This window comes from Mauremys mutica, chromosome 5 (assembly GCF_020497125.1).
Source record: "Mauremys mutica isolate MM-2020 ecotype Southern chromosome 5, ASM2049712v1, whole genome shotgun sequence".
In the NCBI taxonomy this organism is placed as follows: domain Eukaryota; kingdom Metazoa; phylum Chordata; order Testudines; family Geoemydidae; genus Mauremys; species Mauremys mutica.
Window position 1 is genome coordinate 33917161 of NC_059076.1, and position 122563 is coordinate 34039723.

Genomic DNA, 122563 nt, shown 5'->3' on the forward strand with positions numbered 1-122563 from the left:
ATTCTTTTTAGGTGACAAATCTGAGGAACCTCAGATTGAGATGTCAATAGAGAATGTTTTGGAACAAATTGTTAAAAAGTAGTAAGTCACCAGGATCAGATGGTACTCACCGATGAGTTCTGAAAGAACTCAAAGATGAACTACTAACTGTGGTTTAATTTATCTCTTAAATCAGTCTTTGTATCACATGACTGAAGGATAGCTTAATGTAACACCAATTTTTTTAAAAGGCTCCAGAGGCAATCCTGGCAATTACAGACTGGTAAAACTAATTTCAGTACAGGGAAAATTAGTTGAAACTACAGTAAAGAACAGAATCAGCAGGCACATAGAGAACATTATATGTTGGGGAAGAGTCAACACAGCTTTCTTAAAGGGAAATCATGCCTCATCAATCAATCAGAATTCTTTGAGAGAGTCAATAAGCATGTGGATGAAGGTGATTGAGTGGATGTGGTGTACTTGGATCTTAGAAAGCCTTCAACAAGGTCCCTCACCAAAGGTTCTTAAGCAAAGTTCGGAGACGTGATAAGACAGAAGGCCCTCATTGAAGAGCAACTGGTTAAAAGATAGGAAACAAAGGACAGGAATAAATGGTCAGTTTTCACAGTGGAGAGAGGTAAATAGCTGGGTGCCCCCAGGACCTGTACTGGGACCAGGACTGTTCAACATATCCATAAATGATCTAGAAAAGGGGGTAAACAGTGAGGTGGCAAAATCTGCAGATGATACAAACTTACACAAGATAGTTAAGTCCAAAGTAGACTGTGAAGAGTCACAAAGGGATCTCACAAAACTGGGTGACTGGGAAACAAAACGGCAGATGAAATTCAATGTTGATAAATGCAAAGTAATGCACACTGGAAAACAATCTCAACTATACATACAATATATTACCTGTCAGCACTCAAGAAAGATCTTGGAGCCACTGTGGATAGTTCTCTGAAAACATCCAATGTGCAGCAGCCACTAACAAAAAAGCTAACAATGTTAGGAACCATTACGAAAGGGTTAGATAGTAAAACAGAAAATATCATGCCACTATATAAATCTATTGTACACCCACATCTTGAATTCTGTGTGCAGTTCTGGACACCTTATTTATAGCTGACCTATCCATCCTCATTCTCAAAGGAAACCTGCACAACACTTTCTAAAGATGAGCCTGGGAGCTAAAAATCATTACTCCGCTAGCCAATAAAAATTGTGGACCGAACAGAGACACTGGATTTATAGCTTATTATAACAATCTGTAACCCACTAACCCCATCTTTTTGTCCTTTGATTACAGAAATGTTAATGGGCTACTGTATCTTAATAATATGTGCTACTTATGCTACACAATATATTCCACCTTCCATTTTGCTGTGATGCAGGGAGTACCTTTCCAAGACTTGAAGAGCTCTGTGTAGCTTGAAAGTTTTTATCTCTCCCCATTAGAAGTTGGTTCAATAGAAGATATTACCTCACCCATCTTGTCCATCTCAAAAAAAGATATATTAGAATTGGAAAAAGCACAGAGAAGGGCAACAAAAATGATTAGGGATATGGAACAGCTTCTATCCGAGGGGAGATTAAAAAGACTGGGACTGTTCAGCTTGGAAAAGAGACAACTAAGGGGGATATGGTAAAGGTCTATAAATCATGAATGGTGTGGATAAAAGAAGTGTTATTTTTCCTTCACATAGCACATTAAGCAGGGGTCACCCAATTAAATTAATAGGCAAATTTAAAACATAAGGAAGTACTTCTTCACATAATGCAGTCAACCTGCAGAAGGTGTTGTGAAGGCAAAAAGTATAACTGGATTTAAAAAAAATTAGATAAGTTTATGGAAGATAAGCCCATCAAAGGCTATTAGCCAAGATGGTCAGGGACGCAACCCCATGCTCTGGGTGTCTCTAAACCTCTGACTACTAGAAGCTGGGACTGGACGACAGGGGATGGATCAAATTTCCCACTTCTGTTCACTCCCTCTGAAGCAAGTGGCACAAAACATGGTCAGAAGACAGGATACTGGGCTAGATGGACCACTGGACAAAACTACCAGAACAGCCTCCTGACAGCTTCCATTACTATGCACCTTGGCTGAATTCAAATAACCGATTAAGAAGTCATCTTAATACTAGTGCCTTGAACCATCCAGTTTCTACTGTCTTTCAGCAATCTAAGAGTTTCTGGAGTCAGCTACTTTCAATGGCTAGGAGGCTGGATGTCTTCTATTTTTGTTTCTATGGCACACTTTTTTTTTTTTTTAAACAAAGATCCTTGCTTCAGATTTAATGTGGCCAAAAACCTTTGTTAATTTTTTAAGTTACTCATAATAAAAGCACATCCCCCACCTTAGAATATTACTGATGAGAGGGGCTTCATGCTTCTTCAGGGTGGTTGAACACACTTCTTGGTGGGAGCATATATCTTATGGCTTGCACCTAATTCCTTTATGGTAGTTGGAAAAGAGACATCTGATATTAACCTATCATCATATAAAAAAAGCCAAAAACTACCAGCTTTTCTATACTGTAAATTGCTTTTACTAAATAAATCAAATAGTTCTCTCATGTATTTTTCATAACAACTTTTATATACAAAATACATAGAAGAATAAAGCTTTAAGTAGCAGTTTTACAGACTGGGTCACGATACTCATTGTTTTGAATGTTCCTAGATAGTCAATGTCAAGTTTACAAGTCTGTATATTCTGAAGAACTGTTAAGATTATGCTAATATCCCCTTCTGACATCTTTTCACCTGTCTTATTCTTCAGTATGTCTTACCCTTAATTCAAAATGTGTAGTGTAAATAGAACAAAATATATGTAGTTACTTGCATTGTGTTGTCTTGATTTAGGGACACTAGCCTGTATTTCTGCAGACATTTAGGTTTAGTCTACACTAGAAGTGCTACAGCAACGCAGCTGCACCTATGCAGCTGGTGAAGACGCTCTATGTTGATGGGAGAGAGCTCTCCCATCGGCATAATAAAACCACCTCCTTGAGAGGTGTAGCTATGTCGGTGGGAGAGTTACACAGCGCTGTCCATATCAGCGCTTAGGTTGCTGTACCGTATGTCAGTCATGCGGGGTGGCTTGTTCATGCTCCTGAGTGACAAAAGTTATACCAACATAAGTGGTAGTGTGTACAAGCCCTTAGTAACTGACCATAAAGATGAATAACAAAGATTTACTTATGTGCTATCCTTGGTGTACTTGAGTATCTTTAATTGGGGAAAGATACACAAATTTAAATAAGGTATCTCCAAAACTGTGATGTGGTGCAAACACTCAGGATAACACACTTTCAGGATTTAATTAATCATAAAACAGTTGCTATATTTAGCTATTACATGTTTCTATTGAATACTGTACAGTAGGTACAGATTCAATTTGAGTCCATCTTTCCAGGGGGTAGGGTCGTTAATATTCAATTTCTTGAATGCTTTTAAAAAATGTTTTTCTGGACTGTTTTAAAAGAAAATGTGCTAACATTACCACCATTTAATTATTTGGCACTTCTTAGTTCAATTACCTGAACACACACACATTTAATTAAAGCAAACAAGTGACAAAAGTTCAGACTGGGTCATATGACTGACCAAGTCTAAATCAGCAATTGCAGCAGATGGCCAAACACAGTTCCTCCCCCTTCACCTGACCACCAATACCAGATTTTAACTTCGGAGCTTAATCTGTGTTCACAAACCCAGCCATTTAGTTACATTTATTAGCAGAAATGAGGTTATAAAGAAGCTATTAGCAAGGTGATTACATTTTGAAATAAGCTTCTTTGACACTTACCAACTTTTCAAACAACATATTACTTTTCCTTCCTCTAATAAACATTTTTATATCCCTTATTTTTCATCACGCAGAAAACCCTGTCACAGGATCCCATCCAATGATTAATCATGCTTATTTTGAGTACCACAAAACTGAGTTGCAGAAACCTGGGCCAGGATTGCTGCAGATTACAAAATATAAGGACGTTATACTTTTTCACAAGCCAAATATGAGAAAGGACCCCAAACTAACCCTTGATACATTTGCTCATTTCAAACTATGAAATATTCTCTCCTCCCCTTCTAGAAATCTGTGAAATAAAGTGGTAAACATACTCTCTTCAAAAGTGAATTTTAGATTCAGCATTAGAGTTCAGTATCTAAATGATTATCAGTTGCATAAATATAAAAACACATGATCAAGCAAAATATTTTTAATTAGTAAGCTGATCATAAATAAATCCATGTAAAAGAATTAACAGGATTACAAAGTTGGGTTTCTCCTATGTGATTCAGATTTCTTAATACGTATTATCTATCAGTCAACCTCCTTTTAACTGGGCAAAATGATCTATTATTGAATATGCAACACTGCTGCACACTGGGCAATTCATTGTGTAGTTACATTTTTACATTTTCTTTACAAATGTAACACTTATGTACATTAGATATTTTATTTCTACAATTCATGTAATGTATTGAAACTCTATAGTCCTCACAGGGAAAATGCTGAAGTATTTTAGTGACTATGAATAATTCCTTTTCAAAAGTAATATAAACAAACACCATATAGCACTGCCCTTGGCACCTCTGCAAGAGTCTGACTCCAGAAAGGTTATCATAATAAATGTAAGAAAAAGGGTTTTATCTAATTTTACATATCATTAAGAAATATCATCCCACATAGCTACATAAATTCAACAGCTTGCAATAAACAGAGCACCATACTGCTGCACTACTGGAAACGTGTATAAACCAGTTAAAAATGTACTAGTGAATGAGCATCATTACTCCTATCATTTTCAGGCTGAAGCAAATCCGTAAAATTCCTCCGGACGTGTGTATTTTTCCTTTAGCTGAAAAGCTTCTGATACGGTGCTTTGCACTGTATATTGTGAAGAGCAAATGCCTGTTGCTATGTACTTCTTTCACAGCTAACATTTGTATCCAAAGTTGGGAATTTTCTTCTTCTTTCTTCCACTTTCACTTACAAATCTGCTGTTGAATATGAAGTAAGAATTCATAATAAGAGAATGCTGCCTCTGTCCGGTCTTCAACTAAGTGCTGGAAAAAATCTGTTTTGGCAGGACTCTCATCTCTGAAACATAAGAAAATGTATTTAGTCAAAGCACTAAACAAAACTATTGTAAAGACAAGTATAAGCAGGAAATCCATACACTGCATATTGCTCTTGGAGATCTAGGATTCAACAAAAAAAAAAAAACTATTAAGGAGAGTTAAAAGGGAATTTTCCATTGAACGATTTTCTGATGAAAAATGCCCTTTTCCCAAAAAACAAGATGTCCTGTAAGGAAATTTCATTTTTGCCAAAGGGACAGTTCTTGGCTGCCCTGCTGGAAGGCTGCCAAGGCTGAGCACCCTGACTCTCCACCTCCCTTCCACCTCAGGAGGGTTAGAGGCAGAGAATCAGAGCACTCAGCCTTCCCACCATCCTGGGCAAGAGAGATTGAGCACCCCCACTCTCTTCCTCTAGAGAAAGAGACGGGATGGGGGAGAGGACGTTGAGTGGCTGCCAGAACTTGTGAGTAACTGAGGGTATGTCTACACAGCAACTAGATGCCCACAGCTGGTTTGTGCCAGCTGACTCAGGCTGTAGCCCAAGTTCTAGGACCCTGCGAGGTGGGAGGATCCCAGAGCTCCAAATCCTGGAAGTCTACACAGCAATGAAACAACCCGAGCCCCGGGAGCCTGAGGTGGCTGGCACGTTTTTCTTTGCTGTGTAGACATACCCTGAATAGTCCAGCTCTCCGCCTCTTCAGCAGCCAGGCTGGAAGGCCCTTGTCAATTTCACTTTTTGCCTGTGCTCAAATTTTCCGGTTTGCTGACCAAAGTAGTTTTTTTCTTGAAAGTGTCATGTTTTGACTTTGTAAAGTCCTGGACAAAAATATTTCAAAAACATGAATTTTTTCCACAGTAAGGGATTTTCATTTTCTGGACAACTCTACTAATAAGGGTATCAGTTTTCCCCAGTAAAAAAAAATCAAAATTCTTTCCAGTTATAAAAACAGGAGCTCTAGAATCTAGGTTAAAAAATAGGGAGAGGGGAAAAAAAAAACATTAAAAATCTTTAGTCTTAAAAAACAAAACAAAAACTCAATAAGAAACAGTTAGGAAAAAAGGATTTTTGTGGAAGCAGGTGCCATGATTCTGTTGGCAGCAACGGACTTTGATCTGGTTAACCTTTAATATCATTTTCAAGATTATAGTCACTGCTGACATATAATCCTCAATTTTTTCCTTCTGCAGGTGGAACAGAGAAAGGAGAGTGAAAGAGGCAATAAGGCCCCAATCCAGAAAATACTTTCAAACATTTGAAGCATATCAACAGCATCCTTGAAGCTACTGCAAGCTAAAAGCTAAGCAAACTTTTTTGCAGAATCAGGGTCTTAGACTGTAAATTCATTGGGGCACAGGCTGTCTCCATCATTTGCACAGCACCTACTGTAATTATGCTCCAGTCCTTATGAAGGCCTCAGGATGCTACTGTAATCCAAACAGCAGCAGCTAGGCTAAGAATTAAAGAGGGAATTTCAGCCCTAATTTTGAATTTCTTGTCTTTTGTTAATTTGGGTGACAAAGATAATCTCTAGATAAATCAACATAAATTACTGATAATCATTTCTTTAAACAGTTTTTGATGTATTCAATTTTTAAAGGTGTAAAAAATTTACTCAAGATACAGATATTTCATTCTCAGTTAACCAATAACATCTGAAAAGTAAGAAGTCAAAGGAAATGCTGATACACCCTTTACTACAAGATAGTTGAGCCAACAGTGCCATTCTAATTTACCTGAACCTCTTGCCCACATATAAAAAAATAAGACCTATATTTGCTTCATGGACAACAGCCAGCCACCAACATTCAATGTAATTTCTCTTAAAAACCTTTTAGACATGGTGTATCTATCATTGTCAGAGATGAAAAATCTACTGAATGCATACAAATATAAGCATTTTATGAGGTCTTGGTTTTTCAAGTAGGCAATAGCTTGAAAAGAACAAGGACTTCAGTAAAGTAATTCAATAGTATGTATAGTACTCTGATGAATTAGAATACAGGTCACATTTTATATTAAGGTTCCATTTTATAAATGGTTTATAAAGAATTAATTATTAAATATTGTAAACATGTTATAGACATTAGTAGCATATTAGTTATATACATGGTGGTAGGCATACAAAGGTGTTCAAGATGATTATAAACCATGGTTATAAGCTACTTATTGACCTGTCTGACTACATCTATAACAACCAATTAATAAATTATTAACGGATGTTTTAATACTTTGTTAACTCTATAAACCATTTGTAAATGGAGCCTTAATATAAAATGAGACTGGAAATTGATTCAGTTACTTTAATTTATCATGGGGCACATGTTGTTTAGTATTTTCATAATAGTAAAATATTTTAATGTCTGAACTTTGACTTGGCACTCTAAAATTAAATGAATTTAAATATTTTGTAAAGCAATCTCTGCAATTAAGATGTCTTTGATACCGCTGAGCCTGATCTTGTGAGGTGCTCAGCATCTCCTATGATGTGCTGAGTGCCTTTGCTTCCCACTTATTCCAATAAGAAGTTGAGGGCACTCAGTATCTCTCAGGATCAGGATTTGAGAGCTGTTATTATAGAATCTAATTCTGTTCCCCAGAGATGCATAAAAGATGAGATTACAGAAAGTTTAACTGTAAAAATACTTACTTTATTACTTGAAGAACTGGATTTAAAGGTCTACTGTCTCTGAGCCAGGATACAAAAGATCGGGCTCTCTCTGAAGAAAGTGTATCTAACTCTGGAAGCTGTGTCTGGTTGAAAAATGTAATTAGAAAAATAAAAGTTTTATAATGTGAGGAAATATAACCTAACAAATTAAAATAAATCATGCTGAAATAAATCAATGGTAGGCTGGAAAAATTAGTCTAAAAATAAATCCCATGTAAAGCTCCCAATCATGGATGACTGACAAATTAAACAGCCATTTTTAATACATTATGTTTCTGAGTACTGAATGGGTGTATATATCCATATATATAAGAAACCAATTAGTAAAATAGGTACATGAATAAGAGTTAAAAATGGTTTGGGAGAAGATGGATGTCAGTCATGACATGATCCATAAGGGAAACAGTCCAATCTCATCCTACAAAATCATTTATTATGAAGTGTATTACATATGCATTTTCTCTTTGATTAGCCTAAGTGCAAAGATTTCATCCTTAAATAAAATTTTAGGAAACAGGCCTGTAAAAATAACAGTATGTAGATAACTTTTTTCCTAACTGTATTCACTCTCCCCCCACCCCAATGCATTATTGTAACTTCTTCCACACACAAGTTCCTGAGCATTGTCCTCAGGATTACTTTTACAGCCCTAAAGAGACCCACGTACATATAACTACCACAAACTAGCCCTGAACAGCAACCCCCAAAGTTCAACACAAAGATTGGACTCGTCTCTCTAATTGGCTGCAGGATCATTGCTGAGCAGCAAAAGATGCTTCATTCTGCCTGAACTGATCATACTACCTTTGAGGCTTGCTTAGTTTATGGGGCAATTAAGATGGGATCAAAATTCATGTATCGGATTACAGTTTTAAAACTAATTACTGTCCTCTGTAGTAAATGGATAGAATGAATTATATTTTTAAAAGTTTCACTTACATTTCTGTAATGTCATTCCCTATCATAAACTCATCACCCCTTTGCTTTTTCACTGAAAATAATAAAGCTATCCTTGCACCATCTACCTTCCTCTATTAAGATACTACTACCCTTTCTTCATTCAAATCCATCCTTAAAAACCCCCTTCTACTGTGTCACCTACAATTGCCAACTCATTATGGCTGAGTAGAGGGATAGTTAGGACTAGATTACACATGCAAAATAGATTTTAAAATCTTGGACCTAACATTATTGTTTTTGTGCTCGATTTCACTCTGACCACTCTGCTGCATGCTTCACTTCTCTCTCTCTCCCCCCCCCCCCCCCCCCCCCGCCAACATCTGTTTTGTGTCCTTCATATTGTAATCTTTAGGGCAGGACCAGTTTTCCTGTATGTTTCTACAGTAACTAACATATTTAGTTCTACCTGAATACAATTCTGTTCAGAATTTTTTGTACAGTACAGTATCTTAATAAGGTCCCTCGATCCTCAAAACAAACAGCTGTTTTCTGACCTTTGGAAATAAAATCTTAGTACTGTCTGAATCAAATACATTTAGGGGGAGATTTTCAAAAGCATCTCAGGGAATGTCAAGTCCCAGTGACTTTAATGGTTGACGTCCTTGTTAAAATTAACCAAAGCTAGGAAAATTCAGTAAGTAAAGTTTAAATTCAACCCTTTATTTATTATCTGTTGTACTGTAGATCTTGTGGACTACACTGAGTTCACGGAATATCAACCCTCCAAACACCACTCCTCAAGAGGGTAAATTATGAATGGAAGAATTCTAATATTAATTCTGGATTCCTTCATTTTTGACAGGTGAGTCAGAATCTCATGATTATTTTAACCTGCTTACGTGAATCCCTTGGTATTTTTGTTTTTAGTGCCATAGTTAAACTAATTTTACAATTCAAACAATTTTATGGTGCCCCACATTCTTTAAACATATGTTTAAAAGACTGGACAAAGCTGGCAAATGGGTATTAGCATTATGAATGTAATAAAATAAATCTAATTCAGTTTCATAATTTGATACAGCCAATACAAGGGAGAACGTAGATTACTTGGCAATGTATGTATAACATTCCATAACTCATTAAAACACTTACCAGTTTCTGTGGTACAGATGCATAGTTAGGGTATCCGAGCACATCTTTTATGAAGCTATTATCACAGCTTTTCCCAATCCAAATGTAAAATATCTGTAAAGGACAAAAATCAATTTTAACGAAGAAAATGCCTTGCATATATTTTAGAGTATTGAGTTTTCATGTTTTATTTGTTTTGGAGTTTAGTTTTAGAAATTAAATGAAATGTTTTAGTGATTTTGACTTGTTTTGGGGTTAAAATGTTTAGAATGATATTTTTCTGGTTTTGCGAGGTTTCATGTAAAATCTGATAACTTCATACAGAATTTGATAATTCTTCTGAGGAACTAAAGTTATCAGAATACATTTCTAATTCAAACGAGCTGATATGCAGCAACGGGAGCAGTTTCAATAAATGTTCTCCTACTGACAAAGTTTCATATAGTTGCCTTATTAATCAATTGGCACCATCTACAGTTACATCATTAAATAGCATCTAAGCAACTACAGTAAGTACAAACAGTTTTTGAAAACTTTTTTGAAATTAAAGAAGTATTCTCAAATTATTCAGAATAAGCAGGTCAATAGTTGTGACATTTGCAGGAAAATGCTGCTTCATGCTGAACATTTTAAACATACAGGGTTCAAATTTCTTCATTTCCAGATAACAAGACTAAAATATACTTTCTTATAGTACTTTAGTCGAAAACTATTTTCTTCAATTGTGTCTGTAGCCCTGCTTTCAATGACACAAGTATTAGCATACATGATTTGTTAGATTGGGACCCTGGTGCATTCAGTTCAAAACAATGAACATCATTAAGGAAACAATTGAAAAAGAAAGCCTTAAGTTTCAAGAAGGACAATTTAAACTAACATTGACTGGTATACATGCAGAGTAATATGAAAAATTAACCTTTCAAACATTAATATCCATGCTTGTTTAAGAAATTTATCACAAAACTAGATATTTCAGTCATTTGCAAATTCAATACTGACATTCAAGGTTCTCATTTGAGACATTAATTTAGAATCCTGGAATAACTAAGGTTGATTCACTACAGAGTACTGGTACTATGAGTTAGCTGCAATTAAAAGTCTGAAGTGAAACACATTTGTCTTATTCATATCAGATAAAAGCTACTGAAACAGGTAGCTTACTGAGCCACAATCCATAAGAAAAGCTCCCTCTCTTGTCAGCTTCTCTGCAGACAACTTCTGAAGAGGAGGTTGAGGAACAACCCTGTCGTTAACATGTATTGCACCCTGTAATAATAAAGAGTTACAGAAAACCTATTGTATAAAACAGGACATATAATCAGCAGCATCAAGCGTAACTAGTTTTTGAGAAAACAGAAAAGAGACTTGTAAGTGTAGTTTTCTAGTTATATCTTGCGGAGGGTCTCATTTAACAAAATGTCATTTATCCTTATCTTAGTTCCTTCTAATGTGAATTACTAAAACTAATGCCAGGTGATCTTTCTTCAATATAGATCAAGAGATGATTACGTAAGTGGTAATATAATTTGTGTGTTACAAATATACATATTACGTTAAGTGGATTCTCATCCTGCAACTTCTAAGCCTAAAAATAAGCCAAGAAACCTAACCTCTGATATCTAATGAAAATAAATTACAAACAGCCATGGCAAAAGCACCACAGATTGTCTGCCACCATCCTCCTATCTTACAGAAACATTATTAGAGCAGAACAATCTAAAATTCTACTCTACAGAAGTATACAACATTGCCACCCCCAGATAGCAGAAATCCCCCTTTGGTCATAACCATGACTGGCATATAGGTTAAAGCAGCTAACAAAGCCCTCAGACAAATCTTGGGCCTTGGCTACACAGTTCTGAAAGGGTCTAATTGACCAAACTGTCCTGCATTTTCAATTTTTTTGTTTCAGTTTCTGCTTTAAACAACAGGGAGGTTGTTTAAAAGCCTATCTGCAGCTGAGGAGGAATACAACTGCCAGGCCTACAAAGGTTGGGTCACCCTACCGGTGACTATCTGCCCCAATGCTGAAGATCTATTTTAAGGACACATGGACCTTTCTGCATAGAAGAATTTGGAAATTTACATAAGTGATTACATGCCCACATCTGGACTGAATTATGATAATTATATTCAAAAAAATGTAGCACTGATTTAAAAAGTCCACAGAAATACAATACAACTCATTAGGTGGTCTTGTGGGATTTGTATATAAAAAGAAAATGAGAATTATAGGCTGTAGCCTGGAAGAAGAAGAGCTAGAAGAGACTTCGCTGCACACAATTATGATGAGCATCAAGAAAGCTGATCCTTGAAACTCAAAGGAAATTTAAAACCAACTACAGGAAACACTGATTTAGGCAAAATGTAATCAACCTATGGTATTCATGGTTGTAGAGGTCATCAAGAAACAGTATAGTCACATTTTAAAAGTTATACAATAACACTATTAACATAGTACCTATGCAAAGCAAGACAATAAAGGAAACTAAATCTGATTCTTCAGGGCCAAATCTGTTTTCATATATGCATGCGTCAATGGGCACAAGGACAAAATGTAATGCTTATAGCATAAGGTGATCCTCTGCAAAGATCAGGAAAGACTTTTTTCTCCAGCTTACAAAGCTGACTAGGTGCATTATATTTATCTTGATCCTTGAACAATGGGCCTGTCCTGTTGTCGGTCCAAACTATCTTAAGTTTTTCCCTGCTCAAATGACTTTCTTAATGACCCATAAGTAGGAGCTGTGACATGTCAAATTATGAAAACATGACATCACTATAATGAACAAAGAAAAACTGGGATTAATTGGTTTGAAAGGGCCCTCTTTTTGGCTGTTTCTAATATAGCTTAACTCTGCAAGGTTTCCTTTAAAATATGTTGTTAGGACAATAAGAATAAAAAATAAACAAAGCAACTACTCGGTAAATATTTTGAACTGAGGAAATACCCTGGCAAACCCATGCTATGAAGAATGAAATATTTAAATTAACTTCTGCCAGTGAACAAAAATACCAGACTGTTTTAAAAATATAGTTCTGCAAGAGACAAGTGGGTTAAAATCCTTTGGCACTAGGAACTGGATTTCCCAATGAGATGTGCTGATGTGTTTCCATTAACACTAAGAGCTTAACATACAAATATGCTGACTATAGGTGTTTCAGTGTCCGTAGCAAAAGAAACAAAAAACTTGGATTGGCTTGCTTAAAGAAACTGTAAGACAGTTAATTGGGTGCGTGAAGTGCCAGAAACACCTATTAATTCATACACCGGAGTAAAGTAAACTTAGCTTAGTTTAGCTTCCTTAAAATCATTAATCAAACTCTGAAATAGCACTGGTCAAAACAGCTTGCAAGAAATTTGTCAGCTGAACTAGTCAGATTTAATGACCATATAAAAATAGTTACTATGTAATGCTCTTTAAAATACTTAAAGAATATTCCCAAACAAATAAAACTTTTAAACTAGAGTTAGGGATGTAAATTCATAAATGACAAACTTTTATTGTGGCATTAGTTATTAAAATGCAGACTTTATGGTTCTGCAAACATGGTTAACTTTGATTCTGAGTAATGCCCATTCTATTAATTAAAACCCCCATTACTTCCAATCACCATACCTCATCTACATTTTCACAGTCAACAAAAAACCTTAATGTTTTTGTACATGTAGTTTTAAAAGAATCCCACTCACCTTACACGCAAACCAACATCCCATTTCATTCATACAAAATGGAAAAGCAGCTAAGTATTTATCATTCCACTATGAGCCAAATAACTTCATCCACATGTATATACAAATTAGAACTCCTCAGCATATCTACTTTATTCATCCTTCCCACACGGCTAAAAGAACATACCTCTAGTAACAGACCTTATGGATATTATCTGCTCTTCTTTATATAAACTGATGATGACAGGGTACCATGATCACTGAGACAAACCTTTGGAGGTTTTTTTAATCTATTGTATTTTACCATGGCAAGCACAGAAGAAGAAAATATTTAAAATTACACCCAAAACTTTTAAAGGAACTGCTGGCAACACTACAGTAGGTTCAATAGATATTCTATTTTATTCAGAATTAAATGATTTATTCCATAAGAAATGGTTTCATACTGTACCTCACTGGTCAATCTGTCTATCCTGTACAAGTTGGGATGTATCATTTTCATCAGATGAACAAGAGGCTGACTCTTTATCTGGCACATGGCATATATACGATCATCCAAGCGTGTGCTAGTGCCAGTTCTAAATGCTTTCTGTAAGAAAGTATGTTGATTTAAGGCACCTTTTATGTTTTGTATTGCTTTTAGACAAATCAGAGGTAAAATGTTGGTTTGGCACTGGCCAAAAAAAAAACCCCATTATGAATCTCACAGATACACAGTTGGCAAAAACTTACTTAATTTTTCAAAAGCAAATATTGGCATTAAAAGATTTCAAAGTATCCAACAAATAAAGTTTAACCTGAATGGCAAATTTGATGCATTTTAAAGAGTCAAAAAAAAGAATTAGACGTTTACTTGGATAACAAGATTATATCCAAATTTACAGTAGTAAGATAAACAAATAACCAAAAGTTTTGGTTGGGACATAAATCCTCATGTTTCTAGACACAAACCAGCCTCTACCAAATAGGGCTTACGAAGACTTTCCTTGAGGACAGGTTAATCCATAAATTATCTTCTGCACAATTTCTTGCAACTTCCTTTGAAGCAGTTGGCATTGGCCACTGTTAGCAGGGGCGGCTCTAGGCCCCAGCACGCCAAGCGCGTGCTTGGGGCGGCATGCCGCGGGGGGCGCTCTGCCGGTCCCGGGAGGGTGGCAGGCGGCTCGGTGGACCTCCCGCAGGCGTGCCTGCGGAGGGTCCGCTGGTCCTGTGGCTCCAGAGGGAGGTCCACGCCTGTGGGAGGTCCACCAGAGCCGCAGGACCGGCGACTGGCAGAGCGCCCCCTGTGGCGTGCCGCCGTGCTTGGGGCGGCGAAATCGCTAGAGCCGCCCCTGACTGTTAGAGACAGGACACTGGACTAAATGGAATGGTCTGATCCAGTAGGGCAATGCCTATGTTCAGTCAGAAGTCTCTGCAACAATAGAGTCAGACCCTGCTGGATCTGTATCTTTTCTGCTCCAACATGAATTTAAAGTATTCTAATTCTTTGGTCTGTCACGTTTCTCAAATATTTCCACTGTCCTTTCTGTACCCCAATGGGCTTCTAAATGAGAAACAAAATATTTTTCTGTTAATCTCCCCAACCGCTGTTACTTTTAAAGCAATGTCATGTACATGTCTTTCATATGAACTGACAGTGCTAAAAGATCCAATTTTGTTACTCTTGTTTATTAGTCTTCCAGGGTAGCCTTAATCACTGTCTTATGTTGGTCCTGGGCTTGCGGCTATCTGTGAGCCCCAAATGAGATAAAAGCTTACGAGTCTCTGATTTGAAGAAATTCCACTTTACTATTTAATTTTAATTTTAGAGAGAGACCCTTTGTTTGGAAAATGTTGTACAGACTATGCAAGCTTTAAATATGAACATCTCTCAACTTAATCCAAAATCTGTTGCTGGGATCAGGGCCCAAAGAAAGTGCTCTTTCTACCTCCACCCTTTAAATGAGATTTTGCTTTTGTTTTAAAATGAAAAAACTTTCAAAAGTAAATATTTTCAAGTGTTTGTAAACCTAGTGCAATATTAAGCATTTCTTTGAAGTGAAACCCTACTTAACAAATACATAGTGTTAACTTTCATCTTCAGTTTCTCTTTAATCACATGCGAGACTGACAACTGATGTTACCCATTTCTCTTTAGAGGTCTCCGGTATTGGTCACACATGTTTGAGAGTATTTAGTTTATTTGTTTGAAATTGAGAAAAAAGAAATAAATTGCTTCTAGATAGAATTTCAAGCAACACTGATTCAATCCTAAATTTTAGAAATGTTAATGGTTACAACATTGATTTTCTAGTTTTTGTTATGAAATGAAATGTAAATAAAATTGATATGAAATACTGAATTTCAAAAAAGGGTGAACTGAAAATTTTAGCCAGGAACTGATGATATATCATTAGCTACCTCTTTTTCATGCAAATAAACTCTTCAACAATTTATGTACAAAGATACTTTCCCCCAAAATAAAGTGGGTAGCTCACAATAATTTAACAAAAGAGTCTATATCAGGAGGGGAAAGAAGCTAGACTATGAATCAATGTTTACAGCCTGCCTTAAAGCTGAAGACAAAGAAAAACACTGCTTTGTATTTGATGTCCAACATGAACAACACTATATTATAGAGTACCTGTTTGAGAAGAGCCAAAACGTATAAAGGAAACAGTTTGAGGGAATTTGGCGCTATCAGTGTGGATTGCTGCAGGTTTGAGGCAGTTGAGATATATGCTGACAATGAATCTACCACAGCATTCACTAAGGCATCTCTTGCATCTGAAAGACTTGATGAAACTGACCGATCCACAGCTGCAGAATCAAAAGTAGACAAATAAATAAGAGCCTTAATTGCTGAATCTTATCAAAAGCAGTCATGAGAAGTATAAAAAAAAAAGGTACGATTCTAAGAAGTGTATTTTAAGGTTTAAAAAATAGATATGCTGGTGAATTTTTAACGGGAGCAAATAAATTGCAGCTTCCTGTAAGAAAAAACACCTTAGTAAGACAAAAGAAGCAGTCCAATGCAGCTACTCTCTTTGTTCGCTAGGTCCCTGTTCCTGGAGATCTACAATATTGGGGAAACAGAGAATAATTAAGAACAGAGCAATTATTCCTCGGTTATGTGCCAGCTTTGACATTGTGATAAGAAAAAGAATATTGATTCAGAAGCAGTCCATAAAAAAAACACTGTGCTAAATGACAGTGGTCAGGAAGTGGCAAACAGCTGATGGTCATTGCTTCTGGGTGAAAGGAAAAAATGAAGATGTCTGTCAAAAACAAAGGTATGACAACTGTTTTCTAATAAACCATACATTAAGTTTCATGCTTTGGAAGATTGCCATCGTAGGTCTCATGCCACTTTAAAAAGTGACTAATGCCAACTTCAGCAGAAGCTTCTCCCTTGATCCTCTGCAGTTTGGACCAAATGTCTTTGAATGAGAAATCTGAGAAATGTTAATCTTTTCTGTTTATTTTTAAAGGCTATCTGCACTTCAAATGCTCCTCAATATTCCCATTTACTGCATATTACAGGTCTCATTTTGTACTCAGAAATCTTTCATAATTCTAAAAATCAAATTATACAACCAGAAAGAGTTTTAGGATCCTTATGACTCAGAGCCCTTAGCCTCCTAAGGTTCTGTCTACACTTAAAGTGCAAAAGCAGCCTCGCTGTGCCCGAAAAGGCCAGACAGAGGAGCAAACTGGAGAACAGGGATGGGAGGGGCTGTGAGGGAGGTTTAGGGGGAATAGGAGAGAGAAGCAGATCGCAATGCCTGGAGTGGGGAACTGAGTCTAGCTAGCCCGCAGGACAGGGGGCTTTGTAGGTCATGGCAAAACATGGGACTGTTGGGTGATCTGCTTTTGTAGTAAGAGAAATGTTGATCTGCTTTGCTAAAGCAGCTACAGTTAAACTTTTCCTTTATTGCAATGCCAGGGCTGTAAATGTGTTTTGATTGTAGGAAGCCATCTACAAACTGAATGTGAATTTAGCATCTATAAAAGTGAAGTGCTATTAGCTTCTCCCAATACAGTTTTTTTAGTAGACCATTAGTATGAAACACAGTATATACTAGAGCAGGGGTAGTCAATAGACCAGGGGTCGGCAACCTTTCAGAAGTAGTGTGCCAAGTCTTCATTTATTCACTGTAATTTAAGGTTTCGCGTGCCAGTAATACATTTTAACATTTTTAGAAGGTCTCTCTCTATAAGTCTATATAATATAACTAAACTATTGTTGTATGTAAAGTAAATAAGGTTTTTAAAATGTTTAAGAAGCTTCATTTAAAATTAAACTAAAATACAGATCTTATCAGTTTAGTGTGATCCTTGCCCTTGCTTTTCCTTGCAGAGTTTTCCAATGTCTGGCACATATTTGGATACTTTCAGCTGCACACAGGCTTCTGAGTGATCAGTAATCTCTCCGAACACTGGTGGACCTGGGCCCCCGGGCCCTGAATATTCCTGGAGCCCGGGCACCACAGGCCCATACAACTCACCACCCCTGCCTTCCTCTGCTACAGGCTTCCCCTGTCACCTTGGGCTAGTCACTCAGCCTGTTTGGATATGTTTGCGCTGCTATAAACAGCCAGCAGCTGGCTCCGGCTCGCGGGGCTGAAAAGAGTGACGTAGATGCTCAGGTTCTGAGATCCCAGAAAAGGTCTCATAGCAGCTACATTGCTAATTTTAGCCCTGCAAGCTTGAGTCAATTGACCCAGGCTGAGACTTGGTGCGGCGAGTTTTTTATCACGGTGTGGATGTCTCCTTTGTGCCTTAGTTTTCCCTCTGTACAATGGGAACAACTGCCCTGCCTCGCATGGCTGCTGGGAGGGTAAGTGTCTTAAAAATAATGAATTGCTCAGCTACTGCAATGATGGGGGCCAGATAAGCCAGAGAGTCCAGAGCCGGACGGGACCACCAGCTTATTTAGCCTCATCTCCTGCATGTCATAAGTCATCAGCAACTGAAATTAGACCAGGAGTTACAGCCAAAGCTACAGAAGGAAGTTACAAGATTGCACAATGCACTGCAAAAAAACAGAAAGCCGTTTACAGATGGAACCCCAGGCTGGCAGCAGAGTGCCACTGAAAATCAGCTCGCATGCCATAGGTTGCTGACCCCTGCAATAGATGGACTGTGGCCAAATCCGAACTGCCAGACACTTTTGAACAGACCCCAAAATCTATTTACTTACTATTGTTATTTTTTAAAATGATTTTCCCTGGAGTGTGGACCTTGACAAGAAATGTGGACCTCAACAAAAAAACCAAACAACTGACTACCTCTATACTACAGGGTCACACTTGGTTTCTTCTGTAGGCCAAGCTATACACCCCGCAGTGAGAGAGAGCAGCATATGAAGCTGCTGCCTGCAATGTGTAGACAGCAGCATGGGATGCCTTCAGCAATTTGGTATAGTGAGGGGCAATAAGAACTGGAGGGAAGCAGAGAGGGAGTTATGAGGCTTATGGATACCTCCCCAGCCCTTGCATTGAGAGCTCCCTTGTTCTTCACACTTCAGAAACTGAACCTGGGGTCCCTCCTCCACACCCCACCCCTTTCTGGATCCTTGCTTCCCCCATCATCACTTCATCCTTCCAGCTGCTTCTGCCTCCCTCTCTGGATCCCCACTTTCCCTTCAGCATGCCGCACAAAAGCCCTCTCTAGGACTCTCATTTTTGTTAGGCTAGGTCTACAATAGCAACCCTTCACCCATATAGGAATACCAGTATGCTATACTGGCAAAACACACCGAGGGTGGACGCAGCTATACCAGCTTTGTACCAGTATAATAAAGTCACTCCCCGAAAGGAACAAAAAAAGCTATACTGGTAAAAGTGCAGTTTTGCTGGTATAGCTGTGTCCACACTAGGGGCTTCTGCTGCACACTTATTTGCACTCCTCACCAGAGCTATAAACTAGCAGAAGTCAGTAGTATAGACATGGCCTTAGCCTAGACTCCAGGATACAGTCAATCTCCCCAGACAGCAAGTTATGCTGCTGCTGTTGACATGTATGGACAGCAGCACCAGAGATCTCTGGGCACCAGAGATCATCATCTGTCTGCTACACCAGGCAATCTGGGGGCCATGGTTTTTCTCTGATTCAATTTTTTTTCCCCAATTTTCACCAATAAGGTTCTACTCACTGATGCCTAGAACATTCCCTGACATTCTGGAAGTGACTAAATAGTTATGTTACATATAGACAAACAGAGAAATAGCAGGAGGGTGAACACAGGCCAGAAAGCATTAGTTATCCAACATCACCCTGGCAAAGTGAAGACACCAATAATAAATCTACATACAATGCATTATGTAACAATAATAAAACTATAATATGATAGCTATAGTATACGTGTCATTAAAGGGTAGGGCCTGATTTTCAGAAATACTGAACACCCACAACTTCAAATGAAGTAAATGGGAAGAGATTCTCACTTTCATTCCTCAGGAAAAATGTGTGCAGCCTACCAAAGTCACTGAACATTCTAATGACACTTGCCCACGGTGGCATCAAAACAGCAGCAAAAGACACTCTGCTGGGAATGCCTGGGAGCTGCCAGTGCAGCTGTGGTGGAAGAAGGAGAGAGAACCAGGCTGGGCTTCCTACAGGGAAAACTCCTCCTCTTTTCTTGGACCCAGCATATGGGCCCAGCTCCCCAGGGCACCATACAAAGCCAGAGCTCCCCCAGTTGCCATGGGGAGGAAGGGCCAAGTCAGTCTCCCCCAACCTCCCAATCCTGCTCCTGGGGTATCACATCGGCAAGAGCCTCCCACTTCCACAGGTAAGGAAGAGAATCCCAAATTGGGCTGCTCCTTACTGCCCTCTGGACACAGCACATGGACCCAGCAACCAACTCCCCACCCCACTGGGATAACAGCCTTCTGCTGCTGTCAGCTCATGTGGTTAATCTGCAAATCAAGCAGCAATGCTAAAGGTTCAAGGTACAAGCCTTGATGATGACGACAGCAATGTTACCGCTGTACAAAACATACTTAACAAAATAGGTTTTTGCCTTTGTCCTTGAAAAACACTGGGAAGTTACATTAAAAGAACATTTTGGTCAAGGACTCAAAAATAAGGACATGTCAGATGTAACTATGTATCCTTAATTTGGTTCTCTGGTATGTCTGCGTTATGATCTCATACTATTTCTTCCTCGAGCATTCCTGCCTCACTCAGTGCACAGTTTGGATGTACACTGGGCCAAATTAAGGTTGCGCGGGAATACATAAATCTGGCAATTCTTAACTGACGTTATTTTAATGTAGTTTGTTATGTAATATGCTATGGTGTCGCACACTTTATAGCTTCTGTAAGCTCCATTCCACCCACTAGCTCTGTTGCCACCCTCCTATCCCCTCCCTTCAGGGACTCCCTGGAAATCCACCCAATCTCCCCTCTGTTCTGTGCGCCCCCTCCTTATATACCAGAGTCCATATTCTCACCCAAGGATAGGGGCTCATGTACTCCCTATTGTCCCCATTCCAAGGTTCTCCATTCTCTTGCAATGGCTGTGGCTATGTGTAAGCCCCAATTTCCTCTCTCACCCATCCACCACAAACAAACATCCCCCCCTGCCAGAGGTTCTATGTGCACCCCATTCCCTTCAGGCCTTAACCAAGGTCTCCTATTCCCACCATTCCCCTGATGCTAAGGGCTCTGTGCCCTCCCACACCCCATAACAGGGTCCACCCCAATTCCCCTCCCTCATGCCAGGGGACGTGTGCACACCCCCATTCCATCCATGCTTGTTCCTCCCCCCACTTATTATTTGTTTGGGATATAAGTCATTTATGGTGTTAACATACTGAACTCTTTTGGGAAGATGGACAGAGATGAAATAAGAATATTATGATGCAGGAAGGTGTTAGGGCTACTATCAACCAGTTGTTTGATCTATAGACAACTGCAGAGGTATTTGAAGCTAAAGCTGTGCCAAACAGATGGCAGGGGCTCCATGCATCCTCCTTTTCTCCCAAAATCAACATGGTTTTGGCTACTGATGCCTAGAACATTCCCTAAAATATTAGAATTGATCAGATGCAGCATTCACAAGTTATTGTGTTACAAATGAACAAACACAGATGTGCCATCAAGTTGAGCATAAGGGGCTTTTGCAAACCTGGCCAATGACGTATTTGATCACCTATTGCCATACTCACCCATGTTTGCTAAGAGGCAGACAGCTGCTTGTACATCTGCTCCTGCATACACATCAGCCAGTGAAGTGACTACGGGCAAGCAAAGTGTGTGCACTCGAATTCTCCGTTCACCTACACCAAAATGATTAATAAATTAATAATTCAATATCCACAGATAGGAAAGAGGCAATTGGTATTGTTTACTGCATTCCTTCTCTCATCCCAGACTCTTTTGCTCCACCGGAGACATCAGTCCTGATGCCCACAATTGTTCCTTTTTTCCATCCCATCTATGAAATCTTTTACATGCTGTCCACTATGCATGAAATCTCCTAATCCGACTTCATAAAACTACCACCCTCTTTACATTCAAATCCTCCATAGAAAACTTACTTTCATAATGCAATGTCCAAGTTGAGTTCATAACAATTTATGAACCAAAGTTATTTACCAGAAACTAGATCTTCCAGAGGTGCCTATGTATATTCCCACTCCTCGAATCCAAGATGCCTGCACCACAAGATTTTGGAACCTTCAGAAAACTTTGCTCTTTAGGTCTTCACAAGCAATTTACACTCACACCGGTCCTTTGGATCTCATCAGTGGTAATATACAGAGGCTCCTGAAGAAGAGATTTAGGACACACTCCAGAGGAAGGAGCAACTTATTTTCTCTATATCTGTCTTTTAAACCATACAGTCTTTGTGGCAGGAGCTATATTTGGGCCAGATTATGCCACCTGTACTCAAATTTAGTATCCAATGCCACAAGAAGCTCAACTGACTTCAATGGGACTATTCACAGAGTAAAAGTGTCAGTATTCAGCTCTTGGTGAACTATAAAGTAGCAAGCACATTATTGGTGATAAATAATAATAATATTATTGTAAATTAATCTTCACCTCCTGAGATTACATTTTATTTTATCTGAATTAGATTTAATATGGGAAAAAAAAACTATTTGCAACAAAGTTTACGGCCACTGATCCTGGAAAGACTTACATGTGTGCTTAATTGTACATGCTGAAGTAGTACCACTGACTTCAATAGGGAGTTGAAGTGCATAAAGTTTAGCATGTGTGTGAGATTTTGCAGGATTGGTTCCTCTATGAGTACAGATCTATTAAGACATTTCAAGCTTAGCATAAAAATGTCAAAAGTATTAATTAGGCTGTATGGGTAGTAAGACAATGGACTGTCATGAGCAAGAAAGAAATCTGCACTCAATCTGATGGCTCAATTAAGAACATGACCAATTGGCCTCTGCGTGAGTCATTAACTAGCAAGAACATTTATTTCAGTGCAAGATGAACTGCCTTAAAACAGAAAATAAATTGCAACAAGACAGGAAAGAGAAATCAAGAACTAATGGGAGGGAAGATACCTAAGAGGTCACAGAATTAAGTACAAAAATAAATACGGCTGCTTCAAAAATATCAGCTGCATTTATTTTGAGGAGAAATAAGGCAATAAATTGTTGATTGTTTTCCAGTTACCTTTGCTGGAAGTATACAAAAGAGCAGTCTGAAAACACACCAGAGATGTATCTGTTAGACTTTCCTCGATGGACATCTGTACTGCAAATCCAGCATCAGGATTGACATTGGCAAGTGACAGCAAGTCAGTAGATCGCACAAAAAAATTTCCATGGAAAGTATGTATTGAAAGACCTAGAAGCAGATGAGATCATTTAAAATATGGATAGCGGCAACATAAAAAACCTAACTTCCGTAATTAGATCTTTTTAAAAACCAAAAGTCTCCAATTTTATTTCAAAAAGGGTAATGAAAGTTAATTTTTCTAAATACTAATGCAAATTCATCAATGACTGCATAACTACAATATATAATGGTAAGAAACTTAAGGATAATCTCATAAAATTCATGTTTACGTCCATTTTTGAATACTCTTTATAAACAAACTACTGCCCTGACTGCAAACATTTAAACTTGAAGTGATGGACTATAAGAAAAAATTAGACTCTAATCCTGCAAACCCTTATGCAAATGATCAGAGGGGTAGCCGTGTTAGTCTGGATCTGTAAAAGCAGCAAAGAGTCCTGTGGCACCTATAGACTAACAGACGTATTGGAGCATGAGCTTTCGTGGGTGAATACCCACTTCATTGGATGCAAATGATTAACTTCAAGCAGTCTCATGGAACTATTCTCATGCTTGAAGTTAATCACATAAGTGGATGCTGGAGCAAGACCTAAGTCTGTATATTTATTTTTGTATTAACATTTGCTCTAACTTTCTACTAAATGCCTTCTCCAAAATATAACTTGTTGCAGTATCCCCACATTGCTTTTGTTTTTTCTTTTCTAAAGGTTCTGTGACGCTCCCTCCTTTCTTCTATCCCACACCTCCCACTAGCTGTGCCAAAGCTTCTGGAAAAGTTGAGGGTGGATGAGTGAGCATCTTCCTAGAATTGCTTTGTGATGGAGCTTGACTCCTAGGGAGATAGCTCAGAGCTGTCAGAAGAACCACTTTAGATGCTCAGCCTAAGAGGTGACACTGTATGGAAAGGTACAGAAGATGAGGGTCAAAACCAAAACAGATGCTGCCAGACATTTAAAAAAATTCATAGTAGACCAGTGTTCACAAGAATCAAGTTCCGAAGTCACAAGTAAAGTCAATTTGGTCCGAGAAAATTACCATCAGAGTTATAACTGCAATTAACACTTCAAGCAAAGACAAATACCACCAGTGCAATAAACAATAGGAAATTATTTTTGGCCGTAAAGGCTGATGAATACTTTGACTATGCTAAGATGTTGAACTTACAAGTCTTTTTATTTAAAGAAGAAATCATAAGACCCAGTTCTTATAAAACCGTTCACCATGTCTCTCGTCATGTAATTTTAAAAAAAGATGTTCTAGGTGTATTAGAGACTAGCACTCAATTAATGTATTAAATGTGTCTGCACATACTAAGTACCAGAACTGACTATTAGCATATTTTTTTTACACTGGATAAGCAAAAATATTGTATAAGTTTTGCTGTTCTCCTGCATTTACAGTTAATTAGTAAGGAAATCTGACTGAAGCAGAGCAAGAAGAAAGGAATGTATATCACAGCAATAAACTACTTACCATGCATTTAGAAACCAGTCACTTACAAGATCATTCAAAAATCAGGACATACATCACCAAGTTCAGTAAAATAAATTACATAAAATCGAAGCGTTCCTAATTTTAACACTCTGGAATTTAACATTAGTTACAAATGTTCACTGAGCATTTTGTAAATTTCTACAGAATCACACAGTAGTTTTGAACCTTCATTCTAACTACTACTCCACAGATATAAACCATGATATAGTAGATCATTTTGAATTATAGGACATAGTATATAATGTACTCAACTGATGCATAAATAGGTCAATTAGAGCAGTGGAGAGTCTCATTTAAATAACAAGTGAGCCCCTGCAGAACATCATTGATGTTTTTCTAACTTAAAAAATTATGGAAGAGTTAAGTCATTGCATTCATTTAACAACATAAACAAACGGCTATGCCTTGGGATGGCATTATTGATTCCAGACAAATTAAGGAGCCTAACCTCATAGTCTCTAAAGTTTACAGTTTTAAACTTATATATTCAGAATATTAGACACTTTGCATAGTAATGAGTAGGCAAATTGGGATTTAATTTCTTGACTCATGTAGATGATTCCGATGCCCAAATTAAACTTTTGATGGCACTAACAAGTTAGTTAATTTATCAAAGGCTGTACCTGTCCTAGTTAGACAACAGAAATGTTATATTTAATTGCACATCCTGTTCACCACCACATTTTTGAATAAGCAGGATGAACTGTACTTTTCATATCAATCAGCAGCATATGGGCTGGAGAATTCAACTGTATATAATACCTAGAAATAGATTTAAATGTCTAGCTTGAAATTAATGTACCTTTCATTTTTTAAGTTCTGAACAAGTGTGATATTAGGAATCAATGGCCAATTTTTGCAAGCAAAATTTCTCCTTTCAGAGCATCTTAAATGTATTCAATTGACACGTTAGGCAAAATTCACCCCAGCATGAAAGGCTCATGCAAGGTTATCAATACTATTTAAGATTTGTGATAGGTAATAAGGGTAGTGAAGGGATCAGCTGCATCAGAGGAAGGGGACAGGGCTGTTCATCCCTGAATGCAATGCAAGGTAGATTTTATTTTGGTTCAAATAACCCAGAACAGAAGGTGGTGATGGGACAGGAGAAACCATTGGATCTATAATTCATCATGTTATCTTAAGGAAACTTCTTCCATAGTACTGATGGTGGACAGCAAAATCTTTAGCAACTTTTTAATGATAATATAAACATTGACTGCAAGAAAGCTGTACTTTTTTCTCAGATACAACTTCTCTTGCCTGGGAAACCTGAGGCCTAAGATTTTAGTTCTTCCAGTAGAATTACCTAATATGTGTAAAAGTTATCATTTGAGTATGCTGCGCAGAAAGTTATAGTAGCTACTGTAAGTTTCTTCCTAGCAAATTGCAATGTAGACACAGCGGATCATGTCTGAGGTATTGCATTCAAACAGGATTTTCTTTCTGATTTTTTTTTCAGGGTATGAAAAAGGTCTTAAATGTGAGCCACTATACTATCTGATCTAAAACAAGAAAATGCATAGATGCAAAAAACACTATATATTTTATCCTAAACTTTTTAAAGAGAGCCAAGTACAAATGCTTAATGATGTATGTACTGTATGTAAAAATAGTAAAAAGCTGGCAGCTCACACACCGGTGTTCTCAAATGAGCCTTTTTAAAAGTGAAACACATTTTGCCTTACTTTACCTCAATTATCTACTGCAGGCAATCCCTAGCTTAATATATAATGTGAAACTTCTTGTATAAACAATTCCAAGATGTAAACCATACCTTTTGTACATCTTATTCTCATGACTGCTTCAAATCCAATCTTCCTTGTAAGGTATCTTTTAAGGTCTTTTTGCAATTTTTCTGCTTGAGCAGGATTGTGGCTATGATGGAAAGATGGATAATAATAGATGCATCCAGCAGAATACTTGGACATACAAGCTTTTGAGGAGAAAGAGAAATGGTTAAAATTTATATATGAATAGGTGTAATACAATTGGTTTATAAACTGAGTTTTGTTTTTTAAAGAAATATAATCCTTTGCCATTTTAACACAGATTAGCACATGAAGGAAAAAGATTAAACTGGAATTTAAGCCTTAAGTAGCTATTCCATAGGGTTTTTGAAGAGTAAGTAAAGGGTGCTATAATGGAGAAGGCGCTTACAACCACTAGCCACCTGGTTAGGTCAGGACACCAGAATAGAATAGAGTAAGGCCTGTTCCAACTTGCTGGAATCCCTATTCTATTTTCCTGATTTGATCCATCTCTGTTACTGCCAGTTCCCAACTTCTTACTCAGGCAAAGAACCAGGAAGGGGACAGTGAGTCATCCTAGCCACTATTTATTACCTATGTATACACACACACACACACACACTAGTAAATAAGCATTTTAATGTTGCATGCCACATTGTGAACTGTACAGTATTCATGTAGACATAACTAATTTCTGGTATGCAATAACATGTTTTGGTTTAACATTTAGGAAACTAGATGAGAATACTTTTCTTCCATGTTCTACACTGACCATTAATAAACTTGTCTTCAGTTACTCTCTCTCTCTCTCATTCCTCTAGTTTACTTTTCTGAACATAACAAGACTATTCTCTATCTCCTACAATGGCAGAGCACCAGAATATAAGCTGACTCTCCCACCACTTTCCTGTTGGTTTCCATGTCAGCTCCTCCACAGCAGAAGAGTCATATTTAGGGAAGTGCTAAAATACCCATGTACACAATTTAAGGGCTCCTGAAGGAGTTTTGATTTTAATGTGAGTTTAACGCACAAATTGTGGAAGCAGGTAAAAAGACAAATTAGTATTTCTTACCTAGAGAAGCCAGGTCAGAATACTGAGAACTTAAGAGGAACAAATCCACAGCCGTTTGCTGTCCTGAACAGTCCAGTGCTAACTTTTTGTAAAAATCTGTTGCTGGGCCAAGATGCTGTACAACCTTTAGTAAAAGAAATTATACAGCAAAGAGTACAAGTTGGGAGCATACTACCATGGACACAATAAACGTGTTATTACATAGAAACAGTATAAAAGATAAAAGTACAATATTTAGTATTTTCTTATAATAATCATTTGTAGTTGCTTACTAGCTTTTGCAGAAAAGTATTTTTTTTCTACTCTGCACCTCCTGTTAGTTTACATCCATAATCTTCCTTTCAGGAAAACATATGTTCAAATACAAATAAATGTTCTAAAAATGTGCTGTTTAAACCACAGCACACTTGTGGGATTTCTAAAATAAAGTGGCAAAATATTAAGATAAGAACTGATGTTTCAGAATCCTTGTTGGTTTGGCAGAGATGTTCATTGTGGTTCCTAAGCCCCTGTCTGATGGAGACAGTTAAAATAAAAAGCACTAGTGGTATTATTCTTCCAGCACTATCTGACTATCAGTTTGACTCTGGATTAAGGAAGATGGAACAATCTGCTTGCTTGCCTTGAAGACAGAGGAATAGAGCATAAAATGTTTGTAATTAAATTCTTATTAGACTAATATGGATGTGCTGAAGATATATTTAAAAGATAGCAAGTTGCAACAGTAAACAAACACAAAAGGTAGCTTGTAAAACTAGATTAGAAAAACACTGCAAGTTTTTAGTTTCAATAATAATGAATGATCCATTGCAAAAGTTAATAGTACCTTTGTGCTTGATCTTTGATTGGGATCTTCTCTGGAATGCAAGAGTCCTGCACCCAAGGATGGTAACTGTGACTGAAACACAGATATGCGGCCACCTGTTGGAGACATCAATTTAAAGGCAGCCTGAAGCGCAGGACCCAATGCGCTGTGTGTTTCTCTTGTATTGATGAACATATTTGGTAGTGCATTCAATAAATCTTTTATCAGCTGCAAAACAGATTGAAAGGTATTATTGACAAAATAGGGATGTAATTTCTCAGAAGCTATACTGGCATGGCATGAGCACCTGATGCTGAATATTTCAACTTATCTTAAACACATATTGTATGGAAAATGTAGTTTTTTAAATGGAATAATAAAATAGCAAAACAGGATTTCAACTGTACACTACAATACTATCCAGCAAAATTAAAATGTTGGATTTAAGCATTATGTAGAGGATATAGACTTGAAATCAATGGAATTTAAACTGCAGACTGCATAAAATTATTTTTAAAATGTTTATTTTATCCATGAAATGTAATGGTACTTTTTTGATCAATCATACCTCTTTGCTTTCATGAAGATTTACAAGTAAGCTGTCAGGTGTAGGTAAGAAAACATCTATGGAGGGAAAAATACAAATTTCATTAAAGAATAAAAGCACATTAAAAACACCACAAAATATTAATTTTGTGGCACTGTAAAAAAAGGATTGAATGAACCCTGTTTCTTTTCTGGTTGTACATACAAAATGTATTTTATATACAAACAAAGACTGCTTTGTATCAGTGCCAGTATCATTAACATCGGAGTTTCATTTTTCAGATCCAAGCATTTTGCAATTTATTTTCAAAGTAAACCTATTTTAACTGATCACTTTATAATACGCTGCTATGCATATTCATCATACTTAAACAGATTTTAATCTGTCCTTAAAAATGTGAAATAAAAACTCTTGAATATTTTTTATTCCTTTTCTTCTTGCTACTTACCATCAATATCTGAAACAATCAGCATTTGAGGCTGTGATAAACCTTCCTGCAAGTTGTAGAACTGAACAGTGCTGTCAAATGTTATGAATCCTATTCTTGTTCTCGAATCTCCAGGCAGCCTTAAGATAAAAAAAACACCAATTAAATACAAAGCCAAAAATCCAGATCTCAGATACACATCTGCAGCTTCCACTTATGTTAAAGAAAACCATGCTTGTGTATTTGAGACAAAACTGGGCCCTAATTGCTTAGGCCAGGTCTACAGTAGAAAGTATACTGGCATAGATGTGTCAGTTTTATGTATGAAAAGATCACATCTCTAACTGATGTGGTATGCCAGGTACAGCCCTAGTGCAGATGCAATTATGATGGCCAGTATAGCTTATTCCATTTGGGGAAGTGGGTTAAGCTATACTGGCAACAGAATTCTTTTCTGGCAGAAGCTGCATTTCCATTAGGGGAGTTTGCCAGTATAGCTAGACATATAGTCTCAGTGTCATAATCCATTTTTCTAAATGTAGTTAAAAATACTTTTAGCATGAATAACCTAAGACAGTCTGAATTTGCTTATTTTAAGCAGTTATGAGAGGAGATTACTTACCTATCACTGGAGGTTCTTCAAGATGTGTGATCCTTATCTGTTTTCCTCTGAGGGTTTACGCATGTGCACCATGCGTCCTGAGATGGAGAATGGAGAATTTGAAAGTAATAGTGTGCATTGGTCCACGCATGTGCCCTTGCCCCATGGTTTCGGCCAGGGTGATAAACGGTGGGGCAGACTGACTGTGTATCCAGTTCCTTCTCCACCGCAAATTGCACAGATCCACAGCAGAGGGGAAGCAGGGTGGGAAGTGGAATACAGATAGGGACCACATATCTTGAGGAACCTCCAGTTACAGGTAAGTAACCTACTCTTCTTCAAGTGATGGTTCCTATTGTATTCCAGTGAGGATGATTAACAAGCAGTATCTAAGTCGTAGGAGGCTGCAAGGATGAGGATGGAACAGTTTAGCAGAGGACAGCCATGCTGAATGAGACATCCGTCCAGAGTCCTACACCCAGGCTTCAGTACATAACTTCACTATGTACTGAACTCCACATGGACACTCTACATATGTCTTGTAAGTGGTACATCATGGAGGGTGGCCATTGTTGAAGCCTGGCCTCTTGTGGAAAGGGTGCTGAACCCATCCTGTGGAGGCCAGATGGATGTCTATGGGATATGTTCTGCATAGAGAGAGCTGTAAACTACATGCCTTCTCCATACGAAACCTGGGTTTGCGGATGAAGCAACTGAAACAGAGATCCAGGACTGGTCTCCACCCACCATTCTTTTTGGGTATCAGGAAGTAAGTTGAATAGAACCCCGTTCCTTGACAATCCAGAGGAACCCACTATATTACTCTTCTTGGTAATAAGGAGTCCACCTCTAGGGTGAGGATGCTGTCAGGGGAGTGGTCCCTGAGGAGGGAGGGGGCTGTGGATGAGGTAGCATGATTAACTCAATTGTATGGTCATAGTGGATGACATTTAGTGTCCACTTGTCTGTTACTGCACTCCAAGCTAGTAAGAAGAGTGCTACATGACTCCCAAAAGAGGTGGGGTGGTTGTATGGCAGCAGGCGAGGTGGTTGGCAGCTCTCTAATGTTCCTCAGAAATACCTTTTCTGAGAGGGTTGCGTGTGTGATGAGGAAGGCTGTGAAGGTGGACCAGGAGGATGAGATTGTTGGGTCTTCCGGTGCTTTCATGGTAGTCTGTAAGGTCTCTGGTGGAAAATCTGGGAAGTCCTGTACCGTTGTGCAGGTGGTAGAATTTACCCTTGGGCACAGGTGGGTAGATACTCAGCAAACTAAGTGTGGCTCTTACATCTTTCTGATTAAATAGATGAGATCCATCAAAAGGGAGGTGCTCAATAATATTTTGTACCTCCCGGGGGAAAACGGAGGAATAAAGCCACAATTCCCTCCTCATGACAATGCCCATAGCCATCAAGCATGATGAAGTATCTGCTGTGTTTACAACTGATTGACGCACTGTCTTTACCACCAGTTTGCCTTCCTCCAAGATTGACTGGAACCAGGCCCCATCTTGTTGCAGCAGTTTTTCAGCAAAATCCTAATTTGCTGTGGTTCAGGAAGTGTTATTTGGCAAGCAATGCTTGATCATTTGAAATCCTGAACTGCAGATTAGTTGAGGAGACAACCTTGCATCCCAGCAGTTCCAACCGTTTGCTCTCCTTATCAGTCGGAGTGAAGAATGGGTGCTGCTCTCTGGACTGTTCCGTCATGGCCTGTACCATAAGGGAATGCAAGGGCGGGGTGGGGTGGTGAGAAAAGTAACTCGGACCCCTTAGCCATACAAACTGTTCGAGCTGTTTGGAGGATAGCATCACTGACTGGCAGAACAGTCCTACCCAGGATGAGTGAAGGATGTCCAGGACTTAGTTGATGTTGCGTGTCTTGTACCTCCTCCAGGGGGATGTGAAGTTCATCCACCACCCTACGCAGGAGACCCTGGAATTACCAGAAGTCATCTGTGTGTTAGGGGGAACTGAAGTCACTGCAGGAACATATGACTATGATGGAAAACACTCCTGGCTCCAGCGATACCACTGGAACATGACTCAGCAGTTCTTCATGACTGGCTCTGAGCGTCTACTCAAGGGCACTCTAGACAGGAGAGAGGTGAAGTCTCCCTCACAAAATAGGCGGGTTCTGAGGGTGGGTATTAGGGCCAGCATGATGGATCCGGAGGTGATGCAGTGGGCCCGAGCATGTAGGGAACCAGTGACTCCTCTGTGCTTAGAGTGGAGGATATTGCAACAATGTAGACAGCGTCTTTGGGTATTCATAGTGGCAATAAGGGATGGGCAATCCCTGCACTTCATCCGAATCCTCAGAGGACAAAAACTCAAATACTGGTTCCATCAGCGATACCGCTGGATCTGGTGGAAGCATGTAGGCCAATGGAGGATGTGGTGAAGGGTGCCTTGACTGCAGCATGTCCTGGATGGGAGATCTGGCCTCCCTCAGGTGGATGGCAGCAGAAGGTTCCTCCCAGGGCAAACAGTTCCTGAAGCTCTGGCACTTTTCCCAACCACACTGGTGTTAATGGTACTCTTTCCATAGTGGGAACCGATGCTGGAGTGGCAGACTTTCCTGGAGCAGGCGTGTCCCGTACCTTAAGGCATGCCGACACTGATGGCATGTGCAGCTCGGTACCTGGTATCGGTATGGTTTCTTGTCATGTTTAGGAATCTTGGAGCACACTGCTTCCCCATGGCTGGAGCTTGTGGAAGGAGCATCCCCTTTCTTCACTTTGGAGGAAGACTTACTGCCATGCTTATGAGCATGCTTCCTTACCTCCTGACTAGGCCCCGGCATGGGGTCCATAGTGGTGGTACCACTGGAGCTGGACCTTGTCTCTGCAGCCAGAAGCGCACTCCTGGCTATCTCAGGCCGATATAAAGGGGTTTTCCCGGCCTGAGTCCAAATGAGGTCTCCTGGTGACTTCCACAAGGTGCTTCTTGTGGCGGAGAGACCAGCCTTCTCGGATACGGCTTGGAAAAGACCGGCAGATATGGCATCTGGATGTAGAGTGGACTTCTCCCAAGCAGTAGAGGCAGTGTTGAAGTTCATCGCCAGCCGAGAAGGAAGAAGGGACATATTTTAAAGTCTGAGGTCTTCAGCATGATCTAGTATTCATGCATGGGTGTGGATGGTGATGGAGTTTACATGTAAACAGACGCCCCATAGTCCCAATTCTACTCTAAATAACTACTAAAATGATTAAAAACTATGTAAAAACAGTAAAACAGCAAAAGACTACAAAAAACTAACTACATACAGCTATACTCTTTTTAAAAGGGGTGTCAAGTAAGAGGACAGCAAGGGCTGGTCAACACTACAGCAGTCAACCGATCTAATTTACGCAACTTCAGTTACGTGAATAATGTAACTGAAGTCGACGCAGTTAGATCCACTTACTACAGTGGCTACACTGTGCTGTTTCAACAGGAGAGCGTCTCTCGTTGACTTCCCTTACACTTCTCGGGGAGGTGGAGTACACAAATCCCATCGATTTAGCTTGTCTTCAGCAGACACGCTAAATCGACACTCGCTGCATCGATTGCAACAATGCCGATCTATCAGTAAGTATAGACATGCCCTAATAATTCCAACCCAGTCTATGCGGTGGTGAGAAGGAACTGGAGACGCAGTCAGTCCACCCCACCCTTAATCACCTTGAGGAAGGAAGAGCACATGCGTGGATCGACACTACTACTTTCAAATTCTCTGGCTCCGGATGCATGGTGTGCATACTCAGTGGAATACAATAAGGATCATCACTCGAAGAACTTCTGTTACAGAACTACACTTTTACAAAAGGAAAGAAAGAAAACAGTTCTCTCCATTTATCATGTGACTTGCTATAGGACAATAGCCTGTGCATTGTTACCTACTGCAATTCACTTGGCACTGCAGTATGAAATTACTAAATAGAAAGTAACAAGGAGAGTTGGGTACTGAGGAGTGTGTTCTTGGCTGGCCACTCAACAATTTTTTAAAAATAAGAAGAATGTGATCTCAATGTTTCCTGAGCAGGTGAGACGATCATGATAAAAAGCAGAACTATGCAAACTTCCACATGTCATTACAGATCAGACCTCTTAAATAGGTCAAACTTTAACAGTACTTTATGGCTTACTACAGACGACTCAAATTTGTTTGAAAAAATTTATGATAGCAAGAACTCAGTTGTATTATAATGCATCTAAATTTATTTTTACTTTTCTTTTTTACTTTTCCTTTATTCTTACATCCTATCTTCTTTTCTTGTACTTTCCCCTCCTTATAGCTTTATTGGATCCGTTTAATTAAAATCTGCAACATAATATTCCAGAGAATGTCCTCCCCGCCACCAACAGAAAATTCAATCTTTTGTTTTTATCATTTGTTAGAGAAAAATGCCAGTAACTGGTGCAGTGGTGATTTATTTAAACTCTAATGTGAAATTGTAAGATGTGCATAATACAACCCATATGCTTCAGAGGTAAGATCATTGCTATGTGTATTGTGTGTCAAACAGCAATAAAAACACCAATTGAATGGAAGTTATAAAGTGGCATTTCAGCAGAGAATACTTCATCAAACTACAGCAAGTGCTCAAAATTCCCAAGTCTGAATGAAAGAAAAACTGAATCAAAAGAGTTATTTTATATCCTGAGGTAAATATTAGAAATTTAGAATTGATGTAAGGAATACCCATAGCTATTTTGAGCATTCAGTATATAATATTTGGGTTATCTAAACAAAATGCTTTGCAGATCACTTCTAATCACGTCTAATCTAATATCTAAAAGATATTCTTCACCATTATACAAATGGTCCTAAGTTAAATGGCCATATTCTTTTTCTGGACTACTACAGACATTTCAAAATCTAATCTGCCCTATATTGGTAGGTCCTGTAAATACTGTATGAAAGTTACAGTAAAAGATACAGCATAAGTTAACACTGCAGCCTGCTCACAAATATAAAATAAAGTCAATCCAAAAAGAAGATGATGTATATTCTTACTTGTCTAGGTTTTCCAGCAATGACTGACATACAATTGTCAAGTATCCAGCTTCCACTGCATTATGAGACACATCTAAAACAAACAAGTACACTGCAGGCTGAGGAGGACGAAGCTGTAAAATATAAAAAAGAATTCAAAATTCTTATTTTAAAGGGTAAAAATGTTAATGGATAACATTCCCTTTTTTGGGGCACGGGGGTGGGAGGAGCAAGAGAAGGAAGGGAATGGCTTGCAAAATGCTTAAAAATGTATCCTATAATTAAGAACATAAGAATGGCCATACTGGGTCAGACCAAAGGTCCATCCAGCCCAGTATCCTGTCTACTGACAGTAAACAATGCCAGGTGCCCCAGAGGGAGTGAACCTAACAGGTAATGATCAAGTGATCTCTCTCCTGCCATCCATCTCCATCCTCTGACTAACAGAGGCTAAGGACACCATTCTTACCCATTCTGGCTAATAGCCATTAATGGACTTAACCTCCATGAATTTATCTAATTCTCTTTTAAACTCTGTTATAGTCCTAGCCTTCACAACCTCCTCAGGCAAGGAGTTCCACAGGTTGACTGGGCACAGTGTGAAGAAGAACTTCCTTTTATTTGTTTTAAACTTGCTGCCCATTAATTTCATTTGGTGGCCCCTAGTTCTTATATTATGGGAACAAGTAAATAACCTTTCCTTATTCACTTTCTCCACACCACTCATGATTTTACATACCTCTATCATATCCCCCTTAGTCTCCTCTTTTCCAAGCTGAAAAGTCCTAGCCTCTTTAATCTCTCCTCATATGGGACCCGTTCCAAACCCCTCATCATTTTAGTTGCCCTTCTCTGAACCTTTTCTAATGCCAATATATCTTTTTTGAGATGAGGAGACCACATCTGTATGTAGTATTCAAGATGTGGGTGTACCATGAATTTATATAAGGGCAATAAAATATTCTCCGTCTTATTCTCTCTCTCTTTTTTAATGATTCCTAACATCCTGTTTGCTTTTTTGACTGCCGCTGCACACTGCATGGACGTCTTCAGAGAACTATCCAGGATGACTCCAAGATCTCTTTCCTGATTAGTTGTAGCTAAATTAGCCCCCATCATATTGTATGTATAGTTGAGGTTATTTTTTCCAATGTGCATTACTTTACATTTGTCCACATTAAATTTCATCTGCCATTTTGTTGCCTAATCACTTAGTTTTGTGAGATCTTTTTGAAGTTCTTCACAGTCTGTTTTAAATTAAATTAAACAAAAATTAGATTTACACTGTCATTCTGGGCTTTTAACAAAGTAAAATAAAAGAAATTCTCACTTGTGTTAAATTTATCATTAACGTAGAAAACAAAATCAACATCTTAGTCTGTGCTTTTGTCAGCTGGGTTAGAGGAGAGCCTTTGATGTCAACTGATGTCAATTTATTCTGAAAAATGGCACTGTTCTTTCAGAATGCTGACAATAACACATTTTACTATTCTGAATTACAATAAGCCATCAGCATTACATTGCTACCATAATTATAATTAAGTGTATATTTAAGGAAATTCTATATTCCATTATCCGATCGCCTTAGTCACAGAGTTTCACTTCTAAAATAAGATCCAATCCAGCAAAGACTAGTGGCAGCACTTTAACCTTGCTAGTGAAGACATACTGTATGATCAGAGCTGTTACAGCATAGATCCTGGGTTCTTAAAGTACCCCAAAGATAATAAAAGAGGAGATATGACTCACTGTTAGGAGGGACTATCACTTCCACCCTGTATATCTCAACCTATACCCACACATAACTAGTACTTGTCCCCTTCATCCTCAAATACCCTTTTGGTGTGGATCAAAATCAAAATAAAATAATAGTTACTAAGGAGGTACGTGATGCAGGTAGGAGAAAAAGAGAGAAGGAGAGACACCTTTTACTTCCTTTGTCAACTATATATCTCCTGAGATGAGACTCCCTTATGGAAGTAGAGTTGTAAGCACATTCCCGCTAAAGACTACATGAGCAGATGTCTGCTGGTTTAACTCCTGAGTATCCACATCTTTCAAGGCTATTCCTGAGGTATGAGAATCAGTAGGGCCCTGCATCACACACTAATTTCCAGCACCTTCCAGGTGAGAGGAAATGGAGGGAACACAGACTACACAGAAATCCCAAAGACTGATAATGTGTCATGCGTTAAGAACTTCCTACTCTGGGTAACTGATGTAGAATTGATTGCATTTAATATTTTTTCATGTCACAAAGAGGTGCCAAGGTTGTCATGCTCTGCTGGCTGCTAACATTTGTGTTGGAGCACTTTAGATCTGCTAAACCAGTCTGATTGTAGGTTCAAGCATCCAAGATGTGCAGGACTCATGCTGAGAACAAGTGCCCTGCCCATATGAATTGGGAGTGTTTCTTCCCCCTTGTTTATTTAGGTGCACAGTTACTGCTGAGTTGTCTGAGGTTTATCAGGATACATTTGCTATTGCTTTTTGCAGAATGCCAAAATAGCCAGTCTCATTCCTCTTAGGTGCGGTTATGTAAAGGCCTTTTTTCTCTCAGAGACCAGTCTGAGCTAATATGGAACCTGTGATGGTCCTCATTCTATTAGGTTTGTCTCAGTTGTGATATGCAGCCTGTTCAGTTTTTGTACGGTCCTTCCTGTACTGGTGCTTTCACCATTGTAGAGAGTTTCACTTACCGGGTGTCTAAAATTCTCTCTGAGAGCTTGATCTAATGAGATTGCTAGTTGCTGAGCATGTCCTAGAGCATGGCTTGGGCTTTCTGACCTGAGCCCCAGTGAGTCTAATGCTGGCCCTGCTCTCCGGTTTATTTTGGAGGACCCCCTGAAGCCTGCTTGCAGCCCCCGCCAGAGGTCCCAGACCCCTGGTTGAGAACCGCTGTTCTAAAGTGCCACATTTCCCTCATAACCAGATTGTAGCACACAACCCTCAAGCCCCAGAGCCTCAGACTACAGTCTGAGATGCACAGTGAAATTGCAGGCTCAGGTCTAAAACCAGCTCAGTTTTTAAAACCTCTCCTCCTCGGGGAAGACACAGCCTTGTTCAATACCTGCCAATGCATCTAGACAGGTTAGAAACTGTACCAAGCAAAGAGCATTCTTCTCATGCTTGACTAGGAGGTCTATGTTTTTTAACATGTTCCAAATTTCCAAGTTTCTGCAGCTTCACTATGATAAGTCAGCTGACCAAATTTGGAATCTTATAGAATCCCCTCCATGAGAAGACAGCTGCAATCACAGATATGACCTTTGTAAACACCCTCAATATTGAAGCCAGCCCAAAGGGCAGGGAGTGGTACTAGAAATGCCAGTTCAGGGTGAATATTTGATGTTATGGAAATATGAAGACTCTTCTTTTAAAATCTACTGAAGAAACGAAATTTCTCCTAGTCAATCACAGCTAATATAGACTGGAGAGACTCCATCTTGAATTTGAGTCTTGAATTTTAAGCCACTTCAGATCCAAAGTGGATCTTGTCCCCACCTCTATACCTTTTGGAACTACCAATTACCTAGATTAAATTCCCATCAGCTGCTGCTCTCTGAACAATTGCTTTGATATCTAAGAGATATTTCACTGTCCAGAGGTCAGCTTCCTCTTGATGGGGGAAAAAGGAGGATGGTAGAAAATGGCAACCCTGAGAAGGGGGGGGAAGAGCTTAAAGTCAACCTGGGCCACAAATGACCACTATTGTCTGAAATGATCCCTTCCTCTTACAATATAAAGGAAGAGATCCTTCTTTCTCTGAAAATAGGGGAAGGTGACAGTCAGAAACATTACAGCTCTGGAAGGCCTCAAAAAGCAGTTTAGATTTTGAGTCTGATTTAAAAAATGAGCAACTCCCTCCCTTTTAAATCCCAGGCCTAGGTCTGTATTTAACAGATCATCTCTTCTGGAGTGGCTTTTACCTGATGAGTGCTTACACTTCCTAGCTTGTGAAGCTGGCATCACAGACTCACTCCTATAGATTACTGTCCTCAACACCTAAATATTTCATATCACCCTCTTAGAAACACTCTCTTCTTTGCACAAAGCACTATCATTCTGCCTGTACTGCTGCTGGCTGAGTGGGCTGCTTCCACATGTTGCACTATTAGAACCTGCCTCAGGCTGCAAAGGAACTCTCACTTTCCAGCTGAGTGCTGGTCAGTAAAATGGTTGATGGTGCCCAAAATGCTATTGTAGGATGCATGAAAGCTAGGTATTCTCTTATCAGAAAGATTTTCAGGCCCCATTTCCATACTGAACTGGCTACAGTTTCTAGCTGTTAATTTTGTGAGAGGCAGGAATCAATCTGGGGAATGAAAAGGAGTTCTTTGAAAGATGCCAACATTCTTCTGTCTGATCAGTCATTGGTCCTGCCCATCTTTCCAAAGGAAAGGAGAAAGTCAGAGACTGCTGTAGCATTCCCAGTCACAGAATGAGTTTGATGGTCTTTGGCAAATTAGTGTGTAGGTGCCCACATCACAATTGGCATTTTGACACCTTTACTGTCAGTTTTGGCAGAGAGAGATTCAAATGGGAACTGAGACAATTAGTCTTTCAATCCTAAGGGTCCCTCCAAGTGACAATTGAGGCACACTGGTAGGGCACTGTGAGGAAGTTTAAAATGTGAGTGATGTACACACTTTTTAGTGGTAAATAGGGTTATCACTCTAGCATCTTGCACTAGTATTAAATTCACATACTTAAAAATATATATTTTTACCATGTAGTCTGAAGAAGCAATGAACTCCACTGTTGAATTTTGGACCTCTGGCCGTTTATGAGGCTCCCCATAGGATCGTGTCAATGGGTTATACATAAATTCTTCAGGAACTAAACAAAAATTGTGAATCCAAAGTAAATTATTCAGTGACAGATACACAGATTTTGTGCCTATTAGCAACATTCAACATAATGTTAATTGCATTATATGTATTTTAATTACAAAAAGCAGCAATTAGACCATAAACATTTTAAAAGTATGTAAATAAGAAAACAATCAGTGTTGTGAAACCTAAACATCAAGTTAAAGAATCAGAGACAAGAATGTCTATTTTATGGACAACAAAGTACGTGTAAACTCTGTGCTTCCAGTGCCCTACAATGACATGTCTCAACGTGCACTGTATTTACGAAACTGGTTTTTGTCTTTGACTGCTGTTACTTATGACCTTGACTTGACTGTGTATTATGCTAGCAGTCAGTGGAGAAAACTACTTTTGAATTATATAGCTCAGGTCATCCAATCTGATATGGTCCTCTCTGGCTCCTGATATGTTGCACGGTAGCCTTCACTTGGGAAAAATATAGGTGCTTCTGAAAATGAATTAGATATTAAAAATCCTAGATATTCTAGGTGAAAGACATCTCAGTTGTTGATACAAAAGCAAGAATTTTAAATACGTTAGGTAGCTGAAAGAAACCAGCTACTTACCTTTGTAATAAAACTTACCATCATTAACTCGATAGCATAAGTTGCATTTCCACCTCCTTTGGTCAATGAAGGAAACAAAAGGGTTGATATATGTCCTGCAGGATCTGCACCTCACAATGGTGCTTGATGTTATTACAGGTAATTGCTAAAAAATATATAATTGAAAATCTGTAGCAAAGAGGATCCTAGTAAAATTTTTAGAGGACAGGATTGTGCAATATCTCAATCTCTGAAAGCTTCATAAAACCAAAATATTCTGTTAATTTTGTCTCCCACTTAGTCCTTTTAGCTCATTTATATACAGTGCAATATTCATACCTTTACAAACATTCTCTCTTTACAATAGGAAGACATAATAAAGTATTATTTTGACTGAAACAGAATTTGATCTCCCATATACCAGTGTAAATCATGAGTAATTTCATTGAAGTCTATTGTGTTATACTTGTATACAAAATGTTGGAGAGAAGAATCTGGTCCGATAATGGACATTAATATATTTAATTGGATAAAAGGAATCTGATTGATCCCCATGACTACAAGGGTCAGATCAGCAATCATTTTATTGTAATTCTAGATAACTTCAACAGTGTTATTGCTTAAATTATGCAGAAATACTTGTACATCTTAGATGACTGAGGGCACTAGCGGTTGGATCTTGTGCCTGAAAGAATACCCAAGACAAGCGAATATCCACGTGGTATAGCTTCATGCTTTTTTATGTATAAGCAATAGCACTTAATACAGAGAGAGCCATAGGTTTTCATAAAAAGTTAATAAGGACAAGAGCTGCTTAATGTGTGTGCACACTTTCTCAAGCACAGATGTATTTTTAACACAGTATCTGTAGAAATTAGATTCAATGTACCAAAGGAGGAATACAGTTGTTTACTTGTATAGTGTATTATGTATTTTTGAACCTGTTTAGAGAGAGTGGATGAAATGAAACAGCTAGCACTTTTGAAACAGCATTGTTAGAACAAGAGACCATCTTTTTCTATTATTTGAGCATGGCCTATCTGTTATTTAACTCCTCTCCTCGGACTAATCTAAAACCCCATCCCCCCATTCTGCAACAGCAGCAGTCACTTTTGCAGTTAATGGGGAATAGACTTCTCTGGACTTCTGATCCTCATCTACTAAGGAGGTCCTCTGTGAATATGGACAGAGCAATTTGAAAGATTCCATTCCCTCCAGAGAGGAAAGTCAGATGACCACTACTTCAGCAATTCTCCCTGTCTTCCTTAGGAATATCATGAATAAACAGGCTAGATGGACAAATGGATATGCAAATTACTCTAAAATTTTAGTCCTGAATACTGTAAAATAACCAGAGAAATAGGAGGAGCTGCTCCCTGCCCTGCTTCCCCAGAATCTGATCAGTTGTGTTCGTTGAGAAGAGATTCCTGGAAGGGATGGAATCTTTCAGATCTCTCCCTCTAGTTCAAGTTTCACTTTATAAATTAAGAAGTCAAGAGGCAAAACTTCGAATAGCTATTAAATTAAGAGGAACAATCAATGTATGCAGGCATAGAGCACAAGACATGACATTTAAAAAATACCAAGGTAAGCTGTTCACTCTGATGAAGCTTTACATAAAAACAAACAAAGAAAATTTTGCCTGAACCACTCCAACCACACTAAGGTACGTAAAAAGCCTTAATTGTTGCAATTTGTGTAGTTTCTCTAGCAACCTTGTTCAGCTTATTAGATGCTATATTTCATTTTTAAAGAAGGATGAAAGATTTACAGCCATAATTTTTATCTTACAGTAACTGAATCAGTTCATCCTGTTACATTTAAGATAGAATTTTGAAACAAACAAAATTTGACTGTATCAAAGAACAAACACCCGAACAGACAAGTTGAATAGAAATTCTACTTGAAAATAGTTCCACACTTCCTGCTATTACTTACTCCTCAATAAGGCTTAGACAAGATAAGAAAGTACCATACAGTAAAAAGCAAAGCACTATGAGAAGATATTCAAAATAAAAAATATTTAAATTTTACCGTTAGGTCTCTGAAAGGATGCAGCAGCAAACCCAAGGGAAGTTTAGCTTTGTTTAGCAAAGCCTGAGTCTGTGGAATATTTGTCAGCGTACATCGAAATGAACTAGAAAGAAATCATACAAAAATTAGCTCCCAAAGCAAACTTGAACACATATGTTGTATTAGCATGCAACTATATTCTCTGCAATTCAAAGAGTTGTTAAATTTTAAATATTACTAAACCTAGTTTCAAAATAAACAGAAACCATCGCCTAAAACAGCAAGTCTCCTCCAGAGAGAATAATATTTAACTATAAATGCAGCACAAAATGAAAAGCTGAAAGTATTGCATTTCAACAGGAAATGCACATTGGAGCTATTATTGAGTTTTAAAAAAGAACAAACAATGGGGGGAGGTCTAGTACCCAAAGTAATTTAAACTTTGAGATGGTATTTTCATTCATGATAAATATTTCCTGATCTCAGAACTCACTAAAGGAAAATTGTACTTGCTAGTTGTTGAAAAGTTATTTTAATGTGAGAGGGAATATAGGAGGATCTCAATGTTTCCCTCCCACAAAGAATTGTTATGAGTCATCCTCTTCTCTGATGGACGTGGAACGGATGAGACTTCCTAAAAACTTATTAATGCCACTCAATATAGTAACCAAAGGGGAATAGCTCCAGTCACACATAAGGAGTCCAGAATAGGAGTACTGCCTCCAAAGTGCTCCAGGCGTGGGACTGAATATGACCCACTCTCATTTCCCTCCTGCTCACAAAACAATACATTGCCATTAGACCACCAAGCTGACCCAAATTTATCTACTGGATTAAAGCTTCTTTCAGCATTGCAAATATGTTTTTTGGAGCAGAGACTCTCTCTTTGTTTGCATGTGCCTGGCACAATTGGTCCTAACTAAGGGTATGTCCATACTTACCGCGCGGGTCGACGTGGTGAGTTCGACTTCTCGGAGTTCGAACTATCGCGTCTAATCAAGACGCGATAGTTCGAACTCCCCACGCGCTCCGGTTGACTCCGGAACTCCACCACCGCGAACGGCGGTGGCGGAGTCGACTTTGGAGCCGCGGAGTTCGCGTAGCTGAAGTCGCGTACCTTAGTTCGACATCCCCCCCCCGTAGTGTAGACCAGGCCTTAGTGGAGGCCTTTATGCACTACTACAATTTAAATGTTTAATCATAATAATCATAATGTCTCTACTACTAACACACAAATGGCTGGATTATTGCAGTATGCCTGGTACATCCTTCAAAAGCCGCATGCTAGTGACAGGCAATGCAATACTACATAAAATTTCCAAAGATTGAATGACTGTAGGTTCCTATTTGTTTCAGGTGCAAGCCAACATCCTTAGCCTGTCATGTTCTGGGTCCTGGCTACTGGAAAGACTGCCTCTCTCCTAAAGTGCTACCATCGCAGCTGAAATCAGTTGGGATTCAAATCAAGGGACTAGAAGGGAAAGGATCCCAAGACATTCTCACCATAAGGAAGTTCGATTTGAAACTTGTTTCTTCCACTGGTCTCCCAGAGACCAAATCTGTTGGGCTGTTAGGGCACAGTGTAAAGCATATCTCTTTCCTTAGGCTTTTGCCCAGCTTTAAGATTATGGGGTTATATTTTAATAACAGATCTTCCAGTGTTGACACCGATCACTAGTCACATACAGTGAGAAGGGATTTTTTAGATCTCATCATTGGCTGAACTCTGCTCCCACTGATGGCAATGGTAAAACTGCCAATGACTTTACTGGGAGCAGTTAGACCGACGCTGGGTGCTTTTGAAAATTCCACACTTAAAAAAATATATCAGAAACTGAGTATTTTTTATTTTTATAAATTTATTGCTTTTGCATATGATCTCAATTTGTCTTTGTGACCACCACAAATGATGGTAAATAGATTTTATCAATGAGTAAAATGAGGCAAATAGAGGTAAAGTGATTTGCTCAATGTCAGAAGCAAATCAGTGGTAGAGTTGGAACTAGAACGCTGCCTAGTCTTATTATGGTAAGTTTCATGAAGATTGTTTCAATAACTAGTTTATAAAATGTTCTCGATTTAAGAATGCCAGGGCCTTGAGGTGAGAACAGTATGTTGTTCCAGTAGAAAGGAATACCATAAATTACTCAACAGGGACCTCCCCAAACATAAAGCAACAATATTGGTAGACTCTAAAAAGGTCTCATCTAGTTGCCCTAAGAATAGTAGCCATTGATGGCAGGAGATGTAAATTAGAAACAGCTTCAGTGTTCACACAGAAGTGAAGAGGACTTCACCTCTTCTCTCCAGAGAAAACAGACTACACTGGTTGACCAGTGAAAGAAGAATACTGTGGTCAATTTCATCCCTTATAAATTTTTTAAATTATTATTCTTAACTAACTTATGAAATGTCACAGAAAAATGCGATGTCTAATATACCCAAAATTGAAAACAGTATACCTACTCTGGACTGCAATTTAATTTTCTAAGGTCTGAATTCAAATTAGGCACAGGAGCTAGAACTGGAGAAACAGGAAGAATATTCCTATCTTGTGTAAGGTTTACTGGTCTCAAGCTTTCTGGCTGCTGAGAGTGCTGTAGACTTAATCCTCCTAAGGTGGATGATAATTGGTTCACACCAGGATACTGCTGAAAAAAAAAAAAAAGCATTGCAAAACAGAAATACTACATGTTTAATGAACATAATCTTAATTCATTACACTATTCTTTCAGATCACCATTAAGGAAGATATAGCAGTAGCTAATAATCCTTTGCTGATGAGAAGAGACGTGTAATTTTAAAGGGTTACACAAGCGGACAACACTTCCCAGAATCTTAGCATATACTTCTTTGAGTAACATTCAGTCTACAGCATAAAATATAATTTTACAGGAGGTGCATAATCCTCATTTTCAAGACACTCCTATTAAACATTGTCTAAAGAAACCTAGAGGTAAATCAGCCCAGATATTACAAGAAAACTGATATTTTCCCCCCTCTTCTAAAGAGGTCACTTTTTTCTTTTGTCAAACCAGAAAAACAGGCTATACATTCTATTCTCTCTCTCCAATCCGGGGTAAACCCCAGACTACATTGTGCATTCCCTTGTTTCTGTAGCATTTAGAAAGATTATTTTAAATAAGTATTTGTAAAAGCTCTCTCAATTTAAAACAAAAATCTAATCGAATTTTATTTTTTAAAATTAAAAAATGCTTCAATTTCATTACCCATAACTGCCTGAAGTCAACAAAGTGTAGTATTATCACAAAGAAGGTTGTAAAACAGCTTTTAAAAATATCTCTTTGGCTCTAATCTTAGTTTCCAGGTGAATGCCCAATTGTTTTTTATTAATAAAGTATGGAGGGGTTAAGACTATGAACCAAGCACAGAAAGGGAAACATTAGGTTAAACAGAGCTATGCTTTCCTTTTCCTTTAGAAGAATTTTTGCTTATACTAACCAATCTGCATTCCCCAAAGTGAAAAAGTACTGTCTTTTGGGTATACTGTCATCTAGTACTACTGTACACAGATCAATGGGAATTTTGGATTGTATATTGGGAAATTACTGGTCTTCCTCTTTATTGAATGTTTAACTATAACAAATCTTCAGTTTCTTTCTCCTTCAAAAATAACAATTTAATAAAAGCTTAAAATATTCAAATTTAAAAAGTTCCCCCCACCCCCGTAAAAGTTAACAAGTAATTGCATGGGCTACAGCAATTTGTTGGTCCTCTCCCCAATAATTCAAGTAGCCATCTCATTCATTATTTTGAAGTTAGAGCTACTACATCAATATTCAGACTTGCTTGATATTTACAGTTCTCACATTTAAAACTACTCATTTTTAAGAGAGACTATTGGGAACTATGTCAAAGGCACATCACTATAAGCTTTATAAAAGGATTGAAAAGAAACATCAAATAATTTCTCAATTAAAAATCTCACTTGAGGATATTGCTGAAACCCAGAATGGTGGCCTGGATTACTGGGCTGCATAGCAGAAGTAGATGGTGTTGCATTCTGGTATCCAGGTTGAAGAGTTGGGTATCCGTAACCAAAGGGCTTAGGCGTCCTTGATGTCTGAGGAGTAGGAGCTGGACTACTTGCCGCAGAATTTGTTTCTAGGATAGGGAAAACAAATATTTTTTAAAATTATCTGTCTACTGCATTTAAATACAATAAGAAGCAAAATACAGCAGCTGATCATGAGAATAATGCTTTTGTTAATTATAAAGAAACAACCCAAAAATTTCTCTGCATTGACCAAATGGATATTGTAAAACAGCAGAAAAAAAGTTTCTCGCTGTTAGTACCGGGGGCAATACACTGGGGAGCACTGTTTTCTAACTCTCCTCTGCATTTAATTAAATGCATCTGATCTACTAAGCAATTGGAACTTCATAATGTCATTTTATAGTTTCCCCTTTTTAATAGAAAGGTAAGAGAAAATAAATTGCAAAAATATAAAAAATAAAATCCCCTTAATTATATTTTTTTCTCCAAGACTGCTCATGCTCTCAAATCTCCCCTGCCCTGCAAACTGCACCAAGACTTATTGATCTGTAGCCTCTCTTAGTCACCCATGATGAGATTTCTAAATTTTATTAAGAGGCTAATTCTGTCTTCAAGGGTGTACATGGGATTTCTGTTGAAGTCAATGTAAGCCCCACATATGTATCCAAGGACAGAATATGGCCTAACTGTTTTAAAAGGCTGGAGTTATTTGTAGCACGCAGCTACTATTCAGATAGTTTGTTACAAAGTGGTAAGGAGAGGTAGACTGGACAAGAAACAGAAGCATAGCATACTGATTATGGACTGAGATGTCTCAATAGCTCTCAGAGGGGGAAAAAATAGCAGTTTTGAAACTGGCACAACAGCTCAGCAACTTTAACATGTGGAATAATACACCTTAAACTATCATCCACCGCCAGGGTGAATAGAGGCTAGAAGGTCTACCTGGAGTAGAGGCATGGTAGTGCAAGTCACCTGCAACAACCTCCCTAAGGGGCAAGAGTTGGCCTGTGCAAGCCGGGAAAGTTGACAAGACCAGAGACTCTGGGGATGGTTGCAGAGAAATTTAAACCTGGCACCCTCATCCCACCTCAAAAAGATAAATTCTCTCAAGCAGTGGGTGCCCACAGGAAAGAATCAAAGCTGACATGAGTAAAATGCTACTCAACTCTATAGTGCTATATAAATGTTTTGTAATAACAAGACAGCTGAATTGTGAATCACACAATTTATAATTTAATGGATATCTCATTGCTGATGATTGAAAGGGAGGCATTAAGGATAAGCAGGAATCCATGATGAGATTACAGGGAATCTAGAGTAAGAGGAAATGGGTGATGTTTTTTAAAAAGAACAACCTGAAAAACTAGAACTGTATATTATAAAACTAACTTTGTTTTGTTATACATTAACAACAACAATTCAGAATTAACATGCAGCAAAAAGCTCACCTGGATATCCACCTCCTTCAAGGGCATCATAATTGTTGATAACAGGAGAGGCACTGCTAGTAGTGGAGGAGCTGTCAATAGCTAAAAATAAATACAAAAATAAAACAAAGATTTGCTTTAAGCAATGGCAAACTTCTGTGAGGACAGGTCTTCAGAGAACATTGTTTCTTAAACTTCTATTAAGAAACTGTTAGAGAGATACAGGAAAAATATTGTACTAAGAATCCAACAAAGATATTACTATTGGAAAACACAAAGATCATACCTAAATATAGCCAATTTGGTATTCAGAAAATATGGAAAAAGCAACAAATGGATAAGGACAAAAATAAAATTAAAATTATTTCTTATTTCAAAAAGGTTTTTAGACAACCATTTATAAATTCTTTTTAATCTAAAAGAATTCAGGTAATTTAAAGCATTTCTATTTATACTGCCTCAATGGCAGCATTCAGCACTCCCATATCATGGGAGACTTCCAAAGGTCTTCGAAGGGAGTTTTGCCTAAGTTGAGAGTGCTGGATAGAGTGTTTTGAAGTAACCGTTTCATTTGAAATTTTCCAACGTCCCTCCTTTCATATGCTGTTGTAATAAAGAGTGGCTTGTTTTATTGTTAAATGCAAAAGCTCTAATACACTCTACTGAATATTGCTTATTACAGTTCTCTGCCCTAGCCGTAACAGAGGAAAATCTGGTGTAGACAAAAGGCATACCTAAACACACTAATAAAATAAGTCAGGTAAAGAGTAATTTTTTAAAATTGCGTAGACTACTGATGCATAATTAATTCTTCCTAGTGCCACATACTTATTCTCTATTTAACTGATTATCTGGATTGTAATACATTAAATAAAAATAAGAAAATGTTTCAAAAGCGTTTGTTAGTGCAGTTTCATATACATTTGCCACAAGAATAGGACAGGAGAGTAGAGACACTTTGTATGCCTGCTCCTTAGAAACAAAAACACAAATGGATAATTTTGGCCTCTGAAATCTGGTATCTGAACTACAAGTCACAAAATGCAACACAAAGAAAATAGTACACGTAAGTGTTCAGACAAAACAAAGCTACATACAATTTTTGTGGATGGGAGAGACAGGATGGAAGGCCTTAAGAGATTCCTCCACTGCTGCCTCAAGGTTACCAGCTACTACAACTCATCCTTCCTAGTGAAGCCAAAGTGGGTTTCAGAAAGACATTAATGGAGAGAGCATGCTGGCTTAGCAAACTGGAATGGGGAAAGTGTTTCATGCATAGGAGCAGAGTGAAATGCATGTGGGAGACAACATTACTAGAAAATGGAGACACCACTATTGTAATGATTACTTTGGCATTTCAATTATAACTATTTCTATGAAGTTTTTAACTAGGGTGTAAAACAAGGCTTAAACTCAACTTTCAAAATCAGTTACTCTTAGGAACAAAGTTTTATTTGCCTCTTTAAAATTTGTTTTAAAGTATAGTGTTAATTAAAAATAAACTTGTGAACTTAGTAAACACCTTCCTTTGTTATATTCACTCATGAGCTTGAAAAACAACATTTCTTTCCCTACCAAGTTTTCTCTTTTTTCCCCCAATTAGGTGAAAAATCCTAGGAGCTGAAGCAAACAAAATTCTTGTTTATTCAGCAGCAGCATAGCTTCTGTAAATTTGGTTAATCAACACTAATTAAAAGCCAAAAGGGGAGATTATTTCCAAGCTCAACAAAATATGGTAGGTGCACACACTCTAAGAGGACACTACTACCCAATTATATTCATTTAAGGTAGGTCAAGTTTTGTGAATGTTCTGATGTCACAGGTTAGTTGCAGAAAATATTTCTCATTTATTCAACAGTAAATTAGATTCCCTACAATTTACTGTATCAATCCACACTATCAATCAGATATCAAATCAGTTTGCACTAGTCATTCATTAAGATGTCACTATGTAATGATCAGACTATATGGCAGAATAAAGCAGACACTTCAAAGCTTCACTTTAATGAATGCATAGCAAAAACTGATTACTATGCAAAATTTCATGCTAAAATTAAGCATGAAAAATATATATCTCAAGGTGTAGCACTCTAATTAGGTAGTACTGGCATAAAATCAATAGCTATGAAGCAGAAATTAATATATATATATTTTAATGAATACAACGAAGTCAAAGTACATATCTCCAAAGAATAATGTGAAGATCTTTGAGAGATGAATGGCAGCTTGGAAGCACAGATGTTAACTTTTTTTTTCCCAGTGTCATGTTAAAAACGTAATTAAATCTGAATTATTTTTGGTTTCTTCTACAAAAGTTCTCCAGGCCAACTCTAGGAGAAAGATACAGTATGAAAGAGGATTATAGTTGGAGAGAAACATCTCAGGTTTTCTGTGTAATGGTTCTACTAATAAGTCTAACATGATGAAAAGAAGAATATGACTCCTCATATCCTATAAGAAACGTTTGACCCCATCGCCCTGAAGATCTTTTATGTACTGTCCCTACCCCCTGAAAAATTAATCAGAGAGCCAACATATACTGAGAATTCTGAGCAGGTCTACAGATTTCCCCCCCCCCATTGCAAGGCATATTTTGTTGATTGCACTACTCCATACTATTATTCTGACATGTTGCATTTTACTGATACCAACCTATGACTGGGCTCTGATTCAGCGAGGTACTTACATATTTATTTGACTTCAATAGGAATCCTCACATGCTTAAATTTAGTCACTTATCTTGGTGAATCAGGATTATAACAGTATTCATTTCTTTGTATACCTTACATATTAGTAACAGAGTTCCCTCCAAATTACCGACTCTTCCAGTATCAGCAGCAAAGAATCCTGTGGCACCTTATAGACTAACAGACGTTTTGGAGCATGAGCTTTCGTGGGTGAATACCCACTTCGTCGGATGCAAGGGTATTCACCCACGAAAGCTCATGCTCCAAAACGTCTGTTAGTCTATAAGGTGCCACAGGATTCTTCGCTGCTTTTACAGATCCAGACTAACATGGCTACCCCTCTGATACTCTTCCAGTATCATGTACTAAGTGACTCGAATAACAGTGTACAAGATAACCATCAGTACAATATACACAAAATGTCGTTGATACCATAAACTGTAATGTTGCCATCGGGTTCTGTGGTTTGTTCTGCAATCACTGCAGCTGGAATTTGAGACACTTTTGTAACCAGATTTCTACCACTGTAGTGGTATACTTGTTGCACAAGGAAGAATCTATTTTGTACCTCTGACTCTTTAGTTCAATACAGTGAAATCTAAGAAACAGACCTACTATTAAAGTCCCCTACATGCAATATCTAGTCTAAGCAAAATAAAGTGGCATTTTGTTGCCAGGACTTTAATGGTATTATTCTGCTTGAAGTGATAGAGCAGTAGTTCTCAAACTTTTGTACTGGTGACCCCTTCCACATAGCAAGCCTCTGAGTGCAACCCTCCCTTATAAATTAAGAACACTTTCTTATATATTTAACACCATTATAAATGCTGGATGCAAGGCGGGGTTTGGGTGGAGGCTGACCGCACGTAACCCCCTTGTAATAAACTCATGACCCCCTGAGAGGTCCTTATCCCCAGTTTGAGTACCCCTGTGATAGAGGGTCCAATTCTGTTCCCATTGAAGTCAACAAAAGCAGTGAGCCTAGAATTAAGTAGTGCTATTTGTGAGAGTAAACGTCAAAATTTATCCTTTCTTAATCTTGACAAAAAATTTACAATGAACATCTAATGACCAATGTACAAATATTATTGGTTAAAAAACTGATAATGCTAGTAACATAATTATACATATTTTACCACCTTTCTTCAGCATCACTTCTAAGTAGGTAACAAACTAGATAATCAGATTACATAGAGAGCAACTGTTATAAAGAACAATTTAGCAGAAAACATTCCTCAGATTTATAAAATAAGATAGGGATAAACAATTTAAAATTAAGCAGGATAAAGATTTCATTTAAGATCATTCACCAACAAACCTGAATTCTGCTTTTATTCAATTTTAATTTTCAAAAACTCTGAAGACTAAACGGATTAATTTAATTTCATTCAGAAATAGATTCTGGCCTCTGCAAAATGCTAACAATTAGTCTTTTTTTTAATACATGGGGATTGCAAAAACAATCTTTTTCTTTGGAGGAGTGGGGGGAATGTTACTCTAGGTATGCCTTTTTGTTAAGAGAACTCTCAAGAAACACTTCTTGATGCTCAGTTAAATGCTTTCTGAACAAAAAACCTTCAATGAAAGAGCACCTCCAACTGAACTCAATGGGTAGGATACATGAGCTGGTGTAAGACACAAGCAAACAAATCAGAGACAAGAAATTATTCTCAAAATATCCTTCTAAATCACTGCAGAAAACAAACTTCTATACAGCATACAACAGCTGAGTAAAACTTTCATGACTAACAGCCTGCTGAGCATTTTTTTCAAAAGAGGCACTTGCAGGAGCAGTACGTAAAGGCATTGACGACTGGTAAAAGCATAGAAATACGCTTCCAGTGTGGCTCCTGTACATTGTTCCAGAGAAGTAACCATTCTCTACACCCCCAAAGCAGTGAATGTCCTTATGAAATAAGCATAAATTGAGCCTGGAGCCTCTTCAGCTTTTAACAGTAGGACTTCCCCATAATCCTCAAAACCAACAGCACACTTAGTAGTAAACCATACAAGAGGTTGCATATGTTTACCAGTAGGATGAATCAATGGTTACATATCTCACTCTCTCAAGAGGGCTCTCTTAAAGGAGATATTTAACACTCTCCTCACCATCAAGGCTGTAGATCTACTTCTCTTTTAGGGTTCATGCAGAGCAAGAAAAACAAATAGTGACCTGAGAAACTATCAGAAAACTTTGAACTAGTTTTGAAACTAAACCATTCTGATAAAAAACAAACATGGATCCTTGCAGTGAAAAGCCTGAAACTCCCAACAATCCTACCCAAACAAACTGCCAGAAGTAAAACAGTTTTCAAAGTAAGTGACCTCTCTAAATTATCCACAAGGGTTTGGGAGAGATAATCCATAAAGACAAACAGGGTTAAGACCTCACAAGAAAAAGGGAGGACAGCTTTGGTCTCACTTTATCTGTCACCCTAAATACTTTCAGGTAAGTGACTGTGGACAAATACTCTATTACACATAATTAAGGCTCCATTATGAAATTGCACAAAACCAATACTCTGTTACATCTCTCTCTCTCTCTCTTTTTTTAAAGGAAATGAAATATCACAACAAAGGTTGAGTGGAGAGGGGCAGAACTTTCTTAAAGTGTGCCAAATTCTGAAGGTCTATCATTTTGCAATAGATGTGGAGATGAACTACTTGTGGGCCAACAGAAACATGGCAATCACTTTCTCGGAGATCTATATTTTTCTTTATAAAGACTATCGTCCCAAAAGCCATGCCAAGAGGCATTGGTGATATCATACTGCTCACTGGCACATCAGAAAAGGAGAGAGAGGATGATCTTGAGCTTAAGTCACTAGACAGAGTACATCAGGAGTTTTACTATTTTCCTTTCTCTGTCTCCTAAAACTAAAACAGACTTGTCTTTCCTGATACTGAAGAGTACTAGAGGATGGGTTCCATATACACTTATTGCCTTAAAAATAATACCGGTATTTACTATATTACAACATATTTTCCTTTATTACACTATTTACAATGTTTCCTATACTTAGAAGGAGAAATATAAAAAAACCTGATAAATTTAACTATCATAGGTGGTAAAATATCTACATATATAGCCGTAACAGAGCTAAACCAATCATCATCCAAAAACTCTACATCCAAACACATTCCATTAGAACATTACAAGTTTGCTGAAAGTTAGCATACTGAAATTAAAACAGCCTTGTGAAGTGCAACCTTTACACTATATAATACAAAGATGCATGTTACCTCAGAGGAAAAAAACATTGTACTGAACAATTGCCAATTACTACACTCCATTTTTCACTACCACATTCATACAAGAGTTGTAAATTTTCCCTTAGCTTGCTAGATGTCTGAAGACTTGCAACTACTTTTGGGTTTAAATTTTTAATTTTAATAATTCAAGGAGGTGGAAATATGAATACAAAACTTGGGTAGAAAAAAAGCAATATACTGGTGTAAAGCTAAAGCAGACCTGCTTCCTCATCCTCCTCATCCTCTTCCTCATCATCTGAACTTGATGACAAGGGAGCTGGTGCAGAGCTAGCTTGATTATTAATATATCCACCATACTGCATGCCTGTGAAGTGGAAAGCACAAACACAAGAGTCAAACAGACAGGAAAGATGAGAAACAAAAGTCACAAATCATTGCATTAAAAGTGAGAGAAATCAGGCATTCCAGAGAACATCCTAACATGCAAGTGATGAAAGTTCATTAATAGTCTAAGAGAGCTAGATCATCTCTCTATGTAGTTTAGCAGAAGCAGCTTTTTAGTGAACTAGTTTGGTTCAGCATTAGTAGTGCCTAAGGAAAACTAGTAGGAAGGTATACATATAAGAATGAATTAATATATTATATACGCGTGTGTGCGCGTATGTATGTGTGTGTGTGTATATCTATATCGATATCGATATCGATATAGATATAAAAATATATAAAATTAAACATTTTTCCTCTGGACACAGAAAGAATAAGTTTGCTTGGCAAACCTGCCCTTTTAAAAACGAATCATCCGAATTATTTAGTATTTTGCAGTTTAGAAAGAAGAGCAATGAAATATATCACTGCCTCACTGTATAAGGGTACACATATTCCACCTTTCCGTGTTTCCCATCACACTCTTACCGTGCACTTTAAACAAGATATGCCACTTTAATAAGTGTTAGCACTACTGTGCCGGTTGACTTGGTCGAGATTGTCAAAAATGAGGGCCTAAAAGCTAGGCTCATAAGGCCATATTAGGCACCTAAATACATGGCCTGATTTTCAAAAGCACTAAGCACCCAGGAACATCACCACAGAACATTCTACAAACTGTAACAGTTTTTAATACAATAGACACTGTACACAAATACAAACAATACACAAGGCACTAGATACATATATTGTGTAAAGATGTGATGTATAGCAATGTTAAGTACTGATCAGTTGACACTTAGTGTGTGCAGAACTACTGACTTGACAAACTACGCAAGTACTCAAAATCTTGAACATCTGTTGATTTTATAGATGCAACTTACCATAGTTTTCTTCTTGGCAGCCCAATGGACTACTATGCTTTAAAAAAATTAACTCAGATACTTCCAAAGTTTTGAAGAGTTCTGGTTTTTTTTTTAATAGAAGTCCTGAATTTACACTGGACTAGTATACCATACATTAGACATGACAATATATTTGACATTCTATTATTACCATAAAATTGTTGCAGATAAATCATATACACCTTGGCATTCATGTATACATACAATGATGTGTATATGTAACAACATTCAATTACTAACTCAAACTGTTTTAACTGTTATACAGTGAGCCATATTAACATGTATTTTATTACAATACAAAATCTAGCCATCACATCATTCTGCTTTAAAAAGAGTCTCAAATGAACAAATCAGGAGTATTTAAATTATACTTAATACAACTCAGCGGGGACAATTTGAAGAGCAGCTACCGAGCCAATGGAAGAGGAAATAAGAAACCAAAAAGAATACCAGAACATTGTCCAGCCACGCCAGAAGAAAGACAGGAGGCTATGGATATGGTTTAATTAGGCCGCAATTTTATTCACTTAAAATATTTTCAAGTACCTGGCAAAAAGTAGTACAATGCAGGCATTTCCCTAATCATTTCCACCTAATGTCCAACCTGCTTCCAGCCATCCTGCTGCTGGACCCCCACCATCCTCCTCTCATATGAGATAAAATGGGGCTATGAAAGGAGGGAGGGCCACTCCCTGCTGTATCAGCTTTAAGAGAGAACAGAAAAAAAAAGAGGGTGGTCAGCTCCACACTGTAGCAGACTTAGGAGCCCCAAATACCCCTTTACTCAGCTCTCTTAAGTGATGCTTCCCTTCAAATCCTTTTCTAATCCATTTTATCCAATAACCATATCCCTTACATAATGAGTACACATATGCTTGGCTACCTCCTCCCACCCTGTCCCTGACAGGATCCTAGATATTGACTGATTCCTCCCTTAATATTAGAGAAACAGGTGTACTCAATTTTCCCTGAATAATTCAGGTGCCACTAAGATATGTCCCAATGAGAAATCATCAAACTCCCTTGGTTACATATGAATTTAGCCACCTCCCAATTCACATACCTGCCCATTATATTGACCCAAGGAGGATTCATGGCCCCCTTCTATATCCTATGTTGCAACATATGAGACCAAATAATTGTCACCCCAGGGAAAAACTCCTGGATCTGCACCACATCACCCTTAACTCTGAGCATCAATTCAACTCCCTTATACCTTCACAAATAGTTTTCAACAAAGAGAACAATAACTGCAATCAGTTTCTGCTCCTAGGCTGCCAAAGTGTGTACAAGGGGAATCAACTGTTCCCATAGCATGCTCTGTCATCCACATTAGCTCAGGACTACCACCCTACCTAGACACAGATGTGAACTGCCAGATGATCTGAAAGCCCACTTGTGCATCCAGTATACAATATTGTACCTACAGATCCACACTACTGTTTGCTTGGTCTATTTGCATGATTCTGAAATTGGAAACAGTAAAATTAGTTCAGATTCTCTACCTCGGTTCTCACATATGTCCCATATGCACTTGAATGTCATTGCTCTGGAATGAGTGGGGACCAAATTATGCTACCAGTCATGTGAACCCTAAAAGCCCTTTTCTGAAAACTAACAAGTTGGTATGTTGCGAGGGGCCTTCCGTCACCAAGAATAAAGAGGGGCCCCTCTTCAATCGGTCTCTTCTCTCTAAGTCCTTAGTGGGCAAATTCTGGCCTCACTCCCCTCCTGTAGTATGATGGACTCACCTCATCCCCTGTACGGGGGGCCTCAGGGCCAAGACAACTGATTGTACCTCCCAGTGTAAATTCCTCTACTCCAAAGCCCATTTCAAAGTATCCCTCATTGACCCAAGTGCTAGCTCACTCATTCTAAAAGTTCCAAAAAACTACAAGGAATGCAGTCTTGAACAAGGCTGACTCCTGTCTACTTCTGCATATTTAGGTGAGAACTTGCACCACATCCCCAAGCGTCTGAACAGTGATTGGACCACAGCAATCCTCTCTGGGGCCCATGTCTTGAGGCTACGCTACTAAAAAGCTCCAAACTAAGAACCCACTACACGGATCTGGGTAACCCCTTATTCTACTGGCACACGTAAGGCATGAGAAGGGACCAAAGATGCCAGCCCACAGGTTGCCAGACACAATGTACTGAAGTTTCTGATCTTCCAGAATAAGTGATATCATTGACAGGCCCTCCCCCTCCTCTGAAATTGCACAAAATGGTTAAAAACTCCTGCCATCAGCCCTAAACGGCTGTGGTGCTACCAATCTCTGTACTATTCCATCATACGCCAAGATTTCAGAATGCTATTGGCATCCATTCTGGCTCCTTGTTGGGTCAAGATGCCGGGTCCTGAAATTCATCCACCTGAATCATGACAATGCATCGGCTATTTCATTATTGATCCTGGGAACAGGTTTGGCGGAAAACCACGTCAAGATTTAAAGATTGTTTTACAAAAGCTCTTACCAACTTCAGAGCCTTAGGTAATCGGAAGGACTGGCGATTGAGAATATGCATCATTGCATGTTGTCACTTCAAAAATGCACTTTTGTTTGCAAAATCCGTTCCCTAAACACTTTATAGTTACCAAAATGGGAAAGAATTCCAGGAATGTTATATTCTTTACTACATATTTCTGTATCCAATCTGAGGGCCCTTCTGGGCACACCACCCCCCTCAGTAAAATTCCTCCAAACTTATTCCTCCTCGTGCATCTGAATGAATCTATAATTCTTCTTCTTATTCTTCTTCTTCAACATTTAGTGGAACAGTCAGCTGTAGTGATCATTCACTATTTGGTCCATTCCTGTGCAACTGTAAGGGCTTGACAGCCTGAGAGTCTAACATCAGAACAGACTTGATGAACTGATGTAATAGGGGGTCTGCCTCTGGGCCACTGACACACCCCAGTCGGTCGAATTTTATCCCAGATGTTACAAACCATTCAAGAACAGTAGTCATGGGAATATCTTGTGGCATTCTTGTGACAAGTCCAAAAAGTGTAAGACAGTCTGAGGACAATGGTCCCAGTAATCTGTAGACTGGAGCGATCGTAAACATCTGCATTACAAATTAAGTCATTCCACTCTATGCCCAATATACAATGTTGGCATTTTGTGTGGAAAGCCTCCAGCTTTGCCCAGTCTGAGCCACACAGTGTCCTGTTTCGCAACCATACAACAGTATCGAAAGGATACAGCTCAAATAGATTTTAAACTGGGTTGTCATGCTGAGCTGATGTTGAGTCCATATTCATTGTAAATGCCCCATGGCAGACGCTGTGATACCCATCTGATGGAGAATCTCCATGTGAGAGTTGGAATGAACTGGTGAGTATAGACCCCAAACAGCAAAAGCTGAGGCCTGTTTCAACAGTTTCATTATTCAAAGAAATTGGAGTCACGGTGGACTTGGTCCTAGATTTTACAGCTTTGTCTTTGACCACAAAACATGGAGGCCAACCTTAGCCAACTCCTCCTCCATTTGCTGGAGTGCCTCACAAAACCTGTCAGGGCTCTGTACTAGAAGAACATCGTCATTGGCATAGTCAGGCTCTGAGAGTGAGAGATCACCAATCTTAATGCCTATGGACCTGATAGAATACTGTATTACAAAATCCACTGCCCGACAAATGAAAGAGTGCAGGGGCCAAGACACAGCCCTGCCTGACACCAGATACTGATTTAAAAGGTGCCAACATCCAATTCCCCAAATGTACATGGGCAGTGGTTCTATTATGCAGCTTGCTAATCAAGTCCAGCAGAGCGTTTCGGAAACCTACCTCCTTTAAGGCCTTTCATAGTGTGACTTGGTCAACTGAATCAAATGAAGCCTTAAGATTGACATACGCTACACATAGGAGCCTCTTAAACTCTTCATGCATCTCCGACAATAAGCAAAGGACCAAAATGATGTCTAATTGAACCTGTCCCCCGTAAAGCCTGAGTGTTGGGGGCAACGCGTCTGATGTAGCAGGGGCTCCAAACGCGCCAGCAGAACATGCACAAACACCTTCCCTGGCATGGACAACAAGGTGATCGGGCTGAAGCTCTGACATTCACTGTGTGGTCTCTTGCCCTTATGAAATGAGATCACAATACCGTGCTTCCAGGCAGTTGGCAAGGTTCCAGTTCTCCACACCAGAAGTGATTCCGCTACAGAGTCAATAGCACATTTTAGCAGCTCTCATCAGTGTTGGCTGAGTGTCCGTTTTCAGTTAACGGATGGCACACTTCATCCAACGCTGGTGCATCAGTACAAGTATCTGGGTCTGAAACCACAGTGGCTGCCAAAACATCCAGCTCTGAACAAGCGGCAGCTGGAGGGTGATTCAGGGCACTGTGATAATGTTCCACCCAGCGAGAACGGATGTCATCCAATTTACTTGGATGGCCTTGGCTGTCGTTCAAGATGCCTTTCATAGTAACTACCTCGAGACCGCTGAGGTTGCAGATCATGCAGAATGCCAGCTTTAAGTCACCCCTGGCTACTCATCATCTGCCACTTGGTTATAATATGCCTCAAGATTGCAGAGTGCCAGGGTGTTGAACTTTAACTTCAGCTGAATACAAGTGTGCTTATCACCACACTGATGGAATGTGGCCTTCAATTTAACTGTCTGGAAGGCCTCCTTTGATAACCATGGTCAGTGTGCTAGGTGCCTAATAGCCAATTGTCTGCTCGACAGATTGGTGGAGGATGGAGGTGAACAGAGACCAGGCAACCTCAACATCATCTGGCAGGTCAGCTAGAGCCGAGAATCTATTTCTGACATTGATACAAAACCTGTTGGCTAAACCTGGCCCACAGAGAAGTGCAGCGATGTCAAACTTTTTCCTCATCGCAGAGGGCTTACTCGCTTGTCAGAGCACCAAAGCCATGCAGGTAACCACTGGGTGGTGATCTGTTTTCGCGGCACATTCTGCACCACGATATACTCTACAGGAGTTGAAGAGATGCCTGACACGTGTGATGATGTGGTCCAACTCCTTCTGATTGATGCCATCGTGAGAGATCCATGACATCTGGTGTATGCATTGCCGCTTGAACCATGACCCAAGAATCGAAAGATTCTGAAGCGCAGAAGGTGAGAAAGCAGCTGATAGTTGAGTGTACCTGAACTGTAATGGCCAATGACCTGTTCAAGCCCAATTCGCAGGGAGCCAGTACCTGCATTTACGTTCCCTGAAAACACGAAATTGTCATGTGGGGGGGACAGTGTGTACTAGAGATTCCAATTGATCATAGAAAAGATCTTTGACTGAATCAACAGATTTCTCTGTCAGCGCATAGACTACTATGATAGCGAGGTGACCGTGCCAATGTTTAAGATGTGCAATAAGTAGCAGAGAAGACCCGGGCATCCAGGTTATCAAGAAGGACTTGGCTTTGCCTCGAAGTAGTAATGCTACCCCTTGTAAATGGTTGGGGCCGCTGGAATACAGAAGTAATTAATCTTCCACCTTGTGGCATCCGTGATCTATCAGCCTTGCTTCCGTTAGGCCTGAGATTGGTATGCCAAGACAGTCCACATGAGACAGTGACCTGATAACCACACCTGTGAAGAGTTGTAACATTCCAGGTTGTAATTTTGATGGGTTGGTGAGAACCAGCTATGACTGAATACATTGTCATGGCATACTGCTGACGTGCCTGCAGACATCAGAGGACATGCATCCCCAGGCAGTCTTTGGCATTAGCCTTTCACATTTGCACCGAGAGAAGACGGCACCGGCAGGTCATCTACAGCGGAGAGTAAAGCAGGGGCTTTAACTGTGGTGCTGAGTACTAAGTTATTCATGTTGATCAAAAGTAAGAGCGAATGATCTAACTGTGCCTCTATAATCCGTTCCTCCCTTCAAAAAGACATTCCATTAAAATGATTCAGAAACTGTTCCCAAGTCCCCAAATCCTCCTCCACCTCTTCATTAAGCTTATACAATGGTTGGGCTTTGATATTCCCAATGGCAGCTGACAGTCTGGTGCAAAATGCGCAAAATGACCCTGTGGCCACCGCTCAGCATACAAAGTTAAGGTGCCCAATAACAGATTGCAGCTTCCTTACCACTATAGCCTTGATAATCAATCCCAGACGTATCTAGATTCCCACAGGATACACTGGAGGAACACCAGTCTGTGTATCTATCCCACTCCTAAATAGGTCAGCTTAGCAGAGGGCCCATGTTTTTTCATCAGCCAGAGGTATCCCCAACCTAACAAGGACTCACCACATATAGCTGTAGTGAGCACATTCTTGAGAACTTGAGTTGTCAGATGCCATAAAATATTAGAGAGGTTTAGAAACAGAGCAAGGCTGAGGGTATCCCAGTTTTTCCAATACACTATGCATTAACATTCCCACAGGGACGATCACACTCTGCTGAAGCTCCTACATGTAATAACTGGCTAGTGTGACACAGGCAGAACCAACAGAAATGAAACTGATGAACTCTTCGGTTTCTCTCTGCTGCTAGAATGTGGAAAAAACTTGTTCAGATATTCTTATTCTCTGATGCTATGGGGTGCACTTAGTAAAGAGGAGAGAAAAGAAAAATCCGCTTCCGAGTACCAGATTGTATTTGCGCTTCTCAAAAATTTTACCCATGGCTCAACAGGAGCCGCAGAATGAAACTGACTAGGAATACATCAGTCTCTTTTTACAATGGTTCAGGAGTGCTGAGCAAGAACATGAGCAGCATAGGCATGATTAAGAGGAGAAGAGAACCAGATTAAGGTTAGTAAGACACAAGAGGTAAGGAAGACAGAAGATAAAAACCACCGGAGTGGGGTCAGATATGAAGAGGAGAAGGAGTGGAACACAAAACAAGAGAGAAACCAAAAGCAGCTAGAGTATGGTTGGTCTGGTGTTCCACTAGCAGTGGGTCAGGGTTTAGGAGGGCCTCAAAACCAAACTACATGTCCCAGTAGGAGCTGGGAGGTCTGCAGGGGCAGGACATATAAACCGTGAGGAAATATATGCTCAGAATCACTCTTTAATAATCCAAATCCAATATCTAATCTGAAGCAATCTTGGAACCATTAGCAATTATCTTCAAGAACTCATGGGCATCGAGTGAGATCCCAGAGACTGGAGAAGGACAAATATAGCACCTGTCTTTAAAAGGGGAACAAAGAGGACTTGGGAAATTATAGACCAGTCAGCCTAACTTCAATACCTGGAAAGATACTGAAACAAATTATTAAAACAATCAATTTGTAAGCAACTAGAGCAGTGGTTTTCAACCTGTGGCCCATGAACCCCTGGGGGTCCACACCTCCATTTAAAATTTTTGAGGGATTTGCAAATGAAAAAAGGATGAAAATCACTGACCTAGAGGATAATAGGAATTTAAGGAATAGCCAGGATGGATCCGTCAAGAACACTAAACAAACTTAATTTCCTTCTTTCAGAGGGTTACTGGCCAAGTGAATAGGGGGAAAGCAGAAGACATGAAAGCTCTCGATTTTATTCTATAGTCCCACATGGAATTCTCATAAGCAAACTAAGGAAATGCAGTCTAGATGAATTTACTGTAAGGTAGGTGAACAACTGGTTAAAAGACCATACTCCAAGAGCAGTTATCAGTGGTTTGCTGTCAAACTGGGATGGTGTATCAAAAGGAGCTCCAAAGGGATCAGTCCTGGATCCAGTAGTATTCAATATTTTCCTAAATGACTTGGATCATGGAGTAGAGAGTATGCTTATAAAATCTGCAGATAACAGACTAAGGACATTTTGGAGAACAGGATTAGAATTCAAAAGTACCTTGACAAACTGGAGAATTGGTCTGAAATCAACAAGATGAAATTCATTGAAGATGAGTGCAAAGCACTTCACTTAGGAACAAAAATCAAATGCACAATTACAAAATGGGGAATAATTGGCTAAGTGGTAGTATTGCTGAAAAGGATCTTGGGGTTAGAATGGATCACAAATTGAATGACAGTCAACAATGTGATGCAGTTGTAAAAAAAAAAAGGCTAATTTTCTGGGATGTATTAACAGGACTGTTGCATGTAAGACATGGGAGGTAGTTGTCCAGCTGAGGCCTCACCAGTATTGAGTCTGATTCTGGGCACCACACTAGAGAGAGTCCAAAGGAGAGCAACAAAAATGCTACAAGGTTTAGAAAACTTGACCTAGGAGGAAAGGTTAAAACAACTGTGCAAATTTAAAGGGCAGACCTGATAACAGTCTTCAAATATGTTAAGGAACAGGATGGTGATCAATTGTTCTCCATATCCATTGAAGGTAGGACAAGAAGTCATGGGCGTAATCTGCAGGAAGGGCAACTTAGGTTAGATATTAGGAAAAACTTTCTAACTACAGTATAATGTAGTCAAGCTCTGGAAGAGAGGTTGTGGAATCCCTATCAACAGAAATTTTTAAAAACAAGTTGGACAACAACCTGTCAGGGAGGGTCTAGATTTACTTGATCCTTACTCAGTGCAAGGGGCTGGACTTCTTGACTTTGAGATCCCTTTCAGACATAAATTTCTGTGATTTTATGAAAGCTGACTGAAGAGAGCCATACTTCCTCAACTAAGTATTATTAAAAAAGGAGGGATTCCAGGAAGTATCACACACCAAAATGGAAAGGGAATGAAAGAGAAAGAAATTGAAAGGTTGGGGTAAGAAATGACAAAATACAAAGATAGGAAAGTGAGACCAAAAAAACAAAAACAAAAACAAAACAAAAAAACAGGAGAAGGAAGGTAATTCTACGAGGATATTTTATTTGGCATTTTTCAGCAAAAGAAATTCCAAAATAAAGCTTCTCCTTAAAATTTTTTAATTATAGCCAACCCACTCAAATAGTTGAGTTTGCTTATATTCATGAATAGATTTTCTTGAAACACTCAAATCTTTGTTCTATACCAGTGATACTCAGACCTGAGTGGTTCAAGAGCCAAATTAGTGATCAACATTACCAAAAAGAGTCACAGTAGTGTAAATTTATTGTTTCATTTACTATAGTACTATTCATATTTAAACTTTGTGATGGGAAATATTTAGTTACTGTATTATTCTCACAGCAAATAAGTTAAGAGATAGAGCAAGTTGATAACTTAATTGGTTAATAACATGGTAAAAGCATCCTAACTGGTTATTAATTAAAACCACACAGTTTTACTATCACGTGCTGCAAAGTGCAGCAGAAGACGCTTTACAGAGCCACTTGTGGCTGGAAAACCGCAGTCTAAGCATCACTGTTCCATACAATACATTTACAGACAAATGAGGCTCAAGTTGAGAGAAAGAGCAAGGATGAAATGTGAAAATATTTCATTTACAAAAAAAATACCCAGTTATACAATGTTGCAGGGATTTGTTTTTGTTGCTAAAACAAGACTATTCTAGCACAATATGAAAGATTTCCAAAATGTAAATTATACAATTACTGGGTTTGGGCTTCTTAATAGTAGCAGTTTCAAAAATAAAACAAGAATTAAGTGAAAAGAAATTAGATTATAAAGTAGTTTTTTAACAAGTCTTCCTTTTCATTACCCTGAGATTTCCAATACAACCATCACCACAGTACCTAGGCACTGACTAAAAGACTAAGATTAATCTTGCATTTGTTCAGAATGAATCCTGCCATTCAACATTCTTAGATTTAGTTGCTTTTAAACTGTTTTTTTAATTCACTCATCAGCTTCTGTTATTCGAGAATTTACGCAGGCCATAAATTATTTAAATTTATCCACTATATGCAAGGACAAAAATCAGCTCACCTAATCTGTGTGTTACAGCCTGTGTCAAGACAAACATGCATTTAGAGCGTTAAAACTTCAATTAACTTCCAAAAAGCTACACTGAGATTCTGTAGACTCTACTCTTAAAATAAAAATTGAGTTTATAGAAGTTTCTATGACCATCTTCACAACACTGCTATTTTAAGCCCTGTTCATATTGGATCAACATTAACCCAGCTTCCAAATATACAACAGTATAAAATTCAGTTACCTTAACAGGCTTTCACAGTTGCGGCCCTGATTCAGCAAAACACTTAAGTTCATGTTTAACCCACTGAAGACATTTAAGCACTTGCTTCTGCAAAGCATTTAAGCATAAGTCAAATTTCACAAAGCACTTAAGCAAGACTTCAGAACATCCACACAGTCTTACATGAATGAGATAAGATGTACTTAGTAATGTACAGAACCATGGGACAAGGTAAAATAGTAACCCTGAGTGGGCACATGCCATGAGGAAGAGTACACTTTATTAAACCTAAAAAATAATCTGAGACACTTTATACTCATCTGTACTATAGGCAGAATTCCCTCTCAAATGAGAGGGAGAAAAAAGTATTATGTGATCCCACATTCAAATAATCGCTACTACAAATATTTCAAGAGTGTCTTAACTGCAGCGTTTCAGAGACCTGGAATGAACCTGTAAATGAGGAGGATAACGCTGATCAACTACAGGTTTCTATTGCTGGTGAATGCCAACATCTTTTATTCCTATATCAAGGAAGATGCAAGTACAAGAAATGTGACTGTGTGCATTTATTATTGATAAAATTAAAACAAATATATGCAATCAGTAGAATCCTCAGGCTCCTAACAAATTAAAAAGGGCCTTGGTATCATACCATTTGGACATCTCTGTCTTGAAAGTATGACTATTCAACTGTGCTATATACACTCAGAGACTGAATTTATGAAGATGTTTACATTTAGCTGTGTATTCAGCAATACCTGCAATGATCTGTATAGCATGTATCAAATGTCTGTACTGTCCATACAAATCACTGCTAGTATGTATATATGGAATACTGCACATTAAAATAAATATATACATTTAAATATGCAATATCACATTTTCTCCCTGGTTTGGACGCAAAGACTCTGCATGCGCTTTGTATGTGACAGCTATTATTGTGAAACTGCCTAGGAGGATTAAGGAACATTGTGCTGTAGCAAACTCCATTTAGCATGTCTATACTGCAATTAAATTTCATTCAGCAGTAGGGTTTAAATTCTGTTCAGCTACTTAACATGGCTGTAAAACTGTTTAAGAACCAAAAACGGCAGCTGCGAATCAATTTCCACAAATATCACTTTCTGTAATGATTTTAAAAAGATTTAGTGTAGGGATAGTACTTTTCAAACAATGAATAGTTTTAATCTCTGCATGTTTGGGGGATAAAAGTCCGGTTGACAGACAATAGATTACTTTAATGGATTTTCCTAGGGTTTTTATTCATTGATAAACATAGGGATTATAACACAGATTACAAAAAGGGCTTTGAGACCTACGTATGAAAACATTGTATCAGAGCCAAGTATGTAAAGAGAATTTTTTTAGACCTGCACATATTTTATTGTAACTGAAACTGGTATCTGCTCAAATGTATGTATTCACTATTTAAACAAATATATTAAAATGTTATTTTGTAGGAAGTTACAGAGCACTAAAGTAGCCAAGAGAAAACACTGCAAAAAAAGAATATGGAAATTGGAATCTCCATCTATACATAATGTAGTGTTTTACAACTTGGAAGGCAAGCCCAGAAGGGACCACTGAGAATCAGTGAGGATGATGAAGGTGCAAGAGCCTAGATTCATTCCAGTTCCCCACTACAAAGGTGCTGCCCTGAATAAAGCACCAAGAAGCTTCTTTGACAGCTTATCTCCCTGCTCCTCCAACAGTCCCTATTGCAGCTTGCCACAAGAGCAATTTATATAGGGCTACAGGCTCAGGAAACAGCTCCCTAGCCCAAGTTTTTTTTTATGTCTGCTTTTCAAACATAGATCAGCAGCAACAGCATGTGACCAGATCCCACAGAGTCACCAATGGATGCACACTACCCAAACAGCACATGGCCTTTTGGCAAATTAGGGAACTGGAATAGCCAGGAATGACTAAGGGAGGAGAGTAAAAATGAAAAACAGCAAAAAGGTCAAAAAAGGGGTGTGAGAGGAGAATGGAAACAAAAAAGAGGAGAATAGACAGAATAAATGCAGACCCAAGATAATGGTGCACAGCATTTTGAAAGAATGCAGCAAGGGGTGCCCTGGCGCTAGTCAACCACTGAGGGGTTTCAACAGAAAGCAAAAACCTACTATAATCCCTACTATACTTAAATGTATGTAGGACAAGTTGCAAATAGGTCTATTTTAAAAAAAATCCAAATTGTGCTTTTAAAAAAAAAATCAAAAGACAAAACAGAGACTTGCCCTACATGCTCACTGTCAGATACGTTTTGTCAACAGGAAAAAAAATGGAAACAAACTAAAAATATTAAAACCTTGATAAATATTAAAAGTTAAATCACTATTATATAGTCTAAAATAAGCTAACTCTCCTCTTGCTTTTAATACCTTCTTGAAGCAGTGATTCCGATGGCTGTGTATTGGAAGGCACAGAGGCAGGTTCAGTTAAGTGGTCTCCAACAGGTGTTCTTATTGAAGAGGTCACAGCAGAAGAAACTACAGATGTTTCTACACCAGGCTTGGTAAACTGAACATTCTGGCTTACAGGATGCGATGAATCTAAGATACCAACCGAAAAACAGAGTGAAAAAGGAAGATAACATTTTACTCGTTAGCAAAGACAATTGCACAAATACCAGACAACAGTTATCTTAGGAACTCTGAAACCAGCATTAAGTTAAAGTATTTCAAAGAACAAGAGCTTTAAACAGCTAGATTGCTGAGAAAGAGAAAAATGTTTCAGTTGAACACCAATTCTGTTAAGTAAACACTCCACTGAGATGAAGAGACTACTGTTTTGAATATTAATTGTACCAACAACTAAAGAAGAAACTGTAATTTCACACAGAAAGCATCAGATAGATGGTTTAATGCTAAGTAGACCCTGGATATGCCAAATTTTTGATCCATCCCCAAACCTATGCCCTCTAATTTTGCCTCAAAAATCACACTCTCAGCCTGACAGACTGTTGTACTGCCCAGTCACTAATCTTCCTTCAAGTAAGGTAGCACAGTCAAGTTGCAGCAATCAGCTGTGCAGTGTTCCACTGCTCTGCTTCCTTACAACATTGGTCCTTTCCAACTATGGGGCCCAGACACCTGGGATTCTGCTTTAATCAGCAATTAGTATCACATGAAATATTAAAATATTTTCACAGGGAATCTGCAATATTGTTTTGAACATCTGAACATGATAGGATCTTCCCATTAAAACTCAAACGATTGCCAAGAGGCAGGATATAACTCATTAGGAATACTTACCATATCAAAACTATCCTCACTTCAATGAAGTGAGTTTTAAAGGGGCACAGATATTGTAAAAGGGAGTAAGTTAAATATAGTTATGAAAATGTTTTGTTTCCACCAAAAATCAATGTAGTCTGAATAAATTGTACTTTTAGCAACCTTTGTTCTAACACTTCAAGCTCAATTCTCCCCTTATGAATACATATTCCTGAGAGCTATTAGAAAATTGGTTGATGTACAGGTGCAGAGTACCTGCTTTTACAAGGTAACATCTGCCAATGCAAACCAATAAACCAGAAGCCAGGATCAAGTCTTTGATGATTATTTTACCAGATCAGGCTATTAAAATGGCAAAAATAAAACCAAAAGAAATTCTCCTGACCACCAGCATTTAGAATACAAATGAGACAACTGTTATAAGTAAAAAAAAATAGATAAATATGCATTATATTTTAAAATAATAAATATTGTTACAGTTGCAGTTACAACTCAAGTCAGGAAAGCCCAAGTTTGTATGTGCAACATTAACTCTACCACCTGTGTATATATTAGGATCACATAATTAGACTATCATGTGATACTATACTTTTTCTCAAATAGTACAATATTTTTGAGTGGGTTTTAGGGAATGCTTGAGGGGAAAGAAGGCATTTAAAGCAACAATTCTGTTCGTTTGATTTACTGGCTGGCTAAGTTAAAGTGTTAACTGTACATGAATAATGATACTAAGTGGTCATTGTATTTTAAGTTTGTTTAATTACTAGGCTGCCTAACACTTTCTGAACGGTTTATTGCTGAAATCTAAAATAAATAAAAAACATTAATGAAACAATATATCTTTTTCTATAGTGTATACACAAATGTTAACAGTTTCTAATAATGGGCACTACTTATTAATTATGCCAGACAGAGTGAACTGGTATAGTTTATATAAAAGATGAGCAATGATAATTTTTCTAATTACTTAGAATACTGGTAAATGCACTAAAAGCAGTAGCCCCCAGAGTACCTATATGCACAAAGTGCTATGATCAATTGTTCATAACTCAGTTAAAAAAAATCTAACCAATTTTCACTGGAACATTCAAAGATTCTTAATGATTTATTTCCTTGCCAAATGTTAATTTTATTACAAAAATTGTTGCAGCAGAAAGCTATCCAAAAAGGTTTCACAAATTTATAGGAAAAGGTTTGGGGCTTTTATCTAAACTCCCTCAAAACATCAGAACAGTTTCTCTCATGATTTAAAAAAATGCAGAAATAAGGCCTGGAAAAATTACATATTCATAGAGAAAAGTTTTGGAGAGTCCTGAGCAACTGAAAACAGGGTATTACAATAAAAGCACGTTCACAATTTTAACTATAACCTTTGTTACTGCTTTAAGTATGCCATTCACTCTTGAAAGACCACCACATGAACCACAATCTCCAGCAGTTTTAATTTTGCTAACAGTTTTTTTCTCAGCTGACAAGGAGATGAAGTAAATACTCAAGTAGTGATTAACCTACAATACAGTAATCAAGCTTAAGATAAAGCTTGACTGAACATCTGTTTAAGTACATATTTTCTATTGGCTTATCCTAGACAAGCTTGATTAGCCACTACCATATTCCAGCTAGCAGATGTCATAAAAATGTACCCATGAAACTAACAATGTTTTGTAGCTCACAGTAAAGGTGAAAAAGTGCAGAAAACCTTTTAAAGTTAACCAGAATTAGAGGAAAACTGCAATATAAAATATATTTTATGACATTACAGTGAAGAATTAATCACTAAAAATGAGTAAGAACCTTAAATATAAATTAAAATAATACGAAGCTACCATTTTCGGCACAGAGCGGTCAATGTACGATTACATTTAAACATTGACTTCCCTTTGTCATGCAATGTATTTTGTTAACTAACTATAGTTCAACCAGTTGCCTTGCAACCATGGCAGCCTCTTGGCTTATCATGGATTCAAACACTGAGCATTCCTCTCTGCTTTTAAACGTCAAGCTAGAGCTTCTATTGCAAATCATTAGTCAGTACAGTGGCACCATTCACAGTTATGAAGATACCCTTTAAAAGTACTCTTTCTGTATTTTGGTGGACAGTCTTTCCAGTATTTGTGGTAACATTCTACAGTTAGAAGATTTAACATTATAGCCAGGGCCATGTGCAGCTACAGCAATATAATCTAAGTCACACTCTATATCCTGTATATTTTGTGGTATACTATAACATAAAGCTATGATAATTAACTAACTATTTAAACAGGAATAGAAAACACTGGGTAGACAATGTGGCCAGTTTAACACTGCTGTTGGCATTTTAACTTTTGCATTTCTTAATTCTGATTAACTGCCAAGTATTTTATATGTAATGTTATATGGGTAAAAATACAATTTCTTTGTGAGGTGCTGTTATACATACATGTGTACACTTATGTGATTAAGTAACAATAAGCACAGATGTAGATGAACAAGTAGATAGCCTAAAGGATTTCTATACAGGCATTATAGGTACACAGGGCACAGGTACACGGCATGGCGCTGTTTTAGCCCAGGTCCAGACTAGTATTTATATTATACTGGCAAAGCACTCCTAATTTGGACAGTTTATACTGGCAAAACTTTATTTTGCTCAAGCAGGGGGCTGGAATAAGCTATGCTGGCAAAAGTAAACTATATCAGGAAAAAAAGAGCAGTTTTGCCAGTATAACTGCATCTACACTAGGGTCTTTTGCTGGCACAGATACCTTGGTCACAAATCACACCCCTCACTGAAAGAGCTCTGCCAGCAAAAGTTTGTAGTGTAGATCTGGCCTTAGTTGGGCATGCATGCAGGTTTTGTTTATTACACAAAAGTGACATTTTAAATAAAAAAGTAATTTTAATTACAGGTTGCTGTCTGTTTCCTGCATGTTACAAGAAGTTCACTTTGCTCCTCAAAATGGCTTTAGGACAATCTCCTGAGCTGTGATCTTTGCCACATCTTGTTTAGACATACTTTAAACTGTAGGTTTAATCTTAAACCCTTTGAATATCTTATCAAAGTCTATGTCCAACGTTTTCTGTAAATTTATTTACATATGAGTCAAAACATTTCATTCTACGGACAAACCCAGAAAATGTGTTCTAGATGTCCTTGAAAGGGTTTGAGGTTATTTTGCTGATCATTTCTGTGTACTGTATCCATGAAAGCAAAGTGGTGAGGGTACACATTTTGGAAAATATCTGCCTCTGAAACACCTGTAACTTCTTGAAATTCTGTTTCCTTTTGAATTACTTTGTTTTTGATACTTTTCAGAGATACCTGGAGAACATCAATTTGGTTTTAAGATGTGCCTGGCTTACTGGATTTTTGGCTTTATCTTTCCATCTGTTTTGGTGTGAAAGAAATCCTTACATGGATGAAGTTTTCTGCGTAGGAAATTTATGTCTATAGTGGCCAGCTCCTAACGTGTCAGTTTGTATAACCAACCAAGCAGGTAAAAATGGAGTAGGACCCATTTAAAGTGATCAGCTGCAAGAAGATTTTAAGGAGCTGCTGCAAATTTTAAGTCAACCTTCCCTAAGCACAAGGCACATTATAAACTGTATAATACTTCTTGTGCTAAATTGAACAAGTTACTTCCTAAGAAATAAGAAACAGAGGTAATGAAGATGAAAGGAAAGTAAATCAAGAAAAATATTTATGTTTGTAACTACATTTTTTGTAAATATATGTAGTGCAGGATTGAAGACTGGAAGTTTTATAGCAATACCAAACAAATTTTACTCAGTCTGAAAATGCTTTAAGCCTGCATCAACAACCTGAAAAAGTAACTAAAACTATATCACTCCCTCCTTCAGTGAATTAATTACACCGGGAACAAAGAAACATTTGGCATCTTACTCCTGACCTGACTGTTGCAGCAATTCAGGTTACACTTTCAATATAATGCCACGTTAGTCATGGATAAAAATCTGCTGAGCAATTTTAGCTGGAAAATTGTGAATCTCAGCAAAAGTCTGGAATTTACCACCACATGGAACATTTATTATTTATTAATGCTTTGTTTATCCCAGGCTTCACAAATGGTGCAAATTTATTATAGAATTTGCTTTTGCCTAGTTAACGTTAAGAATATTCAGCCTGTTGTATGTAACATGATAATCTCAAACAGAACAAAATAAACTTAAATTGGGTACAGCTCACTGACTTAGAAAAATTAATCTTTGGATCGGCCAGTGGCATAATTATCTACCTCACATTCAATGAGCTAGGTGTTATATTGCTCTAGTACAGTAGAAAAGGAAAACTGTATTAGTGCTTATTCTTAGGTATATAAAAGTAAATAGGTATATATTTATTTTGAAGTTACATTACACCATACTAGGCAATTCCATCCCCCACCTTTGATTTTTAAAAGCCCAACATTTATTATTTATTTGTGTTATGGGAGCATCTAGGACAGTGGTTCTCAAACTTTTGTACTGGTGATCCTTTTCACGTAGGAAGCCTCTGAGTGTGACCCCACTAATATATAAAAAAGTGTTTTTAATTTAACACCATTATAAATGCTGGAGGCAAGGCAGGCTTTGGGGTGGAGGCTGACAGCTTGCGACCCCCCGCGTAATAACCTCGCAACCCCGAGGGGTCCCGACCCCCAGTCTGAGAACCCCTGATCTAGGAGCCCCACATCTGGATAAGTGCCCCTTTGTGATAGGTATTGTACAAGCAAGCACAGAACAAATAGACTGTCCCTGCCACCAAAGAGCTTACAATCAGAGGGGTAGCCATGTTAGTCTGGATCTGTAAAAGCAGCAAAGAGTCCTGTGGCACCTTATAGACTAACAGAAGTTTTGGAGCATGAGCTTTCGTGGGTGAATACCCACTTCGTCGGATGCATGTAGTGGAAATTTTATACAGATGTTTTTCAGAAATCAGTTAAAACCAGATAGAAATTTACTGAAGGAAAAATTGTATGTAAACACTACTTTAGCACTCATACTTTCAATTAAGAAATGATTTCTTATCTTACCTCTTCATTAAGGAACAAACCGAAGACCTCAAAAATACCACTCCATGCATCTTTCAAATTCTCATTTAGGTTTTTGCCAGCTCCATTGTTCTGTCTTAAAAACCATGTTCCTTGGAGACAACATTGTTCGGAGCAAATAAATAATGGATTTTAACATGTCTGACAATCAACATTTTTCATTTAAATGAAAATCTTTGTAAATGCAACATTAACACTGAGAATTTGAACAGACACAAAAAGGTTCACATTAATACTACAGATATGTATGGTAGTATTTTGGATTGTTGCTTGGATTGATGATAATTTGTCAATTTTTCCCTGGGACGTGTGTAACGTGGTCAAGTTTATTATTATTGTGGAAACTTCAAATTTTCAATATCCTGACTAATCCATTTAAATTTTCAAACTTAACAAGGCATTAACTGGTTTCTGCATTTAACCTTTTTAAGAAAAACAAAAGAAGTAGGGCAAGAAGAGAAGTCAAGCAGATTTGGGGAAATTAAATCATTTATGTCATCACCCCATTTCATATAAGTTACTTAATGCTTGACACTAGCTACTTCAGTGTGATTTAGTTTTCAATGTTTTAAAGTTATTTATTGGGGGAAGGAAGAGAGAAGGGGAGGTGCAAGAAAAAGAGGGAGAGTGTGTGTCAGGAATCTTTAGGGAGCGTAGCATTATAAGAGGAGGATCTGCAAGCAACGAAAGGAAGAAGCCAGCTTCCTAACCTCTCTTTGCAATTGCAAATCCCCTATAAAGTAGGAATGGAAGCAGCAGCAGATAAGCATCTCGGAGCAGCAGTAGAGACTTCTTGGCATGCAACCCAGCATAGTTCTAGGCTGAAAATATAGCTTATTGAAGGAGATAACGTGAACAAGGATTGTGAGGGGGCTCATAACCGAAAGCCTTCAATTTTGACAGGTGAGGAAAGCAGTTTTTATTAGACAGCGGGAAGAAAAGGAAATACAAAGATGTTCTTCACCTAAGAATTCTAAGGACAAGCATCTTCAAGTTTTTATAGTTAAAATAAGTAAAAAACATGCACACTTCTTTTTCATAACCTTTTGACAAACTATCATTTTCAATCCAGCAGGAGCCTAAACTAAAACTCAACATACTAAAATTAAACTAAAAGGTATTCTGCATTCAAACTACACAAATGGTTGAATTTAGGCAGGGCTTAACTAAGGTATGTCTACACTACGAAATTAGGTCGATTTTTAGACATCGATTTTATACAGTCGATTGCATATGTCCCCATTAAGCGCATTAATTCGGCAGAGTGCGTCCTCACTACCATGGCTAGCATCGACTTACGGAGTGGTGCACTGTGGGTAGCTATCCCACAGTTCTCGCAGTCTCCGCTGCCCATTGGAATTCTGGGTTAAGCTCCCAATGCCTGGTGGGACAAAAACATTGCCGCAGGTGGTTTTGGGTACATGTCATCAGTCACCCCTTCCTTCATGAAAGCAATGGCAGACAATTGTTTCGTGCCTTTTTTCCTGGGTTACCTGTGCAGACACCATACCACGGCAAGCATGGAGCCCGCTCAGCTCACCATCACTACTGCCGTTGTGGGCAAGTCTACTGTGGGGGCTGCTGTGATCCAAGCAGCCAATGCAATCATTGACATTCTGTTATCAAGGGTAATGACTCTAGGAAATGTGCAGGCCTTTTTAGATTTTAGGTGCATCATATTCCTGTAATTTGTCGCTGGTGAAGAAATCTTGCAGCCGTACATTCCAGTCCAGTCAGTGCTGTAACACGCAATAGCACTTCTATGGTTGACACATGTAACAGCTCCAGGGCTCTTGCTCTTTTGCCTTGGCCGACGTACCTTGCCCTACCAGGACCTCCAAGCATCCAACGCAGAAGCGCCTACAGCACCTGGCATTGCTACACAGCAGCAGCTCCTTGCCTTAGCAGCAGACGGTGCAGTAGGACTGTTACCCATCCCCATCGGTCATGTAGCTTGGCCGGGGGTTCTGGGAACATCTTCCTTGCCCGGCTCCTAGCAACCTCCAGGGCATGGTGTACAGCTCCACCACTTCCCATAGCTCATGAAGCCTGGACAGTAGTAAGGAGCAAGTGCAGAATGGTGGCAGAATGTGCCTTTGGACGTTTAAAAGCTTGCTGATGCTGTTGGTCAGACCTCAGCACAACCAACATTCCCAGTTATTGCTGCTTGCTGTGTGCTCCATAATATTTGAGAGAGTAAGGGGGAGATGTTTATGATGGGGTGGGAGGTTGAGGCAAATCGCCTGGTGTCCGATTTTGAGCAGCCAGGCACCAGGGCAATTAGAAGAGCACAGCAATGCACGCTGCGCATCAGAGAGGCTTTGAAAACTAGTTTCATGACTGGCCATGACAGCTGTGTGTTTCTCCTTGATGCAAACCCACCCCCTTTATTGATTTTAATTCTCTGTAAGCCAACCACCCTCCACCCTTTGAAATAAAGTAACTATTGTTTTGAAACTATGCATTCTTTCTTTTATATATGAGATAATGGACAAGGTAGCCCAGGTGGGGTGGGGGAGGAGGGAAGGACAAGGCCACATTGCTTATTGTAGCCACACTAAAAATCAAACTGTTTGAATGACAGACTTCTGTTGCCTGGGCCATCCGCTGGAGTGGAGTGGCTGGGTGCCGGAGCCTCCCCCCTGCGTTCTTGGGCATCTGGGTGAGGAGGCTATGGAACACGGGGAGGAGGGTAGGTGGTTATACAGTGGATGCAACGGGGGTCTGTGCGCTTGTTGGCTTTCCTGCAGTTCTAACAGATGCTTTGTCATAGAATCATAGAATATCAGGATTGGAAGGGACCTCAGGAGGTCATCTAGTCCAACCCCCTGCTCAAAGCAGGACCAATCCCCGGACAGATTTTTGCCCCAGATCCCTAAACAGTGCTCTCAAAGATTGAACTCACAACCCCTGGTTTAGCAAGCCAATTCTCAAACCACTGAGCTATCCCTCTCCCGTCTGTTTGCTCCCCCAAGAGGCGCTTCATCATGTCTGTTTGCTCCCCCATTAGCCTCACCATTGCATCCTGCCTCTGCTCTTCGCGCTCACTTAATTCTTTCCTGGCCTCTGCCACTGAATGCCTCAATGCATTAAGCTGTGCCTATCACTGCGGGAGGACTGCATGAGTTCGGAAAACATGTCATTGCGAGTGTGGTTTTTTTGCCTTCTAGTCTGCAATAACCTCATGGACAGAGATGATAGGGGGAGTGTAGAAACATTCTACGCTCTATGATTCGGGGGGGTGGGGCGGGGGACGGACGGACTGCATGGTCACCTGTGCTGCTGAGTTCACCTGCTGACCAAACAGGAAATTAAATGAAAAAGTTCCCAGGGCTTTTCCTGTATACCTGGCTAGTGCATCGGAGTTCCAAGTGCTGTCCAGCACACTCACAAAGGAACACTCTGGGATAGCTCCCGGAGGCCAATACCATCAATTTGCGTCCTCACTACCCCAAATTCAACCCAGCAAGGTCGATTTTAGTGCTCCTCCCCTTGTTGGGGAGGAGTACAGAAGTCAATTTTAAGGGCCCTTTAGTTCGACGGAACGGGGCTGGTTGTGTGGATGCAGTCATTTTTAAATCGACCTAACGCAGCTAAATTCGACCCAACCCAGTAGTGTAGACCAGGGCTTAGCCTGACCAGAACTCAACCATTTTTCCTAGTCAAGACAAACCTTCAGCTAAAGAAACATGATAAGCACCTCTCAAACTCTCTTTTAATAAGCCTCTAACCCAAGTCCCCTTTTCCCAGCTAAAAAAATTCTTACATCATCTCCAAATGTGCAATGAGAATTTGAAATAGATTGTTTTCTAATTCAGGTGCGTTCAGTTGTTTAGTATCCATTTCTTCCAGTAAAGGAAGACTATACCCCATCTTGCTCAGCTCACAGTCAGGAACTTAAAAATGTGAGAAACTTACCACCTTAAACAAAAGATAAGGTATCTAACAGAATTAAGGGTTTTTCTTATTACAGTTGATATTGAGAGCTACCTTGCTGAATATGTGATGCTGCCAATGTCCAAGTAACTTATCAGCAAGATGGCTGCTACCAGAGATAGGATTTTCAAATGCATTTAGATTATAAATGGTTTTACACTTTTTGAATTTGCAGAGTGGACTCAGAAAAATAAGTATAGTTTTCCTTCACTAGCATTTGCAAGTATTAATCACCATGTCGGGGCATGACAAACTGATTTTTTATTAGGTTCTCTGTCTTCCGAGATGATTGAGAGAAAATATATCTAGTTTGTCTATTTTTTCCCCCTAAACATAGATATACTAGGTATTAGAAGCTTCTTTGACTCTTCAGTTCTGTTTATGCATGTTTATGTATTCTTTCCCAAAATGTTTATTAGAAACATTTGCACAAAAATACTGTCTTTTTCCTTAGCTGACTTCCACTGAGAGAGCTGCAAGTCATACAGCTGTCAGCAATAACACAATTAGCTGCTATGGAGAGAATTATGTCCTCAGAAACAGAAAATAATGTCTTCAAGGGATTAATAAGGAACAGGAGGTGATAATGTCTATTAAAATAAATTAACAGAATACCTAATGTCTATTAAAATAAATTAACAGAAAAACCCACATTTAAAATATTTCAGATTTCCATGAGGCATCATCATTATAAACTATCACTTAAATTGCTTCAATTATGGAAAAATACTTCATTTCATTTAGAAGTTTCCTGATTTTGGCATAGTACTATACCTGTATTTATTTGGTTGCTTGCTTTAGCCAGGGATCCAGTGTTATTCCTGCTGAAGTTGTCTTGAGCTGACTGAAAATCTGAAGTGGACCATGATGTAGAATTATATCCCAAAGGAACTTGCTGTTGCAGTGTACGAGGTACAGTTGAACTTTGATCAGGAAATGTATTAGTCTCTTTGAACTGTCCAACAGCTGGAAGACTCTGGGAAGTAAATACCTGCCCATATGGACTACCAACAGACATGGAAGGATAGGAAAGATTAGGATATACAGCACTAGAGACAGTAGGCATGGCATAATGACCAGAAGAAAGGGGAAATCCCTGAGATGCCACTGAAGAGCTGGTTGAAGAACTGTAGTGACTACTCAATGCAGAATACGACTGTGGAACACTTGTATGTAAATGGGATGCAGATGATATTGCTCCTTGGGTAAGTCCTCCAGCTGACTCCACAGGATGAGGAGCCCCACTGTATAACTGCTGTGTGTTCAACATGCTGGGACCCACAGAAGGTGTCATGACACTTTGAACTGGTATAGAATAGCAAGCAGAGTGGTAATCAGCAACATACTGGTTATTCAACTGCGAGGGGACAGCTTCATGGGGCACTTGTGGGTAGTGTCCGGAGGAATCACTATAGTTTTCAAGATGTAAGCCATATCCAAAAGGGAACTGCATCTGATTCTGCACTGGACCTGAAAAGAAGAGAAAATGTCATATGTATTAAAGCTGTATGGGTTACATACACTTTTATCGCAGTTGGCTGACATACAGACAGACTGGAGGATCAGTGTGCTTATTAGCATTAACATGCCAGCAGGAGGAGCAAGCAATCAACAGCATCAAAAAAGGAAGCTACTTCCAAACAGTGGAAAGGACAGAATAGCTAAAGTAGCCGACATTTATGTGAAAATAAAATACTTGAAGCAGTTTGTGTACACATACAAAACACAATTTTCAAAGTTCCATCTCAGATATTTGAAAATGTGTTGTAAAAAGTTTTCCCCAAGCTAAGATGCTACATGTCATATTTATATTTGGGGGATTATTTTTTAAACAAACATCTTAGAAAGCCCCTGAAAAAGAATGGTATTTATAGCAGAAAAAAAATAAACAACATTACCTGGAACTTTTGGTATTTATAACAGAAAAATGCCAACATGGACGGAGGAGGGATAGTTCAGTGGTTTGAGCATTGGCCTGCTAAACCCAGGGTTGTGGGTTCAATCCTTGAGAGGGCCACTTAGGGATCTGGGGCAAAATCAGTACTTGATCCTGCTAGTGAAGGCAGGGGGCTGGACTCAATGACCTTTCAGGGTCCCTTCTAGTTCTATGAGATAGGTATATCTCCATATATTATTTTTTTCAAAAACAACCTGTTAAATGTGATAGGACAATAAAATATTCCATTCAAACCAATCCATCAGTGGATAAAAGTTTGTAATACTTAGCTTTATGAATTCTTAAGAGATGACTAAAGTGCAATGTTGAGTTGCTATTGTTTTTCCCAGGATCCCCTCACCTTGTTTTTGAAGTCTGAGCTTCCACAAAAGCCCAGCTATAAACATACAGTATCCAGAAAGATAGCTCTTTATTTCCATTCACTGTCCCATAGTCCTCTGGTATAAGACAGTAATTGCCAAGTACTTTTAGTTATATATGAATTTCTCATTTGTTTTTCCCCACTCTAATTTGGCTTGACAGGATAAGCTGCTTGCATCAAATACGCTTTCATCTTTGCCAGGGCTACTGTGCATCCACATACTCATAGAGCAACTTGTGTTTTGAGTACCCTGTTTGCACTTAATCAAGTACCCTTGCCAGCACAGAATAAATTAGGGAGCAGCTCGATAAAGTAAGCTGCCTTCTAAAGGTTTGTCTGCACAAAATACACTAAAAAATTATAAAACTAAAATAAGCCTGGTTTAAACCAAAAATGAGTCCACACAGCCTTTACACTGGTTTAAAATGTGATTTAAGTTAAAGTGGTGCAACTTCTGTATGTAGAGAAGGCTTCAGTATGCATTTGGGGGAGGTGAACAGGTACAACAGATTTTGGAACAGAGATAAGGTTCTGACTATAGGTGGGTTGCATTCACTGTGGAAACTGATCTCAGTGCATCAATGCAACTGGTCCTGCAACAGTACCTACCCCTACCCCCATGGGTGCAGGCCTGGTAAGGACTTCCACTATTAATAGTAGCTGTGGCCCAATTTGACCATACACCACATATCTGTTTATATAAGCAGGCTGGACCACAGTAAATCTAACAGTCGGTTCCTCTCAGGCTCTTTTCATTAACCCACTAGACAACTATTTTTTATCTGAGGATAACCTCTCTCTCAGGGTTCTCTTTTTAAATTATTACTAGAACTAATTTACAATCAACAAAACAATCAATTGTTTGGTCACGCTGAGCTACTACACTATTATTTCTTGGGTCACCACAGAGCTCAACTCTGACAAGACATGACAAAATAAGAATGGCCATATTGGGACAGACCAATGGTCCATCTAGCCCAGTATCCTGACTTCCAGCAGTGGCCAATTCCGGGTTCCCCAGAGGGAACGAACAGAACACGTAATCATTAAGTGATCCATCCTGTTGCCCATTCCCAGCTTCTAGCAAACAGAGGCTAGGGACACCATTCCTGTCCATCTTGGCTAATAGCCATTGAGGGACCTATCCCCCATACATTTATCTAGTTCTTTTTTGATTAATTTGAAGAGCAGTTTGAATATTGTAGCTATAAATAAATTCAAATTAGCCATGACTATGTACTAATTGTCCAAAGCTGCCTTCTGATTAGCTGATAGAGCCTTTCTGAAATTACACATTATTATGTTCAACAGATGCGGAATGGAGGAACAAAGATAATGCACCCTGTGGTGGCAGGAGATCAAGAGAGAGTTTGGGAAGAGCGGTGAGGGGCTGAAGGAGAAAAAATAGGGTGACAGTTTAAACAGCCTCCTTCTCCAAAGTGCCAGGCTGCCCTTTCAGTAGCAATTTATGGCCCTTTGGGCACCCTCTAATCATTAAAGCTAAAGTGAGAGCTGTTCAATTTTTCCCCCCACCCCATACAAAGTGAGCTGAGAGCATTTGTTAGGCCACAAAGTGCTGCTGAAAGGGCTACTGGATTTTTGAGAAACAAAAAAAATCCCAAATAGTCCAGGAATCCTTAAAAATGTTGAGAAACCATACATTTAAATAATGGTCAAAAGATGCCTACACCTCTTTCCCAAGTAACTGTCAGAGTAGAGGGCAATGGTGAATATGGCCCAAGAAAACATTTTAAAAAATGAAGTGTAAAATTAATGAGCCCTACTCTAACAGTAATGAGCTATTTTATGGTGTCTGTTAATGGGCTACTGATACCATTCAGGTGACCTCATGCCTTCAGCCACCTGAAAAGAGGCATCAATAATTCAGTCTGTCATGCCTTGTTTTATTCAAATATTCTTGACACCTTATATTTACTGGTTTTCCACCCAACAAGTTCTATGACATCTCTTTAAAGATGTGTATCTGTGAACCGCATCTAATTTAGTGTATTTTTAATTTCTTATATTGAATACAAAAAAAGTCAGTAAAGCAGTATTTTGTAGTGCAGCGCAGTGTGTAATATGACTTCTTCCACTTCCTGATCTCCAAGTGAAAGGGCTGTGCATAGTACCAAAATTGTATTATGCCTTTTTAAAATTAGCATTGAAAAAATAAGACTGGGAATGAATGGAGACTGAACCACTAGTCCATAATCTCACTGCTTCAAATCTCCATCTCCTATAATCGCTGAATTATCTTCATTTCCAGTCTTAAATACTGTATAAGTTTTAGTATGTTCAGTAGCCACTTCTAACACCACAAACATTTTTGTTCTTTCACTACAAGTGGCAGATTACAAGTGTGAAAACTGAAGAAAATGACACTCATTTCTAGCTAAGCCAATGAAAGAAAGAACAATTTTATCACACAAAAACAAATTTAAAAAAGATCCATAACTTTTAGATTTGAAAAATTCCAGTCCTTTACTAGCAGATTTTACATTTATAGTAGAAAGGTACTGGGCATTTAAGGCCCGATCCTTCAACAGTAATTCTAAGTGAAAAGGGAGTGCAGTATCTGGCCATTACTGTATACTTACACAAAAACCTCTCTGATTACAGAATACTGGTATCAGCTTCTGTGACATTTAAACTGCACAATAATAGTTTAGCATGTCTAACAGTTTAAAAATGATTAGCTTTATTTTATAATTTAAATAGTTTCAGAGTTCACTTATCCAGCATTAGCTGAAAAAAAATTAAGAGTTCACAACAACAATCTGAAATATGCTTAAATATTAACTGTTATGGTCTAGAAAAGAAAAGTCCATTACAAAAGCAGAGACTTGCTTTAAATACCAACCTGGTATCTAGCAATTCAAGAGTCCTAAAACTTTTCAACATACTTTCAGATTTGCAAAAAGTGTAAATCCTGAAAACTAAGCAGAAAACTCACCAAGTTAATTTAAGATACTGCTCTCCTGATGCCTCTCATTGTTAGAGACTACAAAGTGGAATTGACCTTGGTGCAGTAGATTTTCATATTTATAAGACAAAGTGCTCATCCAAAGCTCTAAGTGCATTTATCATATATTAAAAATACTAAAATAAATGCAGTAGACTCATAATAATGGGGGTCAGAATACCCACACCAGCTTCAGATCCTCATCCCTTGCCCATACAACCTGACCAACCAAGGAAAGACATGGACCTTAAAAAAATATCTGGGCTACTTGGGAATATACTCACACCCTGAGGTTCCCTCAAGCAGAGGAAGATATGATTCATCCCTTACTAGGCCAGAGACTATTTCTGAGGTGGTCCCAATTACAAAAAATAAAGTGCCTTTACCAAAGTATACCTTAATGATAATTCTACCTTTGTTCTTTTCCCTTCCTCCATTTCCCCCTATTTCTATCATACTGCAGATCTGCTCCTGCATAACTTTACTCTTTATTCACCCTTTCGAACAGAATATTGTATATTACATCCAATGGTCTCTGGGGACATACAAAAACACTGAGATAACTGGGCTTGGATAACTGGGGAGAATGTGTGTGAAGACTTCAAGGTGCTTCTCATTACTACAGACAGCTGGTCAGCTTAGCAGAGCTGCTGGAAGAGGGATCTAGTGCTGAAGTGCCACAGAACTCTGTTCATCCAGATCTTATGATTTCTACACAAGTGCTACTGCTACACAACTCCTAAGCAACTCCATTTTGTAGAGTGAAGGAGCTAAGCAGGATTGGAATTTCATGGATCCCAATGGCTTCCTTTTCCATCTCTACTTCACCTGAGGATGGGCTATCGGCAAGGAATGAGGAATTCTCAAAATTTCATCCAAATCTTTACTGAAATTCCCAGAGAACATTACCTTGTTTTAGGTAACAGGAGGGTTTTGGATAAGTGAGGTTTGGATGCTCAAAATACCATACTAGGAAGAACACAGAAGTGACAACAGGATTATAGAATGTGACTGTCAGCAGGATTAAGGAGAGCATCAGTATACTGGATATACAGCTTAACAACCAAGGAATCTAGACAGAATACCTGCAGCAATCTTGAAAAGTTTGAAGATAAGGTACATTTTTCACTAGAGCTTGAAAAAGCCACTCATAGGCTACATAGTCATGGTGAGTTTCATACTCGTCAAACAGGGAAACAAACACCATCAACTTTGGCAGAATCTAAGCTTCAATTTAGAGTATTAAATTTCTAACCCGTTTGATTGCAAAGAACAATAATAACCTTCTGAATGTGAAATAAATGTGAACTGTTGCAGTGCATTCCTGCTAAGTATGCAGTCAGCTCCAGTCCTCTGAAGTTGCTCAGTTAAGAGCTCTGAATTTATCAGACCCCTAACCAATCAGAGGCTAATCCGAAAGATTGCCCCCCTCCCAAATGTACCCCAAGTGGAATCCAAGTAATAGCCCCCTCTTGTCATTAATGGTGGGACAGGTGACTAGGCTACTCACTGGGCCACTGGCCCTTCCCATGAACATCTTTTGTACTGATGCCTGGCTGGTAGGTGTCATTTTTCCAAACCCTACTACTAACAATGAGTAAGTTCTAAACCAGGGGTAGGCAACCTATGGCACATGTGCGGAAGGCGGCATGCGAGCTGATTTTCAGTGGCACTCAAACTCCCCAGGTCCTGGCCACCATTCTGGAAGGCTCTGCATTTTAATTTAATTTTAAATGAAGCTTCTTAAACATTTTAAAAACCTTATTTACTTTACATACAACAATAGTTTAGTTATATATTATAGACTTATAGGAAGAGACCTTCTAAAAATGTTAACATGTATGACTGGCACGCAAAACCTTAAATTAGAGTGAATAAATGAAGACTCAGCACACCACTTCTGAAAGGTTGCCGACCTCTGTTCTAAACTATGAGAGTAAGAGCCAGTATTTTCAAACTTAGATGCCATAAATTAGACACCTAAATCCATGCCTGGGTTCATTTATAAAGTTTGCCTGCGCTCAGGGCTGCTTTGAGTTCCCAGTATTTCTGAAAAATCAGGCTACCTTTTTATTTAGGACACTAAATATAGACCTAGGTGCTTTTTAGGCACCTAAATTTTAAAATACTGCCTTACATTCTTAATTACAACAGCTGAATCTACTATTGGTGATGGATACCTAGCTGAAAAGCAACATAATCATTAACCCAGGACATCATATACCTTTAACTTGAAAAAAAAAAAAAGGAGTCCTTGTGGCACTGTAGAGACCAACACATTTATTTGGGCATTAGATTTCGTGGGCTATAACCCACTTCACGAAAGCTTACGCCCAAATAAATGTGTTAGTCTCTAAGGTTCCACAAGGACTCCTCGTTGTTTTTGCTGATACAGTCTAATATGGCTACCCCTCTGAAACCTGTCACCTTTAACTTGAAATCTAGGTAACTGCAAAATATGAGTTGGAGATTCAGGTACTACAACTTCCCCTCAAAACCCCTAGCAACTTTCTCTCCATTTTATCTCTTCTGTTGCTGCGCAAAGAGACTCATGTAAACAGGGAAAATTTGATAGAAGAAGAAACAGGCTTTGTCTAAAAGTAAAAATTATACCACCTTAACTACACCAATATTGTTAAAGTGGTAAAACCCTTTTAGTGTAGGCACAGTCATACCAGTATAGCTTATTCCCATATGGGACAGGAAAGAGGCTATAATGGTCTAAGAAACCTTTACACCAGTACAACTTCACTCGCATTAGGGGTTGTACTATACTGGCATTTAAACAACCCAGCCTACCCAACAATTATACTAGTGCAAAAGCCATAGGTAGACCAGGCCTAAGTGAAACTGACTACCCCAAAGTGCTATCAAATGCACAAACCAAAATGAAAAAAAGGAAGCATCTATTTTAGTTGTAATCTTAGGTGTCAATTGTAACAACATTATTAAAAAGTCTTCCTACAGAAATGTGTGGATTTTTTAATAGATTATCTCCTTAGTATTTAGTGTTTCAACATGTTTAATTTTTAACACTGCAGTTCCTTAAGACTGTTGGGAAAAAAATTATTAATAGTCTGAATTCATATTAAAGTACTACCTACATCTAGATGTCACTTTTCAGCTAGATAGCAGCCACCAGCAACACGTTCAGTTATAATCAATAATTTTACTTTCAAATATTCAGTGACAAGTTCTTACATTTGGACTTCAAAATTGATGGGCTAAGCAAAATAGGTATTTCAAAAGAAGGGCTTTGGCACAGAATCGAACAGGAAAAGTTGAATAGTTAGGAAGAAAACTATTAGGACAAACAAAAGGCAAGCCAATTTTACAAAACAATTTTTTTAAAGTGTGTACCAGTATGAAAATCACTAAGGATCCTTCACATGGACTTGTCCCTGGATCAGACAAATAGTAACAAGGCCATGAGAACTAACATCATTTTGAATACTTGCAAGTCCCAATTTATCACCTCTGCCAAACACTAAATCCTTTTGATGGAAGTCTTTTGATTGATCTCTTTGTGAGGCTCCAATAAATTCCAAGAGTTGGGAAAAGATCTGGCAGAATCTATGAAACCTAGTGTATGCAGGATTCTAGCAGCAACACACTCATCTCTAGCATGTGCAAACACATCAGTAACTATATTTACATATGCATTACTTACTCCTCACAACATATAAGAAATACTGATTTTAGAAACACAGACCAAATTCAAGGAAGCAGATAGTGCCATTTTGGGCAAAGTGGAACATGGCATTAAAACTAAAAAAAAAAAAAAAATCAAGTCTGGCAGTCTTGTTTTTCAATTTCCTATTTCCCTTCTTTCTCCCCTTCCTTTATATAAACAATGCCCCAAATGCTGCATGTAAGTTTCCAGGACTGGTAGATCAAAAACAAAATATCTTTTTCAAAATGTTGAAATGTTATTGTGTGGTTATGTAAAGTGACAAATTAAATTAACACCTTACCACCTATGAATCACCAACTCTACATGACTGTAAATCTATCCAAGGTAAAGGATATGCAAACCAAGAAACGAATAGATACTCAATAATTATGGCACTAATAAGGTGCAAAATGCAAGAGTCAGCTACTGAGTTTATTTTTTAAACTTTTAAGAATTAAAAATGATTGTCTGAATCACAGGTAAATGGTCAAACTAAAAAAGGTTGTAAACAAAATTATTTACGCATGTTGCTGATAAGCCCTTAAATTATTACAGTGAAAGAATTTTAAAAATCCAAATGGTTATTACTATTTTTACTCTTATTTTTGACATTTCTTCCATAGTCTTAATACAGTAAAAATATATGGTCAGTTATAGTTTCTTATTTTTAGTGTTACAATATTTGGATTTCAACAATGCATGGAAATGGCTGTTTATTTGAAAACAACTGTTTACATTAGAATTTTATAAACATAGAAAAAAGTACATTGGTCACAGTTATTACAAAATTTAAGTTGAAAGCCGCTTTTTAAAAGTTTCTATTTAATCATCCCAGGTTTCTACAAACATTCAACAATATTTGCATGAACTTGATTCACAGTCTGTTGCCTAAATATGACAGCTAAAACTTTGCTCGTATAACCAAAGGGTATTAAAATTAAAGACCTCAATCCTGCAAACAGATCTACAAAGACCAATCTCTGTGCCCATGCCAACCTGACTGTAAAATCAGAGCCTAGGAGAAGATGTTAAAATGCAATACTAGCAAATATGCTTAATACAAATAACAGAGAGAAATGAAACTGATTAGGATCAGAAGCTGTAAAGACTTCATTAAATCAATTATACATATTTTACGATCAATTTTAAAATTGTGAGCTATAAAATCAGTGACAGTATCATTGTAGATTAAAATATTATGCTAAAACACACAGGCAGTTTGCTCAATTTTAGGATATGTAACTTGAAGTGCATGTCTTCTCATTTTGTTATAATAAAACACCAGAAGAAACAAAAAGCATCATGTTTTAGTAATTCACATCCTTTTAAGAATAATCATGCATCGTTTATTTCCTGAAAATCCCTAAAGTCTTAATCCTGAAGATTTAGGCACATGCTTATTTGGCGTATATGAACAGATCCACTGGGAATGCAAATATTCCCCTCGAAACTACTCAGGTGTACAAAACAAACCACGTGTCTAAGTGTTTGCAGAACCAATGCCTGAGTGTGTTACAGCCTCCAAAGTGTTCCCAAGATGCAGTTTCCCACCTAGAAAGGTTCCAAAAATTAAATTAAATTTGAGGAAAAATATTGTACTACCTCACTTACTATTTTGAATAAGCCTAACTGGCACTATTTAATAGTCCGAGAAGTTATTCCTCTGTTTCAGAGCCAGAATTGCAGTGATAGTCAAAAACTTATCAAAGGTTGGGTTTTTTTCTCTCAGTTACACAGCTCCTTAATTTCCAAACACTTCATGCCCACTTCCCAACCACCAGACACAGTAAAAAAACACAAACTATGTCTAGATAGCTGTGCATGCTTGTCTATGAAGTGAAAAGTCACTCCTGCAGGGCTCTCCATACTGCCAAATAGGTCACCTCCACCTGCAAATCATGAATGTCTGCAAAGAGGGAAGTCAACATCTAGGCTAGCGATACTCAGACCACAGTGGTTTAGGAGCCAAATTAGCGATCAACATTACCCAAAAAAGATCCACAGTAGTGTAAATTCATTGCTTCATTTGCTATAGTACTATATATTCATATTTAGTTTGTATACCCATAGATTATTCTCACAGCAAAATAACTGATCAAGTATTATTTTATCAACTACAATTGATTAACAAAATAGTGCTGGCCTACACTAAAGCTGTAAATCAAGCTAAGTTATGCTACTTCAGTTAGGTAAGTTACATAACTGAAATTGATGTTACTTAGGTCACCTAATAGCAATGTCTACACCCTGCTGAGTCAAAAGGAGACGCTCTCCTGCCGACTTACCTTACGCTTCTCCAGGAGCGGGAGTACAGAAGTCGATGGGAGAGCGCTATGCCACTGACTTAACTTGTCATTGACACCACTGCATCAGTAGCAGCAGTGCTGATTTAGCCGTTAGACAAACCCACAGTAAAAGCAGCCTGTTTGGTTAATAATTAAATCACATGTGCTGCAAAGAGCCACAGGAAACACATTAAAGAGCCACCTGTGGCTCCCGAACCTCAGTCTGAGTATCACCAATCGAGGTTAACCACTCACAGGACTATGAGAACCTCCTGTGAACTAAAGACACTGCTTCACTCTGCATCCTGAAAAGCATGTTATGTGACATTAAACCAGCCTGTCACTCAGCTAGATGGGAGCACGACTGGACCGCACAGTACACGTGCTAAACCCGTGAGTGGACACACACAGCCCAGCTAACCCAGACAAAAAACATGGGAATGCCCCAAGGCAGAGTCAGCCACCACCACCACCCCCCACCCTCCTCTGTCCCAGCCCCCTGCTCCCCCACCCTCCTCTGTCCCAGTTACCCCTCCCAACCTCCCCCCGCCCTCCTCTGTCCCAGCCCCCTGCTCCCCCACCCTCCTCTGTCCCAGTTACCCCTCCCAACCTCCCCCCGCCCTCCTCTGTCCCAGCCCCCTTAACTTAGCCCCCCGCCCTCTGTCCCAGTCCCCCCTGCCCTCCTCTCTCAGCCCCCTTGCCACAGCCCCCTCCACGCCCTGCTCCGTCCCAGCCTCCCCCACGTCCTTCTCTGTCCCAGCCCCCAGGCCCCAGCCCCGCTACACCCTCCTCCATCCCAGCCCCCACTTCCCCACTCTCTGCCGCTTGCCCTCGCCGCTCTACCACCACCGCTATTGCCCCGCCCCGCCCCAGCGCTAGGCCCGCGCGGATCCCCGGCCTCGGCTCCTCACCGTTCTGACAGGGCGGCGCCCTGGGCGCGGCGGCGGGCGCTCTGGCCCCTCCGGGGGCTGCGGCGGGGCGCGGGGGGATCCCGGCTGGAGCCGACATAGCGCCTCGCTGCGCCTCTGCCCTGGCGGACGCGCCGGACGTCACCAACGGAAACGACCCTGGAACGCGCGCAGCCGCAGCCTTCCACCCTGGAACGGGCGCGTGAAGGAGCGAGAGCAGCCGATCCGGGCCCGGAGCCACCGCCACAGCCCACAGCGCCCCCTAGCGCCGCCTCCCAGCCCTGCTCCACCGCCACAGCGCCCCCGAGTTCTACGGCCACAGCCCCCAGCGCCCCCTCCCAGTCCCACACTGAATTCCAATCCACAGCGCCCCCTACTGTCTCCTCCAAAGTGACATGCCCACTCACCCCTCCCTGCGCCTCCCAAGTCCCAGCTTCTGCCCCAGCCTCTCCAGACCCTGCTGCAGCCCTTGTTACTGCATGTGCCCATGGACCCTTCCCTTTTTCTCCTCTCTCCTCCCCCCAGTGGTGAGCTGGAGCCAGTTCCCACTCGTTCGTGGGAACCGGTTGTTCAATTTAGAAGCCTTTTTAGAACAGGTTGTCCTGCGAGGGACAACTGGTTCGAAAAGGCCTTTTAAATTTAACAAAAGCCCCAGCAGCTCCCTGCCCTTCCCCCGGCCCCAGCTCACCTCACTCCGCCTCTGCCTCCTCCCCTGAACGCTCCTGAGGCTTCTCCTCCCGCTTCCCGCGAATCAGCAGTTCGCGCAGGAAGCCTGGGAGAGCTGAGAAGGAAGCAGCAGCTTCCCGCAGGTGAGCTGGGGCAGGGGGGCGGGGGTGCGAGGAGGGCTCCAGGCGTCGCATGGTTCCGGCCTGGCCCCCAACTCCATCCCTGGGCGGCACGGCTCTGGCCCAGTACCGACCGTGGCCAGCCAGGCAGCGCAGCTCCGGCCCGGTCCCGACCTCGGCTGGCCAGACGGCGTGGCTCCAGCCTGGCCCCTGACCAGCTGGGCGCCCCGACACCAGACCCGGCCGAGCGCCCCGGCTCCGGTCCAAACCCCGGCCAAGCGGCCCAGCCCGGCCCCAGGCCTGACCCGGCCCGAGGCCTGGCCTGGCCCGGCCCCTATCTCCAGGCAGCGTGGTAAGGGGGCAGGGAGCATGGAGTGGGTGTTGGATAGAGGGCAGGGGAGTTGGGGGGGTGGATTAGTGTTGGGGCGGTCAGAGGGCAGGGAACAGGGGGATTGAATGGGAGCAAGGGTCCCGGGGGGGCAGTCAGGAAGGAGCAGGGGTTGGATGGGGCGGCAGGGGACAGGGAGGTGGGTGCCCTACCCTTAGGAACCCTAACCCTAGGGCTGGAAGCCCTACCGATAGGAACCCTAACCCTAGTTCCGAGTGCTCTACCCATAGGAACCCTAACCCTAGGCTGGGAAGCCCTACTCATAGGAACCCAACCCTAGTTCCAAGTCGCCTACCGATAGGAACCTTAACCCTAGCTCCAAGTCGCCTACCCCTAGTAACCTTAACCCTAACTCCAAGTGCCCTACCCATAGAAACCCTAACCCTAGCTCCAAATACCTTACCCATAGGAACCCTAACCCTAGGGTTGGAAGCCCTACCACTAGGAACCCTAACCCTAGGGCGGGATGCCCTACCTATAGGAACCCTAAACCTACCTCCAAGTGCCCTGGCCATAGGAACCCACACCATAGCTCAGGGGGCCATATCCATAGAAACGCTAACCCAGCGCTGGGAGCTCTACCCATAGGAACCCTGACCCTAGGGCGGGGTTCCCTAACAAAAGAAACCCTAACCCCAGCTCGGGGTGCCTTACCCATAGGAACAATAACCCTAGAGGGGGACCTACCCATAGGAACCCTAACCCCAGCTCTGGGTGCCCTACCCATATGAACCCTAACCATAGGGCAGGATGCCCTACCCATAGGAACCCTAACAATAGCTTCGGCTGCCCTACCTATAAGAACCCTAACAGTAGCTCGGGGTGCCCTACCCATAAGATCCGTAACCCTAGATCGGGGGGACCTATCCATAGGATCCCTAATGCTAGTTCAGGGGGGCCTACGCATAGGAGCCCTAACCCTAGCTCCGAGTGCCCTACCCATAGGAACCCTAACCCTAGCTTCGAGTGCCCTAACCATAGGAACCCTAACTCTAGCTCCGAATGCCCTAGCCATAGGAAACCTTACCCTAGGTCCGAGTCGCCTACCTATAGGAACCCTAACCTTAGCTCCGAGTGCCCTACCCATAGGAACCCTAACCGTAGCTCCAAGTGCCCTACCCATAGGAACCCTAACTCCAGCTCCGAGTGACCTGCCCATAGGAACCCTAACCCTAGCTCCTAGTCGCCTACCTATACGAACCCTAACCCTAGCTCCGAGTGCCCTACCCTTAGTAACCCTAACCCTAGCTCCTAGAGCCCTACCCATTGGAAACGTAACCTTAGCTCTAAGTCGCCTACCCATAGGAACCCTAACCCTAGCTCCGAGTGCCCTACTCATAGGATCCCTAACTCTAGCTCCGAGTGCCCTACCCATAGGAACCCTAACCCTAGCTCCTAGTTGCATACCTATACGAACCCTAACCCTAGCTCCGAGTGCCCTACCCATTGGAACCCTAACCCTAGCTACAAATAGTCTACTCCTAGGAACCCTAACCCTAGCTCCGATTGCCCTACCCATAGGAACCCTAACCCTAGCTCCGAGTGCCCGACCCATAGGAACCCTAACCCTAGCTCCGAGTGCTCTACCCATAGGAACCTTAACCCAACTCCAAGTCGCCTACCCATAGGAACCCTAACCCAATCTCCAAGTCGCCTACCCATAGGAACCCTAACCCTTGCTCTGAGTTCCCTACCCATAGGAACCCTAAGCCTAGCTCCGAGTACCCTACCCATAGGAACCCTAACCGTAGTTCCAAGTTCCATACGCATAGGAACCCTAACCCTAGCTCCAAGTAGTCAATCCATAGGAACCCTAACCTTAGCTCCAAGTGCGTTATCCATAGGAACCCTAACCCTAGCTCCAAGTCGCCTACCCATAGGAATCCTAACTGTAGCTCCGAGTGCCCTACCCATAGGAACCCTAACCCTAGCTCCGAGTGCCCACCCATAGGAACCCTTATCCTAGCTCCGAGTGCCCTACGCATAGGAACCCTAACCCTAGCTCCAAGTCACCAACCCATAGGAACACTAACCCTAGCTCCAAGTGCCCTACCCATAGGAACCCTAACTCTAGCTCCGAGTGCCGTACCCATAGGAACCCTGACCCTAGCTCAAAGTAGTCTACCCATATGAACCCTAACCCTAGCTCCGAGTGCCCTACCCATAGGAACCATAACCCTAGCTCCAAGTAGTATACCTATAGGAACCCTAACCCTAGCTCCGAGTGCCCTACCTATAGGAACCCTAACCCTAGCTCCAAGTAGTCTACCCAGAGGAAACCTAACCCTAGCTCCAAGTCGCCTACCCATAGGAACCCTAACCCTATTTCCAAGTCGTCTACACATAGGAACCCTAACCCCAGCTCAGAGTGCCGTACCCATAGAAACCCTAACCCTAGCTCCGAGTGCCCTACCCATAGGATCTCTAACCCTAGCTCCGAGTGCCCTACTCATAGGAACCCTAACCCTGGCTCCTAGTCGGCTACCTATACGAACCCTAACCCAATCTCCGAGTGCCCTACCCATAGGAACCCTAACCCTAGCTCCCAGTGCCCTACCCATAGGAACCCTAACCCTAGCTACAAATAGTCTACCCATAGGAATCCCAACCCTAGCTCTGAGGGCCCTACCCATAGGAACCCTAACCCTAGCTCCAAGTAGTATACCTATAGGAACCCTAACCCTAGCTCCGAGTGCCCTACCTATAGGAACCCTAACCCTAGCTCCAAGTAGTCTACCCAGAGGAAACCTAACCCTAGCTCCAAGTCGCCTACCCATAGGAACCCTAACCCTATTTCCAAGTCGTCTACACATAGGGACCCTAACCCCAGCTCAGAGTGCCGTACCCATAGGAACCCTAACCCTAGCTCCAAGTCGCCTACCCATAGGAACCCTAACCCTATTTCCAAGTCGTCTACACATAGGAACCCTAACCCCAGCTCCGAGTGCCCTACCCATAGGATCTCTAACCCTAGCTCCGAGTGGCCAACTCATAGGAACCCTAACCCTAGCTCCTAGTCGGCTACCTATACGAACCCTAACCCAATCTCCTAGTGCCCTACCCATAGAAACCCCAACCCTAGCTCCGAGTGCCCTACCCATAGGAACCCTAACCCTAGCTCTGAGTGCCCTACCCATAGGAACTCTAACCCTAGCTCCAAGTCACCTACCCATAGGAACCCTAACCCTAGCTCTGAGTACCCTACCCGTAGGAACCCTAACCCTAACTCCATGTCGCCTACCATAGGAACCCTAAACCTAGGTCCGAGTGCCCTACCCATAGGAACCCTAACCCTAGATCCGAGTGCCCTACCCATAGGATCCCTAACCCTAGCTCCGAGTGCCCTACCCATAGGAACCCTAACCCTAGCTCCTAGTTGCCTACCTATAGGAACCCTAACCCTATCTCCGAGTGCCCTACCCATAGGAACCCTAACCCTAGCTCCAAATAGTCTACCCATAGGAACCGTAACCCTACCTCCGAGTGCCCTACCCATAGAAACCCTAACCCTAGCTCCGAGTGCCATACCCATAGGAACACTAACCCTAGCTCGGAGTGCCCTACCCATAGGAACCCTCACCCTAGCTCCGAGTTTCCTCCCCATAGGAACCCTAGCCCTAGCTCAGAGTGCCCTACCTATAGGAACCCTAACTCCAAGTCGCCTACCCATAGGAACCCTAACACTAGCTCCGAGTGCCCTACCCATAGGAACCCTAAACCTAGCTCCGAGTGCCCTACCCATAGGAACCCTAACCCTCGCTTCGAGTACCCTACCCATAGGAACCCTAACCCTAGCTCCGAGTGCCCTACCCATAGGAACCCTAACCCTAGCTCCGAGTGCCCTACCCATAGGAACCCCAACCCCAGCTCTGAGTGCCCTACCCATAGGAACCCTAACCCTAGCTCCAAGTCACCTACCCATAGGAACCCTAACCCTAGCTCTGAGTACCCTACCCGTAGGAACCCTAACCCTAACTCCATGTCGCCTACCATAGGAACCCTAACCCTAGGTCCGAGTGTCCTACCCATAGGAACCCTAACCCTAGTTCCGAGTGCCCTACCCATAGGATCCCTAACCCTAGCTCCGAGTGCCCTACCCATAGGAACCCTAACCCTAGCTCCTAGTTGCCTACCTATAGGAACCCTAACCCTATCTCCGAGTGCCCTACCCATAGGAACCCTAACCCTAGCTCCAAATAGTCTACCCATAGGAACCGTAACCCTACCTCCGAGTGCCCTACCCATAGAAACCCTAACCCTAGCTCCGAGTGACATACCCATAGGAACACTAACCCTAGCTCCGAGTGCCTTACCTATAGGAACCCTAACTCCAAGTCGCCTACCCATAGGAATCCTAACCCTAGCTCCGAGTGCCCTACCCATAGGAACCCTAACCCTAGCGCCTAGTTGCCTACCTATAGGAACCCTAACCCTATCTCCGAGTGCCCTACCCGTAGGAACCCTAACCCTAGCTCCAAATAGTCTACCCATAGGAACCGTAACCCTACCTCCGAGTGCCCTACCCATAGAAACCCTAACCCTAGCTCCGAGTGACATACCCATAGGAACACTAACCCTAGCTCCGAGTGCCCTACCTATAGGAACCCTAACTCCAAGTCGCCTACCCATAGGAACCCTAACCCTAGCTCCGAGTGCCCTACCCATAGGAACCCTAACCCTAGCTCCTAGTTGCCTACCTATAGGAACCCTAACCCTATCTCCGAGTGCCCTACCCATAGGAACCCTAACCCTAGCTCCAAATAGTCTACCCATAGGAACCGTAACCCTACCTCCGAGTGCCCTACCCATAGAAACCCTAACCCTAGCTCTGAGTGACATACCCATAGGAACACTAACCCTAGCTCCGAGTGCCCTACCTATAGGAACCCTAACTCCAAGTCGCCTACCAATAGGATCCCTAACCCTAGCTCCGAGTGCCCTACCCATAGGAACCCTAACCCTAGCTCCTAGTTGCCTACCTATAGGAACCCTAACCCTATCTCCGAGTGCCCTACCCATAGGAACCCTAACCCTAGCTCCAAATAGTCTACCCATAGGAACCGTAACCCTACCTCCGAGTGCCCTACCCATAGAAACCCTAACCCTAGCTCCGAGTGACATACCCATAGGAACACTAACCCTAGCTCCGAGTGCCCTACCTATAGGAACCCTAACTCCAAGTCGCCTACCCATAGGATCCCTAACCCTAGCTCCGAGTGCCCTACCCATAGGAACCCTAACCCTAGCTCCTAGTTGCCTACCTATAGGAACCCTAACCCTATCTCCGAGTGCCCTACCCATAGGAACCCTAACCCTAGCTCCAAATAGTCTACCCATAGGAACCGTAACCCTACCTCCGAGTGCCCTACCCATAGAAACCCTAACCCTAGCTCCGAGTGCCATACCCATAGGAACCCTAACCCTAGCTCCGAGTGCCCTACCCATAGGAACCCTAACCCTAGCTTCGAGTGCCCTACCCATAGGAACCCTAACTCTAGCTCCGAGTGTCCGAGCCATAGGAATCCTAACCCTAGCTGCGAGTGCCCTACGCATAGTTACCCTAACCCTAGCTCCAAGTAATCTACCCATAGGAACCCTAACCCTAGCTCCCATTGCCCTACCCATAGGATCCCTAACCCTAGCTCCGAGTGCCCTACCCATAGGAACGCAAACCCTAGCTTCGAGTGCCCTACCCATAGGAACCCTAACTCTAGCTCCGAGTGCCCTACCCATAGGAACCCTAACCCTATCTCTGAGTGCCCTACCCATAGGAACCCTAATTCTAGCTCTGAGTGCCCGAGCCATAGGAAACCTAACCCTAGCTCCGAGTGCCCTACGCATAGGAACCCTAACCCTAGCTCCAAGTAATCTACCCATAGGAACCCTTACCCTAGCTCCGATTGCCCTACCCATAGGAACCCTAACTCTAGCTCCGAGTGCCCTAGCCATAGGAAACCTAACTCTAGCTCCGAGTGTCCTACCCATAGGAACCTTAACCCTAGCTCCGAGTGCCCTACCCATAGGAACGCAAACCCTAGCTTCGAGTGCCCTACCCATAGGAACCCTAACTCTAGCTCCGAGTGCCCTACCCATAGGAACCCTAACCCTATCTCCGAGTGCCCTACCCATAGGAACCCTAATTCTAGCTCTGAGTGCCCGAGCCATAGGAAACCTAACCCTAGCTCCGAGTGCCCTACGCATAGGAACCCTAACCCTAGCTCCAAGTAATCTACCCATAGGAACCCTTACCCTAGCTCCGATTGCCCTACCCATAGGAACCCTAACTCTAGCTCCGAGTGCCCTAGCCATAGGAAACCTAACTCTAGCTCCGAGTGTCCTACCCATAGGAACCTTAACCCTAGCTCCAAGTCGCCAATCCATAGGAACCCTGAACCTAGCTCCGAGTGCTCTACCCATAGGAACCCTAACCCTAGCTCCGAGTGCCCTACCCATAGGAAGCCTAACCCTAGCTCCAAGTCGCCTACCCATGGGAACCCTATCCCTAGCTCCAAATCGCCTACCCATAGGAAGCCTAACGCTAGCTCCGAGTGCTCTACCCATAGGAACCCTAACCCTAGCTCCAAGTCGCATACCCATAGGAACCCTAACCCTAGCTCCGAGTGTCCTACCCTTAGGAACCCTAACCCTAGCTCCGAGTGCCCTACCCATAGGGACCCTAACCCTAGCTCCGAGTGCCCTACCCATAGGAACCCTAACCCTAGCTCCGAGTGCCCTACCCATAGGAACCCTAACCGTAGCTCCATGTGCCCTATTCTTAGGAACCCTAACCCTAGGGCGGGAAGCCGTACCCATAGGAATACTAACCCTAGCTCCAAGTGCCCTACCCATCCCTTCCTCCTTCTATTTGAACCATTTCTGATAAGGGGGGAATCCTTCAGCCAGGGCCCCTTTGTGGTCTGCCTCATCTCCAGCTGGAGTGTTCCTGCTGATTATAGCTCTAACAGCAAAGCTTTGGGAGGGATCTGGTTTCTCAGGCGAGAGAGAGGCAAGATCAGCTCCTTTAAGTCCATCCAGAGACCCAATGCAGTGCAGATCCTGGCAGAGTCATGCCATCCGTTCTCCCTAGGATATGCAACTTTTAAGATCCAGTACCAGTTTTAGCTTCTGTTTGGATTTAAGGTGCAGCCCTAGGCAGAACACAGTACAGTGATCTAGTGTGGCAGTTACAAAGCCCTGGATGAAGAGACACATTTAAAAGGAACAGTCAGAATCTTCAGACCAGACGGAGACGGAAAAAAGTTTGTTTTGGCCACTGTGATGTTGTGATCTTCCAACAACAGCTTTGAACCCAACAGTACTTTCACACTGAGATATCTGGTGATAAATGTCAGGTACACACCCTCAGGGAGAGGAGCAGATCTCATTCCCACATTATTCACCAGTCTACCAACAACACCTCAATTTTATCCAGATTGAGTTTCAACCAGTTCGCTCTCATCCCAACCTATGTCCTGACTGGATTGGATGAGACAGAAATACAGAGCTGGGTGTCATTAGCGTACTGAAAGCAAGGCAGCCTATGTCTGCTGACTAGCCCTCCCAAGAACACAGTGTACACACTGAACAGGAGAGGTGACAAAATGCAACCTTGTGGTACTCCACAACAGCACTAGTAGGGATGAGAAGCAATTGTCTAGGAACACTGAAGAGACACGTGAAATAGCTATTTCCTTTCCACTCCTACTACCATCATGAGAAAGTAAACAACACTTAATGATTATTGGTATCAAAGAATGTCAGGGTTGGAAGGCACCTTAGGAGGTCATCTAAGTTAACCCCCTGCTCAAAGCAGGACCAATCCCCAGACAGTTATTTACCCCAGTTCCCTAAATGGCCCCCCCAAAGGATTGAGCTCACAACACTGGGTTTAGCAGGCCAATATACGCACCCCTGAGCTATCCCTCTCCCCCAAGCACAGGATAGACCTAATAATGTCAGCATCTGCTAGCAGAGGGCACTAGTAACAGGATGTACTAGTAACAGCCTCCCCTGGGCTGGAGAGCCATGGGCTAAACCCACCTGATTACAGCATGACTCCCACCTGAAGGGAATCAGGCACTTCCCCATAAAGAGCAGAAGGTGGTTCTAGTAGAGAAGGGGAAATTAGGCATAAGTGGTGATAAATCCTTGCTGGACTAGCCACCAGGTAGAAAGGAAAACTTTTCAGGTAGGGAGCTCTGTGAGACAGCCTCACTAAGTAGGGAAGGAGCAGAGACCCAGAAAGGAACTTAGGAGGCTGGGTCAGAAGTTGCCTGAGGGAAAACTTTAGCACTGGTAAAGAAGTAGAGTTAGGGTATATCTATACTGTATCATCTATAAACCAAAATGACCTCTGTGGATAAAGCTGGAGAAAATAAGAAACAAGCTAGTGACACTGTTCTAATCCTATTGCTATAAAACTTTATTATTGCAAATTATTTACAGGACACTATGCAAATGTGAACTCAGAAAGCTGAAATGTTGTAGAAAATGGCACCAATCCAATGACTAAAATGAAAACATTTTTAAATTACTCTTTAAAAGTAGACTGAAGAAAGTTCTAGAAAATATTTATGTAGGAACAGGGAATGGACTATATATAATTTAATAGGCCTTCTCCAGCTCTAATGTCTGTGAGTAATAGCCTGCAGTGATGCTCACACAAATGTTCAACTTTTTAAAGACATTAGAATACTCCAAAACCAGTTTAAACTTCATGCAGTTCTGTATTTATTTTTCTTGTACCCATCATTTTGAGGGCTTGGTTCAAAGTTGCTCCATTTTCCCTCAACTACTTGTAACGTCAGACTTGCTTAAATGTCTGTAGGGTTCCTAGGTGGTATTTTAACTTAAGGGTTCTTCTTTTGTACTCTTTGGAGACTCTTTTCTTCCCCTCCCTCTCACCAAGATACAGTGTTATTGGATGGACTTTTTAGCCAGACATGCTCCAGTATTGCTGTTAACTATGTTTCTTTTCGGCATAACAGAAAAGGAAAAAATCCTCACACAAACACTAGCCAGTTATAACTGACACCGTATTAATCAGTGCACGTGGAGTAAAGCATAGTGTTCCTGTGAAGGGTATCCAAAAATAAGAGAACTCTATGAAAAACTTAAATAAAGGGGTAATTTTGGAACTTGTAGTATTTCATCAAACCACCATGAAAAATTCACACAGTACTAAAATCTCTCTCAATGACTTCACTGTAAGAGCAACTACAAAAGGAGGACAAGCTGTGAGGAGAAAAACCCTTGTTTAGAGACACATGTTTAATATTTAGCAACTATTATAAGTCATTATAGAAAATATGTGAAAGGTTAAAAGCCTTTGAGTTTTCAGACTGACATATTTGCAAGCTTCCCCCATTATAAAACTACAATACTAAAGTAAAAGAAAATGTAGTTTTGGATGTTTGTTTAATTATTTTGAATATTGTTTTACAAAGCTTAATGAATTGTCTTCCACGTATAGCATTTATACTGTGATTAAATCCATTCAGTGCTAGCACATCCAGATGTGGTAGCAATTAACACACCAGCCTCCTAATGTAATTTCACCATAAACCCAAATCCATAAATTTTCAGATTAATTATGAATGAGGATGCATTAGCAAGGGTTGGATATTAAATCTGTAAGCAGTTAATACTACCATGCAACCAATAACATATGAGTTGGCTTACTGAGTCAGATCATTGGTCCACCTAGTCTAGTATCCTGCTTCTAGCAATAACTAAGTCTTGATGATTCTGAGGAAGGAAAAAAGTGGCCATCATGCAGCTGGCCATTTGTGCAGTGCTGTGAAAAAAATTATTTCCAGATCTTAGCAGTCAGCATTCTTATTCCCTGATATACAGGGTTCAGTTTCCTTTGTGTCTTTTAACTCCCACAAATGCAAATATTATTGTTCATACACGTTTTCAATCCTTTAACATTTTTTGTCAGTGAGAATTGTTTTGAAACAATACATTTTAATGTAACAAAATATACTACTATGATTAAGGACTTGATCCTGCAAATGTAAACTATACTGCTTACTATCATGAATAATTTCATTGATAACAGTAAGTACTACACCCAGGGGTATTTACAGCATTGCCACCTCTGGTGATTTTATTAGAAGTAATGCGATTTTGGCCTGCTGTTGGCAGTTTCACAATGATGTGAAAAGCTCCAGCTCTCACATGACTGTGGGGTAGCAAAATATGTGAGTAAATCTCTTCACCCCACAATGCCCTTTAGCCTAATGGAAAATGCATTAAATTTACAAGCCCAGAGGCCATGAGTTAGGATCAGGGCCGGCTCCAGACCCCAGCGCGCCAAGCGCGCGCTTGGGGCGGCATTTTGCCGGCAGGGCGGCAGGCGGCTCCAGCGGACCTTCCGCAGTCATGCCTGCGGGAGGTCCACCGGAGCCGCGGGACAGGTGGACCTGCCGCAGGCATGACTGCGGAGGGTCCGCTCGTCCCGCAGCTCCGGTGGACCTCCCGCAGACATGCCTGCGGAGGGTCTGCTGCTGCCGCGGCTCCGGTGGACCTCTGCTCCACCGGAGCCGCGGGACCAGCGGACCCTCCGCAGGCACGTCTGCAAGTGGTCCCCCGGAGCCACAGGACCGGCGTGCTTGGGGCGGCCAAATTCCTAGAGCCGTCCCTGGTTAGGACACAGCCCAAAAATGATATTAAATTTTTCCCCTGGAATATTGTGATTTTTGGGGACTATCTCATGATTTAGGCAGAGACTAACTCATGACTTCTGAACTTTTGGGGTTGGTAGTACTGAATTTATAGAAGCAGGGCCTATATCTGTAAAGCAGCCTTGCAAGTTTGCTCACTTAGGGTATGGCTACACTTACAAATCTGCAGCGCTGGTAGTTGCAGCGCTGGTCGTCCAGCTGTGCAGGACCAGCGCTGGTGTGTGGCCACACTCACAGCTACCAGCGCTGCAGTGTGGCCACATTTGTAGCATTTGCAGCGCTGTTGGGAATGATGAATTATGGGCAGCTATCCCAGCATTCAAGTGGCAGCAACGTGCTTTTCAAAAGAGGGGTGTGTGGGGCAGTGTGACAGGGACGGGGGGGGGGAGAGTGGATTTTTGGAATCGACACTGTGCAAAATCAGAAAAATTTCCCACCCCCTTACTGTTAACTGCAAACAACCTGCATCCAACATACTCTGCATCCAACATACTCCCTTCCCCCCCTCTGCCCCCTCCCCCCGTTTCTCTCAAGCAAAGCAAACACTCAACCCCTGCAGGGGTTATCTCATTTCATTGTTGACAGTAGTTACAGATTAATGACAGCAAACAGGAGCTATGTTTGAAGCAGCTCCCGGTGCGGTGCACAGAGCCCGGAGCTCCGAATTGACAACAAAACAAAGAGAGGCTGCATAACAAAACAAAGGGAATAATTTAGTTAAAAGCATTCTGGGATACTCCTTATACCCTGGAGGCCAATAACAGCGCTGGTGAGTGTCCACACTTGATGACCAGCGCTGCAGAACCAGCGCTGCAACCCTTATACCCCAAGCAGACCTGGGTGTACGGCCAGCGCTGCAGCCAGGGAGTTGCAGCGCTGGTTGTGCCCTGCAAGTGTGGACAGGGTGTAATTGCAGCGCTGGAAAGCCTCTACCAGCGCTGCAACTTGCAAGTGTAGCCAAGTCCTTAGATTTGATAGAATTAGCTTTTGAAGAGCTGATGCTGGCTTTCATATTGACAAAGTCTGTTAAAGAGTGTTAGTTCCAGGTGGCAGATACTTATATTGGCTTCAATTGTCACCTGCTGACCCACACCCAGAGGTTCTAGGGCTTTGAGAAAAAATAACAAATTTAGGCCCTGCTCCTGCATACACTTAAGCATGTGCTAACTTTAAGTACATAAATAGCCCCTCTATACTTCAATGAGACTACTCATGTGAGTTTATGTCTGCAGGACCAGGGCTTTAGTTACATAGTTACTAAGGGCTTGGCTACACTTACAAGTTGCAGCGCTGGTGGAGGCTTTCCAGCGCTGCAACAACACCCCGTCCACACTTGCAGGGCACAACCAGCGCTGCAACTCCCTGGTTGCAGCGCTGGCTGAAAACCCATCCCGGCAGGGGTATAAGGAGTGCAGCGCTGGTGATCCAGCGCTGCCCAGCAGGTGTGGACACTCACCAGCGCTTTACCTGTCCTCCAGGGAATAAGTAGTTATCCCAGAATTCCTGTTCAGCCACTCTGCACATCAGTTTGCACTCTACTGCTCTTGCCTCAGGTGACCCGCCCTGTAAATGCCCCGGGAAATTTAAAAATCTCCTTCCTGTTTGCTGCAGCCAGGTGTGGAGTGCAATCAGTTTTAATCAGTTACAGGTGACCATGCCTCCACGCGGCAAACGAGCCCCAGCATGGAGCACTGGTGAATTGCAGGACCTCATCAGTGTTTGGGGTGAGGCATCTGTTCAGGCACAGCTGCGCTCCGGCCGTAGGAATTACGATATCTTTGAGCAGATATCAAGGGCCATGCTGGATCGGGGCCATGATCGGGACGCAGTACAATGCAGGGTGAAAATTAAAGAGCTGCGGAGTGCCTATTACAAAGCCCGAGAGGGGAATCGACGATCCGGAGCTGCTCCCACGACCTGCCGTTTTTACAGGGAGATGGATGAGATACTTGGGGGTGACCCCACTGCCAATCCCAGGATAACGATGGACACTTCTGAGCAGGCTGGGGGACAGGAGGAGGAGGCGGAGGAGGCGGCGGAGGCGGAGGCGTGGGGGGGGGAGGAAACCGCGAGTGAAGCTCCTGGCATGGGGGAAGAAACCGCAGATTCCCTGGAGGCATGCAGCCAGGAGCTCTTCTCAAGCCAGGAGGAAAGCACCCAATCGCAGCAGCCAGCAGTTGCAGAAGGACAAGCAGAGGAGCGTGTTACCGGTAAGTGGCTTTTATTTTCTGGGTGAAATGTTTCTGGAGAGGAGGGGGGGTTATGGATGCATGCATGCCAGCCTCTAGATGTGGAATAGCCCGTTGATGTGGTCTATCACGTCGCGGTAATCTGCCTCAGTTATCTCAGCAAAAGCTTCATCCAGAGCGTGGGCAATATGCCTGCGCAGGTTTATAGGCAGAGCCACTGTGTCCCTTGTCCCAGTGACGGTGACGCGTCCGCGCCACTCTTCTGCCAGTGGTGGGGGGACCATTTCTGAACACAGGCAAGCCGCATAGGGTCCCGGGCAGAATCCACATTGCTCTAAAAGAGCCCCCCGCTGTTCCCTAGTGACTCGCAGTAGGGAAACATCTTCCAGGATTAAGTCCTGTGAAAAATGTTGGGAGACTCTTTAGTGAAGAGATAGGGAGATAAGATCACCCCTGCAAGTGCATCTTCATTTCACTCAACCCCTCTAGCACTCCAGATTACCCGAAGCAACCAGCTCCCCTCTTACACCCAAGCCCCACTTCTCCCCATATAAGCACTGCTCACTCACCATGTCGTGGCTTCTGTAGTGTTATGCGTGTGGGTAAAAGAATGCTTAAATAAGAACTCACTCCCTCAGGGTAACAATTCATGTCTGGAGATAGTGGATACAATGCTGCCCGTGTTAAATGTTGTCATTTCTGTTTCTACAGTGACCTTGACTACTGGACTGCCCAGATGTTCAACATCACAGAGGCTTCAAAATTTGAGAAAAAATCCCCGAAAGAGCAAAGAAGACATGCTGAAAACTGTTCTTAATCAGTCTGCTCGAGAGAGTAAGGACTTGAAGGATTGGCGAGAGAAAGAAAGCAGGACACGCAAGAGAAATGCAGTGGCCAAGAGGAAAACCACGGAGCGGCTGCTAAGCATCCTGGAGCGCCAAGCGGAGTCTATAGAGTCACTCGTTGCCATGCAAGCAGAGCACTACCGTGCTACTCCCCCACCCGCCCCGTCCTTTGTGCCTTGTGCCCCAATGTCAGCTCAAACCACCTTTCCCCAGCATCCAGGTTCTTACCACCACCAGCTGCCTCCAACACCTGTATGTTCCCCAACCAGCCCTGATACCTACCACCACCCTTACCCTCTGCATTCAACCCCCATCACCATGCAGTATATGAACCCTGAAGTGCAGGATTCATTAAACAGCAATCCAGACAGGGCATATGCAAACTTGTGACTGTACAGTTCACCAACCCACACCCCTGCCCTCTTGTGTTCATGAAATGTTGTGTGTCTGTCTGTCTGTCAAGGAAGTTTTTTTCTTTTCAATAAAACAATTCTTGGCTTTGAAAACAGTCTTTATTATAGCAGATAGTGAAAGATACCTTAGCCCAGTAAAGAAAGAGGCACTACAAATCATATTATTATTATGGATAATAGAATAACAGTGTAAGCAGTGCAATTCACTCCCATGCAAGGCAGCAAACATTATTGTTGGCTTTCAGCCTCAAATTCTTCCCTCAAGGCATCCCTAATCCTTGTAGCCCTGTGCTGGGCCTCTCTATTAGCCCTGCTCTCTGGCTGTGCATATTCAGCCTCCAGGACTTGAACCTCGGTGGTCCATGCCTCACTGAATGTTTCACCCTTCCCTTCACAAATATTATGGAGGGTACAGCAAGCGCATATAACCGCGGGGATGCTGCTTTCCCCCAAGTCTAGCTTCCCATACAAGCAACGCCAGCGGGCTTTTAAACACCCAAAAGCACACTCCACAGTCATTCTGCACCGGCTCAGCCTGTAGTTGAACCGGTCCTTGCTCCTGTCAAGCTTCCCTGTATAGGGTTTCATGAGCCAAGGCAGTAACGGGTACGCGGGGTCTCCAAGGATCACAGTGGGCATTTCGACATCCCCTACTGTGATCTTCCTGTCTGGGAAAAAAGTCCCTGCCTGCATCTTCCTGAACAGGCCACTGTTCCGAAAGATGCGTGCATCATGCACCTTTCCAGGCCAGCCTGTGTAAATGTCAATGAAACGCCCGCGGTGATCCACAAGCGCCTGGAGAACCATAGAGAAATACCCCTTCCGATTAACGTACTCTGATGCCAGGTGGGGGGGGGCCAGAATAGGAATATGCGTCCCATCTATCGCCCCTCCACAGTTAGGGAAACCCATGTGTGCAAAGCCATCCACAATGTCCTGCACGCTCCCCAGAGTCACGGTCTTTCTTAGCAGGATGCGATTAATTGCCTTGCAAACTTGCATCAAAACGATTCCCACGGTCGACTTTCCCACACCAAACTGGTTCCCGACCGACCGGTAGCTGTCTGGAGTTGCCAGCTTCCAGATTGCAATAGCCACTCGCTTTTCCACCGTCAGGGCAGCTCTCAATCTTGTGTCCTTGCGCCGCAGAGTGGGGGCAAGCTCAGCACACAGTCCCATGAAAGTGGCTTTTCTCATACGAAAGTTCTGCAGCCACTGCTCGTCATCCCAGACTTCCATGACGATGTGATCCCACCACTCAGTGCTTGTTTCCCGAGCCCAAAAGCGGCGTTCAACGGTGCTGAGCATTTCCGTAAATGCCGCAAGCACTTTAGTGTCACACGCGGCAGGCAAATCCATATTGATATCATCGTCGGAATCCTCACTGTCACTTTGGAGCTGAAGGAATAGCTGGACTGCCAAACGTGTTGTGCTGGTGACACTCATCAGCAGAGTCCTCAGCAGATCGGGCTCCATTTGCCACAGAAATCGCGATTCACACAGAGAGTAACAGAAAGACACTCACAATGGCGCCAAACGCTGCTGGAAAGAGTGAATGCTGGGATGTGAAGCGATGCACCACGGGGCGCTGGCAAACAGGAAGCGGAATGACCCGCACACTTCCTTCCCCTTCCCACAATACTCAGCGCCAAAACGGTGCCAAAACGGGACGAGGTGCTCTGTGGGATAGCTGCCCACAATGCACCTCTCAATACAGCGCTGGAAAGTGCTGCAAGTGTGGCCACACTGCAGCGCTGGTAGCTGTCAGTGTGGCCACACTCCAGCGCTGGCCCTTCCACAGCTGCATGACCAGCGCTGTAACTCCCAGCGCTGCAACTTGTAAGTGTAGCCAAGCCCTAAAATTATCAGTGTTGTCAGAATATGAGGAAAATATTGGGAATAAGATTTCACCCATTTGCCTTTTTTTTCTTTTATTTTGGATAAAATAATAGAAGAATCCACATTAATGTCTGGAGCTCCCAGACAGAAAGGGGCCAATATGCTACTGTTTCACTTAGAGTTGATCTGCAAAGGGAAGAAAAGAGAAGAAAGAGTTGTGAAATGATCTTTTTTTGCTTCTCTGTGATGTGTAAAGAAGGCCTCTATTTCTTAAACTTTTTTCTGCTTGTTTTTTACATTAGTAATTCAGGACGTGCCTGCTCTGAAAACTCTATGATGACTAGGGAATTAGTGAAATGATATCACAAGAGTTGAGCGAATAAAAGTTCAGCAACCGAGAAGAGATTTTTAGGGAGACTGCTTAAAATGTTGTGGTATTCTTGACACTTATTTAACATAAACGACTAACATTTTGGGTGAAAGACATCTCTGTTGAAGTTTCGGTACCTCTGCCCCTTCAGTAAGTCTCAGGAGGTCACGGTAAACATGCTCTGAGACATCCAGGAGGTCCTCCACAAAAACAAGGAATGTGACATGTACAACTCCTGATGATTCTAAGGGGGAGGGAACAAGCAAGAGAAAAGCCACTTTAAGCAGTGGAAAAAGGGTACAAATGCAGGCACCAACATAGAGACAGAAGAGAGGCAGCTCCCATTCTTCCCTTTGTAAGAGCTGCCACAGGGGAGGAGGGCAGTGGGACCCTCAGCACAGGCTAGGGTATTTCTGAGGCCCTAGGTTGCACCCTGCTTCAGTGGTCTCTGGAGGCTTGCGAGGGTGCCTACCTATGCTCCATCCTGTCCCTGAAATACCCATTGCCTCCTTTAGTCCATCCCACTCCATATCTATCCCAGAATGCTTCTTTGAACAGTTGTAAAGTTAGTGCAAAACTGGCAGAGCCGGGTCTACACAAAGTCACCCTGCATCCATCAGGCTTAGGCCTGTCCTACTGCCCCTTTGGGCATGCCTAGCTGGTACCAAGAGGCCACAGAGCATTCAGGCTCCAATTTTTAAAAATCAGTTGTAGGTCACCTTTTTTAAATCTAAAAGGACTGTTGGCATTATAAATACACAATATAACCTTTCACCTTTCATCTCCTCGGTAGTATTTAGGCCCCCCTACAACAAACATAGTACCATTGATTATAATAGGATTGTTCACATGTGTAAGTGTTTGGAGGGTCAGGGCCTTAATCTGGCCTTTCGGTAACTGCCAAGAAGAGTTAGTTTGCTATAGTTATAGGAGACATCTGTGAAGGGAAGTATTGTTCCTCTGTGGTGGTTAAACCTAAGCCAAAGCATGGCATTAGTGAGATTCTGATAACTGGATCAGTTTCCTTTGTATCCTTTGAAACCAAAATGTACTATAGAAGAGATCCTTCTGCTGTGATCAAAACAGGTTGCGCTTGAGTTTATGAGATATTTCAGTTTTAAACAATTGCAGGTTTGTTTTTCTAGTAAATTTTTAATGAGCTCTGTAAAACTAATAAACCACTGGAAGACCTACTACAGTTTGACATTTGACACATTTTTCCATTAAAAAGGAGCCCTGGCTGTCTAATCCAATAGTACTCCTGCCTTCTTTCATGTGACTCCAGATATGCTTTTTGCCCCTAAAGCTAACCCTGCTGTTTGTTATGAAAGAACAATGTCGTGCAAAACGGTAGTTAGAAAGAATCTCTCTATTTTAGGTATATCTAAGGCTCTGACCCGCTCCCTATCTTCACTTTGGCACTACATAACAAACCCTTCCACAGAAACAAAACACAGTTCAATCTTTTATGTGGATTGTAACCCTGCAAACACACGCACTTCATTATTTATGTACATTGTGAACACAGGGCCTGAGTTCCTCACACACATGATAGCCCTGCTACTTTCAAAGGGATTTCTCATGTGAGTGAGGACAGCAAGACTGGGCTCATGTGAACTGTAGAGCAAACCATTCAGAAGCTAAAGTATGAGATAATTAAGCCAATGAAGCACAATGAAAGTGCAAAAGGACCATGCTGTGGATTAACAGTTTATTGGGAGCTATAAACGCCAAGGCTTCTGCCGTCACAGTCTAGAAACTCTGGTGCTCTGGATATAGTACTTTCTGAATAACTTAAAAGCTGAAACTGGCCAAATCTTTATGGGAAGAGACTGCTGCTCTCAAATGGATTCAGAAATTCCTTTCACAAGACACTCTGGCAATACTCGAATAGCTTGTCATGTCAATAAGTATTACAGAATGGAATTGATCGGGGCCAGATTCCCTCCACTGAGTAGTTCCATTGGCTTCAGTGCAACAAACTAGGAAATAAGATACATAAAATTACCTCTGGTTAGGAAAAGCTTCACCCACAAGCATGTTATTACATAAATTGCTATTTTAGGGATTGTGCAACTTCCTCTGAAGTATGTGGCACTGGTTGTTCTTGGAGCAGTATACTGAGTTATAGACAGATCACTGGTCTTGCGTGGCATGGCAATATTTCTATATTGTGGTATACCATATAAATTGGTAAATATTGACCTTTTTAGAAGTGACCAGGACATAATTGCAGTTCTGCTCCCTCAAATCGATCCAGATTTTGGATTGAGCAGTCCTGCTGGGTGTCAGTGGGACAAACTGAGGAGTAAGGTACTATTCAGTGTAGGAAGGGTGGCAGGGCCTAGCTCTTGAAGAAAAGAGTAGATTTGTTAGAGAGGAGGGTGCTCAAAATGACGACACAATGTATGAGCCACAAATAGAACCATAATATCCCCAGACACCCTCCATTTTCACATTTCAAGTAAAAACTAAGTACACCTCTACCTCGATATAACGCGACCTGATATAACATGGGTTTGCACATAGTGCGGTAACCCCGGGGCTCTGGCAGCGGGGCTCGGCTGGCGATTTAAAGGGCCCAGGCTCCCTGCAGCGGCCAGAGCCTGGGGCTCTTTAAATCACTGCTGGAGCCCTGCTGCCACTACCCCGATATAACAGGGTTTCATCTATAACGCGGTAGGGATTTTTGGCTCCCGAGGACTACATTATATTGGGGTAAAGGTGTAGCATAAACAGAGAAACTTTATTTCAAAACCAATTTTAAGTTTTAAACTCAGATCTGTAAAATACTGAATTATTTTTTTTAATTCTGATTGTAAGGCAGAGATTAGTAACAGTGTTGTAACCATCTTAACTCAAATCTCTCTTCTGTGTGTGGAGGTGGAGTGGGAGTCATTGGCTCCTTTCCAGTAGTTTCCCCCAATTGAATTTTGTTTCCTATGAAGTGGAGGTAAAATTTTTGTTAACTTTTGTTGAAGTAAATGGTGGTGCACTACCTCCTAATTCACCTGAAAGGGAATCAATCTAGTAAATATTTGTATTGGCCAGTAACAACATTTATTATCCTGCCCTAGCAACATGCAACAAAAAGTTGTGAAAGTTGTGTGTATGCTCAATAGCTTCTTTTCAATAATAAATAGCATGCTGAGTTCAAAATATGTTTTTGAACAACACTCGAATAAAAGATTAATATTACACCCAAGATATTTTTGGTCTAACACTTCTGCTTTAAAAATGCATCTTAAACATTGTGAAAGTAGTTCTTTGCTGTTCTCATGCATGGGCATGACATTTGGCCACACAGCACTGCATTAGAAATGGTGCAGAAGCACACCACCCCTTGAAAAGCAATGGGGAGGTACTGTGATGCAGAGATAATGAGGTAGTGCAATCTGTGACCACTTTTATGGGGTGCACCATATTTCCCTTGCATAGCCTTCCAGTCCCACTGGCCAGCCCATACTGGGTGTAGTCATGGCTTCTCTTCCTTTTGATCCTCACTATCTGCCTTTCAGCTGACTTCCTCTTGGTAGCCACCCCTGTGGTACCTCAATTGTAGGGGGATATAATTCTAATTGGTCCTTATCTGGGGGTGCCAGGAGGAAAGGTTTCTTACTTCCATCCACCTCCACCTGTGCAACTGAATCAGTGTCAGCCACAGTCCTTCCTGTAGAAAATAGACTATTTTAAAAATCTAGCACTAGGCCATGAACTAGGCCCTTTTCCTTGAATTTCCTGGTCTAAATCCTCCCTTCAGCTATGTCTGTTAAATCTCTCTTGCATAGGGGAATTCCTAGATGGTGTAAAGATTGCATAACCAGCAGCTGTGTGCTGCCCAGTCCTGGTCTTTCCAGCATAGCAGGCATTCCAGGAACAGGAAGAGATGTGCTGTGCTGGGCTGGGCCAGTGGAAAGGCACATAGGCCCTGAGGCTGCTCCAACTTGCACCAGTAGTTGAACAAGTTCCCAGTTACTTTCAGGATCTGGGAGCGTTATGTCCCCCTTGCTTGAGTGCACCTGAGGATCTTGTCCTGAAGTTCTTCAAGCGAATGAAACCGTTCATGGAGCAAGTACATGTGAAACTCCTATTTGAATTTTTTTTCCTGCTTCTCATCTCTCTCCCTTTGCTCCAACCAAAGTCTCCTTCTGCAACTCTCATCTTTGTGCCTTCTTCCATGCTACCCTTTTTGCCTGGAATTAATTCCTCCTTGTACACCCAAAACCCACTCTTTGCATTTCCATGCCACCTTATATTACAGTTCTTTGACTGAGGCTTTCCTCATTAATATAACTAGAAAGTAATTTTAAAAAGTAAATTGTATATTGTTTTGCACTCTGACCTTTGTATGGGTGTTGGCTTTGAACTTTATCATGTCTCTAGGGTGAGCCCCATCAAGCCGGGTCTGTCTTCCTCAGCATATTGTGAAATGCCAATAATGCAGACAGTGCACAATAAATAAATAAATACCACAGTTCCTGGAACCATATGATTTTTCTTCTATACATTTTGCATTACCAGAGGACATCACATGAAGCAGCTACTATATCCTAAACCTGTAAAGAAAAAAGGAAGTGCAGAGAATAGTAACATGGGAAATAATGTGTAAAGGTTAAAATTGTACCTTCACAAGCCGTGCATTTCTTTTACATGGCTTACAGTAATAGATTGGGCATTTGGCCTGGTTTAGAAGTTGCCCAGTGGGACGAGGGGAAAGATTCACAAAAGCACTTAAGCACATGCTTAACTTTAAAGTTAAACGTGACTTAATCATTATCGTCATGACAAATTCCAAGGGGACATAGTCTCCTTGCAGATGGAAAGCTACCTGGATCAATCTTTAGCTAGGTCCTTAAGGTGCGATGTTCATCACTGGCAATCTTATTACACCACTGAAGCTTTTGCCACTTATGTGATCATTGACAGTGTAGTGGCATTCCTTGGTAAATGCACTTCATAATTAGTTGGTCTTATATCCTAATATACCCAGGAAACTGCTAAAAGAAAACCAGTGCTGATGGAGGCAATTCCTGGGTTTGGCTAGGAATATCCTCATTGCTGATCTTGTCCTGCCACTTAATATGAAGCAGCTGATGAAGATGATGAAAATTGAAAAAGTCAGTCTGCCACTCTTCAGCCTTCCTCAGTGACCCTGTTTTACTGCTGCACAATAGAGTCATATAACTGTGGTTCTGGAGATCTGCAGCTTCATAACAAGCCTGAAGTCACAACGTCACCACAGAGGCGGCAGAAGGCTCCAGAACATAGCAGTGGCTGATGCTCTATAAGCATCCACATCTTTCAAATGTCCTCCTACCCTGTTGGGTAGAAAAGGTTCAATTTATTAAGTGTACATAGACGCCATTTTGGATTGGTAAAAGGACAACCTGTCCTCCATCTTGGCACCCTGCTCTTTCAGCTTTTTGGTGCTCTTTTTGAGTTTGGTGCCAAAGCAAGGAAAAGGCAGGAAAAGTAGTTTCTCATGGCAGTAGGATCTGGCTAGCAACAGGGAACACATATAAGGAAGCGTCCACCCTCTGATGGGCGTTCTGTGTCTCTGGCTGCTGTGAAAGCAGGTCATCCCAGTGAGGCATAGAAGCCCTCCCACAGTGTATCTGCCTAGTTATTAGCTAGACCCCTGAGGGAATAGGACTTGTGGTGAACCAGTAACACCTACCAAGGTCCCCTTAACTTATCTCCACTCACCTGTTCCATCATCACGTGAGATAGCATTCACATTCAGCACGAAGGATGATGAGATCAAGAATAGAAGATAGAAGACACCATACTGAAGATCTACTTACCTGTCACTGAAGTTCCTGAGGTCCAATTCCTGTTGTGTTCCTGTTCTCCAGTGTCGGCAAGACATGGTATAGTCCCTCTCTATTATTTTTGTTAACCTCATAGTGTAAGGGTTTGGCTCTGGGGTGCATCCCCATTATACCATCTGTGTTAACAACCAAACAGTTATTCTTTGTGTTATCTTAGTTGCAGGGAGTCCTAGTTTGTTGTTGTGTATCTCAATAAACACCATTTTGTTGCTTGCAACCTTAACTTGCCTGTGTCTTAACTACACTAAAACACTATTGATAGATGCGGAGGGGGGAAGGACACTGCAGATAGCCCATTTTCTGCGAAGTAAAATCTAATCTTGATTGTCTCGGGCTAACAGCACGATCTATGACTAAGCATGCCTTTAACTTGACTTCAACAGGAGCTAATAATTTGCTTATGGTCTTCCCTGAATAGGGATGCTATCTGGAATAGGGCTCCCCTGTTCAGTGCTGAGCATTTGCAATTCCTGTTGAATTAAGTGGGAGTTGTGGGTGCTCAGCACCTCAGAAAATCAAGTCCACTCTATGAATGTGTGAAAACATTATTGTGCTTACACTGAATCACATCTGACTAGTCTAACACTTTGTTAACTAAAGACTGGGGTTGAAATATGTAGTCTTCAGCCCTTGTGCTGTGTTTAAGTTATTGGAGTGGTCAATGTTGCTAATTAAAGTTAAGTTTTGTTGGGCTGGTGATGGCAATGATAGTGCTAAGAATTTAGAGCTGTCTCTCTCAGAATTTTTGGTCCTCAGCGAATTTTTCTGCACTGCTTATACATTGTTAATTGAAATTTTCCTTTCCTCCTTTACATGCCAAGTGTTGATATTCCTATGCCGTCTGCAAATGGTTGGAAATATCTGGAAATTATTTGTTTCTGTAGAATAGGTCCTTGTCCTGAATTGCTTATAAAGTAGAGATGGGAGGCCAGAGTCCTCTCACTTACACCCATGTAATTCAGGAAGTCAGTGGAGTTATACTGGTATAAAATCTAAAGTGAGAGCAGAATTATATCCAAGATGTACATGGGATGTGGGCAAACTCCACAAGAGCCCTGCCAGCAGAGGATTTCCTGCTCCACCTGGCTCTGCCCCATCGGTCTAGCTCCATTCACTTTGTGAACTGGTGATGTCCAGTGCCAGATCCCCTGAAAGAGCTTGGCTTGCTAGTGGCTTAGTCTCAGCCAAATCCTGGAGGTGAATTTAGAGTTGCCAAATCCCAGAGGTGAATGTTGCCCTTAGTCTTTAGTGTTAGCATTTGTGAGATGAAGAATAAATCAGACCAAATCAAATCCATGCACATTTAACTGTAAAAAGAAAACATTGCATGCATAATTACTATGCTATTTTCTAGCTACCCTCCAAGTAGTAGTATAGTATGTCCACTAGGAGATGCTGCTGTACATGGAATACACTGAATATGCACAAATGAGGGACAGAAAGAAGAAATACTTTAAAACACACAGGCTTGTCTCTCACACCAACAGAAGTTGGTCCAACAAAAGATATTACCTCACTACCTTCTCTTTCTATCAAACCATGACACATTTTCAATAGCTATTTAAATGAAAGAGAGAGAAATATTTCCGACTGCCATAGTGAGTGGAACAGCAGCCCTCAATTTCCACTAATTGGGAGAAGGAATATTTTTACATTTAAGGCTATACATTTGAGTTCTTATATAAATTACTTATGCAGCAATATGCTTTTCTGATCTAGGATTAGAATAGTGACTACTGAGAATGTTGTAAAAAGACTTATTTATGTGCATATGGGAGGGGTTAGGTCTCATCAGCAGTGTAACTTTGACATATTTGGAAAAATCTGTGGGCTAAAATAAAATTACTTTTTGGGGATATTAAACTGAGGAATTAGAAATACTCTGGAGACTGTAAATAATGACATTTTCTATGTCTGGACAGAAACCTGATAGCTTTAATGATTTCACTTTGAAACTCAAGTGTCTGAGGAGCTTTTCCTGGAGATAATGGAGGAGTTTCCCAAAATAAAGAATAATTGAAACTTCATTATGTGTTTGTATTTTCTTGTCGCTGGAGCAAAGCTCCAGAGGCTTAGTAGCTTTAATGTTCTACTTAGCAACTCGTGACAGTAGCCATGCTCAGAATGTTCCCTTGCCAATCAGATATTGTCTTCTGCTGTCATTTTATTATCCCTGCCATAAAATAACTTGCGAATATTAGTAGAACATTCCTTTGGCAACACAAAATGTTTACGTTGCCAACATAAATTATTGTTCATACACGAGGACTCTCAGTGCTGAATAACTCTTTCATTGCCACTGCACAAATCTCTGAATGGATATTGAGGATAAGGGCATGGGAGTTTAGTAGCAATCCGTGGGATATGTAAGTCAGGCACAACAGAGCGGCAGTATCTTGTGGAACAAGGCAGACGTTTTCAGGCTTGGGTGCCTAAAAGCAAGCATTATTTCCATATTTAGTAAATGGAACCTGAGGATACTCGCTCTCTCTGAAAATTAGGCACCTAAATATAGAGTTAAGTGCCTAGCATAGTACCTAATAAGTAGCTTAACTTCCAAGGTTGCTGAGTTCCCACACGTCCATTGACTAAATATGGCAATAGCTGCTCAATTTTAAGCACCAAATTTTGACCTAAATGTACAAAATCTATGGCAATGAGCCAAAAAACTTCAGGAAAGACATGCCATGTGGAAGGGTGCCCAGAGGGAGCTAGTGTAAGATATTTTAATTATTATCTTTCTGTTGTATGGGGTGGGGGTGAAGAGTGGGGTGCGGCCTCTCTGCATATGAACATAGAATAGTTTGGCAAATGACAAATTTCTTTTTTTTCCTAAGAAATTGAATGCCACGTTAGGGTGCTTTCTTCAGCAACTAGAAGCTTAATAGAAATCCTGCTTACAGGACAGATGCTAGTGGTGGGGGTGGTTTTAGTTTAGTTCTATGTTCTAGTATCTAGTTTTAGATAAATATGCTTTGCAAACACACACAAGACTAGGCCCTGCCTTAAGGAGTTTACAGTCTACTTCAGACACAAGACACTGGGTACTAGTTCAACATAAAGTGAGTACAGATGTTGGTGAAGATATCGTCACTGAAAGGAAATGCATTTAAGGAGGGATTTGAAGGAGGAAATGAAGGAAGCTTAGCATGTGAGAATGTTTAGACTTTATCCATAAATGACTGGACAGCATTTGGAAGTCTCACGGGATCACAGAAATATAGGGCTGGAAGGGACTTTGAGAGGTCATCAGGTCCAACTCCTTGTGCTGAGGCAGGGCCGAGTAAACCTAGACCATCCCTGACAGCTGTTTGTCTCACCTGTTCTTAACCTCCAATGATGAAGATTCCACAATGTCCCTTGAAAGCCTGTTCCAGAGCTCAACTACCTTAAACTACAGTTAGAAAGTTTTTCCAAATATCTAACCTAAATCTCCCTTGCTGCAGATTAAGCCCATTACTTCTTGTCCTACCTTCAGTGGACATGGAGAACAATTGATCCTGGTCCTCTTTATAACAGCCCTTAACATATTTGAAGCCTGTTATCACCTTACTCTTCTTTTCTCAAGAGTAACATGCCCGGTTTTTTTAAGCTTTCCTCATAGGTCAGGTTTTCTAAACCTTTTAGCATTTTTATTGCTCTCCTCTGGGCTCTTTCCAGTTGGTCCTTATCTTTCTTAACGTGTGGCGTCTAGATGTGGACACAGTACTCCAGCTGAGGCCTCACCAGTGCCAAGTAGAGTGGGACAATTATCTCCCATATCTTGCATATGATATTCCTGCTAAAACACCCCAGAAATATATTAGTCTTTTTCACAACTGCATCACATTCTTGACTCATATTCAGTGTGTGATCCACTATACCCCCTAGGTCCTTTTCAGCAGTACTACCACCTAGCCAGTTATTCCATATTTTTGTAGTTGGGCATTTGATTTTTTTTCCTTCCGAAGTGTAGTATTTCGTGCTTGTCTTAATTGAATTTCATCATGTTGATTTCAGACCAATTCTCTAATTTGTCAAGGTCATACTGAATTCTAATCCTTTCATCCAACCCCTCATATCCTGATTTCATCTGCAAATTTTATAAGCATACTTGCCCCTCCGTTATCCAAGTCATTAATGAAAATATTGAATAGTACCAGACCCAGAACTGACCCCTGTGGGCATAGGCACTGACTTTTAGTTTTCCCCGTGGGGATGCTCCACTCCACTCTGCCTGAGGTCCCGCTCCTATTCCGCTCCTTCACCCAAGACCCCACCTCCACTCTGCCCCTTACCACCTTTGCTCTGTCCCCCTCTCCAAAGGCCGCACTCCACTCCCTCCCCCGAGGCCCTGCCCTCACTCCGCCTCTTCCTGCCCTTACTCCACCTCTTCCTGCCCCCATCCCAAGGCCCCCACCTGCTGCTCATTGCTCTATGCCCTCCCCCAAGTCCCTTCCTGAGCTGCCAAATCACTGTTTGGTGGCGCCCCTGATCAGCTGACTGGGGCGGCCGCTGAACAGCTGTGGGTGCTGAGTAGCCACTATTTTTTTTCTGTGGGTACTCCAGCGCCAAAACACCCATGCAGTTGGCGCCTATGCCTATGGAAGACCCCACTAGATATCACCTCCCAGTTTAATAGCAAACCATTGATAACTACTCTTTGAGTATAGTTTTTCAACCGGTTGTGCATCCACCTTATAGTAATTTCATCCAGACCACGTTTCCCTAGTTTGCTTATGAGAATGTCACATGGGACTGTGTCGAAAGCCTTACTAAAATCAAAATATATCCCATTTACTGCTTCTCCCACCCCCATATGCTAGGCCAGTAACCCTGTCAAAGAAGGTTGATAGGTTGGCTTGGCATGACTTGTTCTTGATAAATTCATGGTGGCTATTTCTTATAACCTTGTTTTCTTCTAGGTGTGTCATAAACAGTTAGTTAAGAGTTAAGGTTTTGTTTTCGACCTGTAAAGGGTTAACAAGCAGTACCTGTGGACACCTGACCAGAGGACCAATCAGGGACAAGATAATTTCAAATCCCTGTGGAGGGAAGTTTTTTTTTTCCTGTTCTTTTTTTTTTTTTTTAGAGAGTCTCTCTTGGGAGTTGAGGGAGTCCAGACATCTTAATCAAGTCCTCCCAGGTTTCTGCAATAAATTCTTCTATTCAAGCTAGTGAGTATTAGCAAGGAACTAGTATTCTTATACTTTTATTTCTGTATTTGCAATTCTGTGTTTTGCTATAGAATTTCTTTAATTCTGTACTGTTATTGCTTTTACTGAGAAAGAAAGGAGGGGGAATTCTCTCCAGAGATTGATAAGTTTAGACCCTGTGTATTGTTCCATCTTGGTTACAGAGACAGTTACTTTCTTTTTAGTCTTTAATAAATCTTTTCTGTAAAGGACTTGGTTAATCTTTCCTTGGGTGGATTCTCAGGGAAAGGGGAGGAGGGAAGCATCCCTCTATAGTGGATCCCGGTATCTCTCCTAGGAAAAGGGAGGGGGGAGGAAGCAGGGGGGAATGGTTTATTTCTCCTGGGTGTAAGAACTCCATGGATTTGGGGCTCTTGGGATTCCCCAAGGATTTTGGGGAAGGACTGTGTCCCAATACACGTACCTTATTGGGTGGTGGCAGCTTTTACCAGATCTAAACTAGGATTTTAGTTTAGGAAAGTCCATGCAGGTCCCCATATTGGAACCCAACAGCTCCAAGTGGGGGTGAGACCTATGACAAGGTGTTTGCAAATTATTTAATAATTTGTTCTGGTATTTTTCTAGGTTTTTCCAAAGTTAGGCTGATGGGGGTCTATAGTTCCAGGGGTCCTTTTTTTTTTAAAGATAAGTACTATATTTGTCCTTTTCCAGTCCTCTGTGACCTCACCTGTCCTCTATGAGTTTGCAAAAATAATTGATAACGGTTCTGAGATTGCTTCAACTTGTTCCTTAAGCACCCTAGGATTAATTTAATCAGGCCCTGCAAACTCGAATACATCCAGTTTATCTAAATATTCCTTAACCTGTTCTTTCCCTATTTTGGCTTGCATTTGTGTTAATACTGTGTTGAATATCTGGTTGCCATTAATCTTTTCAGTGAATACTGAAGCAAAATAGATATTAAACACCTTCTTGATATCATCAGTTTTCTCTCCTTCCCTGCTAAGTAGAGGACCTACATGTTCTGATTTTGTCCCTAAATGCTTATGCCTTTTTTTTGTACTCCTCTTGAGCAATTGATCCATGTTTTCACTTTTTTAGGATTAATTTCTAATTTTCAGGTTATTAAAGAGCTCCTGATGGATCCATAGTGATCTCTTATTCTTCTTCCTCTCTTTCCTTTGCATCGTGATGGCTTGCACTTGTGCCTTTACAATTGTTTCTTTGAGAATTGCCAGCTTTCCATTGCCAAAGTAGGCAGAAGTTAATCAGAGCTGCACTGGGGCTCTTCCCCCTAGTAGGAGAGCTCTAGCACTACTTTGATGTTCAAAATAGTATGGATTTGGCTTTTCTTTTTTCATTTTAAGTGATTAGCAGAAGGAAAAAATATTGGAAAGATTGAAACAAAACACGAGGAAGGAAGCAATTGGAGCAGTTAATTGGAGGAGCTGGTCAAACCTCTTCTTCCTTACTCTCCCTTTCTTCACTCTCTACATTAATTGTGCCATGCCAGAAAGCTCAGAGCCATGTGGCGTGAATTTACAGCAGTACCACCTCTTTTCCTTCTTGCTTTCAATGCTCTGTGATTTTTAGCTGTAGACTATGGGTTTAATGGCTGATGTGTTTAAAATTTTCAGGGGAACCTAGAGGATTTGGACCCCTACCTGCCATTAAAACTAATGACAGATGTATGTCTAGAATCCTTTAAACTGCTTTGAAAATCTCAGCCTCTGTCTGTCTGATTCTGATCTCACATCAGTTTTACACTGATTAATTTCAGTGGATTATTACATTATATCCTTCTCATGCAAATGTTGGCACACATAGCCTCTTCCATTCTCCTCTGTCACTTGCTGCTACTTCCATCTGTTCTACGGTGTTGATCAACTGTTCTGCCCTACCTGCTAAAGGGCTCTTCTTAATGTTTCTCTTGAGTACCCCCATTTCCTCACACCGATTGGTTTCCTCTTGATAGCTTCACATAAGAATCTGTGTCTTGGCATCTGTAGCACATGCCCTGGATAAGTCCATTATTTCCTTCTGATTCTTGTGGAAATGAGCTGCTGGAATCTTTTGCAGGAACTTATTTTTGAAGAAATCTAGCTTTTGTTGTAACACTTCAGTAGATCTCCAGCTATTGCAGCTGTATGTTAGCCATATGTTATGTAACTGAGATTACATTTGAACTGAAAAGCCTGTTTTGTTCTGATGCTATATATCTTTGGTTTCCATACACTGAGTTTAGTAAATGCTGTGGATGTCACTTCCTTCTTGAGGTCACAGTTGGCCAATGTGATGCTGCCCAGGTAAGTGAATGTTCTTCTTTCTTGGTTTTATTTTTTTCCCTTCTAAACTGATGTTACTGCTTAACATCTGGGATTCAAAGATGGTTATTTTAGCATAACCTAATTTTGAGCCCTATTTGGCCTACCGTTTTTTGCCAGATTGTATCTTTGGGGGTGTTATTCAGTAGTGTGATATCAGCAAAGTTTAGGTCTTCTAGGCATTCATCATTCACCCATGCTATACCAATGTTTGTGGTGCTTATACACTTCATTATGTAGTCTATGACAATGCTGAACGGTGGAGGTAAAATGCAGCCCTGTCCTATGCCAGTGTCCACATTGAACCACTCTGTCTTGTTGTTCAGTGGGTTACTTGTGATTTATACTAGTGTAAGTGAGAGAAGAATCAGACCCTCTTTGTTTCCTAATGGTACTCTGGCTGTGTCAAAGACTAGCCCAGTTAAAACAGATGAGGAGACTAAGAAGTATACTATTAAACTATTAAAACCCAGCCAGGCTGTGTGTGGACTTTGGGGGATCCACTTCCCCTTTTAAATCACTTCATAAAGTTGGTTCCTTCATTTCCTCAAAGAAAACTGATCTATCTGTGGACACAGTAGTTCTGTTGTTGGAAAAATCAGATACTGAGTGACATACAGATTCTTGTGGGCTTTTTATTATTATTATAAGATGTCTTTTGAGTAGCTGTCATTTCTCATTGCTCTCATATTGGATTCTAGCAGTTAAAACAATGTTGCTGCTGGCATTGTGCCTGTTGCAGAAATAGTTTATTTGTATAACTTTCTCATTCTTCATGTGCAGGAGACCTAATGCATTTTATTCATTCTTCTTATGATAGAATGTGGCCACTTCTCATTCTTCTTTCACAGTCTGCATGTAGCTAACAGCTACCAACTGCTCTAGTGGAATGAGGATGAGGGTTTGTAGTACCTCTCTCCTCTATTACCACAAGCAACTCTCTGGTCTTGTGCCAGCTTCTTCAATGCTACCCCACTGTGATATCACCACTTGTGTTTCAGATCCTTAAGTCTCTCCTTCGCTATCCTATTCCATGCACTTCTTGGCAAGGTCTCCCAACAACACGATAGCACAGAGTACAGATAATAAAGTTCTTGTACCAGAACTTTATAAAGGGTTAAAACAAGTGTTTTAATCTTGGCATACAGATATCTAAGAAGTGGGAACATTGGCAGTTGCTCCTGGTCTGGCCATTCTGTTTCCAGATACCAGTTTATAGTATTTAACTTTTTACAAGTTTATACTTAAAGTGCACCATTCTTTCTGTGAGGGGATAGATTAAAGAATTGTTGACTACACTGGGCCTGCACAGCAGTCAGTTAAACATTGTAGGTAAGGATTTTCAAACGATTTAGGCACCTAAATAAGTGGGATGACATTCAAGTCAGCAGAGGCTGAGCTACTGTGGGCTGGACACTTTTTTTTAATTCAGGCCCCTAATTTAGGTGCCTAAACATGGACTTCAGGGCTAAATCCACAAAGGGACTTCTGCAATGCCCAGTGTTGCAACGCCTAACTTTTAGGTGCCTTGCCACCCAGCAGAATTCTCAACCCTGAGTTAGGTGCCCAGGTTCCCTGTAGAATGCATGGGGAGTGTTAGCTGCCTAAGAATGGGATTCACAAAGGCCAGTGAACTGAATGGGGAGCAGCCCAAGGTAGTCAGTAAGAAAACACCTTTGAGTACTAACTGGATCTTGGAACACTGCTCTTTTGCTTCTGTATTCTCAAGAGCTCAGTTAGGCAAAGCCACTTGGAAACATTCATTAGTTCAGTACCTCACTGACTGTCTCACACATAGCTTTGGGTCACCCACCGTTTTTGCATACTCTACAAAATGCTTCATCTTGTACTGGCACCTATATAAGGGCCAGGTGGAATTTGCCACTAAGTAGAGATTATACCTTACTGGCAGTGGAAAGAAAAATATCCTTTTAAAGGATATTTAGAGTTCTATATTACAGCCAAAGATGCCAAAAGTTGGCCACTCTCTTTCAACAAACAAAAGGAATATTGAACACTGAATTCTCATAGGGAATCAGTCAAATATTATTTAGCACAGATGTTTCTGATGGTGTAGCATGACAAGAATTTTTACAGTGTTCCAGTTTCCTCAGACTTTATCATGACCTAGAGTGGTGCTGTCTAGCATTACTACATTGGCCTAGAATATAATTGCTATCCGGTCCATCCAGCAGACTTTTTGGATAGGAGAAAAAGCTAGATCATAGGATCTCAATTTAGGAATTATGTACAAGTTATGTACAAGGAGACTTGCGTGTGAGGGGCCCCACCCTGTCTTTCCCATATTGCTACATGGGTGAGGAATCCCAGAGGGAACCTGGTATGGAAAAAGCTGAGAACCACTGATCTAGCCTTTTGATATTAGCATTGATATTACAGTTGGTTTTTACAAGCACATCTATTATGGGGACCTACAACAAACCCAAACTCC

The 122563-nt window shown here is 40.9% G+C and overlaps 1 protein-coding gene across 6 annotated transcripts; it reads right to left on the reverse strand.

The window, feature by feature from the left end:
* Positions 1–2563: 2563 nt before the first annotated feature.
* Positions 2564–89419, reverse strand: SEC24B (SEC24 homolog B, COPII coat complex component). Of its 6 annotated transcripts, none has more exons than XM_045019194.1 (24): positions 89308–89419; positions 77930–78625; positions 67335–67505; positions 53921–54025; positions 47783–47863; positions 46263–46438; positions 44780–44964; positions 42335–42437; positions 40340–40466; positions 39611–39720; positions 34903–35015; positions 29324–29442; positions 28897–28952; positions 28350–28556; positions 27524–27647; positions 26477–26635; positions 23080–23253; positions 21606–21716; positions 16073–16248; positions 13901–14038; positions 10938–11042; positions 9798–9890; positions 7725–7828; positions 2564–5095 (listed from the first exon to the last, which is right to left on the reverse strand). In XM_045019194.1, exons 1-24 carry the CDS (start codon positions 89402–89404, stop codon positions 4981–4983), a joined length of 3645 nt encoding a protein of 1214 aa, XP_044875129.1. In that variant the 5' UTR covers positions 89405–89419; the 3' UTR covers positions 2564–4980. The 6 variants fall into 6 exon arrangements, with proteins under 6 accessions (XP_044875129.1, XP_044875128.1, XP_044875127.1 ...); XM_045019193.1 differs by having other exon boundaries at positions 44780–44961; positions 67335–67517; XM_045019192.1 differs by having other exon boundaries at positions 67335–67517.
* Positions 89420–122563: the final 33144 nt, after the last annotated feature.

Coding starts and splice junctions, on each gene's coding strand:
- SEC24B (XM_045019192.1), bottom strand. CDS start 89,404: ATGTCGGCTCCAGCCGGGATCCCCCCGCGCCCCGCCGCAGCCCCCGGA. Junction 42,438..44,779: donor AAATTAAATTGCAGTCCAGA/GTAGGTATACTG, acceptor ATTTCTTTCTAG/TTCATTTCGATGTACGCTGA. Junction 7,829..9,797: donor CATCTGTACCACAGAAACTG/GTAAGTGTTTTA, acceptor TTTTTCAACCAG/ACACAGCTTCCAGAGTTAGA.